At 41.6% G+C, this 144,179-nt stretch overlaps 1 long non-coding RNA gene across 1 annotated transcript in view; it reads left to right on the plus strand.

The window, feature by feature from the left end:
• Nucleotides 1-1,574, plus strand: part of LOC130541027 (uncharacterized) — a 2,923-nt gene extending 1,349 nt beyond the window's left edge. The window contains exon 2 of the long non-coding RNA XR_008955070.2: nucleotides 1,394-1,574. This is a non-coding gene — a long non-coding RNA (uncharacterized LOC130541027). The remainder of the gene's footprint in view (nucleotides 1-1,393) is intronic.
• Nucleotides 1,575-144,179: the final 142,605 nt, after the last annotated feature.

The raw sequence follows: 144,179 nt of genomic DNA on the forward strand, positions 1-144,179 counted from the left end.
AATGGAGAAATTTTGATTTTTTCCTGTGATTCATAGATCAGTTACAGATCCACGTTTCAAAATGTCAGACCTGCTTTTACAAAGGCAATTTTGTTTGTAACTACATGAATAATACATAAACACACAGTTACTGGAAAATATTCTAAAAATCAAGTCTATTGAATAAAATGTTACGAGTCCCCTTTGACACAGCAACCCTACTGTCTCCTCATTTTGGCATATACTTTTCTAGACCCTTTTCTAGGCATTTTTGTACATGGATATGTGTAAATTAAATTTATTTACACATCTAATTTTAAATTTTAAAAAATATTTTGCATAAGATTATTAATCTGCAATTTGAGTTTTTTTATTTAATAATATAGCTTGAAGAGCATAACAATCTCATATGTTTTTTGTATTCACTGAATAATATAATCTGAACATGTCGTAATTGATTTATTTAGCCCACCATTAGTGGATATTTAGGTGGTTTCCAACTTTTTATTTTCTTTGCTATCTAAAAACAGTGCTGAAATGAACATTTTTGGGCATGTACCCTTTTGAACATGTGCAAATATGTGTGTGGAATAGATTCCATTTTTCCTGCTTTCCATCATACTCTTCTTTAAGGTGGTGCTTCCTCCCTCCTCCTACCCAGATTCCCTTGGATTCTGGCTGTGTCTGTGGCCATCCTTTGACTTCTATATGCTTTTTTCCTGATGGCCACACCTGTGGCTCTCTTGAGACTACAGTCCTGAGTCACTTTGCTCACACCAGCAGACAGCCAGAATTGCCTGGGAATTTAGGTTCCTTTGGGGTGGGCCTTAGCAGATGACAGGTGGGACGTGTTATGAAAACCCAGCTCTTTCCCTTGAGTTGGGACATACTTGGAGGTGTAATGTACATTTCAAAGCTTCTCTGCATCATCAAGCTAAAGCTAGGATTTTGTCTAAAAGTACACTCTCCCTTGACTTCTCTTCCCTTTCTGGCTGCCCCACTCATTCATCAGCACTTCCATAACTCATCACTTGCATATGAATCCTTGACTCAAGGTCTGCTTCTCATGAATCCAAGTCAGGAACCACCCTGTATTGAACAAACTTAGTACAGAGTTTCCTCCAGAGAAAGCACTGTCCTTAAAGATTGCCCCTGTCTCCCTCTTGGGAGTTGTGTTTGTTCTACCCACTAGGATGGTTGATTTTATCCATCAACTTGACTGGGCCACAGGATGCCCAGATAGCTGTTTAAACATTATTTCTGGAAGAGGTTAGCATTTGAGTTGGTGAACTGAGAAAGGCAGATAGCATCATCTAATCCATTGAGGGTCTCAATAGAACAAAAAGGCAGAAGCAAGTTGAATTAATTCTGCCTGACTGCTTGAGCTGGAACATCCATTTTCTCCTGCCCTCAGCTCTCCTGGTTCTCAGGCTTTTAGAATTGGAATGGAATCTACACCACCAGGTCTCTGGCTTTCAGGCCTTCAAACCACACAACTGGCTTTCCTGGGTCTCCAGCTTGCAGACAGCAGATCATGGGATTTCTCAGTCTCCATAATTGCATGAGCCAATATGTTATAAAAAACTCTTTTTATATATCTTCTACTGGTGGTCCTTCTCTGGAGAACCCTGACTGATACACCTACAGTTTAGGATGGATTTGGATGGTTCTAAGGCTCTTTATCCCATTAAAAGCCTATTGTTGTAGAGCCCTTGGGGAGAGGGATAGGATGGTAGAAGAAAAGAGCAGACAGCAAGTCTCTGGCACCGTATCCAGGCAAGAGCCCCACTGCTTATGTCCCTAAGCTGCCGGTCTTCTAACCTTCTACCTTTGGCTTCAATTAGAGGCAGATGTAGGGTGTCTGGACAACAAATGAGTTCTGGAGACAAAAAAGGGAGAGCCACTGGTCAATGAGGCCAATGATAACAAAGCCCATTTCCTTTCCTTTCCCTGGTTTGCAGGTGGAAGGCAGTCTCTGCTCAATGTTAACTTGATCTTGAACGCAGGCCTGCCTGTCTAACCATCTGCAGTGTGACTTGGTTGCTGCTGTGAGGGAAGCTGCTCACTTTTTCTTGCTTTGCCTCGCTTCCCTGTGCGGTGCCTTTCCACATCCCCTAATAAGAAGGCGAAGGAGGTGTTTGCCTGCTGCTTTCTGCCAGCTCAGTGCTGCTGCAGTAGAGCAGGATCTTGGACCCAGATCTTCCGTCCTCCGTTGTAACCCTCTTGGTAGTACTTATCCTCACCCCTTCGTTGAAAGTAGAGCTGAAGAAACCCATTCTACACACCCTTGCACATGTTCAACAGGGTATTTGCATAGGAATGTTCACTTTGGCATTGCTATGATCCTGAAGATGTGGCTGTGCTTCTAGTTTTATGGCCAGGACCGATTATGCAATAATGTTTAGCCACCCATGATGAGTGCAGATCAGGGGCAGCTTATGATGGGCAGATGGGATGAGGAAAGAAAGGAATGTATAAAATTGGCTCCAGGATAAAATCAGGGTCACACTGGGGAAGCTTGGAGAGATAACATAGCTGGCTTCCATCCCATTTCTATGACAACTTCCTGCAAATTTCTGGAATGAATGCTGGAGAGCACAATAAAACTGAAGCTCCACTGGGATAGACTAAAAGATGGAGAGAGGATCATGGTGGGGAATTCTTCTGCACTGTCCTAAATTCTCACTTGACCTATAGATATGACCTTCAAAACTACTTATTTTAATTTATTTAATATTCACTTTTAGTAGCTAAGCTGTTTGTTTCTATAGTTACCTTCCCATTCTTTGCCCTCTACATTCTAGGATAGAACATGTCATCCACGTGAAATTTTAAACTTTAAAACCCTGGAAGCCCCGATCATGTTGGTAACCCTGAGCAAGTCACTTAGGCTCTGTCCACCCCACCTGTTACCTCCACCTATCTTCCTCCAAACTGTAACATGGAGTAACTATTATATCTTCAAAGCACAGATCTTTTGAAGGTTACGATGTTGCATCTGAAACTTATGAAGTCTACCAAACATGTCTAAAAGTTGTTAATTTCTTAGAGAGATTTGCAAGTTAAAACTAAAAAAGAATACCCATTAATACAAGACTGACTTTTAAAATTTTTATTTTATTTTTAGAAATGGGGTCTTGCTCTGTGGCCCAGTACAGAGTGCAGTGGTGCGATCATAGCTCACTGCAGCCTTAAACTCCTGGGCTCCAGTGATCCTCCCATCTCAAGGCTGACTTTTTAATCATAGAAATGTTAAGAATGCACCTAAATATCTTAGTATTTTTTCCCTAATCCACATATCTTCAGCTCACAAAAAAAGTCCTTATGGCCGGGCGTGGTGGCTCACGCCCAGCACTTTAGGAGGCTGAGGCGGGCGGATCACCTGAGGTTGGGAGTTCGAGACCAGCCTGACCAACATGGAGAAACCCTGTCTCTACTAAAAATACAAAATTAGCCGGGCGTGGTGGCGCATGCCTGTAATCCCAGCTATTTGGGACACTGCGGCAGAAGAATCGCTTGAACCCAGGAGGCAGAGGTTGCAGTGAGCCAAGATCGTGCCATTGCACTCCAGCCTGGGTGACAAGAGTGAAACTCTGTCTAAAAAAAGAAGAAAAAAAAGAGTCCTCACATAAAATCATTTGAAATACCATATTCTGGCATTGCTTCCAAAGGTTTGAATGTCAAATAGATCAAAAGTGGGTTAAAATGTATTTAAAGAATGAGGTGTGTGATCTTGGGAAAGAGCTTAGGACAGGTTGGCATATATTAAGAATATGAAGACATGGAATATATTAATATATGAAGATATTCTCACATCTTTTCATCTATAGACTCAATGACATCAGCAATATTAGCCTGCTTGCATGGGTCAGATTGGAAGCACCTGTAAGTCTGTATTAAGTGTGGCTTTTAAAGCTCTTGCATATCCATGGATGAAAGGCATGCTATAAATAACATTATTACATAGGTAAATTGTATACTTTTTGCATTATTTAAATGATTCAAGTGAGTAGCTTTGTAATGGAAAGCACCGTTATGCAGAATTGTGCCTGGGGAAGGTAATTGCAGCAACATTGCTGTGGTCTGAAGGAGAATGAATGAGCACTCATCCGTGAACCTCCTTTTCCATCCTGGCACCCTCAGTGCCTTAATGTGGACAATTAAACTGTTGCTTTCTCTTCTTGCACCAGTTCTAACATTCAGGAATTGTAACAACATCCTCCCTTTATTTAAACAGATATTTGAAAACTAAATTGTCTGAATTTATGTGTTTATTAATAATTATAATCCATGAGAGTACTGAGGGAGTTCTTTTATTTAAAAAAACAAATGCTAGTAGCTGGGCACAGTGGCTAACACCTGTAGTCCCAGCTGCTTGGGAGGTTGATATGGGGGGATCCTTTTAGCCCAGGGGTTCGAGTCCAAACTGGGCAACATAGTAAGACTCCTTCTTTCTGAAAACACAACAAAACAAACTCCATGGTGTGATATAAATATTTGATACACCTTTTGATAACAGTTGTATTGTTATTTCCCCAAAGTCTAGTGAATCTGATTAACAGCGATTTAAAGCAAATGTGAGCAAGAAAGGGGAAACCTAGATGAACCCAATTATTACTGAAGACAGCAGTTCTGGCAAGGATAAGGGTATCCGGTGATTCATATGAGCATGCGGTTAGGAAGGGAGCTAGGCATAAGACATGACCTTGGACATTTATACTCCATCGTGTAGAATATGCAGAGTAAATCAAGTGAATCTGACTTATAAGCTGGAGTGGGAAATCTAATTATCACAGAGATTTGGAAGATATTGCTTAAAATGGAATCCAGGGATGGAGAAGATTGTTCCACACAAAAGAACCAGACAGTTAAGTAGCAAGATTGGGTTCTATAATACGTCTGGATATCCACGAACCTGACAGCAGAAATCTTGGTGGAGCATAGGGGTAAGGATTGAAGAAAAAAATGACAAAAACAATACCCTAGTGGACATGTGCTATAGGCCACCCGATCTGTTAGAGGAAATAGGTAATACAGTTCCAGTGCAAATATTTTGTAGCTCACCTATCTTTAGCTGAAATTACAATATCCAGAAAGCTCTAAAAGGTTTTTTCATGAATCATTTGGCAGCAACATTTGACCTGATATGAAACTGTTTAGAGTCTTTTTGGTTGGTGGTGGTGCTTGTTTCTGTAACTTTTAATTAAACAAAGTGCACACACATGGGAGAAGACATTAGGAAATACAGATCAGAGTAGAAAATGAAAATCACCTATGGTTCCACTATGCAGTTATAAAAACGATTCATGCTTTGGTGTGTCTCCTGCCAGACTTTCATAGCTTTCTACCTACCTACTTACCTGCCCACCTACTTACTTACCTACACACCTACCTACTTACCTGCACACCTACTACTTATCCACACACCTACCTACTTACCTACACACCTACCTACTTACCTGCCCACCTACCTACTTACCTGCACATCTACCTACTTACCTGCCCACCTACCTACTTACCTGCACACCTACTTACTTACCTGCACAACTACCTACTTACCTGCACACTTACCTACTTATCCACACACCTATCTACTTACCTACACACCCACCTACTTATCCACACACCTACCTACTTACCTGCACACCTACCTACTTAGCCACACACCTACTGAATTATCTACATGCCTACCTACTTATCTACACACCTACCTACTTACCTGCACACCTACCTAGTTATCCACACACCTACCTACTTACCTACACACCTGCCTACTTACCTGCATGTCTGCATACTTACCTACACACCTACCTACTTAGTGCCTACTTACCTACACACCTGCCTACTTACCTGCACACCTACCTACTTACCTGCCCACCTACTTACTTACCTACACACCTGCCTACTTACCTGCACACCTACCTACTTACCTGCACACCTACCTACCTACTTACCTGCATACCTACCTGCTTACTTGCATGGCTACCATCCACCTATCTATAATACCTAGACATGTAAATCTATCTATACAATATGTAGCTATTTTTACAAAGGCCAGGGTATACCATTGTATACAGCACATTGTTTAATGAACTGCTTTCTTTTTCATTAAGTAAGAGATCACAAACAGCTTTTTGTGAAATTTACTACCCATTTTTTTCATCATATAAAATGACCACATTTATGGGAATATACCTTATTTATATAACCAAACCCAATTTTATAACATTTCATATTTTTGTATTTTTCACTATCAAAAGCAATGCTATGATGAACATATCAATAACTAGATCTATGCAAATAATTATAATTATTTCCTTAGTATGAACTTCCAACTGTAAGATTGCAAGTCAAAAGATATTTTGCTAATTGTTTTATAAATTTGCCAAATAACACTCCAAAAAGTTTGTACTAATATGTAATCACCCCTCCGACATCTTATCACACTATCAATATGCTAAAATGCTCATTTTCCTGCAATCTCTCAACACTGAGTAACAAAGTTAAAAATCTTTACCAACCAGTTAGGTGGAAAATGGTATTTAAAGATTTCAATTTCACCATCTTTGATTACCAGAGAAATTGAGCACTTCTTCATGAATTAATCTGCCAATTGTATTTTTTAAATAAACCTTTTTATTGAGGCAAAACACGAGTAAAGAAAACAGTACAAATCGTAAGTATAACTCAGTGAGTTATCACAAGGGGAATACATGCATGTAACAGCCACAGGTCAAAAAGTAGAACATTACCAGCACCTAGGAGTCTCCTTTGCATCCCCTTCTGGCCACCCTCCTCACTTTCCTCCCCAAAGGGAGGAATTGTACCTTCATACAATTTCTCTATTAGCTAGCTATTGCCAGAAAAATGCCACATGACAAACCCTCCCGAAATTCAGTGGCTTAAAACAGCAATCACTTGTAATCATGGATGAGCAGTCACTTATTGTCACGGATGTGTGAGTTAGCAAGAGAGTCAGTGATCCAGGCTGGGCTCAGCCCATTGGCTCTGCTACCCTGGGTTCACCTGTGTGCCTGGGGGTCAGCTGATGTAGATGGGGCTTAGCTAGGCCACTATCCTGACATCTAACATAAGAGTTAAGCTTCGCTTCTGTTAGGATTTTATATAAATGAACTCATACAGTATTTTTTTACATCTAGCTAATTTCACTCAATGTTATTTTTAAAGTTTTGTCCAATGTGTGTTCAGGAGTATGTTTTGTACCAACTCACAAGAGCTGATGGTTACATTTTCAGAAATTTTGAAATTTATTTGTTAAACATAATTATTAGAAAAATTAAATTATAAAAACATAATTAAATCACAATCAAAAACACAGGTAATAAATACTCAAACTGATTACTTCCTGTTTCTCTAACTACACTGTAGTATGCCCTCTGCTTTGGGGTTGTTTCTACCTGTTGTAATTGCGTGGAATACTATATGATGATGTGCTATTGTGTGTTTCTTCCTGACCTTGTTTACAATTGTGTCACCATGATAGCTTAAAATTGGCCACAGTAGGAATCTTTACATCACAGAAATCAGAAAATGCTATAAATAAAAAGGTATGGATTTATTGTTTTTTTGATTGTCTAGACTTAAGAAAGTGGTGAAAAAATGTTAATATTGCAGATTAAACTTAAATGTGTTGTGTCTGTGGCCATTACACTGAAGTATACAAAAAAATTGAGGAATTATTCTTCCAGTATTCAAATATACTATCCAGTTCAAGATGATAGTTTGACAAATGAGAGAAGTTTTTCTCTCTTTTTGCTGAAGTCATTGAAAAGTTCTGTTTTTTGTTTTGTTTTGTTTTTTCTTTTTTTTTTTTTTGTGAGACGGAGTCTCGCTCTTTTGCCCAGGCTGGAGTGCAGGGGCACAACCTCCACGCCTCACAGGTTCAAGCAATTCTCCTACCTCAGCCTCCCGAGTAGCTGGGATTACAGGCGCCTGCCACCATGCCTGGCTAATTTTTGTATTTTTAGTAGAGACGGGGTTTCGCCATGTTGGCCAGGCTGGTCTTGAACTCCAGACCTCAGATGATCTGCCTGCCTCGGCCTCCCAATGTGCTAGGATTACAGGCATGAACCACCGTGCCCGGCCAACAAATGAAAGAAGTTTTGACATAAATCTTTATTGTCTTTTGTCTTAGTCTTTAACGTAAATAAAGCTATCAACTAACATTCATGACAGAACTACAGGTTCAAGAGTTTGGCAAAAATCAACAAAATCGATTGAGAATCAATTGGCAATATGGAATTTACAATAAGTATTATATTTTTTATTTTTTGTAAATTGTATCTTATACATCCTTTATATTAGTAACATTTATAATAAGCATATATATATACACACACATGTGTGCACACAAACATACATGTATGTATACAACCCCCCATCCAAAGACAGTCATTAAAAATTTACGTACACCACTGGATTCATCCACACTGTATACTGTTATGTCCAACAGTAGTTATTCATTTGCATTACTATGTGGTATTCTATTGAATGATTATACTACAATGTATCTATTCTACTGTGAATGAAGTTTGAATGATTTACAGTTTTGTATTTAACAAATAATGCTCTTGAAACACTCTTCGGATGTATTTCAGTACACATATGTACTTATTTCAGCTAGATATTGTATTAGTTACCTATTGCTGCTGTAACAAATTACCACAAATTTAGTGACTGAGAACAATACAAATTTAATATAATTCTGGAGGTCAGAAGTCCAAAAATGGGTCTCATTGAGGTAAAATCAAGGTGTTGACAGGGCTGCATTCCCTCTGGAGAGTCTGGGGAGGATTTTTTCCCATGCCTTTTTCAGCTTCTAGAGGCTGTCCACATTCCTTGACTCGTGGCCCATTCCAGAAAACAATGGCATCACTCCAAACCCTGCTTCCACTGTCACATGGCCTTCTCTCACACTGACTCTCCTGCCTTCTTCTTTCCCTTATAAGGACCTTCGTGATCACATTTAGTGTCCAGGAGGATCATCCAGGATAATCTCTCTATCTCATGATCCTTGACCTAATCACGTCTGCAAAGTCCATTTTGCTATGTAAGGTGACATATTCACAAGTGCTGGGTTTAGAATGTTAAAATCATTGAGAACCATTTGTCTGCCTACCACAGATATATACTTTAAAATGGACTTGCTGGGTCATGAGCATTCATATGTTCAGCTTTAGAAAATATTGCCCAATATTTTTTCCAAGTTGTACCAACTTAGCCTCCCACAAGCAACATATGAGTATTTTGTTTACTCCACATTTTCACTTGGTAGGGTCAGTCTTCTTAATTTGAGCCATTTTGGTGGGTTTGCTGTAGGAACTCATTGTGATTTTAATTTGCATTTTTTCTGATTACTATGTACATTTTGATAGGCCTGTTAACTATTTGAATGTCCTCTATTGTGAAGTTCCTATTTAGGCCTTTTATTCATTTTTATTTTAGGCTGTTTGAGCTTCTCTTTTTGGCATATCAGAACTTTAAAATATATATATTCTGGACACAATCTTTTTATCAGTTTTATCACAAATATTTTCTCCACACTGTATATTACATTTTCCATTCTCTTTATCATCATTTTTTGATGAACAGAAGTTCTAATTTTAATGTGATATGGTTTGTCAATCTTTTTCTTTGTGGTTCATGTTTATGATGTTCTAAGAAATCTTTGCCAAATCAGTGTCTTGAAATTGCTTTCCATGTGATCCTCTAGTAGGCTTGTTGTTTTCCTTTCCACATTACATCTATGGTCTATATGAAATTGATTTTTTTATGTAATTTACTTTTTTAACCGTGTGGATTGCAACCAGCCTAACACCACAGTGAAAGAAATCATCCCTTCCCCTAATACTTGTATTATTGCATGTGTTTACATTTAACTGAGTAAAAAAAAAAGTGGAGTGATAATTTGAGGCATTGAATAATGTTATCTTCTCCCAGAAAGAATTAGCTTTTGTTTCTGCAGACAGTTTGGGGCAGACGGCAGCAATCATGGATTGAGCTGATTGGATGCTAGAAGGAAGGTTTATTTCCAGTTTTTCCTTCCTTCAATGGTATACCCTTTTGGGAGTCCCAACTGCAAGCCTTGGGATTTACTGGGGCCTCTCCTCCTTGGTTGGTTTTAATATTTTCTCCCTGCCCCATAGGAGTGCTGATAGTTCTACTCAGCTTCTCAGACTTTCAGCTGCATTTTCTTTCAGTTTCTCAGCCTCTTAGGTACGGCTTTAGAATCAGCAAATGACTCCAGGGGAAAAGTGGTGCCAAATGTCAGCTCACTCAAAAGACACTGTGGGCCAGGCGTGGTGTCTCACGCCTATAATCCCAGCACTTTGGGAGGCCAAAGTGGGCAGATCACTTGAGGTCTGGAGTTCGAGACCAACCTGGCCAACATGGCAAAACTCCGTCTCTACTAAAAATACAAAAATTAGCTGGGCATGGTGGTGAACACCTGTAATACCAGCTACTCAGGAGGCTGAGGCATGAGAATCACTTGAACCCAGGAAGGGGAGGTTGCAGTGAGCCAAGATTGGGCTGCTGCACTCCAGCCTGGGTGACAGAGGGAGAGTCTGTCTCAAAAAAAAAAAAAAAAAAAAAGACACTGTGGCCCACCAGTCAATGCAAAGGCTTATGGTGGTCAGGTGATCAATGGAGTCTAACTCACAGCAGGCCCACTCAGTGGCTATTTCTCCAGTTCCTGAGTACCTGGCAACAAGGGACATGCTGGTAGGAAATGTTGAGTCAAAGCCCTTGTAATGTCTTTTTCCTACCAAAATAGTAAAACAGAAACAATACTGCACTCCTGGGGGAATTGCAGAGGTTAATGCCACCAACAAAGACTTGAAAGAAATAGGAGGGCACTGTCTATCACACCTCCATTTAACTTACCTGTTTGGGCTGTGCAGAGCCAGATGGATCCTGGAGGATGACTGAACCATCTTAAACTAAATCAAATCGTGAGACTCCACTTGAAGCTGCTGTCCCCAGGCAGTGTCTTTACTGGAGCAAATCAACACAGCTTCTGGCACTGGGTATGACGCCACCGACCTGGCCCTTTCTCCATACCAGTGTTCAAGGGCTAACAGAGCAGTTTGCTTTTACCTGTCTGGTCCAAAGGTATATCTTCACAGTGTTGCCTCAGAGTGACATCAACTTACCAGTTCTCTGCTCTCATGTAGTCCACAGAGATCTTGATCATCTTGATGTTCCACAAAACATCCCACTGGGTCCATCACATTGATGACATTATGCTGATTGGCTGAAGTGATTGATTCCGATTACCTGGGTCGATTGGGCTGCTGCTATGCAATGGAGGCAAGGAGGACCGTGTCTGGAACCCAAGGGAAGTCACCGAGTCATCTCTTAGTACTCCCTTGTCCAGCAGTAGAGATTAATGGGCAATGTAGCAACAAAAGAAATTCATTTTCTTTTTAATTAATGGACAATGTAGTAACATTTCCATTAATCAATGGACAATGCAGCAAGAAAAGAAATTTTTTGTCCATTAATTAATGGACAATGTAGCAACAAAAGAAATTAAGAGATTAATGGACTATGTAGCAACAAAAGAAAAAGCAGCACAGCTGGGGACTCAGATCCTTCGGGAATGAAAGTTTGAGTCATTCTACCAGGTAGAAAATCCTGAGCTGCTGAGATTTGGGCCAGGAGGAAAAGAAAGTTATAGACTGGACTGTGGAAGAAAGAAGCCACAGATACTAACCATGAGCTCATGACCAACTACAGAAGTGAGGACTGTAGAAGCTTTGTGTATTTTCTCTTTGCTTTTTGTATGCATGTGTTTACTATGCATACAACGCATAGTATGTATGCATGACATATACTAACCATTTTTAAATATTTCCTTCCTATTTTAAATTTTTATCCAAGTTGTTGGAGGTCAACTTTACAATTTAGTCTTTAGGTAATAGAATATTCCATGGGACCATGACTAAATTTGAAGAGTAATAGAGGCAGTGATGGATACAGTAATTGGGGTTTTGCATCTTTTGGGATTTTGCTTCTTTTTATCTTGGGGAAAGGTGAGAGTTCCTCCCTTGTAAGGAGAGCCATAACTTGTTAGGTAGAAATACTGAGTTGTCTGGTTTTTGTATGACAGTCAAATGTGTGTAGAAGAGTGTGTATGAAACCTGGGTATTCAAAGGGGTAGTCTGTGCCAGGGGTGCATTTATGGCCTGTCAGCTCTAAATTCACCCTTCAGTACCTGCTGTGCAAAAATGAACTGAGCTTTCAAGCTTTCCTCTTTTATAGCGAACACGATGTTAAGTTTCGTCAGTAGAGGGCAGTGGAAGGGCACTTAGGGAACGTCCTTTTTAGCTGCAGTGGCTGTGCTTTGCTTTTCCTGCACCCGGCGCTCTGACCACCCGCAGTGCGCTCTGTGTGGAAACATCGCTGGTGCTCTGCCCCAGCCACACGTCCAGAGCATGAGCCTCCTAAGGCTTTGCGGTCCTAATTGGGGCCGAGGAACCACGTTGCTGTGTCCCCATCCTCCACCCCCTGCCCAGCCCCGGGACAGACACTGTGCTTCAGGCCTTTGACTGCAGTGTGGCCTCCGCTCCCTCTGCATGCCCCCCACCAGCCTTGGCTGGCTCACACTCAAGAGGCCGGATTCCTGCTTACCAAGTGAAGGCAGAGAAGCTCATGCCCCAGTAGCCCAGAAACTCGCTTGCCATCCAGGAGTCTGCAACCGCACCTTCTCAGCAAGGATGCAACCTGGGGAAGAAGCGCCCCTCCAGGCAGCCCCTCCTTAGGGCCTTTCCACCAACCCTCGGGTACCCGTTTTTGTTTTCTTTACATCTTTATAGTTATTCTCCTATAATAGTTTAATAATTGCTTATATTAAACTTCCCCTTTTTCTGTCTCCTGATTGGACCCACACTGATAAGCAAGATGATAATGAAAGGAAGCCCCAGAATGTCAGCTGGGCCGCTGGCCTGTCTGTCAATTCGTTCCAATTACAACAGGAAGCCAGACGGCTCCAAGGAGGGATGTCTCTGGAACAAAATGACAACTGATAGCTTCTCTCATCTCATGGAAAAGTTAACTGAAAAGCTGCAGAGGGCATGGGAAGAATTATCTACACATACATAGAATCATAAGAAAATTAAAATTTACTTCATCACGTAGAAAATTATATTGAGAAGCTACGGAGAAAATGGGAAGAACTGGCTAGAGGCACATAAATGCCTAAGAAAATGAAAGTGATTTCAGCACTTAAATTTAAGCGATGGTTAAATCCATAATTAGCAATTAATTATAAAAGAAAGGAACTATAATATATTAGATGTGTAATTAACAATATGAAGACAATTAAAGTGATTTAACCAAAATTACAATAAACCTGTGATTGAGAGGTGGGGGATAGCAAACAACAGGTGGGGATAGGGTAGTATAAGAAGCCAAATAACCGTGCAATTGCAAATGATATTGGAAGAAAAGGAGGCATTAGCAAAGAATAAGTCTGCCTGTCCAGAAAGCATATCATCGTTAATGGGTACAAAAATAGAGTTAGATAGAGTTAATAAGATCTAGTATCCTGCCAGGTGGGATGCCTCATGCCTGTAATCCCAGCACTTTGGGAGGCTGAGGCAGGTGGATCATTTGAGGTCAGGAGTTTGAGACCAATCTGGCCAACATGGTGAAACGCTGTCTCTACTAAAAATACAAAAATTAGCTAGGCAGTAGTGGCGCATCCCTGTAGTCCCACCTACTTGGGAGGCTGAGGCAGGAGAATTGCTTGAGCCTGGGAGGCGGAGGTTGTGGTGAGCTGAGATCGGGCCACTGCACCCCAGTCTCAGTGAGAGAGCGAGACCCCATCTCAAAAAAAAAAAAAAAAAAAAAAGATTCATAGCACAACAAGGTACTACAGTCAACAATAATTTATTGTACATTTTAAAAGAACTAAAAGAGTATAATTGGAACGTTTGTAACACAAAGAAAGGATAAATTCTTGAGGTGATGGAACCCCATTTACCTTGATGTGGTTATTACACATTGTATCCTTGTATCAAAATATCTCAGGTACCATATATATAATATTAAAAATTAAAGCAAATTCAAAGAAAGAAAGCATATCACCACGCTATACCAATGGTGGATACAAGGCAAAGGCCACGCAGAAACAGAACAGAACAGCCCGGATACGGATACGTAAGAAAAACAGCAGGAAGCAAAAGGCCACTGTGAGCTAAGCCTTGTAAAAAAAAAAGCTGACTTTCAAAGTTTGTTTTGTTTAACAACTTAGGCATTAGACGACCAATTATTCAGCTGAGAGCCACTATTCAGTAGGGCGTTTGATGTGGAGACGTCATGGAGAGTTGGAAAACATGCAAACTAGCAAAGGCAACCCAGAAGAACACCACTAGCCGTTCCACTACGCGAAGTTTAACTCTGTGTTTCTGAAGCTTCCACGTGCATGCGGATGACCTGGTGTTCTGTTAAAATGCAGATTCAGAGTCAGTAAATCTGGGATGGAGCCTGAGATGCTGAATTTCTAACAGCTCCCAGGTGGTGCTGATTGCTGCTGTTGGTCTGCTATTCTTTGAGTCCAAGAGTCTGAGTGACTGTAGATCTGCCATGCAACCAATCATTACAAAAAAAAAAAAAAAAAAGATACAATAAGTTGACTGAGACAGGACAGAATATGGGAAACACAGGTGTATACATAACATTGTAAACCAAAACGTATCTGAGGCAGGTCTCAATTAATTTAGAAGTTTATTTTGCCAAAGTTAAAAACACGCCCAGAAATAAGGATTACAAATCTGCGGGATCAATCTGTGTTCCATGCCATTTTCCAAAGATGGTTTTGAGGGCTTCAATATTTACAGGGGAAAAGCAGGTGGAAGAGGAAAGAGGGAGGATATGGTCACAGTACAGAACCCACAAGTTGCAAGAGAAAAGGAGCAGGTAAGGGAATAGTCAATTATGAGTTAGTCTTGTGCTCAGTGAGTTGGCACTTTGTATAAGATAAGGTGAATATATAGTAGCTATCTGTGGGGATATTTAACCTTTTATCTGTAGCTATCTGCTTAGGAACAAAAGGAAAGGCAGCTTCTTGCATGATTCAGCTTTTGGCTTATTTTTTTTTCCTTCTGTCAAAGTGAATTGGGGTTCCAAGATTTTATTTTTCTTTCCCAACATGGGGCTACTTGTCTCTAAGTGCTATAGGGACAATTGGCTCATATGTGCACAAATGCTAAAGAACTCTATCTTGGAAGTGGAGGAGACATGGGAGAGAGCTAAGAAACTTTGTAGAGTCTTAGAAAATTCTCAACATCAAGGAGATGCATGAGAAACCACATAGATGAGAACCACACCCCACGCCCCCCACTGCACTAGCAGTGTTATCAGTGGTGACAACCATCCCCGGTCTAAGAACCAGTGACTTAGAAAATTCTCGTTTCCATGTGGATGGCATTGATAGGTAGATCTGGAAAGTGTACCAGTAATTTGGCAATTTTTCATGACCTGTTTAAGAACTGTGTAAGGAAATATGGATTAGATGCTATTTACAATTAAGTAGAGTAGTCACTGGTTTAATAACCTTACCCAAAGGATATTGATTAATTGACTGATGTCCACTTAAAGGAAGGTTTCCAGGACCCTGTGTACAGCTTTTTCATGTTCAAGTAAGGTCCATGATTGGAATGAACCTTGGGATATGAAAGATGTACATCAAGTCTCTTCTGCAAGTGGCAGAAAGACCAATTCAAACAGCCTTAAGCAAAAAGAGAATGTATCTGCTTATTAAAATCCAGAGCTTGGGTGGGTTTCAGGCAGGTTGGCTACTCAAACTGGGCCCTGCTCTCTACAAGTAAACAGAGAGCCACAGAGTGATGGCGTGGATGTTGTAAAGAAGGATGTACAGAAACAGGGTGCAAAAGGAGGAGGGGTCAGATCCATTTGGTAAGAAACAGCCAGGAAAAACCTCATAGAAATGTCTTGACTGAGTCTTGGGACACAGGAAGACAGTCCTTAAGAAGTCAGGTGAGCCAGGCATGGTGGTTCACGCCTGTAATCTCAGCACTTTGGGTACTGAGGCGGGAAGATCGCTTGAGCCCAGGAGCTCAAGACAAGCCTGGGCCACATGGCAAGACCCTGTCTCCTCAGAAAATAAACAATAGCCAGGCATGGTGGTGCACCTGTAGTCCCAGCTACTTGGGAAGCTGAAGCCGGAGCATCACTTGTGTCCATGATGTTGAGGCTGCAGTGATCCATTTTTGCACCAATGCACTCTGGGCAACAGAACAAGACCTTGTCTGGAGAAGAGGAAGAAGAAGAAGAAGGAGAAGAAGAAGGAGAAGGGGAAGGGGAAGGGGAAGAAGGAGGGGAAGGGGAAGGGGAAGGGGAAGAAGGAGGGGAAGGGGAAGGGGGAGGAGAAGGGAGAGGAGAAGGGGGAGGAGGAGGAAGAGGAGAAGAAGGACAAGGAGGAGGAAGAAGATGAGGAGGAGGAAGAAGAGGAGAAGAAGAAGGAGGAGGGGGAGAAGAAGGAGGAGGAGGGGGAGGAAGAGAAGGAGGAGGAAGAAGAGGAGGAGGAGGAGAAGAAGGAGGAGGAGAAGGAGAAGAAGAAGGAGGAAGGGGAGGAAGAGGAGGAGGAGGAGGAGAAGAAGAAGAAGGAGGAGGAGGGGTAGGGGGAGGGCCCACCAGGGAAGGGGAAGGGGCCATCAGGAGGCACCAGTGCGTAGTAATTAGGTACTTACATATGACGTGCTGGAGTCAGAATGCCTAGGTTCAAATCTTGCCTCTACCTTGGGCCTGTTATACTTCACCTTTCTAGCCCTTTGTTGCCTTATCCACAAAATAGGTATATTAGTAAGATTTTTAAATAATAGCTAACATTTCCTGAGGGTTTATGAGATACCAGGTGTCATGCTTAATGCCTCAGACATGTGTTACATTTACCTAGGAGATAGATATTGTTATTACCCCTATTTTCAGATGAAGAGACTATAGTTCAGGAAGTAACTTTCTCCATCATAGATACAAAGGAGAGACTAAGAATTTAAACTCAGGCAGAGGCAGAACCTGTGCTTTTAGCCATATATTCCTCCAGCTTTCTAGAAAATGTTTGGAAAACAGTTATCTTCATCTATCATCACAAGATTTTCAGACAGGTATTTTCCTCCACGTCTGTCACTCACAATTCAACTTTACTTTCTCTGCAACATCTCTTCAACTCTCTTGAGAAGCTCAGATGAAAACAGCGAAAAGCTGCAAATCCAGCAGAAAATCCTTTTCAAAGGATTTGTCTACTTTATTTTAATCAATTAATTATAGAGACAGGATCTCGCTCTGTTGCCCAGGCCGAAATGCAGTGGTGAGACCATAGCTCACTGTGGCCTCAAACTCCTGGCCTCAAGGGATCCTCCTGCCTCGGTCTCCCAAGTAGCTGGGATTACAGGGGCAAGCCACCACTCCTGGTGGCTCTGTCCACTCTAAAAGTCACATTGGATTACTTTGAAGTGGTCAGACTTCTCATAATGCTGTAGTTTGAGGCATTTTCTTTTTGGCAAGAAGTTAAAGATCACAGGATCTTGCTGCAGGGTCCCAGGTGTTGATTTACCTTTGGGGTAATCCTCTGGCCTAGCATTGTGTGTTGTGGAGCTGTCTTCCTTTTCTTTTTCTTTTCTTCCTAGTATGAGCCTGTCTGTATATGTTCCACTCTGAGAATTACCATGTAGGGGAGTTTGAAAGTGTTTTTGTTGTTGTTGTTGTTGTTGTTGTTGTTTTGCTGGGCCTGAGAATTAAACCGACATAAGACAGATCAATAGGAAAGAAGCATACACATTCACTTAATACAAGTTTTATGTGGCGTTGGAGCCTTCATAAGGAAATAAAGACCCAAAGATACAACTAGAGTCAAACACTTACATGCTGAGTTGGACAAAGAGTAGTAAACTGTGAAAATGTGATAAGGCTTGGGCTGGGCAGTTAATTGGGTAGAGAAGTGACTAGGAAGATAAGGGCTAGTCTAACAAGGTTTGTTTGCACAAATTTCCCTTGGCTTCAACTTCTAGTCCCTGATGATAAGCATAACACTTCTTTTGGTATACGATGATATCTTTTCACATGAGAATTTCCTCTCCTCTTTAGAAACAGAATGAAGCTCAGAGTGATCTTCTTGCACCTGCTGTTTTTTAAGTGCCTTTAACTCAAAATAGTCAATATGCCACAGCTGCATATTTGGGGCTTGTAAATTCTTAACTCCCTTCAGCTATTAGTAGCTCTATTGTGGTTGATTGTTTCTCTGTGTGAAGATCTGAAATATACAAAACATTCAAACTTTAAATGTTTATCTGCTGGGAGGAAACTGCCTCAAATATAAATAACCCTATGTAAGTGTAAGTCTTTTTATTCCAAATACCAAAAAGGAAGGGAAGACCCAGGCTTAAAGTTGACTCGGTTTCTGTTCTGGTGAAGAAGAGGTTGGGATTATTTTTGTAGCATTTGAACTCCCACCATGAGGCATATCCCAACAAAACCTGCTAGGATGAAAGGCAGGTTGCAAATCACTGAAAGCCATTTGGATCAGTGGTTCTCCGCCTTGCCTCTCCATTAGAATTCACCTGGGGAGATGGTAAAAATTCCCAATACCCAGGCGGATCACATCTGGATCTCCGGAGTTGGGGCCCAAGCATCAGTATTTTAGTGTGCAGCCAGTAGTGAGACCGCAGACACTCAGTGGTGCTCCACAAGCTTGAATGTGCCTGTGATGCATCTGGAAGTCTAGGGAAAAGGCCGGTTTTGATTCAGTAGCTCTGGGATGAGGCTTTTCCAGCGAGCTTCCAGGTGACATGGATGCTGCTGGTCACTGGACCACACTTCACATAGCCAGGCCCAAAGGGTGTAGCTCTGCCTACAGAAATTGACACCAAAGGTCCTCAGCAGCACAGGACAAACTTGCACCCCAAGAGGGCTGCTGCCAATCTGTTATCAGTTCTATAAGTGGCTGCTCATCAGAATCACCTTGGCAGCTTAGAAGAAGTTGGTTACCACCCTGGCGATTCTGATTGATTGGTCTGGAAGCTCTTAATCTACATTAAAAAATATCTCCCTGGGTGATTATGGGACACAGTTATGGTTGAGAACCACTGTTAAAATAGCCAATACTAAATGAATTCATTCTTTCAGAAAATTATCGAGTGATGGGTTTGAGCTGTAGATTTTTGCAAACCAAAATATTTTAGGGTCTTGGCTTAGGACACTGGGACTGTCTATTTGAAATCTTCATTTATCCCTGGGCACACATGAAAGTTTAAAAGATGGAATTGGTTAAAATCTCAGTAAATTAAGAAACCAACTTTAACTTCCATCCAAAAAGGTGAGGTGGTGGTAGAAAGAATCCACACTGAACCCACCAAACCAGCTGCACATCCCTGTCACACACATACCCTACATAAACAACACACAACACACAGATGCCCTGTGCATACATAACACACCCACAACACACATAGATACTCCACACACACGTACATACACACCATACACACCCCACACAAAATACACAACAGACACAACACACACACACCACACACATACACAACAGACATCACACACCACACACATACACACACCACGCACATACAAAACACAATGCACACATTCCACACAAACACACCACACACAACACACATGCACACCAAATACATACCACACACAGCACAGTGCAATACATATCTCACACACACACACATGCACACCCCACACCACCCCCATGCACACCCCACTTTAACACAGTCTTAATTTCCTTCCCACCTATGGATATTTTTCAATGTAGATAAAGAGCTCCCTGACCAATGAATCAAAGTGACAGATAGAAATAAAGATAGATAACACATCCAGAGAGACTCACAGTCTCTAAAGGCAGGAGAATGATGGGCTGCCCTCAGAGCCACACAGGTGGCAGAGGCTTATCCACACCCTGAACGTGCTGGCAGCCCCATTTCTAGTCTCATCTCTCACAGAGGCAGAATCTGCATCTTAAGTGCAGGAACTCAATCATATTTATCTTTAACCATTTGATAAAATTTTGAAGTTGCAAATTCACACCATCATTTCACAGTAAAATTGTAGTTAAATAAGAAACCCATATTCATGTCAGAATTTTGCTATTTTGGAATTTGTGGGTTTTTTTTTTTAAGTGACAGGATTCCAAAAACAGCTATGCATGTACTAAACAGAGCAGGTATTCATAGATGTTTGTTACGAGGATGGTTGCAGCTCTGTTCCTGGAGGAACATGGGGAAATATTGGAAACTTCCCTGGGCCCAAGCAGAGGAACAGAGGATCCTGAGTGAACAACAGAGAAGAAATGTGTTTCCTTCCTGTATCTTCTGTGTAGTGAAGGGCATCACCACTCATCAGTTGACAAAGCCAGACAGAAGTGAAAGTACTTGTTGAATGAGTCCTTGATTCTTCTTTTACACACCTACTGAATCACTGAGGTAAGTTGATTCTACCACTGACTACCACTCCAATCCACCAGTCTTTTGTATCTCGAGCCCTACTGCTTTAAATCAGGCTTGCAGTCTCTCTCTCTCTCTCCTTTTTTTTTTTTTTTTTTTTTTTTGAGACAGAGTTCTGCTCTTGTTGCCCAGACTGGAGTACAATGGCACCATCTTGGCTCACTGCAGCCTCCCCCTCCCAGGTTCAAATGATTCTCTGGCCTCAGCCTCCCAAGTAGCTGGGATGACAGGTGACTGCCACCATGCCTGGCTAATTTTTGTATTTTTAGTAGAGACAAGTTTTTACCATGTTGGCCAGGCTGGTCTCGAACTCTTGATGTCAGGTGATCCGCCTGCCTCTGCTTCCCAAAGTGCTGTGATTACAGGCATGAGCCACCATGCCTGGCCTCGTGGTCTCTTTAAGACAAGCACAGTGCCCTTCTATCTAGTCTCCTTGCCTGCAGGCACGCGGCCTCAAACCAGATGCCATGTTGCCGCCACCACCAGTGCGTTGATTCATTCATTTCAGAAGCTTTCTTGAGCATTGTCTGTGCATCAAATGCTGTGCTTGGTGCAGGATGTAAACTGAAAATAAAATCCTAAGCCTCCTAACCAATGGAACGGACCTGTCTTGGCCAAGAGGACCCCAGGGAAACCTTAAAACTGGAGTTTCCAGCCGTGACAGAATGGGAGGTCAGACATACCTCATTACACTCCCCCCACCCCTTCACAGTTTAGACACAACAGCTGACAAGGATTAATGTCAAAATAGAGATTACAAGACTGACAGGGCAGACTCTTTGTGGCAATAAGATACCAAATTATAAACAGGACCTAAGCCAGGCCAGGCAGGCAAGGGTTAAATCGCGTGCCCCACAGGTCACTCTGACTAGAGCAGTGTGGCTTGTTCTTGCAGCCCAGCTCTTGCATAACACCACAGGAAGATGAACTGACTTCCTTAACTTAAACATTCCTTGTGTTGACTCCAAATTTTTAGACAGAGCTTTACTCCTTTAATCAATTACTAATTAAAGAATTTCTGAACCCACCTATGACCTGCACTCCCCCGCTTCAGGATATCTCACCTTTTCAGGCTGACCCAATATATACCTTCCATGTATTGATTTATGTCTTTGTTTACAACTCTTGCCTCCCTAAAATGTGTGAAACTAAACTGTAATCCAACTGCCTTGGGTGTACTTTCTCAGGACTGTGGTCCTGAATTTCAAACGCCTCGGTGCAGTCAGAGAGCAGAAGGATGTGAGGGATGCAAGTGAGCAAGGATTGGAGGGGCTTAAAATGAAGTTGAATCCACAGGGCCAGATCATGCAGGACCTTAGGGGCCATAAAAGAAGTTTAGATTTAATTGTAAAGGCAACGGGAAGCCATGGGGGCAAGTTGGGCTGGAAAGAAACATTTGGCCTTCATGAAATTGAAAGCAAGAGAAAACTAGGGCAATCGTAGGGCTGGTATAACAATGGCCTTGTGTTTATATCTCAATGACTTAAGACTGCTCTGTAAATCAGTTACATCTGAAGCATTTCCTGGTTCTTGGTCCCTGTGTATTTTATCCTTCACATTAGTGATTCTCAACCCTGGCTGGTTAGTTACCTGGGGGAGCTCTGGAAAATTTACTGCTGCTGTGGTTCCATCTTTTGCTAATTAAGTCTGAATCTCAACCATAAATAAAGTTGACACATAAGTTACAGCTGGAATCTAACATTGTAACTTATATAAGACAACAGTTCAACATCCATGAAATAGAAAATTGCATTCTCTTTAGCATCAATGAAAGAAAAAAATTTTAAAACTAGGAGAAGATAATCATGAAGACAAAGTAGATGCTGTTGATAAACTCCAAAAGATGCTCAACCTCTCCAGTAATTAGGGAAATGCTGAACAAAATAATAATAAAATGTTATTTTTCACCCACAAGACGGGTAAATAAAAAGAAAATGATTGATAATGACCAGGATTGGTAAGGATGTGTGAAAATTGATGTGCTCAGATATTCTGGAAGTAGAAATTAGTTCAACATTTTTAAGGAGTTGGCAATATTTACTTAAATATGAAGAGCATATGCCCAACAACCCAATAATGCAGTAATTCAACTTCTAAGTTTCTCTCCTACAGAAATATATGCTTATGTGCACAAAGACACATGTACAAGGGTAGCATCTTTTTTCACGGAAAAAAACATCTCCATTGAGAGAGATAGCTAAATAAATTATGGAATACAATACTGCCTAGTTGTTTGAAAAAGATGTAGATCTCAGGATCTACATCTGGCAAAGAAATATGTCTGTTATATTCTTTTTTTAAAAGATAGAATTGGTGTAATTTTAATTGAGAAGAAAAGCTTCATCTGATATATTCTTTAGTTTAAAAAGCAAGCTGGAGAATATTATGTATGGTAGGATCAACTTTGTAATCCTGTTTTATTTGTGTGTGTGTTTTATACCATTTTGTGCGTTGTTCTCTGTTTACCCCCTACCTCAAGGTCTTTAGTAATTTCTTGCTTCATGAGTTTTACAGGGCAGAAAACAGAAGCTGTTAGAAGTCAATAGGTCTTCCTGTATTGTGTAAAATTCCAAATCACTGAAGAGATTACACTAGGGCGTGCCTTTGAGAGTCAGAGAAGAGAGAGAATGCCTTATGGTAACAAGTAGCAAGAGAAAGCAAGAGATTTCCCTATGACTAAAATGGAGCAGGAGGCAGGGGCTTAGACAAGATAAGAGGGAAAATTCATATTGCTCAAGGAAGTAGCAAACTTCGATGAGGGTGAAACCCGATGTGCCCCAAGAGAACAAGGTACCTATGCTTGTCAAGGCCACCAATGCCCTGCCTCAAACTTGGCACAGCATCAGCAAAGCCACCTGACCTGAAGGGACCTTGTGGGCTCACACAGCAGATGAAGACATCCTTGGCTGGTATATATCCAGGGATCTTTGTGCCACTCTGGGATGGGGGAAGCCCCAGTGATGGGAATGGGGGCTTGGATTCAGATTTAATTAGATTTTTTGTACAAGTAACAGGGGCTAAGACCATGCAATGGGGGAAAGGATAGTCTTTTCAACAGTGGTGCTAGGAAAACTGAATATCCGCATGCAAGAGAAAGAAGTTGGATCCTTACCTTATACCATATATAAAAATAAACTTGATGGATCAAAGATTGAAACGTAAGACAAAAAACTATGAAACTCTTAGAAGAGAACATATGGGAAAACCTTCATGACACTGGATTTGGCAATGCTTTCTTAAGTATGGCCCCAATAGCAGAGGTAACAAAAGAAAATGTAGATAAATTGGACTTCATCAAAACTTAAGACTTTTGTGGCAGACAATTTCACAAGATAATAGCAACAGAGTGAAAAGGCAACCCATGGATTGGGAAAACATATTTGTAAATCATATATCTAATAAGGGATTGATATCTAGGATGTATAAAGAACTCCTACAACTCAACAACAAAAAAACTAACCCAATTAAAAAATGGGCAAAGGACTTGAATAGACATAACATCTCCACAGAAGATATGAAAACAGCCAAAAGGCACATGAAAAGATGCCTGGCTTCACTAATCACTGGAGAAATGCAAATGAAACCCACAATGAGACACCACATCACAATCATTAGAATGGTTATTATAAAGGTATGAATATTGTTGAGGATATGGAGAGAAATTGGAACTCTTGTGCATTTTTTATGGGAATGTAAAATTGTGCAGCCACTGTGAAAAACAGGATGGCAGTTGCTCAAAAAATTAAACAGAATTACCATATGATCCAGCAGTTCCACTGAGGCTACACCCAAAAGAACTGAAAGCAGGGATTGGACAGATATTTGTGCACTCATGTTCACAGAGCAGCATTATTCACAAAAGCCTAAAGGTAGAAGCAACCCATGTGTCCAAAATAAACCATACAATGGACTGTTAGTCTGTCTTTAAAAGGAAGGAAATTCTGAAGCATGCTACAACATGGATGAACCTTGAGGACGTAAGTTGAGTGAAATCAACCAGTCACAAAAGGACAAATATTGTATGATTCTACTTATATGAGACTTAGGAGTAGTCAAATTCATAGAGACAGAAAGTGTATTGGTGGTTTCTTTCCAGGAACTGGCAATGGACAGTTATTATTTAACAATTGTTTAACAAAGTTTCGCTTCAGGAAGATGAACAAGTTATGGAGATGTATGGTGGTGATGATTGCAAGACACTGTGAATGTACAGTCTCCAATTTACAATGGTCTGACTTATGATTTTTCAACTTTATGATGGTGCAAAAGTGATATTCAGTAGAAATCGTACTTCAAATTTTGAATTTTGATCTTATCCTGGGCTAGTGTGTGCAGCGGTATACTCTGTCATGATGCTGGACAGCAACAGCAAGCCACAGCTCCAGTCAGGGACACAATCACGAGGGTAAACAACCGATACTCTGTGGCGCACTGGGTTGCCAGCATTTTTGGGATATGATTTTGCCCAACTATAGGCTAATGTAAGTGTTCTGAACACGTTTAAGGTAGGCAAGGCTAAGCTATGACATTCAGTATGTTAGGGGTGTGTGTGTGTGTGTGTGTGTGTTATCTACATATATAGATAGATACACATCTAACATATATATGTATACACACACACACACATATATATATATGAGAGAGACAAGGTTTCTCTGTTGCCCAGGCTGGAGTGCAGTGGTGCAATACTAGTTCACTGCAGCCTCAAACTTCTGGGCTCAATCGATCCTCCTGCCTTAGCCTTCCAAGTAGCTAGGATTACAGGAGCATGCCACCATGCCTGGCTAATTTTTAATTTTTTTGTAGCGATATGGGTCTTGCTATGTTGCCCAGGCTGGTCTGGAACTCCTGGGCTCAAGAGATCCTCCCTCCTTGGCCTCCCAAAGTGCTGGGATTACAGATGTGAGTCAACATGCCTGGCCTAGGTGTGTTAACTGCATTTTTACCTTACAATATTTTCAACTTACCACGGGTTTATCAGGACATAGCTCCATAGTGAGTCAAGGAGCATCTACACTTAACACTACTGAACTGTGTGCTTAAGGTGAAAACGGTACATTTTAAGTTATGTATTTTTATCACTGCCAAAAAAAAAAAGACACAGGAAAAAAGGGAATATAACATTTCATGTGACATCTGACTAGGGGGAATAAAGTCTACAGATTTCCTAGAATAAAACGGTAGACAGCAGATTGCTCACAGTTTATCACTGGGAGAAGAAGAGAAATTGCTTTCAGGGAAGGGCAGAAACCTTGTTTCACTCTCATGCCTCTGTTTTGTTTGAATTTTTGACACTGAACATCGATTACTTTTCTGATTTTATTAGAACACAAGACCTCTCTAGTTGTGCATGAGCCCACTTCACCCCATCTCACCACAGCCATGCTACCAGGTCCTGCAGACCCTCGGGCCTCCACACTCAGGCTCCTTGGCCCCTAGACTTGCACCCCAGCTACTGATTCATCTCAGTCCTTCACTGGCGACTCACTCCACTGGAGTGCCCACACAGGCTGACGCAGCACAGCTGCGTGTCTCCGTGGGTCTCTGGCCCTTCTCCCGGCTTCTTCCTGTGCTTGCTCCTGCCACAGGCAGCAGGAGCTGCAGCAGCTGCCACCACCACACCTCTTCAGCCTCTGGTGGCCAGGTCCGGCTCTGCATTACAGAAAGTTGCCTGACTGTAAAAAACTGATACGTAATAGATGCACATCTTTTCAGGGTACATATGATAATTCGATACATTCATATAATGTGTGAAGATTAAATTGGGGTAATTGAGATATTCATTGCCTCAAATGTTTCTTTTCTTTATGCTAGGAACGCTTGAATTATTCTCTTCTAGGTATTTTGAAATGTACAATAGGTTAATGTTAACTACAGTCACCCTGCTGTCAAACACTAGATCTTATTCCTTCTATTTAGCTGTATTTTTATATCTATTAATCAACTTCTCTTCATCACCCTCTCTCCCCTTCCAGGCCTCTGGTAACCACCAAAGTACTTTCTATCTTTAGGAGATCCACGTTTTTAGCTCCCACATGCAAGTGAGAACAAGCAGTATTTGTCTTTCTGTGCTTGGCTTATTTCATTTAATGTGATGGCCTCCAGTTCCATCTATGTTGCTGCAAATGCCAGGATTTCATTACTTTATGGCTGAAGAGTATTCCATCGGGTATATGTACCACATATTATTTATCCAATTTGTCCCTTGACAGGCACTTAGGTTGATTTCATATTATGGCTATTGTGAACAGTGCTGCAGTAAACATAAGAATGCAGCTATCTCTTTGCTATACTGATTTCCTTTCTTTTGACTGTGTATCCAGTAGAGGAATTGCTGGATCATATTGTGGCAGGCCAGGTCTCGCTAACACAGGCCTCCATAACAACTGTTTCAGTACTGACCGAGTGGTTAAGTTAAATATTAAAAGCTAAAAAAAAGCCAGTGCCCTTATACAAAGGCTGGAATGTTGCAAAAGCCCACCAAGAGTTTTGCCCAGGCCTTTCCTGAACCTTAAAGCATGATTTAAAAAGTTTTATTGGGGGTCTGAAGAAACTCCCCAGCCCTCCACAAACAAGTTTATTGGGGGTCTGAAGAAACTCCCCAAACCTCCATGATTTAGCAGGAGACAAGGGAAGAGTAATCACCCCAGCACCTGGACCCATTTAGATTAAGGAAGTTTACTGAGGCTCCAGAGGAAGGTCTTCAAGACTCAGACCTTAGTTACAGATTAAAAGAAGTTAATCACTTATGTCTTGAGATGAATGCACACTTACACGTAGACATACAGCTTAGAAGGTATATTAGCTCTGGGAACCTTTGTAGTTTTGAGTTGGTCTGGCGACAATTTCCAGGCTTTCTCCCTGTAACCAGTTACAGAAATAAAACTCTCTTCCTCCCCAGTTCATCTACATCTCGTTACTGGGCCATGAGAAATAGCAGCCCGATCCTCAGTTTGGTCTGGGAACAAAATGGTAGTTCTATTTTTAGTTTGTGCAGAACTTCCTTACCATTCTCCATAGTGGCTGTAATAATTTACATTCCCACCAACAGTGTGTGAGGGTTCCCCTTTCTCTGCATCCTCACCAGCATGTTATTGCCTGTCTCTTGGATAAAGGCCATTTTAACTGGAGTAAGAGGATATCTTATTGAGGTTTTAATTTACATTTCTCTGATGATCAGTGTTGGTAGGCATTTTTCATATACCTGTTGGCCATTTGTAGGTCTTCTTTTGGGAAATGTCCATTCAGATCTTCAGCCCATTTTAAAATCATATATATATATATGTGTGTGTGTGTGTATATATATATGTGTCTGTGTGTGTATATATATATATATATATATATATAGCTATTAAGTTGTTCTAGCTCCTTATATATTCTGGTTTTTAATTCCTGTCATATGAATAGTTTGCAAATATTTTCTCCCATTCTGTGGGTTGTCACTTCACTTTGTTGATTGTTTCTTTTGCTGTGCAGAAGCTTTTTAGCTTGATGTAATCCCATTTGTCTATTTTTGTTTTACTTGTCTGTGCTTTTGAGGTTTTACACAAAAAAATCTTTACCCATACCAATGCCTGGAACATTTCTCCAATGTTTTCTTTTAGTAATTTCCTACTTTATGGTCTTAGATTAAAGTCTTTATGCCATTTTGATTTGATTTTTATGTATGGTAAGAGATAGGGGGTCTAGTTTCATTCTTCTGCATAGGGTTGTCTGCCTGACATCTTTTGACAACCTCTTTCCCTGGGTCTGGTCAAGTTGGTTAATAGCACATTTCTCCTGCTTGGGAGAAAATACCATTAGCTTAGGCATTTCTGGACAGCAATCGTGGAAAACATACATCGTTCAGAGCTTTGATACTAGGAGCCCTCTAATCAGAAGTTGTGGCCCTTTGAGGTATTGGAGCAACTTATAGAAGCAATGGCCAGCCTGGCTCTAAGTATGAGAGATTATAGGGTGTCACTTGTTGGGATGGGTGTCATCAGACAGAGGGTTTGGATGACACAAGAGGCAGTCTAAAGTAGGTTGTGTGTGAAAGAGGAAATCTTCTTCTCCCATTTTCCATGTCTTATTTTCCTCTGCAAGTATCAGCTCACTTCAAACACTGTAACAACCTGCATTGCTTGACAGAGCACGGTGAGAGTGGAGCAGGGTAGGAGGAGTTGATCTGAGACTGAGACCTTTCATTTCACATAAAACTGTTGGTTTCGGGAGATTTCCTCCCAGCTTCTCCCAGTGAGTTCCTGCTTTCTGGGGATATTCTGCTTGACATCTTGGCATTTGAGTCCCTCTCACAGGAAATCTTCAAAGTCACACAGATCCCACATTACCAACCAAGGGAATGCCCAGCATCCTATACAGAGGGAGTGCCTGTGGCTGGTCTCCATTCCAGTGGGAGGAATTGGAGTTGACATGGTGGTAACTCACATTAAGTCTGGAACAGCTATAATGCCAGGCTTCTGCTGCCCAAGAGGAAAGATATGCTAGGGTACGCCACCTCTGTTTCTGATGGAGCCACCCTCCATGACACAGGACACATTTCTCTTTCTTCTCTGCCTCTTAGAAGTCATATAACCTCCAGATGGTTTTTTTGTCTCTCCTAATCTCGGTTTCTTCCTGAGACATGCTGCGGGAGCACTTCTAGAGTGAGGATTAACGGAGAGCCAGGTGCCTGCTGGTGCATGGCAGGTACTCAACACCCTAGCAGAGATTCAGCCCCCTACTCTCACCATCTGGAAAGCCACTTTTCAAATTGCTGATGATGCTTTTCCACTATAAGACCTGTAGGCATACATAAAACTGACATGTAAACTCCCAAAGAAGAAGAGAATTTTTCCTCACACTCTCATGAGACAAGATTAAATAAATAGAAACATATTCGGTCTCCAGCTGCAGCTGAATCTGGCCAAGGTGTCCTCCCCCTTGTCACAAGGAGGAGACTCCCTAACTGTGGCTCTGGTGCCCCGTTTTCCATGTACCCCATTTCCCATATGCTATATGGTGCCTTTATACAGTTTCACATTCTTCAATTATAGTGTTTAAAAGGGAAAACATCAATTTGCTTCCCTTGAATTCCTGATTAACTAGAATGATCTCTCCATTTGCTTTTTAAAATTTTGTTTTATGTGGTAAATATACATATGTATTAGTCTGCTCTCACACTGCTCTGAAGAAATACCAGAGACTGGGTAATTTATAAAGGAAAGAGGTTTAATTGACTCACAGTTCTGCACAGCTGGGGTGGCCTCAGGAAACTTACAATCATAGCAGAAGACACCTACTCATAGGGCAGCAGGGGAGAGAAATGCAGAGTGAAGGGGGAAAAAGCCCCTTATACAACCACAGACCTCAAGAGAACTCACTAACTATCCTAAGAACAGCATGGGGGAACGGCCCCCATGATCTAATCACCTCCCACAACACGTGGGGATTATGGGAACTACAATTCAAGATGAGATTTGGGTGGGGGCACAGCCAAACCATATCAACATAACATAAAAATTTCCATTTTAACCATTTTTAAGTATATATGTAGTTCAGCGGCATTAAGTTCCGGGGCATTCGCATTGTTGTGTGACCCTCACCACCATTCATCTCCTGATCTTTTTCATCTTCCCAAACTGGAATTGTACCCATTAAACACTCACTCTCCATTTCTCCCTCACTCAGCCCTTAGCAACAACCATTCTATTTTTCATCTCTATGCATTTGACTTCTCTAGTTCCCTCAAATAAGTGGAATTATGTTTGTCCTTTTGTGTCTGGTATATTTCACTTAGCATAATGTCTTCAAGCCTCATCTGTGTTTTAGCACGTCAGAATTTTCTCCATCCATTTTTGCAAAGAGAAGCTTGTTCTCCGTTGCGGTTGGTCATGCTGCTTTGTGCCGTTAGTTCTTTGTTCCCTTTCACTGTCAGGAAGAGGCAGACAGAAGGAGCATGACTGATCCACCCAGGCCTTCACATCTGTGTCCCTCTGAGCTGCCTTTTTCCCAATTATGAGGGTTACCTTGGCAACTAATCGCTTCTCTAATTCTTTTTAAGGTTGTGAACAGATGACCAAATTACAAGGGCAAAAGATGGCAAAGATTGAGCATACATGTATGGAAGGGGACATTGTAATGATTTTACAAAATACAAAATGATTCTGATGTGTTTTGTACATTTCATACTTAATTTAAGAAATATCTTTGAGCACCCAACCAGGCACTGTGCTAGGTGTGGGATACAATGGTGAGCAAAAACAGATGTAGCGTACATTGAACCTGCAGGCTCCAGGGGGACAGACATTGATCCAAATAATCACAAACGCAGCTCAACTGCTTGGAAAAAAGACCACGTTTTTATAAAGCATAGTCCAAAGGCCCCAGCCTAGACTATGACATAGGAAAGGTGTCCCCAAAGAAATAACACATGAACTGAGACCTGAAAGATGAGTGAGATTTGAGCGAGGAGTTTGGGAAGAGACAGAGGCAGCTGGATGTAGCTGAGGAAGTGTTCAGCATGGTGTGAGAGCAGATAAGACATTCGTCTGCTTCCTAGAATGATCCAGCAACTCCCTGTGTTTCCTCTGGGAACAGAGGACAATGTACCTTGCCTTTTGGCAGGCAGAGGCCAAGGTAGGGATAACACTGAACTAGAAAATACCTTTTTTGGGGTTTGGTCTGTTCCTTCCCTGGGACAATATGTTTCAGAGGCAGGACGCTAGACTGGTCTTAACCATGTCTGTGACCTGGAGTTGAGGCAGTAGGCAAGGTGAGAGCTGGATCAGGGGTGGGGGATCAGGATATATATGACTGGCCAGGTGACCCCTGGGAACATGGAAGAGAGGGTCCAGCTTTAGGGAAAGATGGGAGCCAAGAAGTAAAATCACAGTCTGGGCTTTAACCATCAGCTGGTGCTTAGGGCAATGCATTCATAGCTGAGGGCTTTCTGGAGGAGACAGTCTGGGTTGGGGCTAGAACAGCATTGTGGCCAGAAGGCCCCAGGACCATCATCAAGTTATATAGAAAGACCACCCTCAGACAGAAAGTTTCCCAATGATTCACTGGAAGGACTCCCAAAACTCAGGTTATACTCATGGTTACAGTTTATTACAGTGGAAGAATACATATTAAAATCAGCAAAGGGAAAAGGCACAGGGGTGAAGTCCCGGAGATACCAGGCATAAGCTTCCAGGTGTCCTCTCCCACTGGAGCTGCACAACAGCACTTACTTCTCCCAGCAATGATGTGGCACAACCTATAGGAAGCATCGCCAATCAGGGAGGCTCCCTCAAGCCTTGGTGTTCAGGGTTTTTATTGACAACTGGCCATATAGGCATGGAATGCTCATGTGGCTGATCTCAGTTATTCAGTCTCCAGTCTCTCCAGAGGTCACACTGATACAGCATAGCCCAAGGCCCCCACCAAAAATTGGATTGTTAACCTATACTGTCCAGCATGGGCCAAGGCCTCAGGTGTTCAAAGATACTGTCATCAGGCAGGATATTCCAGGGCTTGGAATTTGTCTCCCAGGCTGCAGTCAAGAGCCAGTTTCTTTGGAATCTGCAGGGTTGGGACAACCTAAATCTGCTGCACTAACCCTTTACTGCACAAATATGAATGCTGACTTATGGCCAGTGCAAGATATTTGAGAGGAACAACTATCACAAAAAGAGAAAATGTGCCTTTGATAATTATCATCCTTTGCAAAATTCTGGTTTGCTTTTCCCTTGAAACTTGGTTCCCCACTGCTTCTGAAAGGCCATCCCCAGCTTCCATGTTACTGTTGCCAGATCCCCTCTACATGGATGACCTACATCCATGCCTGTCACCTCGCCTGGATTGGGCTGCATTGGGGAAGAGAAGGAGAAATCAAATCAGCCATGATCAGATATGTTATTCCCCACTTTGTAGTCACTATGAGACTGGGCTGGCTCTGCAACGATGCATACAGAAATCTGTGGGTTGCTCTGAAGGTTCATTCCAGCACTTGCTGTACACAGCTCGCAGATGGTGTTTGCAAGATGTTTTATCCCCCACCTTTGCAGTTGCTGTGAAACTAGGCTACTCACTGTCTCCCCTCCGCTCACAGCATACCCTCCAACAACACCCCCCTCCACCACCAAATAATGCTTATTTTAGCATTGAGAAAGTTTTCTTTATTAATTACAGGCCTCAGCATTTTACCAACCTGCTTCCACTTGCAACTTCTTAAAGGCAACTGAGCAAAGAGGACAATTATTTTCCCTGTGAATGTTTTAAATAAATTTTAACAGACCAAATGGGTTTGAAACAGAATAAAAAGAAATTTTCACTAGTTCTTCTTCCCCACTCCCCACTTCACCAAACATTCCTGTCATGCATGTTATTGTTGTCTCACCTGGCAGTGAGATAATTTTCAGTTACAAATAAAAGTGCCTATGAGTTTGCCATTTATTGTGTCTTCTCTTTTAGGCACAGTCTTCTAGGGATACAATGTCAATCACACAAACTACTTTAGTTGTAGGAGTCTCTGTGTTAAGACTTTTTGGTACCTAAAATTGTTTCACATTTTCAGCCTGTCAGTAGGGCTGCAGGTTAGCACTATGCAGAGGTGACGTTCTGCACACTGGTATGGTGAGCTGGTCACTGTCCCTCTGTTTAGTTACTGCCCATGCCTACCAGTCATTAAAGACTTGGACTGTCACATCGCACTCTTTCTAGAAAGCATGAGCCTAGGAGGCCCTGAGTTACACCCTGTTCAGTACACCAATTGTAAATTCTAAAATAACAAGATCTTCCTCATTCAACATTAGCAGAACAAAAGGCTTCACTCTAGGTGCCCTGCGCAGACTCCGGAAGAGTTCACAATTCCAGAGCACTTCATGAAATCACTCTTAGTATTTATGGTGACCTACTTCTTGTAGAGTTTTGTTTTAGAGACTTTGTTCACCACTTGCAAATATGTGTATATCCACAGCCCCAGCACGTGTTACGGTCCAGATTTAGTTGCTTGTTGTGTGATGAGGATGCAAGTCTCCTCAAAGGCATGTTCCTATTGAGGGCTTTAAGTTGTAAAGGACGAAAGGCTATGGGGATCTCTGCAACTGTGAAGTGAAGAATTCCCTACGCCAGCACTTCTCCAACTCATGCTCTGCAGAAGGGGGTAGGTACACTGAAAAGAGAATTCAGGCTCAAAAGCCTTTGGGATATACTGGGTTGAGCAGGCTTCCTTATTTCAGGGCTTTACAGAGTCTTTAATATACTCATATAGATTGCAAATATGCCAGGGAGCCATAGTATGCAAAGTTTCTAATATATTTGGCCCAAGAATATAGCATGTGTGTGTGTGTCTCACAATGTCCAGCTCCTAGTCCTGCATATTATTACTATTATTTGCATAAGTGTATACAATATATGATATATAATATTGTTATTTGCATAATTTATGTGCTATAAAATGTACAACTGGATGGATTTTACTCCTAGGTATAACATCTCTGTACCACCAGCCAGATCAAGACACAGAACACTCCTGTCTTCCCAGAAAGCTTCTTCATGTCCCTTCCAGTCAATGCTTCTATGCCCTTCCCTGACTTCTTTCACCATAGACAAGTTTTCTCTATTCTTGAACTTCATAGAAAGGGAATCATAATACTCTAGGTAATCCTGTGTCTAGCCTCTATTGCTTAACGTGCTTCAAGATTCAGCCATATTGTTGCATGAAGCAGTCATTTTTTTTCCTGTTTTTGTTTGTTTGTTTTGAGAGACAAGGTCTTTCTATGCTGTCCTGGCTGGCCTTGAATTTCAGGGCTCAAGTGATCCTCCCACCTCAACCTCCCAAGTAGCTGGGATTACAGGTGCTTGCCACCACACCCAGCTGAAGCAGTAGTTCTGAAACAATAATTTTATCCCTCTTTGTCACAGTCCCCAAAGCAGGAAGGATACAGAGGACCTATTAGAAGTGACTTCACAGGCATGTTCGTTGCTCTGATGCAAGCACAGGAATCAACCTGTATATGAGCACCCACCTGTGGTAACAAGAGACTTACTTTACAGTGAATTCATTCCAGTATTCCTCTGTCAACTGTGAAGCAAAACTGGAGGCCTTTCTTTGTAAAATTTTAAACACTTTTAAGTTTTTATTTTTGTATTTTCTTTATTGGGAAGTCAATGTTGTGTTACATCTTGGGACACCTGTACAAACCTTAATTAGAAAATGAATAATCCTTCATTTTCTCCCTCATATGCTGGGGGAATGAAAATGAGTGTAAGACAGTAAGGCAGAGAGGTGAGCTCAAGGTTATTCACTTGCTCCAACAAATATTCAATAAACATTGATTGAATGCCTAACACCATACTCAATTCTAGTGACTAAAAAAAAGAAAAATAAATGGTCATTACCCTCCAAGTGCTCAGAGGCAAATAGTTAAAACTGGCACCAAGTTCAGTGTCTTAATGCACTGTGTGTCCCTACCAAAGGATTCTATTTCTCATTAGTGGTCCTGACTACACAGTAGTACCATTATCTGATGTGTGGCTGTCCCCAACTAGACCTAAGTGAGAGGGGACTGTGTTTTATTTATTTTTGGCCACCAGCTTCTTCAAAATGCCTGGTTTATTCAACGAAGCCATTCCACAATGAATGAATGAATGAATGAATGGTGGAAGAAATGGCAGTGTCCTCATCCTATCTCCACTGGTTATTAGCCATGTAACCTTGGACACATTCTGTGACTGGCCCTCACTTGTTTTCTAATCTGTGAAGTGGAGATAGCCACACTTCTTTTGCAGAGTAGTTGGTAGGATTGAAAAGGCTACTTTGGTGAAGACTATCCTGCGCTGACAGTAGATGTTCAGAACTATCAGAACATGAGGAAGAAAGTCATGAACTAATGGTGTCTTCTGACCCATTGTAGACTGAAGGAGGGTGGACATCTAGGGGTTTCCAGCCTGATGACCTTTGTCCTCCATAAAGGAGGTCAGCCACTGAAGTGGAGGTGGACAGGTGAGCAGTAGAGGCTGGGACAGCATGGGGGTTATTTGGGGAAGTTTCACCATTGTGCATGAGAGTCATACACGAAAGGTTTGTTAAGCTGTAACTTACAGAGTGGTTCCATTTTCCCCAGCTGAATTCACAGGAACCGTGGGGAGTGCTGCCTGGAGTTGAGTGATGGAGGTGACAGGCAAGGTGGAGGGACAACAGACGTGGAGAGCCCATTTACCCAAGAGGAGTGGCTGAAGCATTTACCCACCCTGAAACAGGGTGTGTAGGGAGGGAAACAAAGTTTGTTAAGGCCAAAGGACAGGCTTTCTAGAAAGAAGGCTTGTGAAAGAGTTGCAAGGACATGAAGATTAGAGTGTGAGAAGGTCCTCCGAAATTTACATGTTGAAATCCTAACCTCCAGACCTCAGCAAATGACTGTATTTGGAGACAGGGTCTTTAAAGAGGTAGTTAAGTTAAAATGAGATAGTATGGGTGGATCCTAACCCAACACAACGGGTGTCCTTACAAGAAAAAGAGGTGAAGACACAGACGCACTCAGAGGGAAGACCATGTGAGGATATGGGAAGACGGCCATCTGCAAGCCAAGGCTAGAGGCCTCAGGAGAAACCAAGCCTGCTGACACCTTGATCTTGGACTTCCAGTCCCCAGAACCTAGAGAAAATACATTTCTGTTCTTTAAGCCACCCAGTTTGTGGTACCGTGTTATGGTAGTCATTGCAAACTAACACAGGGGGAGATGATGGCATTTAGGACATTAGAGTAGAGGCAATTCAAGATCTGGTAGGAATTTGGGAGTTGCAGGGGGACAGTGCACAGCTGTCACTTGCACCATATTGTAAACTCTTGGAGAAGTCACTTTTTTTTTTTTTTTTACAGCTTTGTTGAGGTACAATTGACATACAATGAACTGCATGTACGGTTGGCCCTTGGTATCTCGGCTTCGCATCCCTGGAGTCAACCAACCAGGGATCAAAAATATTTTAAAATAAATAAATAAAAAAACACAAATTTAAAAACAATACAGTATAACAATTATTTACATTGTGTTAGCATTGCATTCAGTGTTATAAGTAATCTAGAGATGATTTAAAGTATACCAAAGGATGTGCATAGGTTATGTGCAAATACTATGCCATTTTATTTCGGAGGTTTAAGCATCTGCAGATTTTAGTATCCACAGGAGGTCCTAGCACCAACCCTCATGGTATTGAAGAATAACTGTATTTTAAATGTACATTTTGATAAGTTTTGACATAAAAACACACACAGACACAAACACACACACATATATACCCATGGAGCCATCACAATCAAGATAAATGAACATATCTATATTCCTAAAAGTTTCCTGTGCCTCTTTGTAATCTCTCTCTTATGACCCACCCTGACCTCCCTCCCATCCCCAGACAACTGCTGATCTGCTTTGTGTCACTATAGTTGTTTTCATTTTATAGAATTTGGTATAAATGGAATAATATAGGAATAATATGATATGTACTCTTTTTTGTTGGTCTGGCTTCATAATAAATTGCATCTCAATCATCCCTTTATACCCAGGGCTAAGCATGGTCACCCAATCAATGAACCAACAAATATTTTAGAGTGCCTGCTAGGTACTTGGTTTTGGCAAAACTATTCTAGATACATAATAGTTGTTTAATAAATGCCTGATGAATAATTCAGTGAATCCAAGTAGCATAGACTCTATTTTTCACAGAGATATAATTCATATACCATAAAATCAATCATTTTAAAGTGACCAGTTTAGTGGTTTTTAGTATATTTACGAAGTTGTACAACCATCATTGCTATCTAATTTCAGAACATTTTCTTCACCCCCAAGAGAAATCCCATACCCAATCCAACTCACTCCACGTTTGTTCCTCTCCCCAGCCCCTGGCAACCATAAGTCTACTGTCTCTATATAGAAGGGTACTTACTCTGGGCATTTCATATAAATGGAATCATATTGTGAAGGTTGTCAGAATCAAAATGGAATCACTTTTGTCAAAAGCCTCGGAATTAGAGCCAGGGGGATGTCCAGGAAGTGCAGGTTCTCACACACATACCTGATGATAAAAACTATCACGAAAGACTCTGTGAAAACCACAGCCTTGCACAAAGGCCACCACAGCTTTACACATAAAAAGCATTTCTTCAAGGACATCTTCCCAGCAACCGCCTGTCCAACCTTGAACTGGCACCACCCTTGTTATTGATCCTTGTAGCCTAAAATAATTATTTCAAAGTAAATTATATGATCCTCTGCATTTTTCCTTTAAAAACCTGTGTCTTCTTTTATCTCCCCAAATATATCTGCCATATTCCCATTGCAATGTTTATTCTCAAACAAATATCTTTTATTTTTCAGAGTGTCTCTCTCTGTCTGTTATTTAGGTTTTGACATAATTTGGTGTCAGAAGTAAAATTGAAGCTGGTTAGTTGGACAGATGGACAACCCCTGAAATTGAGTGAATTGCCTGTGCTGAGCCCTTTTGAGCTCTCTACCTCCGTGGCTGACCTTTTCTACCCTGCTGAATCTCCTCTCAGATTCCTGGACTCCTTTATGGTGAGTTCTTTTGGCTTTATTTGGGATCTATTTTGGTTATAAGGCTACCTTAAATTTAAAAATCTTACATTTCTCTTGGGACTATAGAAGTCTTTTCTGGCAAGCCCTTTCTGGTATAAAGATGAGTGTCTTTCTAGTTTGAGTATTTTGGTTTCTATAAAATTTGCATTCTGTCTGTGAGTCAAGTCTTTTCTTGTAAATTTACTTTTTTTTTTTTTCTGCTGACCTGGTTTAACATTTTCTTTGATCTGTGTGCCTGGCTTAAAAGTTTTGTGAGCACACTCTTATTTTGGTTTCATTTTGATTTGGTTATGCATGTCTGTAAGTAATTTGGCTTTTTTACATTTTTTTCTCTCTGTTCACTTCTGAAAATCTTCTGGTAGCAAAGCATTCAGAATAGTGGGTGCAGAATAGCCAATGAAAAGCTGATGCAACTATTCCAAAGACTGCATGAAATTTACAAAGGTGTGATGGTTCTGATGTGATACTGTCAGTCAGGATTCTGGTTATCCTGAATGCAATAAAAATAACTAATTTCCTCATCAATTGTGAGCTCACATTAGATTTTTAGCCATGACTAACTTAAGCTTTTGTCATCCACAGTTACTGTTTTTACTTTTCTCTAAAAGCATTTATAATCAGTTGTAATCCAAAATTGCTTTTCATGGAAAAGACTCTAACTAACAAGTAGTTGTTATTTTTTAAATTTTTTTTATTTTTGAGATGGAGTCTCCCTCTGTCACCAGGCTGGAATGTGCAGTGGCATGATCTCAGCTTACTGCAACCTCCGCCTCCCGGGTTTAAGCAATTCTTCTGCCTCAGCCTCCTGAGTAGCTGGGATTACAGGCGTGTGCCACCACGCCCAGCTAATTTTTGTATTTTTAGTAGAGATGGGGTTTCATCGTGTTGGCCAGGATGGTCTCGATTCTTCACCTTGCGATCTGCCTGCCTCAGCCTCCCAAAGTGCTGGGATTACAGGCATGAGCCACTGCGCCTGGCCTACAAGTACTCTTAAATACAGGTTCTTGATAACTTTTATATCAATGGACTAAATAAATATTTCTGAACTCTAATAAAACTGATATGTTCATAAAACTACGCATCAAGATCAAAGAGAGCAAAAACTAATTACATAAAATTGAATAAGTAATAAAGAAAATGTTCCTATGACTTTTATGTGGAACATCGTTGGTTCTCTGCTTAAATGTTTTGCTTTCCAAATTTAAGGAAACTTTTTCTCTCAAGCTGTCTATAGTTTACAGTAATTTGATCAAGTATACTTTTATAAACAAAAGTGTAAGCATTCACTTTTTCTCCCTACTCGATCTCTCCAAAATTTGGAAACTATTCATGAAAATTTTTATTTTTTATGACAACATAATTGTTTGCATAAATTCAATAAGGATGTGCTGTGTTTATAACAGGACACGACTGAAAACATTAATTATAGTACCAAGGTTTTGACTGGGATGTCATAGTTAAATTGTTTATAAGTACTACAGGTGGAATCTGAAGTCTGCCTTGGATTAAGCTTCCTAGCTTAAAAAGGTTTTAAAATCTGAGATTCCTGTGCAGTCAGTTACTATCCTTGTTGCACTTATGTAAATGATCAGACAAAAATCGATGAAACTAAATTTATTTTACAAACAAATTTTTCTCACTCTGGTTATCTCTGGTAAAAATGGGGAAAAAAACTATAAAGCAAAAAATTATGTTTCCAAAAACATATGTATTACACCTGTTAGTCCTGTGCATTATTTTCAAGTTTTGATTCCCTACCTATACACTGGCTAGATCCTGAATTCTTCTAGGTTCCTCCAATCAACTTTTTTTTCCATGGAATTGCTAAAAATGGGAGCCTCTCTGTTTCTGCAGCCCTATAAACTGAAATTAAATTTTAAGGGACAAGTTGCCTTTCTGATGGTTGGGCTACACGGCAAGTTCTCCAGACCACCTGATGCCATAACCAAAGACATTCCAGCTGCAATCCAGGACATAATGTTGCTGGCTTCATGCTATGGACAGCTTTTCCCAAGGTGACAAAACAAGAGCCCTCATCGTAATGAGACTCTAGCTCCTCTTAGTTTTTTCTCATTTATGCCTATCTCTTTCACTTGGCAGGATAATCATGTAATTAAAGTTTCACAGATACTACTGGGGGTACCTTGACAGAATCTGACCTAAAAATATTTAGTCCACCTAATGAGTAACTTTAACTATCCTCAATACATCTATTGCTCATTCCGCTTTAATTCAACTCGGTCATGAGATACTAGATGATAGAAATATCTGTAGTATCTATTGGTTAAATAAGAAAATGTCTGTGCTATTGCTAATATTACATGCTGTACCTGGATAAATTTCTCTGGGAACATTGAGACTCAAATACGCAAAATAATAAAACAGGCCACATCATTACAACAGGTCTCATCTAACTCACCATAGTCATTTGATTTACTCAATTGGTTGCCTTTAAGCCTAGACTCATGGCTCAAAATTGTTATATAAACTGAGATTATCATATTACTATTATTCTTACTTTGTATTTTCTTTTCCTTTTTTTTTTTTAACTTTGTACCCGTTGCTTGTCAAATTTCTACAATACAAATCCTAACAAAAGAATGCTAGCCCAGCACTTTGAGATGATAATCAATGTTTATGGAACAGACAAAATTAAACTTAACAATGGACTGCAGGTAGGCTTGAAAGCCACTCTTTCAGAAATTCCCTGTGGCTCAAATGTGGCTAAAAGAGTTTTGACACTGACTCCTAGTTGTCAATCACTCCCTCCAATGTGGGACCAGACCAACCCATGTCAGGTCCATTCTGGCACCAAAATATAACCAAAACCTAACTACAGGATTATTGATCAGCAATGCTTTCAGAGAAAGATCTCAATCAAAAGGGGGAATTGTAAAAGTTCTGAAAATTAAAATAAGTCACTGTGTGAAAATCCTGACAAATAGAGCCAGTGAAAGCCATAAAGGAAAAGATCTCACACATGTCTATCTGGTAACAAGAACTATCACAAAAGACTCTGCAAAAATCACAACCTTGCAAATGGGCCACCACAATCTTACACAAAAAAAGTGCTGCTGCAGTGGCATCTGTCCAGCTACTGCCTGTCCAACCTCGGACTTGTGCTGCCCTTGTTTGGATCCTTGTAGCCAAGGGTAATTGTTTCAAAATAACTTATGTAATCCTCTTCATTTTTTTTTCTTTTAAAGCCCTTGTCTTCCTTTACCTTCCCAAATATGCCTACTGTATTCTTATTGCAAAGCTTACTCTGAAATAAATATCATTTAATTTTAGAGAGTCTCTCTCTCTCTCTCTCTCTGTTGTTTAAATTCTAACAACACAATATGCAGTTGTCTTTGTCTGTCTTCTTTCATTGAACTAAGGTTTCCAGGGTTCATCAATGTGTAGCATGTGCCAGTAGTTCATTCCTTTTTATGGCTGAATATTATTCCATTATGTAGCTATGGCCCATTTTGTTTAGCTAGTCATCAGCTGATGATGGACTTCTGGCTCTTTTCTACTTTTTGGCAATTATGAATAACCCTGCCATGACCGTTCAAGTAAAAGTTTTCTGTGAACACGTCTTCAGTCCTTGCGTATATACCTAGAAGTGAAATTGCTGGGTTATATGGCAATTCCATCTTTAACTTTTTTTAGGAATAGTCAAACTGTTTTCCAAATGACTGTACTATTGCACTCCCACCAGCAATGCATAACAGTTCCAATTTGCCCACTACCTCGCCAACAATTGTTACTGTCTGTGTGTTTTATTCGAGCCATTTTAGTGGGTGTGAGTGGTTTCTCATTGTGGTTTTGATTTGCATTTCCCTGAGGAATATGTTGAGTATCTTTTTATTTGCTTCTTGGTAATGCAAGCTCTTATTAATCTATTCATTCATTCATGTATTTCAGTCCCAGCTTTATCAGTTATGTGTGGTCTTGGACAAGTTATTTTACTTCTCTGAACTCAGTTTTCTCATTCATAAAGTGGAAATAATAATCTCTATCTTATGGGATTGTTGAAAGGACTAGAATGAATATATGCAAAGCTCTTGGTAGAAATTGAGAACTCAATGAAGACAGAAGAGATGTAAATCAATATGATGAGTAAGTCAAATGATGCTGGAGTTGGGTCTTGGAAGGAAAACAACATTCAAATAGGTAGAGGTAGAAAGAAAAGAGATTCCAACCAGAATGAGTGTGAACAAAGAGGAAGCCACAGTACAGTGGGATGTGTGCAATTACTGAAAACTTTGCATAGATTTGGCTAGAGTAGTAGAGTTCTCCTTCAATAGGAGCAGTGGCAGAAAAAGGACTGGAGGGAAGGATGGACTCAGACACAGAGGGCAACAAGATAAGGGCAAAGGGTGTGTGTCTCCTTGGAGGCCACCATGTGCTGCCCTGCTATTGTCTGGGGACTGGGTGAAAGTCAATATTGCCCTGCTCAGGACCAAGAGACACTGCTACCATTGGCACTGTTTGGATGTTCCTGATGCTCCCAGAACCTCTGTCACTTAGGAAATTACAAGGGTTTAGACACTTTGTACCAGAAATGAGGCAAAAGCCAAATATATATTTATTTCTCCTTATATATATATAGAGAGAGAGAGAGATGGGGTCTTGCTTGTTGCTCAGGGTGGTCTTGAACTACTCCTGGCCTCAAGCAATCCTCCTCTTGGCCTCCCAAAGTGCAGAGATTCATATATATATATATATATATATATAAATAAAATACATAAGAAATATATCTATTTTTTCTTGTTTTGTATTATGTCATAATCTCCTATTATTTTTATCTGACCCATCAAATTCTGCTGGAAGGATCTGGTATCATACCTTAGTATGTACTTATCCAGTGAGTCCCTCTGTTATTTCTCTAGAGGTATCTTCACCCTCAGCAATCCTCCTGAAAGCTGCTCATCCTGATTGCAGCACTATTCACAATAGCAAAGACGTGGAACCAACCCAAATTCCCATCAATGATAGACTGGATAAAGAAAATGTGGGACATATACACCATGGAATACTATGCAGCCATAAAAAGGGTGAGTTCATGTCCTTTGCAGGGACATGGATGAAGCTGGAAACCATCATTCTCAGCAAACTAACACAGAAACAGAAAATCAAACACCACATGTTCTCACTCATAAGTGGGAGTTGAACAATGAGAACATATGGGCACAGGGAGGGGAACATCACACACTTGGTCCTGTCGGGGGGTTGGGGGCAAGGGGAAGGATAGCATTAGGAGAAATACCTAATGTAGATGATGGGTTGATGGGTGCAGCAAACCACCATGGCACATTTATACCTATGTAACAAACATGCATGTTCTGCACATGTATCCCAGAACTTAAAGTATAATAATAAAAAAAAAAACTAGAGAAAAAAAAAAGAAACCCCAGACCCACTGATTAGAATGCACCGTTTTCCCGGATCCTGTTGGCAAAGGGTACAAGGAAGATGTCAACAATAAACAGGATGATACATGAAATACGATGATTCATTCAAACACAAAGACACTGTGGTTTCTCTTCTCCCAGCTTGTTTAACAACATCCTGATTCACAAGCACCCTTTGCTGGTGCTGCTCAGTGTGGAGGAAGGCATAAGTTTGGGGGACAGATACAGCAGACTCTGCCTGTGACCACTGTCACCAGGGTTGCTCCCCAAGTTTTGTTTTAGAATCTACACCAAAGATGCACTAGTGACACATTACACCAGCAACAAGCAGTTTAAAGCCTGAGCTTGTTCCTGTGCCCACTTAGGTTTTCTGAGTTTAAATGGGGCCTGGAATGATACATGTGGCTGCTCTGTTGAAGGATGAGGAACAGAGGCTTTTACAAGAGTTGACCTCTGCAGAAAATCAAACGCCTCTTCACAGGTGGCCAAACGTCCAGGATGAGAGTTCTGTGGAAACAGAAGACAAAAATACAAATATGTCCAGGAAAATGCTGCCAGTGGCACAATATCTACTGCATTTCTCTTTCAGGGCTAAGTAATTGGGTTACTTTGTGCCCTGCCTCTGCCCGCAGGGAAGACCATTCCTGGACTTATCCTTCGAGGGAGCAGTAGAAGCGGATCTGGCATGAAGTGGGGGACACAACTCCCCTTATGCTCCCGGCACATCTCCTGGGCTGAGGCCATCTCAGATTGGAAGACCAGCTTTCCAAAGCAAGTCTCCTCCACATCATGAAGGAGAAAAAGGTGAAACATTTGATGTCCTGATGGTAATAGGATCACAGGCTCTAAAACATGAGGGAGGTGGGGCTGGACAAAGTCTTTAGGAGACTGCTGAATTGTTGACTTTATTCCAAGTCAGGATCCCGAGTAATCACTGAGCCTCAGTATAATTATATGCACATGAGAAGCTATTTATTTCTTGCATTCTGCTTATCTTTGCCAAGAAAACACTCCTCCCCCATGCCTTAAAATGCCCAGAAACATGGTTCTGGATGAGCCACTTGGAGGGCTAAGGGCACCTGCTGGCTGAGGCCCATGAGAACACACCAGCCCTGTGGGGAAAGTGTGGAGCTCATGTACCCACTGCCCTTTCCCTGCTCAGAGCAGGGCATCCCGAGAGCAGCTATGAATGCACCTGCTCTGAGCATCTCCTGGCCAGGCTCTGTGCACTCCATCAGGGTCCTCTTCTGAGCCTGGCACTGCTCACTTGGGCAGAGAGTCCACTCAAGCCCCAGAGTCCTTGGCTTCATTGGAAGTTCCTCCTGGGAGTATCAACACAGCCCTTTCCCCCGTATCCACTGGCTTTTGGGGAGCTGGGCCTGGGAAGCCCTTTTCTCTCCCTACGCTGTATTCATGCTGCCAGCCAAGCTGGAGCCTCTGCATTTTTTAGTCCAATTATTGGCAGCTGTACAGGTTTCCCAGAACACCTGGCCCTCCTCACCCTCATTCTGTGGCACTATTTAATCAAACTGGCTAGGAGTATTTATAGCTCCCCTGAAAGGCAGCAGCCGCCCCATTCCCGGGAAAGTGGAACATTGAGACATTAAAGAGTATTTTCAAAAGAAAAAAGTCCTCTTACAGACTCATGAGGTTGCCATCCCAATGTGTCTTCCAAAAATAGGCCTCCCGGACAGCTCCTCGGTGCCACCAGCTCTCTCCTCTGTGTGCTTGCCACCTGCCAGGCTCAGAGTGAGAAAGCTACCTGCTACTGTTCCCAAATGGTCAGTTCTAATTCTCCAGCCCTCCTCCAAACCCAGAAAATCCCAATAGTCTTCCCTGGGTAGATGTCCCTTTGATTGAAACAGATGGAGCCAAGGGAAATAACTAAATCACAACTAAACATTCCCTCTAGTGCAAGGAGTCAATGATTCTGGATACTCTGCCACTCTGTTCTCCATGGGAGCACCAAAACCCATCTTAAATACAACCTCTTTCATGCTTTAAGACTTATGGAAGGAAGCCCAGGCCCCATGATTTGCTCAAAGTCCCAAATGCTCTTTGGACTCAAGGCATTCTGGTGGAGCATCAGACAAATGTGTGGCTCTTGGCCAAGAGCCAGGGAGCACAGAAAACTCTGAAGCTGGGGCAGGTGCATGCTGGCTAGGCAGAAACAGTTACAGACCTTTGGAGATGGAGAGCAACTGAGAAGGTATGGTTGGAGAGCCTGGGGCAACAGAGCTAAGCATGGGGTTCCAAAGCAGACGATGCAAGCTCTCACCCCAGCTTCACCACTGTGTGTGATCTCAGATAAGTGACATGTTCTCTAACCCTAGTGTCTTTATCCTATGCAGATCACATTTTTGTATTACATAAGACAATCCAGACACCGTGCCTGACACACAGGAAGCATGTATCATGGGTTAGCATAATGTTAAAGAAGAAGAAACTGAGATACAGGCCCTTTGAGAGACTTGTTCAAGGCTACATGGCCCCAGGACCAGAACTGAGTCTCCTGGTTTCCAGTCTGAGATCTATTTATTATTATTATTATTATTATTATTATTACTTGTGTGTGTGTGGTACCAGGAACCTCTTATAAGAGAGTTAAACAAGACAAGTGGTCAAGAGTTTCAGGCATCAGTGAACACTCAGGAACTGAAGTATGAAGAAAAAATTATAGAAAGAGGAGTATATACTCAGGGAAACTTGAATCTATGCTCCCAGATTGTAAAAAATAAAAATAAAAATAAAAATAAACCACATAAAGGAGGAAGAACCAAGAAGAACCTTCACAACTCTGGGAACATTTTGCTTCAGCCGGGGAGCCCTCACATTTTCCTATTGTGTTGAAAGCCAGTCCTCAAGTTGGCTAATCTGAGGCCTGCAGGACAGAAAAAGGAGACACCCCAAACTGCAGGGGAAGGAAGGTGCCACTGCTTCCAGGCTGTTCCAGGCATAGGGAGGTAAAGAGGCTGGCAAACATGGGGCATCAGGCAAGAGCTAACAAGCTAGGGAGCGCAGGGAAGACTAAACAGAAAACAAAGAATAATGCAGACAAAGGGACAAACGCTGTATGATTCCACTTGTATGAGATATCTAGAGGAATCAAACAGTAACAGGCAGTAGAAGCGTGGTTGCCAGGGGCTCATGGGGAAGAGGAGTTAGTGTTTAATGGAGACAGAGTTTCAGTTTGGGAAGATGAGAGTTGTGGCAATGGATGGTGGTGATGTTTGCATAACAATGTGAATGTACTGAATGCCACTGGACTGAACATGTAAAAATGGTTAAGATGTAGATTTCATGTTATGGGTAATTTACCACAATAAATAATAGATGATAGATAGGTAGAATTTTACAAGACAGAACTGCAGACCAAGGAGTATGGTACAGACCTCGGGGGTCTGTGCAGCCTGGGAGGGGATAAATCATTTTACACTGAAGAAACCAATAGCAGTTTCATAAAGACAATAGGACTTCAATTAGAATTTTGTATTAGATAGGACCTCTTGGTTGTAACTATAAAAGACTCCACTCAAATTAACTTAAACACCAAAGGGTTGTTTTTTGTAAGGACTGAGTAGTAGCCTATAGACCCAAAGCTGAACAACTAAAGTCAGAAGAAGGAGAAAGAAGGGCATCTAGGCTATCCGAAGCAGTGACTTAAAGTCTTGTTCTCTTTAATTTTTGCCTTTCTCTGGGTGTTGCCTTCATTCTTATTTATTGTAGACTGGCTTTCCCTACGAGTGGAAGATTTAAAAATTTATCCCTGCTGGGTGCAGTGGCTCAAGCCCGTAACCCCAGCACGTTGGGAGGCTAAGGCAGGCGGATCTCTTGAAACCAGTAGTTCAAGACCAGCCTGGGTAGCAAAGCAAAACTTCATCTCTACAAAAATGAAAAATAAATAAAAATTAGCAGCTACTTGGGAGGATGAGGCAGGAGAATGGCGTGAACCCCGGAGGTGGAGTTTGCAGTGAGCCAAGATAGCGCCACTGCAGTCCGGCCTGGGTGAAAGAGCGAGACTCCGTCTCAAAAAAAAAAAAAAAAAAAAGAGTAGCTGGGTGTGGTGGTTCATGCCTGTAGTCCCATCTACTCAGGAGGCTGAGGCAGGAGGATCACTTGAGCCCAGGAGTCAAAGCTGCAGTGAACCATGATCACACCATTGCACCCCAGCCTGGGTGACAGAGTGAGACCCTATCTTAAAAAAATTAAAACCTTACCCTGGGCCAATGGTGGCCAGGAAGACAAGATGCTGTGACTCTTTGCCCCTGCTAGAGCCACATGACTGGAGTTGGGAGAGATGTTCCCTCAAAGAAGGTGAGGTTCCCTAGAAACAGCTCCTGAGATGGAACACGTGTGCAGAAGGATTACTGGAGAGTGCTCTTGGGACACATCCATAAGGAAGAAAGGCAGGCAGTATTGGACAGTGGAAGAAACTAACCCATAATGTGGTTATACCTGGGGCCTTAGATACAGGGAGCTCTGGAGCTGAGAATTGTCCCCAACTGAGACAAGGAAGCTGGACTACTGTGTCCCATTGACCAGTTATTGTTATGTGTCATTTATGTGTCATTTCCCTATGAGAAGGTATGACCTTGGGTGAAGCTGAGGGTGATTCCCAGGGAAAGACACAGCTACAAACCATCAGCAGCTGATATTCCTAGACACCAAAGAATGTGTTTGCTGCTTTAAAGAGGGCATTGCGGGATGTACCACAGCACACAGGACTGTCCACACTTCACCCTGTTCACATCTACTTATTTCTTACAATAAGTTTGTCCCTATGAGAACAACTGCTCCAAGACTTTGGTTGGTCTTATTTCAAGGGAAATTTACAAGAGAAGGTTGTATATTGCTCTTGAGGTTATATCTAATACTCATCATCCCCTCCTCCTCAACCTTTTCTAGATTCAGCTCGCCCTTGGCTAGAGCCTGTTGAAGTGACTCAGACCTTTATCCCTGAGGAGTCTGAGATTCTGTTACCATGTCCTTCTTGGGCCATCATGGCTGTACTTATCCATTTACCACTAAAACTGGGCATGAGAAGCACTAAGCCATATCCCAGTAGATCACCTGAATGGTGAATGTATTTTTCCCTTCTTTCTCATGCAACATCAGTCCTGCCTCTTCCTGAAGATCAGGATCTATAATCCCTATCAGGATGGTGGCTGTTTTTCTCGCCCACAGAACCTGAAGTAAGGGAGATGGGCAGCCCACGCTCCCAGAGTGGGTCATTGCAGTACCGGTAAATAGTGCATTCCTCCTCAGCCCGTGGGGACACGTCAGTATGTAATAGTTATTGCTTTAGGTTGTATTTGCTTCCTGGAGGGTGACAACTCATCTTCACAGGGAATCCTCCAGCAGCAGCATCTTTAAGGGAAGTCTACTGCTCTATCAGGCTGGCAGCTGCTGCATGATACAGTAAGTAATTGGACTCTGTGCTGGTGGATTCTCTGTGTCTGTGGCCACACTTTATTTCTGTAAAGTGCCCTTTGGTCTGCAGTAATGTTTACAGGATCCTTTGTAGATGGAATGAAATAAATACTTTGTAAGTGCTCATAATGGCCAAGGCCCTGTGGACAGAAAAGGCAGATCATACTGAGAATGTGCATCTTCTCAGTCAAATCAATTATACCAAGGGGTCTCCTTGAGGAATGGTGCTGTGTCAGAGGCTCAATGTCAGGTTGGACATTTGGCAGCAGAAGTAGCTAGATGAGACTGGGTGGGTGGAAACTCTTGCTGCTGGGCCCATGTGTAGCCTCCATCTCTGCCATGTTGGCCACTCTGCTCACACACCCATTGTACCAGCACTGGAATGGGTGACATGAACTTGCTGAGTCATTGTGTCTAACTTGTTTAGAGCCTGTTTATAGTGGGTGCTCTTTGATGGCCATTAGCATGGAATACATTCCCATGGTTCCATCCACACCTCCTTGTGTCTGATTTTCTAATCATTCTCCTACCAGGCTCTGACCAACCAGCTAGGCCATGAGTTTTAGTATATTCTTATCTTGGGCCTCTTCTGTTTCCACAGTTGGGTGACCAGGTATGCTGCCTGGATCTGTACCCATTGGAAGAATTTTCCTTCACTGCTCTTTCAAGGTCAGTCCTGAACAGTGCAGCTGCCATCTGTTTTCAGCATCCACTGACACAAGCTGACCCATCCATGAACCAAGCTCAGCCCTTTTCTTTCCACTGGTCACAAAGGAAACTCCTCTACAGCCACCACTGTGAGCTGGAGAAGAGGCCAGTGCAAGAGTGATGGGTGACATAAAGTTTGGGCTACCTGTTCACACAACTTGCTTGTGCCTTCTGGCCTCACTTGTGTTGATCCTAGATGTACAATTTCCATCGTATGGTGGATTTCTGTTGGGCCATCTGACCTTATGATTTGGTGGGTCTGACAGAATCCAGTTTAGGATGGGCATTTCTGGCCATGTGGTCACTTGATGTTCAAGGTCATATGCTCCATTTACCAAGACCCAATAGTGTACCTGAAGTTGTTTTTTTCAAATTGAAACCATCTTTGCAAAAATTATAGTGAGAAACATTGGACATAACTGGCTCTATCTTGTTTCTAACACCACAAGCTATCATTGCTCATTCTAAGCTAGCTTTGAGAGGAATATAATTCATAGTTAAATTTTAGAACAAAGGTGATAACAGCCCCTTCCTGAAACTAACCCCCTTCTCACTTGGGGACCCAAACCACCTTTGTAAAACTAATAAAAGATAACAATATTGGGATTGTGATGAGGGCCTGGATTCTGCAAAGATGTAGACATAGTTAAACTCTAATCAGTCATTGTTTTATAGCTTGCCTTTCTTTAACTACTTACTACTCAGGAGTAACATGGCCAGGGGTCATGAGATTTGTAACTTCCCCAATTACTCTTATGGATAACATCACTATGGTAAAATATAAGACTGATGTTTGAGATATTTTTCAGACCTGGCATTCTGTATGAACCAACTGGCACCATCCTAACCAGTAACTTCACCCAGGAACTGACTCAGTGCCAGAAGACAGCTTCAACCCCCTGTGATTTCATCCCTGACCCAAACAATCAATATTTCCCATTCCCTATCTCCATGCCTACCAAACTTTCCTTGAAAAACTCTAGCCCTCAATTCTCAGGGAGGTGAATTTAAGAATTATCTCCCACACTTCTGCTTAGCTGGCCCTGCGGTAATTTGTTTGTTTGTTTGAGACAGAGTCTCATTCTGTCGCCCAGGCTGGAATGCAGTGGTGCAATCTTAGCTTACTGCAACCACCTCACTGGTTCAAGCAATTCTCATGCCTCAGCCTCCCAAGTAGCTGGGATTACAGGTGTGTGCCATCACACCCAGCTAATTTTTGTGTTTTTTGAGAGACAGGGTTTCACCTGTTGGCCAGGCTGGTCTAGAAACCTGACCTCAAGTGATCCACCCACCTCAGCTTCCCAAAATACTGGGATTACAGGTGTGAGCCACTGTGCCTGGCCAGCTCTGAGATAATTAAACTCTTTCTTTGCTATTCTCAGTGCATTGGCTTTCTGGGCAGTGGGCAAAAAGAACCCACTGGCCAACGATGAGATGATGTGGTGTTCTCTGCTACAGGTGGCATGGCCTTGCTCCAGAATTCTAGCTGTCTACTTTGTGATTCTCCTATTGATGCCTGCCATAAACACCACAAAGCATCTCTCCCCACCACAGATAACATTAGTAACTGAATCAAGTGGCCCAAGCAGCATGGCTGCACGCATTGCCACCTGGATCTGCTGCAGAGCCCTGCTCCACTCTGGGTCCCATTCAGATCTTGGAGCCTTCCACATCACTCAGTGAATGCATCAGAGCACCTTCCCAATGGTGCAATATGCTGCTTCCAGAACACAAAGAAGCCTACCACACATTGCATTTTGTTTTGTTTGAGACAGGGTCTCACTGGAGTGCAGGCCAGGCTGGAATGCAGTGGTGCAATCATGGCTCACTGTAGCCGAATTCCTGGGCTCAAGCAATTCTCTGCCTCAGCCTCCTGAGTAGCTGGGACTATAGGCATGCACCACTATGCCTGGCTAATTTTTTTCTTAATTTTTATTTTGTAGAGATGGGGTCTTGCTATGTTGACCAGGCTGTTTTCTAACTCCTGGCCTCACACGATCCTCCTGCCGCAGCCTCTGAAAGTGTTGGGCATGAGCCACCATGCCCTGCCAGTACTTTCTTAATTTTAGGTATGAGTGGCAATAATTTGTTCATCTGGTCTAATTAACATTACACCATTGATGTGATAGACTAATGTGATATTCTGTGGACTATCCATACAATCTAGGTCTCTTTGGACTATATTTTGGCAGAAAGAAGGTAAGTTAACATAGCCCTAGGGCAATACCACAAATGTATACTGTTGTCTGTGCTATATGAACACAAACTGTTTCTGATTATTCTCCCAGACAGGGTTGGACAAGCACTCACTCAGTGAATCAGTGGCCACATCCTACATGTTAGAGGTTAATCTGCTCTTGCAAAGATAACACATTTAACACAGTAGCTGCACTGGGGGCTGGTATTGGGTTAGGTTTGTGGTTGTTCACTGTCATCAGCCATGAATCACTGGTGTTTGCAGAGACCAGACTGATGAGTTATGTAGGGTTTCACAGAACCATCATTCCTGCTATCATTGTTTTTGCATTCTCCATAGAATATGGTATTTTTTTTTTTTTACTTACTGTCTTAGCATGGTTAGGGAGTGGTTTTAAACCTTCTTCTGAGCCTTTCTTACTTTAATACTTTTTGCGACTGCAGGTCAAAGAGCCAGTGTGAAGGTTCTGCCAACCATCAAGCATGGCCACTCCAATTATTCATTTAGGGACCAGGAAAATGACTTCCCAGAGAACTCCCCATAAGACGTATGTGGTCCAGGGCCCCAGATATCAATTGTAATCCCAATCTTGTACCCAACATTTTTGAAAGGACTGGGTATTCCCCCTGCCCCCAGTGCATGGTTACCATGGTTACCTGAATAAATGGCAATAGATCCCATTGGGGGAAGGTCAAGTATGCTGGTTAATTCCATATGTCAACATGGCTAGGCTGGCTATGGTGCCTAGATGTTTCTTTAAACACCAGCCTAGATGTTACTGTGAGAGTATTTTCCAGATGTAATCAACATTTAAATTAGTAGACTTGAGTGAAGAAGATTACTTTCCATTTGTGGGTTGGCCTTATCCAATCAGTAGAAGGCCTTAAGAGCAAAGACGAAGGTTTCCCAAAGAAGAAATTTTCCTCCAGATTGTGAACATAGAAACCCTGCCAAGTTTTCAGCCTGCTGCCCTGTGGAATTCAGATTCAAGACTGCAATGCCAACTCTCCTGAATTTTCAGGCTGCTGGCCCACCCTATTGATTTCAGACTTGCCAGCTGCCCTCTCTCTTTAGCTAGTGAGCTAGAAGTTTCCTAGATAAATAGTAAATTCCCAGATGTATTACTCAGGCTTCCTCAGTGAAACAGAGCCAATAATAATATATACAGAACCAATAAAAAACTATATATGATATATAGTATATAATATATATTTGATATATATATGACATCATATATGTAGTATATTATTGGTTCTGTGTCTCTGAAGAATGCTGACTAATGTATCCAGGAATTTACTATTTAGTACACTTGCTGCATTATTGCATGGTCCTTCTTCATAGGGACTTGATCTCTTCTTGAGTCACTGGGCTCCATTTCTAAGAAGTGGCTGAGGTTCAAAAACTAGGCATGGAACTTTGACTTTATATTGGGAGGACTGCCCTCAGTCTTCTGATCAACCTTTCTTAATTTCTTTGGACTTTATACATTAAGCAACATTCTTGTCAGGTGCCCATTTGTCTTGCCTCTAGGGACAGCATGTTTCATGAACCATCTCCAGCTCTCTGCAGACCAGCTTCCCTATGCTCTCACTCAGCCTTGTTCCTTATTGTGATAATTGTGCCCAGCTGGCTTCTGATGTTTAATTATCACCCTCTGACCTCTATTATTTTAGGATCCTATCACCCCTATTGCAATCATCATCTCTGGCTGACAGAGGACATCCTCAACTGAGCTTCTTGGCAAGGCTGGGATCTTCACCACCACGTTCCTTATGACTTTGGTAAACAAACATCCTCTGGGCCCTCTCACAGAGTCAGCTAGTGAATTTCTCGCCTCGCATTCTTGGCCTTGATCCATTTTAGGAGGCCCACTTCTCTGAGGCTTTGAGGCTTTTCTCTTCCATCTGCCAAGGAAGTTATGATATTTCTATTTCACTTAATGTGAACCATCACTATTTCCAAGGTCTTGAAAGCCTAAGATCTTATTGGCTCTGTTTTCCAGGATGCTATTAACCCTGTTTCGCAGCATATTAGCCCTTGCGAGGATGCTAAATCCTTTATCATGGAAGAAGCTTCTATAATAATAAACCATCTTTAATCCAACTTTATCTCCTATTTCCCCTCAATTTAGCACCTTCAAGATTCCATTCCATGCATGCTCTCCTAGCTCCTGCAGGTATATGTTAGCCAGATTCTGCAGCTCCTTGGTCCCTCTAATTCCTTAGTAAGCCCAATACCCCATCAATAGACCTCCACAGAGATTTGACTTTTATAATTCGCCAGGATGGGAGGTGGGGTAGACCACGAGGGAAGCAAACTGTGTCTCACAAAATTCCAGCCTTACTTGAGGCTCCTGCACCATCTTTGAGCAAAGGGAAGAGCCATCTTCTAACGAGGGGAAATGGACCAAATCTAAAGGACCAGCTGGTTCAGGGGAATCTGGGGATTCAGTATTCTCAAATACCTATATCCAGACACTGCTGTCCCAAATTGCAGGGTTCTATTCCTTCCTCATGAAAGACTTGACCATGGCATAGGAGACCTAGTGGGGTGGGGAATTCAACCATTCCAGAAATTCCTCTACTCTTAGAATTAAGTCCTGAGCCTGGTCTTCTCTCTGCCCTCCAGTTTTAAGAGATCAAGTTTTCCTTAAAAGCTGCAGAGAAACCTTTGACTTTCAGTATTGCCTTGAATTGGTGGTTAATTGCTCTGACTGTCCTTATCTCTCATCAATAAATCAAGAGCACTCAGCATCAACCACCCACTTCCATAGTCCTCATTGCTATGATTGTCTTCATTCTCTCAAGCCTCAGAGATATTTCATCAGTCCATGCTATCCTTTCTACTGGAAAGCCAACCCAGTTCATCACTGGTGGAACGTTAAGGCATCTGCACCCCTACAGCATCACCTCCTACCACTGGTGATGGGATCCTTACACCAACGGGCCAGCAAGTGATCCTGCTCCAACATCCCCTTCAAATGACTCTAAATTAGAGGCTACTGCCTAGGGCCACTTCTGGTACTAGTAAATGGCCCTAGATTGGGTTCTCTGGAAAAAGACTCAGAGCCAGACTTTATGCTGAAGACTTTCTGCAGGTAGGCTCAGGAGATATACCTAGGGGAGTGAAGATGGCAGGACTGGGCAGAGGAAGAAGCCACCCTTCCCTGCAGTTGCAACTAAGGCCTCAGGTGATCCTTTATGGAGTTCTGCATCAGCTGATTGTTGGCCACAGAATACCCCAGGAGGGGATGTAACCCTGGGTGAAGCTGTTTCCTGTGGCTGGGAGGGATGCAACTGTGAGCTGTCACCCACTGACATTCTTGGCCTCTGGGCAATAGACAGTTACATAGGCCTTGAAGTTGGGATCCGGGATGAAAACCAGTATCCCACATACAGCTCTACTATGAAAGGGTACTTGGCAGACAAAACAAATAGATGTCCACTCTAACCTTAAAGAATGGATAGCCCAGCATCTTGGGAGGCTGAGGCAGGAGAATTGCTTGAGCCTGGGAGTTCAAGACCAGCCTGGGCAACATAGTGAGACCCCATCTCTACAAAAAAAAATTAAAAAAATAGCCAGGCATGGTGGCTCATGCCCTGTAGCCCCAGCTACTTGGGAGGTGGAAGGATCACTTGAACCCAGGAGGTTGAGGCTGCAAATGAGCTATGCTCATGCAGCTACACTCCAGCCTGGGCAACAGAGTGAGATCCTGTCTCAAAAAAGAAAAAAAAAGAATAGGAAAGATCTGGATAGGTGTAGTGGGTGGTGAGGTTATTTCAAATGAGGGAGAGAGCAGGGGTAAAGGCTTCAACATGGGAGTGAACAGGGACTATTCTAACGTGCAGGTCACCCACTGGGCAAAAGGGAGGTGGGTGAAAAGTCTGTTTTGGGTATTTGTAATAACAGAAAAGGTCTCAACTTGTCCATGCCTAGTTGGGAAAAAAATTTTTTTATATCTGGATTGTTCTGGAAATCCCGTGAAATTATAGCTTATGAAACAGTAGTGCTATAGATTAAATGTTTAGGTCTCCCCAAATCCATATGTTAAAATTTTAATCCCTAATGTGATGGTATTTGAAGATGTGGCCTTTGAGAAGTGATTAGGTCAGGCAGGTGGAGCCCTTATGAATGAGTCCCTTAGGAAAAAGACCCCAGAGTGCTCACTCACCCCTTCTACCATGTGAGAACACAGCCAGAAGGCATGTCCATAAACCATGAAATGGGCCCTCATCAGACACCAGCTCTGCCAGTGCCTTGATCTTGGACTTGCCAGCCTCCAGAATTGTGAGAAGCAAATTTTTTTTTTCTTATAAGCTATTTGGTCTATGGTATTTTTGTTAGAGCAGCCTGTTATATTTTTTCCTAATTTGGTCTTAAGGTTCTCTCCTGAGGGAGGCTGTAAACTCTAGGCCTGCCCTGATGGGGCTGTAGGGGAAGTAGTCATGAACGTTTACTCTGTGTCTTTCACAGGATACTTCTTTATCCTAATAAAGGATGCCTAACTGTCTGGCCTGTGACCCGGGGTCCCTATCACAGGAAATGTGTTTCCCTTGGTAAATGCCTTTGTGGCTCTTGTTTGACCTATGTCCAGTTTCTTCCAAGTGAGATAGCCACTGTCTCGGGGAACGCTGACCTGGAGAGAAGTTAGCTTCAGGTGTGTCGGTCAGGTGAGACACAGAGGAGACGATGCAACAAAACACAGGAAATATCAGAAGCAGTGGATTACTTACAGATCCACAAGAGAAGGGGAGTACCAATAAGGTCAACAGGAAGACTGCAGGGGCAGGGCACTTAACCAGCAGGGGGAGTACCAGAGAAGGAAGGACCTAGGGGCTGGGGCCTTCACTGGGGTCCCGGGTGTTACCCAGGCAGGTTTCCTGCTGGGAGTTCTAACTGATGGTTATAGAGCAAGCAGGCATGAGTTCCATGGAGTCACGCTTACTTTAAGATGGTCATTACAGCATATCTGTGCAGCCCTCGTCGAGTGTGGGGGTCAGTGGGGTGAGATGCAACGCAGGCTGCATCTAGCTGTCCCATAGCAAAGCATTCACCAGGAGGCAGTTTTTTAAGGCAGATATCTGGGTCAACCACCTTGAGAAATTGGGAATAGGTGGGTAACTGGAAACTGTGTCAACGGTGACTATTCTTTGCTTCGGGTATAAGAAGGTCCAAATTGTATTCAAAATAGATGCTGAAGCAACATAAAATTATAGGAATTCACTACATAGCTTGAGTGGATTAAGACAAGTAGGAATATACCAAAGATTGCAAATTCAGACGTGTACAGTGCTGACCAGGCAACATAAATAAGTAAAGCAGGCTGAATTTTACTCTTTTAACACAAACACACATCACATATAAAATATGCCCAGCCCCTGCTAGTCTATATGAAGGCTTTGAGCAAATTAGAAAATGATGTCCCCTCTGGGCTGATGCTGCCCCAAGCCAGGGCTAAGTGTGCACTGTATACCAGCCCTGACTTGTGCTGTTTGTGCAGGACAGAAATTACACAACCATTAGGCAATCTTGCAAATATGTTCTGTTCCATTTTTCTTCAAACAGATGGTCTTTTCTACCTTTCATTCACAGACAACAGAAGAAGCAGCAGGAAAATAACAGCAGACTTTCAGCCTCAGTGCCAGAATGATAACAGCGACAGCTGGGGACTGAGGCAAACTGGTAGTGACTTGCTTTGTTGTGCCCTGTGGAACATGGACTTCTTGCTGCTACATTCTATAGTTTTCTAATGATGTAAAAAAATCTGAATTTTTAATGTGAAATCTCCTGTTCTTTGTGGCTTAGTTTTTACTTTTATTTTTTAAAAAACGTGGTTCCATCCTAAGAAAACATACCGGCTGTCTGTTGTTTTCTATCTGCAGCCCTTTTGCAACTTGTCAATCAAACAGTAAACCCCTGGGTGCGACTGTCAGGGAGCATGCTCACAAGACTTCTCAGAGTTTGCGATGCTGCTCAGCAAGAGAATCTTTTTGGTTTGGAAGTGCATTTGAAGTTGTTTCTTCAGTTCAAAATCAAATAAGTTGGGGAAAAATAAAATACGATAAATATGCTGCAGAACAAAGTGTTCATAGCAGAGACATAGAGAGCTGAGTGCCTCAGAATTGGTGAAAGGCTCTTCTCTGGTAATAAGTAAAAGGAGTGGCAGGCATTTTGCTGAGTGTATTAAAGCAAAGCAAAACCTCTTGGGAATAAAATGATGAAGACGTTTTTACTTTTTAAAACCTAAACCTCAAATCTGAGATGTCTCAACAATGATTAATAAGGTTCCTCCTATAAAGGGAATGCAATCACTACTCCTTCAATTTTCTGATTCTCAGAATGAGAAGAATGGGAAATTGGCATGTTCTCTTCTCTCTGGATAGGGGTGCAAATATATCTATTGGCCTAGGACTCAAAGACCAGAGTTCTGGAAATGCATTAATGAATTATTTATTGCAATCAACAGAAATCAAATCTGGTTACCTTAACCAAGAAGGGGATAGATTGAAAATATAATAGAGAACACAGAATCCATATGAGGTCAGAGGTGAGGCTTGGAAAATGGCTGGGAAGAAAGGCATTCTCAGCTGGGCAAGGTCGCAAACACCTGTAGTTCCAGCTACTTGGGAGGCTGCAGTTGGAGGACTTCTTGAGCCCAGAAGTTCAAGGCCAATCCAATCTGGCAATCCAATCTGAACAATCTTTCTCATTTTTATTGAAGTATCTAGTAACTTCATATTTAATGTAATTGCTAGTATGTTTGTGATAAAATTTATTATAGTTTAATTTTTGTTTCACTTTTTAATGTTTTTTTCCTACTCTCTTGGTTTCTTTTTAAATATTTTTATAATTCAGTCATGCATTATTTTACAATTTTTATTGATAAATTACACTATGCACCCTGAACTTATTAAAATATCTTATAAGTTAATAATTTTGGACATTTTTAATTGAATGTCCATATTTTGTATAAATAATTGTCCCTGGACAATGCAAAGACCTTAGAATATTTTAGCTACACTTATCCCTTTTCCGCCTTTCATACTATTATTGAGCATATATATGTACATGTGCATATATCTATATATACACATATATATGCTTAAATCCCACTAGACATTATTATCATTATTATACGGAAATCATACTTCTTCTATTGGAAACTTCTATCTGGGATAATTTGACTTCTGCCTAAAGACTCCCTTGACTATATCGTTTAGTGTAGGTTAGTGGGTGACAAATTATCTCCGTATATTTGAATTATAAATGTGTGTCTGAAAATATATTTATTTCACCTTCATTTTTAAAGATTAATTTTACTAGGCATAGAATTCCAGCTTGGCAGTATTTTCTTTTAGCAATTTGAAGACAGACATTGTCTTTTGCTTCCGTTATTTTTGTGATAAATCAGCTGTCAGTTGATTTGCGATTGCCTATTTGAAGGAATGATGTCTTATTTTTTTCTATGTGCTTTAAAGTGTTTGTCTCCTGTTTTCAGAAGTTTGTGTTTGTTGTGCCTATGTGTGGCTTTCTTTTATTTGTCCTGCTTTGAATACATATAACTTCTTGACTCTGTGATTTGATGTTATTCATCAGTTTGAAAAATTTTTGGGGTTGGGCACAGTGGCTCACACCTGTAATCCCAGCACTTTGGGAGGCTGAGGCAGGTTGATCATGAGGTCAGGAGATCAAGACCATCTTGGCTAACATGGTGAAACCCTGTCTCTACTAAAAATACAAAAAATTAGCCGGGCGTGGTGGCGGGCGACTGTAGTCCCAGCTACTCGGGAGGCTGAGGCAGGAGAATGGCGTGAACCTGGGAGGTGGAGCTTGCAGTGAGCCGAGATCACACCACTGCACTCCAGCCTGGGAGACAGAGCAAGACTCCATCTCAAAAAAAAAAAAAAATTGGTCATTATTTACTAAGTATCTTTTACAGGTCCATTTCATCTTCTTTACTGACTAGATATGCTCATGATATGTACCATAAGTCATATGACTTTTGTGTTCTTTTCTGCATTTTAAAAATCTACTTATCATACTTTTATCTGATTATTTCTTCTGATTTGTATTCCAGTTCATTATTTCTCTCTTCTATTGTGTCTAATCTGCTGTTGAACCTATTCGTTGATTGGGTTCACTGAGTCTTTAATTTTAATTATTATAACTTTTAGTTATAAAATTTCAATTTTATCCTTTGTAGTTTGCATTTCTCTGGCCTATTTTTCATCCTGTTTTTAAACTTCTTGAATGTGCAAATCATAGTTTAAAATCCAATTCTGATCATTTCAGTATCTGGGTCTCCTTTGGGAATGTTTCTATTGTGTAATTTTTTTATCTTCTTGGTTTCTGGCCTATTCTTGTATTTTTGTATGCCAGATCATTTTTAATTGAATGTCCATATTTTGTATAAAACATGTTTTGAGATTCAATATGTTATCTTCAGTTTACTTATGCTTAAGGCAAGCAGTCAGAGTGGACACAGATTACTTTCAAACAATTTGAGACTGAGTTTATTTGAAATTGATCTTTAGCACTTGTGAGAGCTGGTCTATTTCTGATTCACTTGTATTCTAGGGTACAGTATTTGAAGATCTCACCTGAAAGTCTGGGGTGTTTTCTGTGGCCCTATTTCCTTGGTGATTACTGAATACCAATTTTTGCCCCTACCTCATAGAGATGCCAAAAGTTCTGCTCAGCTTCTCAGGCTCTTATTTGCTATTTTCACTTTTAGAATAATTATAATATTGCCTCAAAGGGAGCAGCAAACATAGGGCTCGTTTTTGGGGGGTTCCCTTCTCTCTTGGATTTTGGCCACTAAGCTTTCACTGCTTTGGTATCTCTAATGCTGGCAAATAAAGTTCTTAAAAATATTTTTTCCATTTCTTTGTTCTTTCTCAGTGGGAGGTTGGTCAAAACAAGCTATTCTACCTTTGCCAGAAATAGATGTGCCCAGCATGTTTTTAAACTAAACAGAATATAAAACAAATAAAAATATTAGAATGTGTCATGTGTAGTAAGTATTGCTTCATAAAACTTCTGCTTTGGTTATATATTTATATATTTTTGTATTGTATATGGGTGCAGATGTAATATATGATGAATAATATGGATCATGATCCAAAAAAGTTTGAAATGCACTCCTTTAAACCATTCCCAAATGTAGGCTCTGTGCTTTAAATTCAGCATAATACACAAGAAAAGGCAATGGCCCCTCAACTCAAAAGACATGGATTTACACCCTCACACTGTCTTTACTGAGCTGTGTTAAAATAATCAAGACGCTTATGCTCTTTGACCTCAGTTTATCTGAAAATTGAAGAATTTTGATAAAATATTTTATGATGTTCTTGCAACTTTTTTCTGTCAACTTCTCCAATTTAAAACTTGCTTAGGTTCTCTGTTTCTCATTTTCCTTACCTGTAAATAGAAGCAGTGGAAATAATAAAAGTTCATAAGTGTGTTAGGCTATTTGCATTGCTATAAAGAAACACCCGAGGCTGGGTAATTTATAAAGGAAAGAAGTTTGATTGGCTCATGGTTCTGCAGGCTGTACAAGAAGTGTGGTGCTAGCATCACTTCTGGGGAGGACCTCAGAGGCATCCAATCATGGTGGAAGGTGAAGAGGGAGCAGGCATCTCACATGGTGAAAGCAGGAGCATGACAACAAAGGCAGAGGTGCCACACACTTTTAAACAACCAGATAGCACATGAACTCACTGAGTGAGAACTCACTCATCACCAAAAGGATGGTGCTAAACCATTCATGAAGATCTGCTCCCATGATCCAATCACCTCCCACCAGGCCCCACCTCCAACACTGGGGTTTATATTTTAACATGAGATTTGGAGGGGACAAATATGCAAACCATATCAATAAAGAAGTACATGTTGATGACTTTGTAGTCCACATGTTAATGTCTTTGTAGTTGGGATGTGTCTTACAGGTGGTGGCATCTTATAAACACTGCCAGCCAGTTGTGACACAGTGGTCACGGCCTGTGCACATGCAAACTTGGTTATAGCTGTTTATATTGTCATCACTCCAGTTGAGTTACATACATTGTTGGTACTACCCATGTTAAAATTAGTTGCCACTTAAAATATCTTCAAAAAGATTACACTATGCTTTAGCATTAAACTAAAAGTTTAAGGCTCAGAAAATGGCAGTAGAATGTAAATTTGATATCAGTGTTTGCCACAAATTGGCTGTATTAATGTAAGGTGAAATAATTTTTCTCAGAATCTTGAACCCTATGAGGTTTCAGGTTAGAACTGACCAAACAAGTTACCTCTACAACATTTAAAAGGTGGCAATGGGGCTGGACACGGTGGCTCACACCTGTAATCCCAGCACTTTTGGAGGCCAAGGCAGGCGGATCACGAGGTCAGGAGATAGAGACCATTCTGGTCAACATGGTGAAACCCCATCTCTACTAAAAATACAAAAAATTAGCCGGGCCTGGTGGTGGGTGCCTGTAGTCCCAGCTACTCAGGAGGCTGAGGCAGGAGAATGGCATGAACCTGGGAGACGGAGCTTGCAGTGAGCCAAGATTGCACCACTGCACTCCAGCCTGGGTGACAGAGCGAGACTCCATCTCAAAAAAAAAAAAAGAAAAAAGAAAAAGAAAAAGGTGGAAATGAAATGCACTCAATACAGTCAGGTGGCCCTTGTGGTCAGATGCAGTGAAAGGCAGATGCAGAGGGGCCAGCAGATTCCAGCTCCTTCATTTTCATGGCTTAATTCCCATCTTTATTTCCCTTTTCTTTTTTTTAATTCAAGGATCAGTGTCCCTTTCTTTATTTTTCCTATTTCAATAGCTTTGGGGGAATAGGTGGTGTCTGGTTGCTTGGAAAATTTCTTTAATGGTGATTTCTGAGATTTTGGTGCACCCATCACCCAAGCAGTGTACACTGTACCCGATGTGTATTGTTTTATCCCTCACTGCCTTCCCAATCTTCCTCTGAGTCTCCAAAGTCCATTATATCATTCTTATGCCTTTATGTCCTTATAGTTTAGCTTGCACTTATAAGTGAGAACATAATGATGTTTGTTTTTTCATTCCTGAGTTACTTCTCTTAGAATAATGGTCTCCAACTCCATCCAGGTTGCTGTGAATGCCACTATTTCATTCCTTTTTATGGCTGAGTGGCCCATGGTCTATATATAGCACATTTTTCTTATCCACTCATTGGTTGATGGGCATTTAGACTGGTTCTATATTTGTGCAGTTGCTAATTGTGCTGCTATAAACATGTGTGTGCAAGTGTCTTTCATATGATGACTTATTTTCCTCTGGGTAGATACCCCGTAGTGGGATTGCTGGATCAAACAGAGGTTCTACTTTTAGTTCTTTAAGGAATCTCTATACTGTTTTCCACAGTTATTGTACAAGTTTACACTTCCACAGCAGTGTAGAAGCGTTCCCTTTTCCCCACATTCATACCAACATCTATTATTTTTGATTTTTTAATTATGGCCATTCTTGCAGGAGTAAGGTGGTATCTCATTTGGTTTTAATTTGCATTTCCCTGATCATTAGTGATGTTGAGCACTTTTTCATAAGTTTCTTGGCCATTTGTATATCTTCTTTTGAGAATTGCCCATTCATGTGCTTTGTCTACTTTTTGGATGGGGTTGTTTGTTTTTTTATTGCTGATTCATTTGAGTTCCTTGTAGATTCTGGATATTAGTCCTTTGTGAGATGCATAGTTTGCAAATATTTTCTCCCAGTCTATGGGTTGTCTGTTTACTCTGTTGATCATTTCTTTTGCTGTGCAGAAGCTTTTTAGTTTAATTAAGTCCCATCTATTTATCTTTGTTTTTGTTGCATTTGCTTTTGAGTTATTGGTCACGAACTCTTTGTCTAAGTCAATGTCTAGAAGAGTTTTTCCAATGTTATCTTCTAGAATTTTTATGGTATTGGGTCTTAGATTTAAGTCTGATCCATCTTGAATTGATTTTTGTATAAGGTGAGAGATGAGGATCCAGCTTCATTCTTCTACATTTGTCTTGCCAATTATCCCCACACCATTTGTTGACTAGGGTGTCCTTTCCCCACTTTATGTTTTTATTTGCTTTGTTGAAGATCAGTTGGCTGTGTTTGGCTTTATTCTAGGTTCTCTATTCTGTTCCATTGGTCTACATGCCTATTTTTATACTAGTGTCATGCTGTTTTGGTAATTATAGCATTGTAGTATAGTTTGAAGTCATGTAATGTGATGCCTCTGGATTTTTCCTTTTTGCTTAGTATTGCTTTGGCTATGTGGGCTCTTTTTTGTTCCATATTAATTATAGGATTGTTTTTTTCCACTTCTGTGACAAATGGTGATGGTATTTTGATGGGAATTGCATTGAATTTGTAGATTGCTATTGGCAGTATGGTTATTTTCACAATACTGATTCTACTCATCCATGAGCATGGGTTGTGTTTCCATTTGTTTGTGTTGTCAATGATTTATTTCAACAGTGTTTTGTAGTTTTCCTTGTAGAGATCTTTCACCTCCTTGGTTAGGTATATTGCTAATTTTTTTTTTTTTTTTTTTTTGCAGCTATTGTGAATGAGGTTGAGTTTTTTATTTGGTTCTCAGCTTGGTCATTTTTGGTGTAATGCAATGCTACTGACTTGTGTACACTGATTTTGTATCCTGAAATTTCACCGAATTCATTTATCAAATCTAGGAGCTTTTTGGATGAGTCTTTAGGGTTTTCTAGGTATATAATCATTTCAGTGGCAAACAGTGACAGTTTGGCTTCCTCTTTACCAATTTAGATGCCTTTTATTTTTTTCTCTTGTCTGATTGCTCTGGCTAGGACTTCCAGTACTATGTTGAATAGAAGTGGTGAAAGTGTCTTGTTCTAGTTCTCAGGGAGAATGCTTTCAACTTTTCCCCATTCAGTGTAATGTTGGCTGTGGGTTTATCATTTATTGCCATTTATCTTGTATTACCTTGAGGTGTGTCTCTTCCAACTATGTGGTCAATTTTGGAATAAGTGTGATGTGGTGCTGAGAAGAATGTATATTCTGTTGATTTGGGGTGGAGAATTCTGTAGATGTCTATTAGGTCTGCTTGGTCCAGAGCTGAGTTCAAGTCCTGAATATCCTTGTTAACTTTCTGTCCCTTTGATCTGTCTAATGTTGACAGTGGGGTGTTAAAGTCTCCCATTACTATTGTGTGGGAGTCCAAGTCTCTTTGTAGGTCTCTAAGGACTTGCTTTATGAATCTGGGTGCTCCTGTATTGGGTGCATATATATTTAGGATAGTTAACTCTTCTTGTTGAATTGATCCCTTTACCATTATGTAATGGCCTTCTTTGTCTCTTTTGATCTTTGTTGGTTTAAAGTCTGTTTTATCAGAGACTAGGATTGCAACTCCTGCTTTTTTTTTGTTTTCCATTTGCTTGGTAGATCTTCCTCCATCCCTTTATTTTGAGCCTATGTGTGTCTCTGCATGTGAGAGGGGTCTCCTGAATACAGCACACTGATGGGTCTTGATTCTTTATCCAATTTGCCAGTCTGTGTCTTTTAATTGGAGCATTTAGCCCATATACATTTAAGATTAATATTGTTATGTGTGAATTTGATCCTGTCATTATGATGTTAGCTGGTTATTTTGCTCATTACTTGATGCAGTTTCTTCCTCGCATCGATGGTCTTTACAATTTGGCATGTTTTTGCAGTGGCTGGTACTGGTTGTTCCTTTCCATGTTTAGTGCTTCCTTCAGGAGCTCTTGTAAGGCAGGTCTGGTAGTGACAAAATCTCTCCACATTTGCTTGTCTCTAAAGGATTTTATTTCTCCTTCACTTATGAAGCTTAGTTTGGCTGGATATGAAAGTCTGGGTTGAAAATTCTTTTCTTTAAGAATGTTGAATATTGGCCCCCATTGGGCAGGGGCACCTGCTATCTCTCTGTTGCTCCAGCTCATGAATGCTTGGCTTATCTCCCAGCCCCACTATAACTAGGCTATAATTTTTTCTGTACTCATGGTTTCTCCTACCACCTTCCCTCACTTTATTTTTAGTTTTTAAAATATACTTTATTTTATAGAGCAGTTTTAGTTTCACAGCAAAATTGAGCAGAAATGACAGAGATTTCTCATACAATCCCTTCCCCTCTCCCAAAACCTGTGTGCAGGTTTTGTGTGAAGTCTTTTTGCATCTTGGTAGCTTATTTCCTTTTAGCACTGAATAATATTTCACTGTATGGATGGGCCACAGTTTATCAATTTACCTATTGAAGGATTTCTTGGTTGCTTCCAAATTTGGGCAATTATGAAAAAAGCTGCCATAAAAATCTGTAAACCAAAAATAAAATTCTAAGCTCCCCAATCAACTGAATGGACTCCCTCCTGGCCAAGGGATCCCAAAGAAATCTGAAAAGCTTGTTGAAATAATGACTGAAAGTGGAAAGTCAGACATAGCTCATTATACCCTCTTCCCTTTGGAGTTTTACACAAAACTGACCAGCATTAACATTAAGATAGAAATAAGACTGACAAAACAGACTCTTTGTAGCAATGAGATACCTAGTTCCAACCTGACTCTGATATAGCATCACATGGCAGATAGTAGGCTCTGAAGAAAATCAAAGTATTTTATCCTAAAAATGTATTTTCTTTGACATATTTTGAGATGGACCTGCAAAACCATCTCTTGTGTGGGAATTTGCATTCTGCAGAGAATCTCCTTCCCTTACTAGGTCTTTTCTGAAGAGTCTGACACCTTTTAAGATCCAGTGAGGAGGCTGGCAAGATGGCTGAATAGGAACAGCTCTGGCTGCAGCTCCCAGTGAGATCAATGCAGATGGCGGGTGATTTCTGCATTTCCAACTGAGGAACCTAGTTCATCTCACTGGGACTCGTTGGACAGTGGGTGCAGCCCACGGAGGGTGAGCCGAAGCAGGGTGGGGTGTTGCCTCACCCAGGAAGTACAAGGGGTCAGGGGATCTCCTGCCCCCAGCCAAGGGAAGCCATGAGATCCTGTACTGGGAGGAATGGTGCACTCCGGCCCAGATACCGCACTTTTCCCACAGTCTTCGCAACCTGCAGACCAGGAGATTCCCTCCGGTGCCTATGCCACCAGGGCCCTGGGTTTCAAGCACAAAACTGGGGGCCACTGGGCAGACACCGAGGTAGCTGCAGGAGTTTTTTTTTTTCATACCCCTGTGGCACCTAGAACACCAGTGAGACGGAACCATTCACTCCCCTGGAAAGGGGGCTGAAGCCAGGGAGCAAAGTGGTCTGGCTTGGTGGGTCCCACCCACATGGAGCCCAGCAAGCTAAATTCCACTGGCTTGAAATTCTCGCTGGTAACACAGCAGTCTGAGGCGGACCTGGGACGCGCAAGCTTGGCTGGGGGAGGGGGTCCACCATTGCTGAGTAGGCAATGATGTAGGCGGTTTTACACTCACAGTGTAAACAAAGCGGCCAGGAAGTTCAAACTGGACAGAGCCCACCACAGCTCAGCAAGGCCGCTGTGGCCAGACTCCCTCTCTAGATTCCTCCTCTCTGGGAAGGGCATCTCTGAAAAAAAAGGCAGCAGCCCCAGTCAGGAACTTATAGAAAAAATCCCCATCTCCCTGGGACAGAGCACCTGGGGTAAAGGGTGGCTGTAGGAGCAGCTTCAGCAGATTTAAATGTCCCTGCCTGACAGCTCTGAAGAGAGCAGCAGATCTAGCAGCACAGCGTTCAAACTCTGATAAGGGACAGACTGTCTCCTCAAGTGGGTCCCTGACCCCTGTGTATCCTGACTGGGAGACACCTCCCAGTAGAGACCCACAGACACCTCATACAGGAGAGCTCTAGCTGGCACCTGGCGGGTGCCCCTCTGGGATGAAGCTTCCAGAGGAAGGAACAGGCAGCAATCTTTGCTGTTCTGCAGCCTCTTCTGGTGATACCCAGGCAAACAGTGTCTGGAGTGGACCTCCAGCAAACTCCAGCAGACCTGCAGCAGAGTGGTCTGACTGTTAGAAGGAAAACTAACAAACAGAAAGGAATAGCATCAACATCAACAAGAAGGATGTCCACACCAAACCCCATCCGAAGGTGACCAACATCAAAGACCAAAGGTAGATAAATCCATGAAGATGGGGAGAAACCAGTGGAAAAAGATTGAAAAATCCAAAAACCAGAATGCCTCTTCTCCTCCAAAAGATCAAAAGTACTTGTCAGCAAGGGAACAAAACTGAATAAACAATGGGTTTGATGAATTGACACTTATAGTCTTTAGAAGGTGGGTAAAACCAAACTCTTCTGAGCTAAAGCAGCATGTTCTAACCCAATGCAAGGAAGCTAAGAACCTTGAAAAAAGGTTAGACAAATTCCTAACAAGAATAACCAGTTTAGAGAAAAACATAAATGACCCGATGGAGCTGAAAAACACAGCACGAGAACTTCGTGAAGCATACACAAGTATCAATAGCCGAATCAATCAAGTGGAAGAAAGGATATCACAGATTGAAGATCAACTCAATAAAATAAAGTGAGAAGACAAGATTAGAGAAAAAAGTGTGAAAAGAGATGAACAAAGCCTCCAAGAAATATGGGACTATGTGAAAAGAACAAACCTACGTTTGATTGGTGTAAGTGATGGGGAGAATGGACCCAAGTTGGAAAACACTCTTCAGGATATTATCCAGGAGAACTTCCCCAGCCTAGTTAAGGCAGGCCAACATTCAAATTCAGGAAATACAGAGAACATCACAAAGATACTCCTTGAGAAGAGCAACTCCAAGACACATAATTGTCAGATTCACCAAAGTTGAAATGAAGGAAAAAATCTTAAGGGCAGCCAGAGAGAAAGGTCAGGTTACCCACAAAGGGAAGCCCATCAGACTAACAGCGGATCTCTCAGCAGAAACCCTGGAAGCCAGAAGAGAGTGGGGCAAACATTCAACATTCTTAAAGAAAAGAATTTTCAACCCAGAATTTCATTTCCAGCCAAATGAAGCTTCATAAGCGAAGGAGAAATAAAATCCTTTACAGACAAGCAAATGCTGAGAGATTTTGTCAACACCAGGCCTGCCTTACAAGAGCTCCTGAAGGAAGCACTAAACATGGAAAGGAAAAACTGGTACCAGTCACTGCAAAAACATACCAAACTGTAAAGACCATTGACAATAGGAAGAAACTGCATCTACTATCAGGCAAAATAACCAGCTAGCATCATAATGACAGGATCAAATTCACACATAATAATATTAACCTTAAATGTAAATGGGTTAAACGCCCCAATTAAAAGACACAGACTGGAAAATTGGATAAAGAATCAAGACCCATTGGTGTGCTGTATTCAGGAGACCCATCTCATGTGCAAAGACACATGTCGGCTCAAAATAAAGGGATAGAGGAATATTTACCAAGCAAATGGAAAGCAAAAAAAAAGCAGGGATTGCAATCCAAGTGTCTGACAAAACAGACTTTAACAAACAAAGATCAAAAGAGACAAAGAAGGCCATTACATAATGGTAAAGGGATCAATGCAACAAGAAGAGCTAACTATCCTAAATATATATGCACCCAATACAGGAGCACCCAGATTCATAAAGCAAGTTCTTAGAGACCTACAAAGAGACTTAGACTCCAACGCAATAATTGTGGAAGACTTTAATACCCCACTGTCAATATTAGACAGATCAACGAGACAGAAAATTAACAAGGATATTCAGGACTTGAACTCAGCTCTGGACCAAGCAGACCCAATAGACATCTACAGAACTCTCCACCCCAAATCAACAGAATATACATTCTTCTCAGCACCACATTGCACTTATTCTAAAATTGACCACATACTTGGAAGTAAAACACTTGTCAGGAAATCCAAAAGAATGGAAATCATAACAAACAGTCTCTCAGACCACAGTGCAATCAAATTAGAACTCAGGATTAAGAATCTCACTCAAAACTGCACAACTACATGGAAACTGAACAACCTGCTCCTAAATGACTATGGGGTAAATAACAAAATGAAGGCAGAAATAAAAATGTTCTTTGAAACTAATGAGAAAAAAGACACAACATACCAGAATCTCTGGGACACATTTAAAGGAGTGTGTAGAGGGAAATTTATAGCACTAAATGCCCACAAGAGAAAGCTGGAAAGATCTAAAATCAACACCGTAACATCACACTTAAAAAAACTAGAGAAGCAAGAGCAAACAAATTCAAAAGCCAGCAGAAGACAAGAAATAACTAACATCAGAGCAAAACTGAAGGAGATAGAACCACGAAAAACCCTACAAAAAAATCAATCAATCTAGGAGCTGGTTTTTTGAAAAGATTAGCAAAATAGATAGACCACTAGCCAGACTAATAAAGAAGAAAATAGAGAAGAATCAAATAGACACAATAAAAAATGATAAAGAGGATATCACCCCCATCCCACAGAAATACAAACTATCATCAGAGAATACTATAAACACCTCTATGCAAATAAGCTAGAAAATCTAGAAGAAATGGATAAATTCCTGGACACATACACCCTCCCAAGCCTAAACCAGGAAGAAGTTGAATCCCTGAATAGACCAATAACAAGCTCTGAAATTGAGGCAGTAATCAATAGCCTACCAACCAAAAAAAAAAAAAAAAATCCAAGATGAGACGGATTCACAGTCAAATTCTACCAGAGATACAAAGAGGAGTTGGTACTATTCCTTCTGAAATGATTCCAAACAATAGAAAAAGAGGGAATCCTCCCTAACTCATTTTATGAGGCCAGCATCATCCTGATACCGAAACCTGGCAGAGACAAAACAAAAAAAGAGGCCAATATCCCTGATGAACATCAATGCTAAAATCTTCAATAAAATACTGGCAAACTGAATCCAGCAGCACATCAAAAAACTTATCCACCATGATCAAGTCAGCTTCATCCCTGGGATGCAAGACTAGTTCAACATACACAAATCAATAAATGTAATCCATCACATAAACGTAACCAATGACAAAAATGACATGATTATCTCAATAGATGCAGAAAAGGCCTTCATCAAAATTCAACAGCCCTTCATACAAGAACTCTGAAAAAACTAGGTATTGATGGAACGTATCTCAAAATAATAAGAACTGTTTGTGACAAACCCACAGCCAATATCATACTGAATGGGCAAAAGCTGGAAGCATTTCCTTTGGAAAACTGGCACAAGACAAGGATGCCCTCTCACACCACTGCTATTCGACATAGTATTGGAAGTTCTGGCCAGGGCAATCAGACAAGATAAAGAAATAAAGGGTATTCAATTAGGAAAAGAGGAAGTCAAATTGTCTCTGTTTGCAGATGACATGATTGTATATTTAGAAAACCCCATAGTATCAGCCCAAAATCTCCTTAAGCTGATAAGCAACTTCAGCAAAGTCTCAGGATACGAAATCAATATGCAAAACTCACAAGCATTCCTATACACCAATAACAGACAAACAGAGAACCAAATCATGAGTGAACTCCCATTCACAATTGCTACAAAGAAAATAAAATACCTAGGAATACAACTTACAAGGGACGTGAAGGACCTCTTCAAGGAGAACTACAAACCACTGCTCAAGAAAATAAGAGAGGACACAAACAAATGGAAAAACATTCCATGCTCATGGATAGGAAGAATCAATATTGTGAAAATGGCCATACTGCCCAAAGTAATTTATAGATTCAATGCTATCCCCATCAATCTACCATTGATTTTCTTCACAAAATTGGAAAAAAAAAACTACTTTAAAGTTCATATGGAACCAAAAAACAGCCCATATAGCCAAGACAATCCTAAGCAAAAAGGACAAAGCTGGAGGCATCACGCTGCCTGACTTCAAAGTATAGTATATAGTATAGACTTCAAACCGAAACAGCATGGTACTGGTACCAAAACAGATATGTACCAAAACAGACCAATGGAACAGAACAGAGGCCTCAGAAATAACACCACACATCTACAACCATCTGATCTTTGACAAACCTGACAAAAACAAGCAATCGGTAAAGAATTCTTTATTTAATAAAACTGACAAAAACAAGCAACTGGTAAAGAATTCTTTATTTAATAAATGGTGTTGGGAAAACTGGCTAGCCATTTGCAGAAAGCTGAAACTGGATCCCTTCCTTACACCTTATAAAAAAATTAACTCAAGATGAAATAAAGACTTAAATGTAAGACCTAAAACCATAAAAACCCTAGAAGAAAGCCTAGGCAATACCATTCGGGACATAGGCATGGGTAAAGACTTCATGACTAAAACACCAAAGACTTCATGACTAAAAAAGCAATGGCAACAGAAGCCAAAATTGACAAATGGGATCTAATTTAACTAAAGAGCTTCTGAACAGCAAAAGAAACTATCACCAGAGTGAACAGGCAACCTACAGAATGGGAGAAAATTTTTGCAATCTATCCACCTGACAAAGGGCTAATAACCAGAATCTACAAAGAACTTAAACAAATTTACAAGAAAAAAACAACCCCGTCAAAAAGTGGGCAAAGGATATGAACAGACACTTCTCAAAAGAAGACATTTATGCAGCCGAGAAACATATGAAAAAAAGCTCATCATCACTGGTCATTAGAGAAATGCAAGTCAAACCCACAATGAGATACCATCTCATGCCAGTTAGAATGGCGATCATTAAAAAGTCAGGAAACAACAGGTGCTGGAGAGGATTTGGAGAAATAGGAATGCTTTTACACCCTTGGTGGGAGTGTAAATTTGTTCAACCATTGTAGAAGATAGTGTGGCGATTCCTCAAGAATCTAGAACTAGAAATACCATTTGACTCAGCTATCCCATACTGGGTATATAGCCAAAGATTATAAATTATTCTACTAAATTATTCTACTATAAAGACACATGCACACATATGTTTATTGTGGCACTATTCACGATGGCAAAGACTTGGAACCAACCCAAATGCCCATCAGTGATAGACTGGATAAAGAAAATGTAGCACATATACACCAAGGAATTCTATGCAGCCATAAAAAAGGATGAGTTCATGTCCTTTGCAGGGATATGGATGAAGCTGGAGACCGTCATTCTCAGCAAACTAACACAGGAACAGAAAACCAAACACCGCCTGTTGTCACTCATAAGTGGGAGCTGAACAATGAGAACATATGGAAAATGGTGGGGGGGCATCATATACTGGGGCCTGTCGGGGGGTGGGGGGCTGGGGAGGGATAGCATTGGGAGAAATACCTAATGTAGATGATGGGTTGATGTGTGCAGCAAACCACCATGGCATGTGTATACCTATGTAACAAACTTGCATGTTCTGCACATGTACCCCAGAACTTAAAGTATAAAAAAAAAGATCCAATGAGACATTTTCCATCTATTCTATCTGAAGCCTGCTACCTGGAGGCTTCATCTACATAACAAGAACCTTGGCTTCCACAACCTCCCTTAGTGTAGCTTAAGCATTTCTTTATGCTAACTTCAACTCTTCAGACAAAGCTTAACTCTTTCAATTAATTAGCAATCAGAAAATCTTTATATCCTCCCTATGATCTGGAAGCCCCTGCTTTGAGATGTCCCACCTTTCTTGGCTGAAGTATACCTTACATGTACATAATATATTGTGTATTTGCCTGTAACTTCTGTCTCCCTAAAATGTATAAAACCAAACTGTAATTCAACCATCTTGGGCACATATTCTCAGGATCTCCTGAGGCTGTGTCATGGGCCATGGTCCTCATATTTGGCTCAGAATAAGCCTTTTCAAATATTTTACAAAGTTTGGCTTTTTTCATCAACGCATCTGTGTGCAGGTTTTTGTGGGGCATAAGTTTTCCACTCATTTAGGTAAACATCAAGGAGCTAACTGCTGGATCCTATTGTAAGAACACACTGAATTTTGTGGAGTTCCCATTGCTCCACATCCTGTAATCACCCAATGAGTTCTTCCTGTCTTCTGCACAGACAAAATCAATTCACTGAGACCATACTCTTGCAGTAAAGAGTTTAATTGACATGAGGCTGGCCACACAACACAAGAGATGGAGTTATTGTTCAAATCAATCGCCTCAAAAGTTTGGAGCCTGAGGTTTTTCAAAGATAGTTTGATGGGCAGGGAAGTAGGGTATGGGTGCTGCTGAATCGCTGGGGATACAATCATAAGGTTGTGAAAAATGGTCCTTAAGTATTGAGTTCACTTTTGGGTGAGGCCCACAGAGGAGTCACTGGTCTCGGTGGGGCCATCCAGTCATCAGAAATGCAAATGTCTGCAAAAACATCTCAAAAGGCCAATCCTAGGTTCTACAATAGTGATGTTATGTACAGGGGTAATTGGGGAAGTTGCAAATCTTCTGACCTCCGGAATAATAGCTAGAAATTTTTAACCTATGCCTACATCTTAGTAGAATTCAGGCCCTTCTCATCCTCCTAACCTAGTGGTCTTTTATTAGTTTTACAAGGGAAGTTTAGTTTTGGGGAAGAGCTATTATCATTTAAACTATAAACAAAATTTGTCCCAAGGTTAGTTTGGCCCACACTCAGCAAAGAGCAAGGATAGCTTGAAGGTTAGAAGCAAGATGGAGTCAATTATGTTAGATTTCTCTCACTGTCATAATTTTGCAAGGGCAGTTTCAGTCCTCACCAGCATTTGGTATTGTCAGCGTTTTGGATTGGGCACCAATTCAAAACATGTAACTGCTTTTAGAAAGTCTTCCCATTTCTTGAACTCTTACAGAAGAAACGCATACAGACATGTCAAAAATTGTCTTGTGTATTCGATGTGGAGGTGTCATAGGGCAAACCCCAAAATTGGGGTTCAGCCTGAGAGGCTATCTTGGTTCTTGGCTTCACACAGGAATTCAAGAGTGAGCCAACGGAGTAAAGTAAAAAAAAGTTTATTAAGAAGGTAAAGGAATAAAAGTGTGGTCACCCCATAGGCAGAGCAGCCTCGCAGGCCGCTGGTTGGCTATTTTTATGGTTATTTCTTGATCATATGCTAAACAAGAGGTACATTATTCATGAGTTTTCCAGGACAAGGGTGGGAAATTCCTCAGAACTGAGGGGTCCTCCCATTTTCAGACCATATAGGGTAACTTCCTATGTTGCCATGCCATTTGTTAACTGTCATGAGCTGAGCAGGTGGAACTTTTACTATGCTAATGTATTATAATTAGCACATAATGAGCAGTGAGGATGACCAGAGGTTGCTTTCATTGCCATCTTGGATTCGGCAGTTTTGGCAGCTTTTTTTTTTTTTTTTTGAGATGGAGTCTCACTCTCTTGCCAGGCTGGAGTGCAGTGGCTCAATAGCTCACTGCAACCTCCGCCTCCCGGGTTCAAGTGATTCTCCTCCCTCAGCCTCCCCAGTAGCTGCGACTACGGGCACCCGCCACCATGCCCGGCTAATTTTTGTATTTTTAGTAGAGACAGGGTTTCACCATTTTGGCCAGGATGGTCTCAATCTCTTGACCTCATGATCTGCCCGCCTCAGTCTCCCAAAGTGCTGGGATTACAGGCGTGAGCCACCGTACCCGGCCTTGGCAGCTTCTTTACAGCATCATGTTTTATCCACGGGGTCTTTGTGACCTATATCTTGTGAAACCAGACGCTGAACTCCTATCTCAGAGGTATAGGTTATCCTGAGGTTGTAGGAGTACAGAGGAGAGTAACACACTTTGTAAGGATTAACTTGGATGTAGAAATTCCTAACTTAACAGGAATTTTGACCTAACCTAAAGCCAGCCCTCTTGTAGAAAACAAAGGCAGTGATTACGCATTCTTAAAACTCAAGTGGCTGAGCCCGGGGTGGGGCTTTTCTTCACACAGAAGCCACTGCTACTTATTAAGACAACGTGCTGATAGAGGGACCTCGGGGACACCTGTCAGCTGAAGGCCTGAACTCTTACACAAAACCTCCCACAGAGCCACAAATTCACTCAAACACCTGAGGTTGTTTGTCACAATACATATTAGAACTAAACCATCAAAAGGAGGAAGGATACGCCTTTCCCCTTGCTTCTGGCTACTCTTTCCTTACTGATCCAAGATGTCAACCACATCTAGTGTGAGTCTCCTGCTTACGCTTCTCACTGGCTGTTCTTAAAGGGACATGAAATTAGGATAAAGATTCTATTAGTTGAAGCCAGGTGCAGTGGCTTGTACCTACAGCCCCAGCTCCATGGGAGGCTTCAGTAGGAGGATCTCTTGAGCCCAAATGTTTGAGGCCAGCATGGGCGAAAAAAAAAAAAGAGAAAAGATTCTATTCATTGACTCAATTTGTCAAAAGAGTTTTGATGGTGAGGAAGATGAATCTGTTTTGTTTCCTTTTTTTGAATTGAGTCATATTGCATGAAGCATCTTTTGTTTCTCTCAAGCCTGTTTGGCAATTGCCCCACCGCCATCTGCTCTGCGCTGCCAGGGAGAAGTGTTTTTCCCGCCATTTCACGATGGTTCTCTTTCCCCTCCAGATGCCCCCAGGGAGCCTGCCAGGCCTGCATCTGTTCAGAGCTGCCACTCAATTTGGCACAGCTCAGCCAGCTTAGTCCAGGCAGCTGGCAGTCAGCTGAGAGAGGAGGGGGTGAGGTGCAGGTTGGGGGAGGCCTCCAAACCAAGGTGGGAGAGGAGGGCCTGGGAATGTCAGTTGTGAGCACCTGTTCCTGCCTGAGTCACCAATTACACACAGCACTTACATTCCGCAGGTGTGCCAAGCTCCTGCTCCCTGCAAAACACATTTTAGGTCTGGTAAGAAAAGATGAAACACATGCATGCACGCACACTGTATCTATGTGCCAAGGTGACCATACAAAGTCTGGCCTGCTGGGTGGCTTAAATCACAAGAATTGACTCTCATGTTCTGGAGGCTGGAAGTCTGAGGTCCAGGTGTCGGCAGGATCGGCTTCCTCTGAGGCCTCTGTACTTGTCTGGTAGATGGTCAGCTTCTCCCTGCATCCTCACACTGTCTTCCCTCTGTGTGTGTCTGTGTCCACAGTTCATCTTATAAGAATACCAGTCATATTGGATGAGGGCCTATCCTAATGACCTCATTTTAATTTAATTACCACTTGAAGGACCTTATCTGTGAATACAGTCACATTCTCCGGTACTAGGAGTTAGGACTTCAACATATTAATTTTGTTCAGCCCATCACACACACACATACACATGCTCACACACATACACATTCACTTACACACACACACACACACACACACACACACACACACACACACCTTCTTTCCTCCAGGATTTTGATATTGTTGACCCCATGGGGAAAAAAGCAATTTCCAACCTCCAGCTTCTCCACAGCATTACTTTAGATTATAGCCAGGGGGTTGCAAAATTGCTCCTGACCTCAGTTAAACTCAGGACCTGGCTCTGGTTCTTGAGGGGCTATTTTTATGTTTTCTGCCGTTGTGATTCTAAGGTCCCGAAGAACAGGGCTGTGAGCTGTGCCGCCTGGGTCTGGTGCAGTATCTCTCACAGAGAGGCCCGGGCTGCCTGCCTCAGGATTGCCATGGATGCGTGTCAAAAATGTATTCTTGTGAATGTTCCCAATATAAAGAGAAGTGTTTGCGGTAATGAATATCCCAATTGCCCTGATTTGATCATTACACATTGTATGCAGGTATCCAAAAAGTCACATGTACCCCCAAAATATGTACAACTATTATGTATTGATAAAACAAATTTCCATCACCTAGAGTTAACCAGTATTAACACTTTGAAAGAAAAAAAATGCATTCTTTTGACAGCAATAAAAGTGAGTGAAATGCTACCATACTTAACAATGTGGTGAATCCACCAGCATAACATTGAGCAAAAGAAGCCATCACACAATTATATGTTTGGTGCGATCCCACTTTTAGTTGATATTTCAAAACAAGGCACAATTAATCTGTAATGCTGGAAGGGTATGGACATGACTGGGAGGAGGGTAATTGTCTATTTGGATGGCGGTTACATGAATATTTCTCAAACCATATACTTTGACTTCTGCAATTTTCTGTGAGCATGTTATTCTGAACTTTAAAAGTGTATATAGGAAAATGTCCCCAGCATTTTCCCTTAGGTTTTCCAAGCCACCATTTCTCTGACTTTGATTTCTACTATTATGAAGCCATGGGGCAATTCTCTTTCCCTTTAGTAAATTGAAATCTCCTGAAATTTTCTGAAAGAATTTTACCAAGGACTACGGCATGCCAAGCAAATACCAAAAACGAACATTTTAAAAGGAAAAAAAATGGCTTATTTAGAACACTGGCTTTTAATACACTTTGAAAGTCTTCTGCCCCTTTCATTTAACCAGCTATGAGAGGGAAGGAAGGGGGAAGGGAGAAGGGAATTGTTCTGTAAAGGGGAAGATTCCTCTGTCCTCATACACATTTCCCGTCTTAAAGTAGGGCTCTTCAAACAAAGCACGCTTGCATGCATACCTCGTCGAATATGTGCTGGATTGCAGGGACTGATTCACTTCAGAGGAGCACTCCTCTTTCTTGTTCGTCTCTGAAATTCCTGGTTTTCTTTAAGCTTAGTGAGACCCTGCATTTTGCAGGCCCCTTGTGGAGCACAGGGCTAAGGGTGCATTCAGTGGGAACAGCTCAGCCTGGTCTGCTGAAGGCAGCAGGTGCTGCGTCAGGACAGAGTCCAGGGAGGAGGTGTCACCTGAGCACACAGCTCCTTCCTTTCCGAGTTCTTCCCCCAGAGAGTGCAGCCCAGACCAAGCTGGGATTCCGGATTATTTTGGCCACAGGGGTGAGATGGTCAAATGTGACAGATTTCTGCGTCCCCCAAATAACCTGTGCGCATCACCCAAAGCAGCTAGTCATCTTGAGAAAATGTCATGAGTTCTGTGTAACTGAGCTGAATGAATTTGCAAAGAGGATGCATCCGCACATACAAACCTGCTGTCCTCCCCTGAGCAGGGTGATACTGAGAGGGATACTAAAAATAGCTAAAGAATTGTTTTGTTTTAGAAATAGGGTCTCGCTGTGTTTCTCAGTCTGGAGTGATCATAGCACACTACAGCTTCAAACTCCAGGGCTCAAGCCATCCTCCTGCCTTAGCCTCCCAACTAGCTGGGACTACAGGTGCACCATCACACCCCACTATTTTTTGTAAACTTTCATCCAACTAAAACAAAAAAGTTCACTCTTTGCTTATTAAACTGCATCAGAATCTCCTTATGCCTCAGCAGCAGCAGCAGAACATCCTATATCCAGTTTTTTAAACTATGTCTTCTTTTTAAAAACATTTATTTAATTTTAATACACATATAGAAATTTGCATATAGCATAAGTATACAGCCTGATACATTTAATCAACAGAGTTGCCTGTGTAACTAGCACCTACATCAAGAAGCAGAAGTTCACATGGGTGCCCACCAGCCCACAGTCCCCGGCACCTTTCCCAGCAAGGGTGGCCTCTCTTGATCCTGCCTTCTAACCTCCTGGGTTAGTCTCACCCACTTTTGTTCTTTATATGCCTCTTGTGTGTGGCTTCTTGGCTCAAAAATATGTTTGTGAGGGTCAACCCTGTTGTCTGTGGATGCAGTTTGTTGTCCTTGATGCTGGGTAGTGCATTGTGGGACTGCATCACAGATGGCTTATCTATTCTATTGTTGATGCCCATTTAAGTGGTTTTCAGGTCTGCCCCATATGAACAATGTTGCTTTGAACATTCTTATACATGCATTTTGGTGCATATTTATATGCATTTCTGTTGGGTCTGTACTTATAAATTGAACTTCTGGGTCAGAGGGATGCATAAATTCAGCTTTAGTAACCTGTTGTATTAGTCTATATTCTGTTGCTTATGTAAGAATACATGAAACTGGATAATATATAAAAAAAAGGAATTTATTTCTGGCAGTTGTGGAGGCTAAGAACTTCAAGGTCAAGGGGCTGTAATTGGTGAAGGCTTTCTTGCTAATGGAGACTGTGCAGAGTCCTGAGGTAGCAGAGGGCATCACATGGCAAGGGGGCTCAGCATACTAACTCAGGTTTCTTTTCCTCTTCTTATAAAGCCACCAGTCCCACTCCCATGATAACCCATTAATCCACTAACCCATTAACTCATGAAAGCCCTCATGATCCTATCATCTCTTAAAGACCCCACCTCCCAACATTGCCACATTGGGGATCAAGTTTCAACCTAAGTTTTGGAGGGGACATTCAAACCATAGCACCAGTGTTCCAAAGTGGTGGTACCATGGGACACCCCACCCAGCAGTGTATGAGCATCTGGTGTTCCACACCCTTGCCAATGCTTCCTGTTTTCTGTCTCTCTCAATTCAGCCAAAGACAGCTCATTTTTAATGATCACTTACTGCATGTTAGGAACTAAGCATTCACATACATTGTCTCATTTAATTTTGCAGCAATCCTATGAAGTCATACTAATTTTCACAGAGGTAGAAGGTTCCTCAAATCACTAAACTGCGTGGCCTACATTGGAACCCACACTGGCCGGTCTCCAAGCCGTTGCTGTCTTCTACTACACTGGTTTTGTCTTGGGTGCATGATATGGTTTGGCTCTGTGTCCCCACCCAAATCTCATATTGAATTGTAATCCCCATATGTCAGAGGAAGAACCTGGTGGGAGGTGATTAGATTGTAGGGGCAGATTTCCCCCATGCTATTCTTGTGATAGTGAGTGACTTCTCACGTGATCTAGTTGTTTAAAAATGTGTGGTACCTCCCCCTTCACTTGCTCTCTCTCCCTCTCTCCTGCCACCATGTAAGACATGCCTTGCTTCCCCTTCACCTTGCACCATGACTGTGAGTTTCTTGAGGCTTCACAGCCCTGTGAAACTGTGAGTCAATTAAACCTCTTTTCTTTTCTTTTCTTTTCTGTTTTTTTTTTGAGACAGAGACTGACTCTGTCACCCAGGCTGGAGTGCAGTGGTACGATCTCGGCTCACTGCAACCTCCACCTCCTGGGTTCAAGTGATTCTCATCCCTCAGCCTCCCGAGTAGCTGGGACTGCAGGTGTGCACCACCATGCCCAGCTAATTTTTGTGTTTTTAATAGAGCTGGGGTTTCACTATATTGGCCAGCCTGGTCTCGAACTCTTGGCCTTAAGTGATCCACCTGCCTCGGCCTTCAAAAGTGTGGGGATTACAGGAGTGAGCCACCATGCCCAGCCTAAACCTCTTTTCTTTATAAATTACCCAGTCTTAGGTAGTTCTTTATAGCAATGTGAGAACGGACTAATACAGTGCATGTAAGGCCAGTGCTAGTGCCTGTGGCTAGGAGCATTTTCTTCAGGAGCCTTGTTTCTAAATCCACACTGGCAGTAACTGTACTTGTGCCTGATTTTCTGTTCAAGGTTTTACTGCCTTTCATGTAACCTGTGTTCAAGCACCTTAACCCTGTAAGAAAATGGGCACAGAGAGGGTCAGCCAGATGCATAAATGGAGAGCGGTCCCCAGACTCCTTCCTGTGGCTCAGTGACACCTCCTCCTTCTGAGGACAGCAAAGAGCTGGGAATCTCACACTGGCAGGACTGGATGTGACATGCCCTGATGCTGCTATTGTAGCGTAAGGAAACTCAGATGCAGTTTAACAAGCAAAGAGTGAGCTTTGGTGTTTTACCCGGTTGAAAATAGATCTATATCAGCCATAAAAAAGAATGAAATCCTTTCCTTTGCAGCAACATAGATGGAGCTGGAGGCCATTATCCTTAGTGAATTAACTCAGAGGCAGAAAATCAAATGCTGCATGTTCTCACTTATAAGTGGGAGCTAAACAATGGATACACATGGCATAAAGATGGAAACAATAGACACTGGAGTCTCCAAAAGAGGGGAGGGTGGGAAGGGGATGAGGGTTAAAAAATCATCTATCTGGTACAGTGTTCACTATTTGAGTAATGGGCACACTAGAAACCCACTCCCCACTGGTATATCCACATACCAAACATGCACATATACCCCCGAATCTAAAATAACATTTAAAAAACACAAAAGATAAGAAATGTTGGCAAGGATGTGGAGGAAAGGGAACCCCATACACTGTTGGTGGGAATGTGAATTGGTGCAGCTGCTATCGAAAACAATATGGAGGTTTTTTTTTAAAAAAAAATCAAAACTAGAACTACAATACAATGTAGCAATCTCATATCTGGGTATATATCCAAAGGAACTGAAATTAGAGTTTCATGGCCAGGCATAATGGCTCATGCCTCTAATCCCAGCACTTTGGGTGGCTGAGGCAGGCAGCTCACCTGAGGTCGGGTGTTTGAGACCATCCTAGCCAGCATGGTGAAACCTCGCCTCTACTAAAAACACAAAAAATTGGCTGAGTGTGGTGGCGGGTGCCTGCAATCCCAGCTCTCAGGAGGCTGAGGCGGGAGAATCACTTGAACCCAGGAGGTGGAGGTTGCAGTGAGCCGAGATCATGCCATTGCACTCCAGCTTGGACAACAAGAGCGAAACTCCATCTCAAAAAAAAAAAATTAGTATCTCAGAGACAACTACATTTCCCTGTTCATTGCACATTATTCACAATAGCCAGCCCACAGAAGCAACCTAAATGTCCCCCCATGAGTGAACTGATAAAGAAAATGTGGTACTGTATATATAATATAGAATATTATTCAGTCTTAGAAAAATAAGAAAGTCCTGCCATTGGTGACAATATTGATGAACTTGGAGGACATCATGCCAAGTAAAATAAACCAGTCACAGTGGGACAAACACTACATGATCCCACCTTATGATGAATCTCAAATAGTCAAACTCATGGAAGGGAAGAGTGGAATGGTGGTTGCCAGGGGCTGGGGCAAGAAGAAACGCAGAGCATTAGCTAAAGGGCACAGAGTTTGGTTATACAAGATGAATAAGCACCATGCCTATGGTAAACAACACTGTATTTTATACTTAAAAATTGCTGAGAGAGTGTATCTTATGTGTTCTTATCACAAAATAGTAATAATGATAATAATAATTAGAGAGAATGGGAAGAAACTTTTGGAGTTGATGGATAGATTTATGGCATAAACTATGGTGACGTTTGCATGGGTTTATACTTGTCTCAAAACTCACTAAGTTGTATACGTTAAATATATACAACTTTGTAGGTGAGTCATTCCTCAATAAAGTGCTCTTTTAAAAACTGAAGAAAATAGATTTGCAGGGATTGGATTATAAAAGTGCTATCTATAAATTGTACATCTTGAGACTAAATGAAAGCAAAAAGGCACAAAGAAGGTGTAAGCCAACTACAATCCTGCCCCAAAGAGACAGCTTCTTTAAAAGATATAATTTGGTATATTCTTCCAGATATTTTTCTATTTTTCTAAATGTAAATGCATGTGTATGTGTCTATGTATGCTATTGAGAGACCAAAACAGACACTCCTTTATCAACTAAGGGGAACCCTAATGTTAAGGAAACAAAAGTTACCTATGGGACAAGGGTTCGGGGCCACCTGGCACAGCAACTCCCTGAATCCCTATAGCTACCAGGAAAACTGCACCTTTGCTAAACTCCCTAACAATAGGAGCTAGCAGGCAGATTGTCAGACCCTTCCTAACTCTGATTGACAGCTCAGACCACTGCAACTCTGTTGGACAGAGGACCGGACTTACAAATGTTATTTTCTGATAAGCAACTGCAGATCTTAAGCCAGTTTCACCAGCCTATAGAGGCTGTGCACAAATTGTCTTTGGGTCTTATAGTTCACCTTTTGATGTTAAGAGTCAAATTCCACCTCATTTTAATGCTAAAACCCTGCCCCAAAGTGAACATGGGATGTATGTTACATATATGTTCACTCATTGTGCATGTGCTCAGCTCCCTTATAAATATGCATAGCTATTCCCTCAAACCTGCTGAATATGTATGGCTCCATTGTGTAATACAGGCCCTGTGAGGCATAAGACCCATCCTGCCCTTTCCCTCTTAGAAGAGAGGGTAACTTTTGTCCATGCCAGAGACTATCTCTTGCTGATTTGCAAACTGATATTGCCAGTAAAACTCTCCTTTCTACTGTTTAGCCATCCCTGGGCTTTTGGACAACAACAACAACAACACACATACACACACACACACACACACACACACACACACACACACACACACACCAGTGGAAGCACCAGGACAAAGCCTGGGACGTGTCCATGCCTGGAGAGAAATATGGGGCTTCTTTGGCTTCTGAGGTATAATAAAGAATTTGTCTGGTCTTAGTCCCTCATTCCTGGGAGGTAACTCTAAAACCTTTGGGACTCCCCAAGGGATAGGAGTATGTTTTGCTATTCATTACAAGCCCCTTTCAGCCATACCCGAGTTTATGCTAAGGAGGTGACTCTATGGTCCCTTAAACAGCTTCAAGGGAGGGACTGGCCATGCCTATGGTTAAAGGGTTGGAAGTTCAGCCAGACCCTCTGATCTCCAGGGAGAAGAAGGTGGCTGGAGGTTGAGTTCCATCACATGGCCGGTGATTTACCCCGTCCTGTCTCTCCATTAAACCAGGTGGGTGAACACAGGACAGAAGCTCCTGTGCTCATGGCCCTCCTGGACCTTGTCCTGTGTGTCTCCTCATCTGTCTGTTTCTATCCTTTGTAATACAACTGTAATCCTAAATACAGCACTGTCAGTGAGTTCTGTGAGTCATTTTAGTCAGCTCTTGAACCTCAGGGGTTGTGGCCCGAATTTGTAGCCAGTGGGTCAGAAATGCAGGCAGCCCCTGAGATTTGTGGCTGGCATCTGAAGTGAGGATGAAACCGGCCCAATTTCCCCATAGAACAGATGTTTATGGGGTTTTTTTTGAGTAAACATAGAAATTGACCCTTCCAGGGTTCAGCCTGAAAGTTACATTTGTGTGTCTGAGTTCCTTCAGGCCTCCCAGATGGTATCAGGGAAGTGAAACTTACTGAATCACCACATCCAGACAGGGAGACACCAGATCCCTCACGACTGCCTAACCCACCATCTGCTTCCTGCTGACCAACTCCTCTTCCTTTCCTTACTCTTTCCCTTCCCAGCTATATTAACCCCTCATTTTAGTTGGAGGCAGAGGAGGCAGCTGACATCACCCGAATAAAGCCTTCTTCCCCAGCAAAACTTGTCTCAGGGATTGGCTTTCTGTGCAGTGAGCAAAGGGCCTAGACTGAACTGCTGGTGTTTGGTAACAAGGACAATCTTACGGAGAACTGAGCCCTTAAACCTTTGGGGTATGCACAGACCCTGGGTGGTGAGCATCAGAATTGAACTGAATTGCTGGACACCCACCTGATATCCCAGAATTGGTGTCAGAACAGCTTTCATGGTGCGAAAGCAGAGCTCTGCTTCCCACCATGCATAACAAGGGATGCTCCCAAATAACAAGAGGCGTTGGCTCCTTGGCAGCCAAAAAAATGACAGCTCCCAATTTCAGATGGTCCAATCTATCTATCTTTTACAAATACGGTATCTTTTCCTAATTTTTTTTTTAAATGAAGTCTCTGTCACCCAGGCTGGAGTGCCATTGCATGATCTAGGGTCATTTGCAACCTCCGCCTCCAGAGTTCAAGCAATTCTCATGCCTCAACCTTCTGAGTGAGTAGCTGGGATTACAAGTGCCTGCCACCATGCCCAGCTAATTTTTGTATTTTTATTAAAGATGGGATTTCACCATGTTGGCCAGGCTGGTCTTGAACTCCTGACCACAGGTGATCCACCCACCTCAGCCTACCAAAGTGCTGGGATTACAGCCATGAGCCACTGTGCCTGGCCAACCTCCATGTATTGATTTATGACTGCCTGTAACTTCTGCCTCCCTAAAATGTATAAAACCAAACTTTAATCTGACCACCACAGGACCACTTACTCAAGGCTTCTTGGGATTGTGTTTTCACTGGGCTGTGGTCACTCATATTGGCTCAGAATAAAACATTTTACGGAGTTTGGTTTTTCTGTTAACAGCACTATACATCTCTCTGAGCCTTAGCTTCTTCATATGTAAAAAGACAGGCTTGGATGATGTAAGGTTTAGGGTACTTCTAACTATAAAATTCCATAAATTATATTCTGATTCTAGTTTTAAAAAATTAAGAAACTATTGAAGCCACTGATGATTCACTTATACACAAAATGACAAAACCCACACAACATATGCCTTCGCATGAGTTTGAAATCTTACTAACAACAACAAAAAAATGTGTTTGTATTCTGTAGTGGTCATTTAATCAAATGGCTGCATGAAAATGTCCTGCCTCCACCCATTCTGCATCTAAACAGCAATTCTGGATAAATCACAGCTGGCTGCGCTGAACGTGGCTGGCAGAGAGGGCACGCAGGCCTCATGGGAGGGGCCGGCCTCGTGGCAAGGGAGGTCGACACAGTGTGTGGCTGAGCCATGACTTCACTCTGGATACACTCCTTCTGTCGTTTCCTCTCTGCCAACTTTCTCCAGGATTTCTCCTTACTGCCCTTAAACAGAATTCTGCAGTCTCATTGTAGAAACCATGTCTTTTATTTTCTTTATTCTGATTCTTTGACATCTTAGGACCTTGTGGACCCTGGAGAGACGGCTCCTCCCAGGTTAACCAATTCCTACAGAGAGTAAAGGACCAGTGCCTTTTATATGCAAACCAACCCATCCAGAGCCCCCACTGCCACCATCTCCCCTATGAGCTGTCATGGTCTGGCCACTATCCACCTGCCTCTCCATGCCCCAGAGCACACTGAAATTATTCAAACCAGCCAAGCCTAAGCTTGTTTGCCCTGCCCTGCCAGTTCCTTCCTATAGAAACCACAATAAAGCTCCTGCCCACAGACTCTCCCATCCCTCTGCCTCCTGATCAAGCCCAGTGTTTCCCCACGTGGTCCTGTACAGCACAGAATGCTCTATCTTCTTGGATCTATGAGAGACAAACTCTTTTCAATAGTAGATATTTCCTGATCTGTTGGCCTTACTATATCTAAATAATAATAATAAAACCTATATTAAAAAACCCATGGTGCATTAATTCCCTGAACATTATCCCCAACTGTGGCCCTAAGCCCTTTGTGCCACCTATCATGGCACCATGGACTGCCTTTGCATGCCACTTCCTTTCTGTTCCCAGATCAGCCTATGACAGATGAATACCAAAGGTTCGCTTTATCCCCACATCTCTTCTGGCTCTGACCACTACACTTATCACGTCTTTAGGGGCTGCTGAAACAGTGAACTCAGACTGGCTACAACTTTGCAACTACCATCCTGAGTGGCAGTGGCCATCCACCCACATACTCATCTCTTCCTGGAATTGAATTCCATCATTTCTGCTTGTGCAGAAAGGTCAAAGCTCCTTTTTGATTCTTGGGTAGAATTTTGCCTCTCGGGTCTTGAAGGAATGAAGTGACTACTCCACCCTCCTTACTTCCCCACTTGGCCTCTTGGATTTGCAGGTCTGGACTTCCTACGTGAGCTGCAAAATCTCCACGCTCACCCCGTAACAGGCCCACATCCTGTTTCCTCGCAGCCCTTACCATCTGCTCCATGGCCTGGCAGACAGTGTCTGGCACCCAGAGTGGCAAAGTGGAAAGGCCCCACAAGTGAGGTCAGTCCCCAGCCATCTGAAGACCTTCAAGTTGTCAGCAGGACTATAGACTCAATCTGTTAGGCCACTGGTGAATAAATACCCCTCCCATAAACTCAGAGCACCAAGCACAGGCGCTGGATTACTCTGCCCCCAACAATTTCAGGGCTTGCTCTCCATTTCCATGGCCAAAAAAATCGACACTAACCTTGAGTCCTAAGTCAACCTCTCACACCTGGGTGATGCCACACTGCCCTTAAAATGGCTTTTTCCTAATTCCTGGGAGTCAATGCACAGAGCCACTAAAATTCTGCCTTAATGTGTATAGCCTTTTACAGTTTGGAGGCTTCTCCTATATACTGTCTTATTTCATCCATGTGAAACAGCTGGAAAACAACTGGGCTGTAATACAAAGCACTGTAGATAATACAATTATAAAGTTTAGTTTTCTGGATGAATTGTGGGGAAAAAAGAATGAGGAAGAGAAGGAGGAGAAAAGAGTTCAATTCATTTTAAATAACCAGTTAATTCATAATATGAAGGTGGTTTTTCTCTTATTCACCCCAAGTTTTTCTCAAGATCAAGAGTAGTGAGGTCTTTATAGAATAATAATTATTATTTGTACTTACATAATGAGTTGTAGTTTTTTGTTTTGTTTTGTTTGTTTTGTTTTTGAAACAGGAGTCTTGCTCTGTTACCCAGGCTGGATTGCAGTGGTGCGATCTCAGCTCATTGTAGCCTCTACCTCCCGGATTCAAGTGATTCTCTTGCCTCAGCCTCCCAAGTAGCTGGGACTACAGGTGCATGCCACCACGCCTGGCTAATTTTTGTATTTTTTAGTAGAGATGGGGGTTTCACCATGTTAGCCAGGCTGGTCTCAATCTCCTGGACTCAAGTAATCCCCCCGGCCTCAGCCTCCCAAAGTGCTGGGATTACAGGTGCGAGCCACTGCGCCTGGCCACATAATGAGTTATAGCTTACAAAATATTTCTAAGTCCATTCTCTTATTTAATTATCACTACATAGCTAATTCAAGATTGACGCTTTATCCCTATTTTATTAATGAAGAAATTGAGGCTCAGAAAATTAAAGTTAGAAAGCATTCTCAGTTGAGCATTTGATATCAGATGAATTAAAGTAGCCATACTAACATGTTGAAACGAAAACAAGCTCATTTATGGCTTCATCGCAAAGTTCTAGCTCTGTCTCTCTGTCCTTTTTCTTTTCATTACTTCTCTGACTCTGGTCAATTCTGGTGCTAGACCCACTTCCACACCACAGTGGATCCTGCACTATCTTGCAGTGCTCTGAAAGGATGGAGGCATGACCCAGGTGGGTGAAGGGTAGGAAAGAAGTGGAGCACAGAGAAATACTGATTGGGGGTCGAAGGATGGGGATGTGGGCTCAGGCAGCAGGGGTGTTGTTTACAAAGGGTTCACTCACTGAAGTGCAGATCTTTGGGGAAGACCATGCAGTGAATACACAAGGCAAACTTAAGCTTAGCAGTCAAGCTGGTGAGAAAATACCTCTCGTCCCATTCCATGAGGGTATTCTTAGAGTATATCTGTTATTTCTCTGGGTAAGGGCTTGTAGAATAAATCATTTATTCATTCATTCATTTGAGATGAGCAGGGACCCCTCTTAGGGACCATATGTCCCTGAGTTGCTTTTTAGAAACTCAGACCCCAAACAATGGATCTGCTGGCATGCAGACCTCAGATAAGAGGGAATAAAGGATTGAACACTGACAGCTCTTCTTTTTTCTAAATTTCTTCCTGAGGGCCCTGAAGGAGGTCACACCCACAAGCCAGAGCTAACATTCTTTTCTGCTGATCTAAAAGAAAAAAAGGTTTTTTTTTTTTTTTTTTTAAAGACAGTCTCGCTCTGTTGCCCAGGCTGGAGTGCAGTAATGCAATCACAGCTCACTGCAGCCTCAAACTCCTGGGTCAAGCAATCTTCCTGCTTCAGCCTCCCAAGCATTTAGGACTGCAGGCATGTACCACCATGCCTGGCTAATTTTTTTAAAAAATTTTTATAGAAACGGTATCTCACTATATTGCCCAGGCTGGTCTTGAACTCCTGGCCTTAAGTGATCCTCCCACTTTGGCCTCCCAATGTGCTGGGATTACAGGTGTGAGCCACTTCACCCAGGCTAATCCCAAATTTTTAGACAAAGCTTTGCCTCCTTAACCAATCGCAAATCAAAACACCTTTCAATCCACCTTTTGACCTGTGGGCCCCCACTTCGAGATGTCCTGCTTTTCTAGGTCAGACTGATGTATAGTCTCCATGTATAGATTTATGACTTTGCCTATAACCTCTGCCTCATCCCGTTAAAAACCCTTACCTCTAAGCCATCTGGGAGTTTGGGTTTTAAGTGCGAGCTGCCTGATTCTCCTTGCTTGGCACCCTGCAATAAATACCTCCCCTTCTCTTGCTCCAGTCTCATTGTCAGTGTTTGGCTTTGCTGTGCTGGGCAAGTGGACCCCAGTTCAGTTCAAAAACACATTCACTCATTCAATGAATGCTGTGTTGCCAGCAGCATGCTGAGGACACAAAATGACATCACAGCCCTCCTACCCCTGGGTGATAGTGAGTAGGGGTGGCAGACATCTACAGTGACCCCTGGGAAGGAAAACCATGCTTTTTACGCCCTGAAAGGAATTGACCCTCCAGAACAGGGATCAAAGCGAAAGGTCAGGGCTACAGTGACTTCCTAGATGCCTAATAGTCTTTCCCTTCCCAGAATTCCTCTAAGTTCATTTTTTGTGAAGATTTTGTGTTTTGTCTTATGTCAACTTACCAGTTGAGACCATTTCAATAGGTAGATGGGCCTTAAGGCATTTATGCGGTAATATTTGTGCTCTCCACACCATAGGGCAACTCCAGTCCCCTCTGTGCCTATGGCCGCACAGGAAACTGGGTGCTTAGAGGAATTAAGCCCAGATGGAATGGGACAGTAAAATTAATCAAATATTTACATCCCCCCTGGGTGAAGGGAACCTAAAATTGGGACCTCTTATAAGGCTGATTTCATGCAACACACACAGCCTGAGGCCATGGGGGAAGGTGATTAGAAGAGAAATAAATCACAGCACAGTTAGGGCTGGGTGGATTCCCTCCTCCTCCCTGCCTCCCCACCAGCTAAAGGAGAGCAGCTGAGCCTTTGGAAGAAACAACACCCTAAATAGAGAGAAAATTTCACACATATGCTCTGCAGATTTTCAGAAGAAGAAATAATAAAGTACTTGTGATAGCAAGTAGCATTTCTTGTATTATTTTTCAAAGACTGCTGGATTTAACCCCCTGTGGCTTCTAGGCTGCCCAAGTGAGTTCATAAACAATAATATTATTCTAATGCCTTAAGAGGCCATTGACCACTCTTTGCAGTAAGGTTATGAAAAACGGTCATCACTGAGGTTGAGGGCATTAACAATTCCTGGCTCAATTTAAATCTAAATGATTAAAACAATTCTATGATACAATTCTTGAACTCTTGGCCTCAAGTGATCCTCCCACCTTGGCCTCCCAACATGCTGGGATTATAGATGTGAGCCACTGCACCCCGGCTAATTAGATAATCTAACTGTATTATATTGCTAGGGCTGCCATAACCCAGTACCATGGACTGGTGGCTTAAATGACAGACATTTATTTTCTCACAGTCCTGGAGGCCGGAAGTCCAAGATCAAAGTGTTGGCAGAGTTGGTTTCCTCTGAGGCCTCTCTCCTGGGCTTGCAGATGACCATCTTCTCCCTGTGTCTTCACATGGGCTTCCCTCTGTGTGTGTCTGTGTCCTAATCTCTTCTTCTTGTAAGGACACCAGTAATATTGGATTAGGGCCCACTCTAGTGACCTCATTTTTCACTTAATTTTCTCTTTAAAGACCCTATCTCCAAATACTCTGAGGAGCTGGGGGTCAGGGCCTCAGTATGTGTATTTTTGGGGAACACAGTTGAGCCCAAAACACCAACCAAGAGCTACTCTTCACACAAAAGCAATGGTTTATGTGTTTCTCTTTCTTTACACACAGAGGCCTATGTAGAATTCTGTGTTCTGCTTTTTTCATCAACACTCTTCCGTATTCCATTTTTTTTTGTCTCAAGGTCTTCATATTTATCTTTCACAGCATAGCTGCCTTGTATCATACAAGTGGTATACCATGGACAATATGGGAAAAATAGACACTGTGGACTACTTGAGAATGGAGGGAGGGGGGATGGGTTAAAAAAAAATACCTATCAGGTACTTTGCTTACTACTGGGGTGATGGGATCTATACTCCAAACCTCAGCATCATGCAATATTCCCATGTAACAAATCTGCACATGTACCTCCTGTATCTAAAATAAAAGTTAAAATTTAAAAACAAAGAGGTATACCATCACATATTCTTAGGCATTTAGGTTGTTTCCAGTTCCTCAAACATAAATACAAGGGAAAACGGAAACAGAGTCAATCAAACAGGCAGGCAGCTTGGCAGGGCAGACAGTGAGAGCCTTGCCATTGTCAGGCCCAGGTTTGTGTCTGGGCTCAGCCAGCTGCTACTGTGCAAACTTGGGAGGCTGGCACTTAATCTTCCTGAGAGTCAGTTTCCTGTTCTGTAGAATCATCCTATATTATGAGGCCGTGAGAATAACCAAATTATATAACATCTGCAAAGCTCTTAGGGCAAGGGCTCAAAGTAACTCCTTTCTTCTCTTGTTCATTAACACCTTTGTACATAGAATTTACCTGTGATTCTTCAAAGTACCACCAAAATTCCCTCTACCTCCAAAAACTTTGAGCCAATTTATACTTTTATTGCCCAAGTAGCTGCACCTTGAGGCCTATCCCAGTTATTATTGCTGTGTAGCAGATCACCCCAAAATACAGTGCTGCCAAACACCAGTTCCTAATGTTCACTGATGCTGTGAGTTTGGAATGTAAACAGGTGTGAAATAAATAATTAAAAATCTCAGCTGTTGGAACTTTAAATTGCTTTCAGCCTCAAAGGAATGTGCTTATGAAATCTGAGTCACGTGACAGGCAGCTGTAAACTTGGTCTCTCTGATTATAGATTAGCCTTCTTCCTTACCTACACTGTCTTGTGAAATGTTCCAAATGATTAAAGGGTGCCAGGGAAGACTCCTTCCCTCTTAGTGTTGGTCTTTATTATAGATTAACATCCCTCTTACATTTTCCACACGAAGACTTCGTGACTATGTTAAATATACTCTTTTAAATTGGAAAGCAAATGAAAGCAAGCCATACAGAAAAGAAAACAAACTATAAAATTGCTAGAACTCATAAACCAGGCTTGTATAGAAAATGTTGTAATCCTGTTAAATTTCTTTATTTTCCTCCTATATAAGCCAGACCTTAACTTTTCACTTCAGAGCACTAACTCCGTTTCTGTGGAATCCTTGTTTTCTGAATGGTCATTCCCAGCTTTTTACTTGAATAAACTCTTTAAAGCTGATTCCAATCCTTTCACTTATTTCAGGTTGACACAGGGCATGAGGATGGCTTGTCTCTGCTCCCCGATGTCTGGGCCTCAGTTGGGAAGAATTCATTGGCTGGGGCTGAAGCCTTCCCTGCTGGAAACTTCCCCACATCTGGCACCCAGGCTGGGTAGACTGAAAAGCTCAGCTCAGTGGAGGCTGTTGACAGGGGCACCAAGACAGGGACTTCCTGGGGAGCCTGGGCTTCCACAGCATGTTCTGACCATGGGTGAAAACCAGCACAGGCCCATCCAACTCCAAGAGAAGGCACATAGACCCCGCTTCTCCATGAAGAGAGTGCCAGAGGTCGTGCAGCCATTTTAATAAACCACTGCAAGCCCCTTTGGGGGTCATGGGCCAGGACACAGTGAGGGGGGAAGGAGAACACACAGATGTTAACAATTTTTGCCCTGTTTCATTGGGAACTAAACGCATTATTTTAGTCCTTCCAAACATAGACAGGAACTCTCGTCATTCTGGGCCTCAGTTTCCCCATGTGTAAAATGAAGTAGTTGGAATGGATGATCTTTTAAAGTGTATTTTGACTTTTTAAATCTAAGGTTCCACCAAGCCCCGCCCCTGTGATTTGGCAGATGAAAATCCCTAGTGGATTGTTCTTAAAGACAACCTGAGCTGGAGCCACACGGCTCCCACCTGCCTCCCGGGCTGCTTCTTGACAGAGCAGGAGGATCGCCATCTTGGACAAGCCTCTCATTCTAAAGTTCACCTTAATCAAAAACCACCAAAATCCAAAGGGCATCAGCCTAATGGCTAAGGTCAGCACGACCTTAAACCATAAATAACATCTCCAACCAGAAACATTTCAAATTCCTCCCCACCCAGAGACATGCTAGTCCCGAGGTCATCCTGCTCTGGCTGGGAAGATGCCATCCCTGAGATAACCCCCCTCCAGCCAGAAAGATGTCATCCCCAAGGTAACCTCCTCTCCTTCTGGTGACATTCTAACCCTGCCAGAAAACTTCTCCCTCACACAGAAATATTCCAAGCTTGTGATAAGCCCTCTCACTCTAAAACCAATGTATACTTGTAGTCTGTAAGAGAGAGTGCTCCTGACCAAAATCGGCCAGAAGCCCCTCTCAGGTTTATTTTTCTCTAACACAAATCTGTCTTTAACTGTCAGGCCACATTTCGTGTTTCTTTCCTCTTTCTTTAAAACTCTTACACTTCTCAGGCTGAAGGTCCTTTTGAGAGCACCTGTTGCAGTACCTTCTTCTACAGAGGCTTTCCTTACACCCACTCCCATGTCACCCTCTCTCAATTCCATCAGTATTGGGTCTCTCTGAGGCTCTGCGTTCAACTGCCAGGCTCAGCTCGGCTTCCCTCAAAGGCCCTCTGTGTTCAGGTCTCTCAGGTCTGCCCTGACTATCCATCCTGAATGCATCTAAACGAAAATATGTCATAGGAAGCTTGGAAACATTATGCTAAGTAAAAGAAGCCAGTCACACAAAAGGGCACTTATTTTATGATTCCATTTATACAAAATGTCCAGAAGTCTATAGAGACAAAAAAAGTCAATCAGTGGTTGCCTAGGGCTAGGCTAGGGTGGAGAAGGCAGTGTTGAGGTAAAATGGGGAGCTGTTGCTCTAGAACATTGGATTTCTCTGGAAGATAATGAAAATGTTCTAAAATTGGTTTTGGCGATAATTGTTCAACTCTGTGAATATACTAAAAGTCAATGGCTGATACACTTTTAAAAAAAGCTTCTCTGGTGGTAAAACCCACTCTCCCAACCCTCTCACCCCCACAGCAAGTGAGTAACAGGTGTCAGAACTATAGATGCTAGACTCTGCTCCCACCTCTGCCCACTCTCCCCGTGTTCCTCCCAGTGCTCACCACCAGGTGCCACACCCAGGAAAAATGGAATGCAATTTAGCAGAGTTCTTAAAAAGCACCCGAGAAAATACCATTTCTGTTACTACATGAGTGAGGGAAAATGCATATTCATAGCATATTTTATTATTTGATTCCATCATTGTGTTTTATCTGTTTGTGTCATACTGTCAAAGACAAGATTCTAAAATGCCAATCTGGCATACTTATTCTGAGAAGGAAATTCCAGGAAGTTGTTCAGGCATTTTCCCCCCTGAAACAGCACTGCCAGTAAGCACTTACTGTCTACATCACTCATGTGACAAGTAAAAAGACCCACCCTGCATACTAAGGGTTGTCACTGAGAATCCTAAGTGTTGTCCTCTGAGAATAGGTCTGGGGAGGGCCAGGCATTATGGCTTTTACAGCCTTGTGCTCTCCTTTTTCCTCTCTCTCAGCGATCCTCTCACCCTGCCATCAGCATCTTGTTTCGAGAAGGGGATAGACAGCTATGTGCTGGACGATGCTGAAGCATCTCCCTCCTCCTGGAGCCTGCATCCCTATCACTCCTCTCCTGCCTCCTCTCCTCCCTTGAGGCCTTTCCAGCCCCACCTCACCTTATCTCATGGATCTCAGGATGCTGGTGTCTGGGATCCAATTCTAGGACCCCGGCTCTCATTTGAAGAGTGAGGGAGCACGAGGGTTACTTACCCTGCAGCCCCACAGTGTCCCTTGCTGCTGTCTCAGGGCTTCTCTTGCTCCCTGGGTGCTCCTATTAGCACAATATAACACAGTCAAACCTCTTTTGGGCAGGATTCCAAAACAATCACCATAATTCCTCCCGCTCCCAATATGGATTCACGTTGCTTGATTAAACATACCCGTTTAAAGTAAAAGCCTCATTAATATCCAGGGTTGTAAGCCCATTTTGTTTGGCTAACTGCTTTCCTTACTGTTTTATTTGATTTATTCCTCTGCCAAACTCACATCATAAGGTCTCCTCTCCACTTAATTTAGCATCCAAACAAAACGCGCCTGTCTCATCAGGCCCACGCAGTGTTCAGGAGTGGGAAGTCTGAAGGGGATCTCACCTCTCACTCCTTCCAGCAGTCAAATTTCCCCCTTTCTTTCCCTGAGAAGAGGGTCCCATGATATTTCAATTCTGGGAAGATGAGGACAACAAAGCAAAACACAAAAGAATAAATGAAGGCATGCTTTCTGTATGGGACTTGAGGGACATTGGCTTAAATCCATCAAATTCAAGTTAAGTTCTGCTCTAGGCCAACCCCACTGCTGGGAATCTTCACTGACAGGCTTGTAGGATCATAGGGATGATCTTCCCAGGAAAAAATGGGGAGGATGATGATGGTGGTGGTGGTGGTGGTGATGGACATGTACTAGTCCTATTCACATTGATGACATTATCCCTCCAGGGTCACAGCTAACACAGGGTCATCTTGGCTGGAGTGCAGTGTTCTTTTCCACCTCCTCCCCCGGATGGCTAACAGTCTTAACAGACTTTCTTTCTTTCTTTTTTTATTTCTTGTAAGACAGAGTCTCACTCTGTCACCCAGGCTGGGGTGCAGTGGTGCGACCTTGGCTCACTGCAACCTCCACCTCCCGGGTTCAAGCAATTCTCCTGCCTCAGCCACCCCAGTAGTTGGGACTACAGGTGCTGCCACCACGCCCAGCTAATTTTTTGTTGTCATTGTATTTTTAGTAGAAGTGGGGTTTCACCATGTTGACCAGGCTGTTCTCCAACTCCTGGCCTCAAGTGATTTGCCTGCCTCAGCCTCCTAAAGTGCTGGGATTACAGGCGTGAGCCCCTGTGCCCAGCCTAGCAGTCTTCAACTTCTATAAGGAACCACTTTACACTGGGCACTATCCTGGCTGACATTCTCCGCATAATCCTGAACTTTACGGTTTTCCAGACGGGAGCACAGGGGGAAAAAATGTCACTCTGGAGCTGACCCCTGCTAGTCCCTAGAGCAGGACTCTGATAATTATGGGGCAGGAGGGAGCGGACTGTGCTGTCTCTATTACACATAACGCTCTGCCCCCACCTTCCTGCTAGAAGAAGATTCTGATCCTCCTCCCCCAGGGAGAGCTCTCTCCCCTCCCATGTCCTGAGAGAATGACCATGTGGGGGTGGTTCCAGGGAGAGCTCCTGTCCTTCGGATGTGTTGAGATCTGGTGGAGGGCTTTGTAGGGGATGTGAGAGGCTGTGCTGAGGGGCGTGTCTCTGCCCTTCTCCCTCATGCTCTCTAGAACATGCTGGGGGAAATGTGTAGGAAACTGTTGTCCACACCTCTCGATTCTTCTGATAGAAATATTGAGGCGGGCGCCAAAAATCAACACTCTAAAGGGAAGGGGTGGAGTGCAAAACCAAAAACCTCCTATTCCTACAAATCAATGCCGCACAAATCTAGAGATTACTGGGAGCCCCTCCTCCATCTCTTTCACAGCGGTAAGTTGTGATGTGAAGGCTGAGGACAGAATGGTCAACTTAGGGGGCTCCAAAGAATTGCAGGGCTGGCAGCAGGTGTCAGCGGGGAGGTGAAGAGGAGCTACTGGGGACGCCGTGATTTATCCATCATCAGGAAGATCTGTGGGTGATTTCACGTTGCAAAATGAATTTAAGTTGACTGTAGGTTACTACAAGATAATTTCACACTAACTTACCTGCATTCGAAATACATCCTGAGTGGGAAGGAAGGGGTCTCATGGCAGAGTACACTCAGGGGCCTCCACCCCATGCCGAGGCAACCATTATTCCCTTTCCTGAGGACAATTACTTCCTCACAGAATGTTTTTGGCTGTTCCATCAAAATAAGTGCATGCATGGAATCCTGTTAAGCATGTGGACTTCATCCATCATGTATGATGTGGCAGGGGAGAAAAATGGTGAGATTCACTGGTCTGGATAATTTCCAAAGGCCCCCTTCTGATCTGCAATTGAGGAGGTCAGGGCTGCCTGCCTTGGGAGTGTTGGAGAGAGGAGCCATAGCTTTCCACTCACTCTCACTTACACAGACAGGTTTAAAGCCAAAACAAAGGGAAGCCTCCTTCATCTCACACACACATCGCTTCTAAAAAACACCCACAAGCTGCCTAAAATGGCTTTCTGGCAGTGAGGAGGAAAGAACACTAAAATGGGGGTTGAAATGGTCAGGGATGCCAGGACGCAGTCCTGGGCTGTGGCAGAGACAGTCCAGTGCATTGTCTATGGAGTGAGGGGGCTAAGCTGCATCTTACTGGCACTTCACATAAGACTAAGGTCAATTGTCCCCACTACTGGGGGCAGATGGGTGCTGACACCCTGCCTCCTCCAACCGTTAAAGAAACCAATGACTAAATTCTTGGGCTTACAGGGTAGCGGATAAGAAACAACTTGGTGAAAAGCTGAAACTGAAACGGCACTCCAAAGAGTAAGAAACTAGTAGCTAACAGAAATTCTTGTGTTTGCAGAGTAGCAGATAAGAAAAAAACCAACTCGCTGAAACACTGAAACTCCCTCTGCTTGTGAGATCAAGAAAAGCCGGCTGAAATCAGTTGGAACCAAGGTGGCCAACTGGAGCTTTTGCAAAACGAGGTTGCTGACGTCAGAGCCTGAATTTCCACTGCAGGTTTCATTCTAACTCCCTCTGAATTTGCACATGGGACCCATGAGGTAGCATGGAGACATAACTGCGCATGCCCAAGACTTTTCAGCCCTCCCCTTTCCGTCCACCAATCACTTTCTGATCCCAGAATCCACCCCCTGAACGTTTTCTAGTAAAATACTGCCTTGAAGCCAGCCTGGGGAAACAGATTTGAGCTTGACTCTTGTCTCCTTGTGAGTTGACTTTTGACATAAAGCTTTTCTTTTTTTAAAACCCTGGTGTCATAGTACTGGTTTCCAGCACATTGGGCAGTGAGTCCCTTTTGCTGGATAACAGTGCTGATGGAGATGATGGGGAAGCCAGAGTCCCCAGGCTACACCTTGATGCTCTGCTAACTGGACCAAGGTCTGACTCCAAAGTCAGAGGGCAATTCGGGATTCTTCTCTTCGTGCCACCCATAGGATATCACATTAAACTTTAGCCTAATGCTGAGGGAATGTGGGAATTTGCCCAATAGTAATGATGCCCAGTGGAAACTATGTTTCTCCTGTGGATTATCCTCTGCCCACACATTCCCCACCCTGTGCCTTGCACATCCAGTGGCTACCAGTGTATCCCACCTAATCCAACATCTTGCTGCAATCCTGAAAGGGCTTCTAGACTGGCCTCCATCACTAAACCAACAGGAATCCTCCACTATGAACCAGCAGGGTTCTGCGTTGTTGTTGCTATGGTGACAGTTATCCAAGAGTACATCAAGAGAAAAATAGCCACGTTTTAGCAGGTGCACAGTCCTAGCACAACATACTGGTACTGGCTCATAAAGTTTTCTAGTTTTCCCTAAGACTTTTAAAATTAGGAACCAATATGTAACCGCTCGGAGCACAATTTCCCTAGCAACCAGAGAAATGCCAGTCCCTCCTGTTAGGGAGGTTAAAAATAACATTGCATGTGCCACTGTAACCAACTGGAATCTCCAAATTCCCTTCTGTAACAGCCCCCTGGTCACAGCAGATGTCTAACTCCCCAAATCTCATCTATCATCAACATAGCCTTTCCAAGGCATGAATGCAATTCACCTTCATAGAATTACTCAGGTCTCTCTCTGCCTACAGAAAAAAAGAGTCATAGTCAGCTTGGTCTGCATAAGCAGGGGCTGCCCTCCGTTCCTGCCCCTTTCCCACATAGCACCCATGTTCTAGGCATAAGCATTTCCTCAAAATTCTCTGACCAGACCATATGCCTGCCTGCCTTCTTTCATTCTTTCTCTTCTCTTCTCTTCCTTCCTTTTCTTTTTCTTCTTTCCTTCCTTCTTCTTTCCTTTCTTCCTCCCTCCCTCTCTCCTTTTTCCCTTCTTTCCTTTCCTCCTTCTTTCCTCCCTCCCTCCCTTTTTCCTTCCTTCCTTTCCTTTCCTTCCTCCCTTTCTTCCTTTCAATGTGATTAGCATACAAAAACATAAAAAGATCTTAAGTGATCAGTTCAAAGAATTTTGACAATTGAGTATGCAAGGCAAAAACACGGAACATTTCTACCACTCTAGAAAGTTCTCTCATGCACCTTTTCAGTCAGTCTACCACCCTTCAACCCCAAGGCAACCATTTTCTGACATCAATTGCCACAGATTAATTTTGTCTGTTTATAAACTTCATAAATGGAATCAAACCGAATGTATTATTTTGCTTATTTCATTGTGTGACTATGCCACAATTTAAAAATCTATTCTTCTGTTGATGAACATTTGGTCTGTTTCCGTTTGGGATTATCTGTTTCCAGTTTGGGATAAGGCTCTTACGAATATTTTTGTGCTAGCCTTTTTGTGGACGCTTGTTCTTATGTATTTTGGGCAAATATCTAGGAGTGGAATTGCTAGCTCACAAGGTAGTTGTGTGGTTAAATTTACTAGAAACCATCACACAGTTCTCCAAAGTGGTTATGCCTTTTGACTTTTTCATCGTCATCTATGAGAATTCCAGTCGTTGCACATCATTACTAAAATTTAGTATTGTCTGTTTTTTTTTAATTTTAGCCATTCTTGTGTGTGAATAGTACAATCTCATTGAGGCTTTAATTTGCATTTTCCTGATGACTAATAATGTGAGCATATCGTCAGGTGTTTGTTGTTCATTTGTACATGTTCTTTTGTGAAGTACCTACTTAAGTCTTTTTTTCATTTTAAAATTGAATTATCTTATTATTTTATTAATAACATATCCTGAATATAAACATTTTTTTCAGATATGTGCTTTACAAATAGTTTTCCCTGTTTGTGGTTTGGCTATTCATTTTCTTAATGGCATATTTGAATAGGCAGAAATTTTAATTGTAGTGAAGTCCAATTTACCAGTTATTTTTCTTTTATGGTTAGTCCTTTCTGTGTCTTGTCTCATGCATCTCTGATTAACTCAAATTTGCAAAGAATCTCTCATATATTATTCTAGAAGCTTTTTAGTTCTGGCTTTTTCATACAGGCTTTGGGTCAGCCAAATTGTGTGTGTGTGTGTCTCTGTGTGTCTGTGTGTGTCTGTGTGTGTCTGTGTGTGTGTGTGTGTGTGGTGCTACAGACAGGGGTTGAGGTAGTTCCAGTTTCCTTTCACCATTGAATTTCTTTGGTGCCCTTGTGAAAAACCAGTTGACTATAAAAGTATAGGTCTATTTCTAGACTCGGTTTGCTAGACTCTATTTCTAGACTCTGTCATTGACCTGGGTGTTTATCCTTAAACAATACCATGCTGTCTTGGTTACTGTGCTTTAGAGGAAACCTTGAAATCGTGCAGTGTAAGTTCTTTGACACTTTTCTTTGTTGAGATAGTTTTGGCATTTCTAGAGCCTCTGAATCTTCATTAAAATTTCAGAATTAACTTTTCTGTTTCAACAAAAAAGGTGCTGGAATTGATAGTTGAAACTGTAGATCAATTTAGAATGAATAAACATTTTAAAATATTGAGCCTTCTAATTCATAAACATAGTATATTTCTACACTTATTTGTGCCTTCATTAACTCCTCTCAATAATGTTTGTAGTTTTCAGCATAAAATTATTACACATCTTTCATTAGATTTACTCCTAGATTTGATTAAAAATCAAAAACACTTGTTTGACTATTCAAGTGCTATTGTAAATAATGTTTTATTTCTAATCAAATATTATCACTTGTTACTTCACCTGTGTACTTTTGCACATGTAGTTCCAGACACATGGAATGCTTTTCTTCTTGTCTGTTTACCTGCCTGCTGCTCTTCCTTCCAAATGCCACCTTCTCTCTGTCCTTCTAGGCTGAGTTAGTAATCATATCTCTACATTGTGATCAAGGCCTGTGTGGGTCTAGTTTGTCCCATTTCATGTTTTAGAATGCTTTATCTTTACATTTATCTAATTAATATGTAATATTTACATGATTTTTGGTATTCATGTCAATTCTAGGCAGCATTTTACAGTGATAAATTATAGCCGCATAAAACTTTTTGTTCTGCCACTCATTAGGTATATAATTTTGTCTCTTTGTAAGTAAGAAGAAAATGTGGGCAAGCATGTTTCTTGCACAAATTACACATTTGTAATGAGGAAGACTGGTTGCTCATCTCCAAGAAACTGGAAAGGTAAAATGTGTTCAATGCATTTCATAGAGTACCATCAACAATTAGAAATAGTGAATTCCATGCATATAGAGCAACATGATTGGATCATGAGAAGTGCAATTGGGTGGAAAGTAAGAAATATATAACACAAAAGCATTTGTGTACATTAAAAATTCACCTAATATCGAAAAAATGCATCAAAACAACAAACCCTATTTTTCAAGAACACATTCACATGAAAGTATACATTAGAATCATTGTAGGGGAGGAAGGGTGTGTTATAGGAGTGGGAAATCAGGGATAAAAGGAAATCAATTAACCAAGGAAGGGTCCTAGCAGGTCACTGATGACAACATACTGGGAAACAAGGAGTTGGAGAAACTCAAGCTACTGTTGCAAACATCCCAAACACAAAATAGAAAAGGTAAAAACAAGTTTTTGAGTTGATGAAGTGAGATAATCCATTAAAAGTGCTTAGCAAGTGCCTAGCACATAATAAACACTGAATAATTTTATCAAAGTGATATTAGTAGACTACTAATATGTGCCAAAAAGCACAACTCCATGTGGAAAGTGATCTTGTCTAACTTGTTTATCCCAATATCTTGAGCACTGAAACAGTGCCTAGTGTATTGTAGATGCTCAATAAACATTTGTAGTGTGAATGACAGGCACTGAGATTGAATGATGAGCAAAAGCAATATTATTTCTGCCCTTATAGAGCTAATATCTTGGAAGGGAGACAATCACTAATAAAAAAAATTAAATAAATATAAGATTGCAACTGTATCAAGTACAAGTGCTCCTGGTTCTAGGAGAGTCTATTAATGGAATGATTTGAACTGGTCAGAGAGATCAGAAAAAGCTTCCCAAGGAAGTGACTACTGAACTAAGATGAGTAGGGATTAACTAGGCGAACAGAGGAGGAGGATTATTTAGACAGAAAGAACAGCATATGCAAAATCCCTGTGCCAGATAAGTGCTTGGTAAATACAAGAGCCTGAAAGAAGGCCAGTGAGCTGGGGCTCAGAGAATGAGAGGCCCCAGTCAGGCAGGAGGCTAGAAAGGGAGGTGAGGTCATAATGCTCAAGGCCTCATCAACCATGCCAAGGAACTGTTTTTATTTCCCCTGCAATGGAAAATGGGTGAAGGGCTTTAAGAGCGGAGAGACACAATCAGATATGGATTTTTAGAAAATTGTTCAGGCATCAATCTGGGGCCAACTGGAGGAGCCCACAGTAGATGGTGAATCTCGTTGAGAGGACACTGCCATAGCACAGGCGAGAGCTCACTGAAGCTTGCACTAGGCTGATGTTGGAGAGAGAAGTGGCTGGATGGTAAACGGTGGCTAGAATCATGACCATCTCACCACTGATGTAGAACATGTGGCAGATCCATTCAATATGGCTGGCTCCTAGATGTCAAGAAAAGTCTGAATCTGCCTGGAATAATTTTGGTGTTCATGGGAGGGTCTAATGGATCATAAGATGCTCAAAGCTCATGATAAGATGAAATCCCTGAACAAACAGGACTTAAAGTCTCCTCCTCCCATGTTTCCTGATACTGTCTTACCACTTGACAATTGGAGGGAAATGGGGTCTGTAAGTGTCTTAGTCCAAACGACTTTCAACCTAGTTGGTGCTGGTACTGGCCTTATTAATGCATAAATTCATGACATTCATCAACTAGCCTTGGAGTCTGTTTCTGCTAACAGGCCCCACAGCACCATAATCTCTGCCTCCTGATCTCCGTAACTTTTCTGATCACACCAGTCCAGACTACATCCCTGCCTGCCAGGAGGAGAGAGCATACACTCTGCAATTAGGCAGTCACCTACAGGGTGAGGCCAGGGAACACCCCAAGTCCATCCAGCACCACACCTCCCACAACTATCCCAGCCCATCCTGCCACAACTGTTCTGAGACAGAGCCATGCTGACCTCTCAAACAAAGCCCAGCTCCATATTTGGTGTGTGAGCTCATGCTCTCAGTTTCTCCTCAAGACGAGCTTACCCACACCCCCAAAAAATCTGCACTCAAAGAAAAAGCCCACACTGTGAGACAAGCCAGTGCCTCGGCCTAGCAGTCATCCTGTGCATGCTGGCACCTTCTTACTCCCCCACAGAAGAGACCCTCACTCCTCATCACATGATGCCTCAACCTCACTTCTATGGAAGGCGTTTCATGATCATCTTTGAACACGAAGAACCCAAATATGTATGACATCTCCTCTCAGAAGTCAATTGCAATGAATGTATGTAGCAAATAGAAAACATCAATAATTAGAGGAGGCATCACCTGAGTGCTGAATTGTCTCTCAGATCCTTCTTTTTCTTCTCCTGGCTATCAGCTGAGGGCTCCTCCAGTACAAAACTTGCCTTGCACCTCTGTGCTTTGGGACCCCAGGGGTATCAATTCTGGCCAATCAGTGAATACATCAGTCACTCAGTCAATCAGTTGACAGATTTTTCTAAGCCCCCACAGTACACAATGCTGCCTATGTGGACATAGAGTTTCTAGAGGAGGGAAGAAGATATGGTCCCTCAAAGCATAAGGATTGAGAGGTCCCTATTTCTGCATAGCCTCCTTGAATGCAGAGGGAAATCCATTCTTGCATGCTCAGAATGACTGCCAGCTGCGCAGACTTGCAGCTCACTCTCCCACAACCCTGAAAGACCAAGGTGAGGTAAAAAACTCTCCTTAAGCCAAGCAGCTAGGGAGCAAGCTCTCTTCCAGCCAAATCATTGATGTAGTCTGACCTGGACACCCCCTTTCTACTGACTCACAGTTGCAAGCAGTTCTTGTCTCTCTGATATCCAAATCCCACGATTCTACATTCCTCTCCTTTTTATCTCACATGTATACATTTAAAAATGTTTAAGGGTCACAGCAGCTGTATTAGTCCCTTTTCACACTGCTATAAAGATCTACCTGAGACTGGGTAATTTATGAAGAAAGGAGGTTTAATTGACTTACAGTTCCACAGGCTTAACAAGAAGCATGACTGGGAGGCCTCAGGAAACTTGCAATCATGGCGGAAGGTGAAGGGGAAACAAGCACATCTTACCATGGTGGAGCAGGAGAGAGAGAACGGAGTGGAGGGAAGTGCCACACCCTTTTAAACAACCAGATCTCGTAAGAACTCTATCAAGAGACAGCACTAGGGGCTGGTGCTAAACCATTAGAAACCACCCCCATGATCAAATCACCTCCCACTAGGCCCCACTTCCAACACATGGGGATTACAACTTGACATGAGATTTGAATAGGGACACAGTGCCAAACCGTATCAGCAGCATTACTCATAATACCCAAAAGATACAACCAATCCGAGTGTCTATCTACAGATGAATGAATAAACTGTAGTTTTTCCAAATTATTAAATATTATTCAGCTTAAAAAAAGGAAATTTTGGCACATGTTACAATATAGATTTATTGAGGATGTTATGCTAAATGAAATAACCCAGACACAAAAGGACAGATATTGTATAGTTCTATTTATCTGAGACAAGTAGAGTTCAAATTCATGGAGTAGACAAGTAGCCTCAAATTCATAGAGATGGAAAGTAAAATAGTGGTTGCCAGGGGATATGGGAGTGGGGGATTGGGAGTTATTGTTTAATTAGTAGAGTTTCAGTTCAGGATAATTAAAAAGGTCTGAAGACAGATGGTAGTGATGGTTGCACAACAATCTGAATGTACTTAATGTCACTGAACTGTATAACTAAAATATTTAATATGGTCAATTTTATGTTATGTATGTTTTACCACAATTTTTTAAGTTAAAAAAATTACAAGGGAAAGACATAGCAGATGAGACCGATAGGCATTAATATGTTTGCTCATTGAAAACAAAGTTGATTGCACTGCAGGAGGTCATCTAATTGGCTGATCCTGGTGGGAACCTCTGCTCTGCCCATTGGCCCCACTGCCACCCACTAGGACAATCTGGTCTTGGAAGAGTAGATGGAGCCTACGGGATTCACAACTTGTTTATAAAACCGGATGGGTGGCCAGAGATAAAACTGGATGGATGGATGGATGGATGGATGCCTGGAAGATAGAACTTGCTGGAAAGACCAAGGACTGTTGAGGAAGTATGGTAGTTTTCCAATGAGAAAGATGGTAGAGAGGCCCTCAGATATTGACAGCTCATCCCTAAATACTCCACTGGACACAAACACTATGGTACTTGCTAGAGGAAACCCTGGGAATGATCTGACTGAGTGCTCTCATTAGACAGATGAGGCAACTGAGATCAGAGAGGTTAAGTGATTTTCCTAAGGCCACACAGATCAGAAGACGACCCATGACCTCCTGACTCTCTAATGAGTGCCCTTTCTACTCTTTAACAAAATAACCTACATTCTGAGGGGGACTCGTCCACCCCGAAATCTTTGTCATAGAGGACAGATGCCACAAGTCATTCCAGAACACCTGCAGCTGACACAGTTTACCTTTCTCTTCCAGCCTCTTTCTAAATTCCAGTTTGTTCTGGCCATGAAAGTTTTATTCTGCCCTTGCCTGAGTAAACCTCAGCCCTGGAAAATCAATTCCATTGTGCGTCATCTGTGTCCCTTTCCTAAGTGGTTGGCCTCTGCTGGAAAATATCTCAGGACCATGCACACCAGATCCATTGCAAAGTGCATCCTCAGGGAGGCCTGCAGGGCTGCTCCATGCTCTCTTTATTTGCTCTTAGACATTCTTTCTAGGTTCCCTCTCAGAGACAGCTCTGAATGTTCCCCTCACCTTAAGCTCCCTGGGGAGTTCTCACCTTACCTGTCACTGACTTCATCCAGAAAATTGAGGCCAGTGGTTCTAAATTTCTTCTACACCACCCATCTCCTGACCCACAAGCTTGTGTCCGTCCCTGCCCACCCTCACTCCTCCCCCCAGGTCAGAGCACTAGGGTCCTTCCTTCTGCCCCAGACTAGTGGGCCTGAGTTCCAAATCCCTTTTTCCAACCACCACTGGGTTCTCCATCCATAAATGATCCTCTCTCTCCACCTTCGGCCACCTCTTAACTAAGTCCTTCCTCTCAAATCAAAGCCTTCTTCAAAGATGTACACACTTGATCCTTCAAATTCTCACTGTCCATTCACATCTCTGATTCCTTGGCTGCCTCCATCACTTTACAAGAACTGCGCTGGCTGGAGCCACACATGGTCCAATCCAGTGAGTGTGCTTACGGGTGTTTATTCTAATTTTTTTTTTCCAGACAGAATCTCCCTCAAACACTCAAGCTGGAGTGCAGTGGCGCAATCTCGGCTCACTGCAACCTCCGCCTCCTGGATTCAAGCAATTCTCCTGCCTCAGCCTCCCAAGTAGCTGCGATTACAGGCATGTGCCACCAGGCCCAGCTAATATTTTTTGTATTTTTAGTACAGACGGGGTTTCACCATGTTGGCCAGGCTGGTCTCAAACTCCTGACCTCAGGTGATCCACCCGCCTCGGCCTCCTAAAGGTGTGTTTTTCTTTGCACTGCCTTGTCTCCGCAGCATTTGACTCCTCTGACCTCTGCCATCTTATGGAAATCCTCTCCTTCTCTCCCCCTACTTCTTCAACTATTACTTCTTGGTTTCTTTGATAGCTTTCTCTTCCTCCACCTGCCTCTCAAACATTGGTATGTAGAGAGAAATGACTTAGCCCACTGTCTTCCTTTTCCCTGAGCAATTGCACCTACCCTTTTGGTGTCAACCCCTCATCTCCTACAGTGGAATCTAGCTCTGACCTCTACATAATACAGTCCAAGTTCTGTAATTTAGCATATAAAGACTTTCATGAATCAATCTTAGATTTTGATTATATTAAATCAATCATTTAGTAGATTATACTATTTAATAACATTATAAAAGGCCACATTGTTTTAAAGGGTAAAATCATGACTCTCATACCAATATAAAATGAACACAAATCAAAGAGTTTATTTTGCTCACTATTTAATCTGAGAAACAGAAGCACATTACAACCAATTAAAAGGAAAACCTCAAGAGCAGACACACGCAGAGGCAATCAGCAATGTTAATATGAATTTGCTCAATAGACGCAAACCTGGCTTCTTTCATGGTGAGGAAAATAAATTAATTGTACTTCCATTGGACAAAATTAATTTTCATGTCTGTGGTCAAGAGTCATTTGTATTGATAACTAGGCCAGATGGTACATGCCTGTAGTCCCAGCTACTCAGGAGGCTAAGAAGGGAAGATTGCTTGAGCCCAGGAGTACAAGTCCAGCCTGGGCAACATAGTAAGATCCCATCTAAAAAAAATGAATCCGCTAAACTGCTTATAGTATGTGAACTAGCTTATGATGATGAAAGTCAGAGAAGGGTATACTGGATAGGGCACTAATTTTTCCTACATCTTAAAGTCATTCACAGTTTTTCCTGGTTGTCTATTTCTCTCCTCTCCTCAACCTGTAATCATAATAATCTCAAAAAAAGTATATTTTTGATCACACACAAAAAAGACTGGTCTCCTTAGCTTTGGCCTAATTATTACCATGGGGTAGCAAAATACTTAACCACAGATGCTTTCTTGAGTTTGCTTTTGCATATTTAGAACTTTATATTATTGAATAACTACTGAGGCCACAAATTAATGTTTGCCTTAAAGTTTTCTTAAGTGATCTCAGATTTTTAAAAATCTTCTGTTACTTGCCATCCTGAGGCTAGGAAACTAAGCTTTGAAAACTCTTTCTCCAGCTTTCCCCTGCAGTCCTGTCAAGTTTGCTGAGGGTGTTGGCCCATCTCCCATCCGTAAACCAGGTACCAGCCAGTTTTCCTGGGAGAGCTTTCTAGGAGGCATTGATTGGCACCCTAAACAAAGTCAACTTGTGTTACCTAAAGTGGCTTGTCACGCTGGATTCAATAAGAATCCTTCTCTAACATGACATCTCCAGATGAGACCCTAATCGCACAATCAATTTTCCCAACTATATCTTGTTTAAGAAAATGAAAAAGAGAAGGAAAAAGGGAAAACAGTTTCTTTTTGAACCTATTGTGTTATGGGGAGTAAGGAGACTCAATAAAAGTTTCTGATCTCTAGGGGGAAAGGGTATCAGAGAGAATCAGACATCAGTGAAGTAAGTTAACTTTATTTACGAATAAATGAAATAAATTAATAAATTAAATAATTTTATAAATTAATAAATAACTGAAGGGAATTAGAAAGCAATGAATTTTAAAAATTCAGTTAAAATGTTTCTCATTCTTTTCTTAAACTCACCAAGAGAACTTTATTCTTTTTTAAGCAAAAAGACTTTATTTCTTAAAACACTTTTAAATTTACAAAGAAATTGAGCAGACCGTACAGAGTTTCCATGTACCACCCCTTCTCCACAGCCTCTCCTTGTCAGGGAGGGAAAATATATTTTCCTTAGGCATTGCTAGGTTCATGGTTGAGGCCCCTATAACAAAAGACAGACAGATATTTAGTGTACATTTTACATGATAGTGAGCCTTTACAAGAAAATAAAGAGCCCAAGAAATGGGTAAACCTGTGTATATTTAATGCTAGGTTTGACGAAGAAGTGGATAGTTGTGGAGAAGTGTGATTGGATGAAAAAGTATGATTTAATGGTCATAAACTGGGGGAACTTAGCAAGGCCTGTTTGCTCAGATTCTTCTCCAAGTCCCTGTGTCTTGACAGATAGGGATATTCCTTTTCTCCAGTACAGGGAGGGCACCTCTTTAATGAGGGTCTTATTATCTGCTTCATGGGAAGGTCAGAAAATCCTTCCTAGGTGTGACATTATTTTAAATACATATTTATGTTGGTTTTTATCCATGATTTCTGACTCAGAACTCCCATGGTCCTTGTAATTTCTCCCCAAGGCAGGTCATAGAAACTAAAAATGTGCTCTAATCTTCCCCCACCTCTCTGTCTTAGAGTTGGCCATAAAGAAATTCTCAGACCTACCTTGTCTAATTGCAGGCGATGAGACCCCAGTTTCAAAAGGGATCTTGCCGCATGCTCTGGAGGAAGGAACACTGCACAGAGAAGCCAAGAGGAGTCAGAACAGACAGGCCTTGCTGGGTTTGCCCACTCCATCTATTACTGTTAGATCATGCCCTTTTTGACCAATCACATTTCTTTTTTTTAATTTTTATTTTTTGAGACAGAGTCTCACTCTGTCGCCCAGGATGGAGTGCAGTAGCATGATCTCGGCTCACTGCAACCTCTGCCTCCCGGTTCAAGCGATTCTCCTGCCTCAGCTTCCCGAGCAGCTGGGATTACAGGAGCCCGCCACCACGTCCGGCTAATTTTTGTATTTTTAGTAGACACGGGGTTTCACCATGTTGGCCAGGCTGGTCTGGAACTCCTGACCTCAGGTGATCCACCTGCCTCGGCCTTCCAAAGTATGGGATTATAGGTGTAAGCCACCGTGCCCAGCCCGCCACATTTCTACATGGGTGTTTATACTTCAGTAAAGCCTATGCTATGAAGTCTCCATAAAAAGCCCATGGAAGAGGGTATGGAGAGCTTCCAGATAGCTGAACATGTGGAGGTTCCTAGAGGGTTGCATGCTCAGGGAGGGCACAGAAGCTCTGTGCCCCTTCCCCCATACCTCGCCCTATGCATCTCTTCATTTTGTAACACCCTTTGCAATAAACCAGTAAATGTGAGTAAATGTTTCCTGAGTTCTGTGAGCCTAGCAAATTAATTAAACTCATGGAGGAAGTCGTGGGAACCCTGAATTGCAGCCAGTAGTTGAGAAGCACAGGCAAAACAACCTTGGGCTTGCCATCGGAGTCCAAAGTGGGAGACAATCTTATGGGAATGAGCCCTCAATCTGTTGCATCTGCTGCTATCTCCAGGTAGATAGTTTTGAAACTAAATTGGAGGACACCCCACTGGTGTCCACTGCAAAATCGCTTGCTTGCTGGTGGGGAGAAATCACCACATATTTTGGGGTCACAAAAGTCTTCTATGTTAATTCTTGTGGTGTGAAAACAGAGCAAAAAACAATTGGAGTTTTTTCCGCTGACACTAGATTTTATGGCTTGCTCTGGGGGGAAGGGCAGAGGGAAGGTGAGTGTGACCTTCCAGTTTCTGCTGTTTTCTCAAATGCCAAGATGCCGTACTTTGGAGTAGTGTGTCCTGAACCCCATCATCCTGTTATTAACATTTTACATTAGTTTGATAAATTTCTTAGAATTGATGAGCCAATCCTGATATATTATTATTAACTGAAGTCCATAGTTTATGCAGATTTTCTTAGGTTTTTCTCTAATGTCCTTTTTCTCTTCCAAGATCCTATCTAGGATACTACATTCCATTTAGTCATTGTATTATTGATATTTATTTCTTTTTTATTGTTGAATAATTCCATTGTTTGGCTGTATGACAGTTTGTACATCTGTTTTGAAGGATATCTTAGTCTTGGTTGCTTCCAGTTTCTAGTAATTGTGAAAAAAGTTAGTATAAACACTCATGTACAGGATTCTGTGTGGATATAAGTTTTCAAGTCAGTTACTTAGGAGTGAGATTTCTGAGTTGTATGGTAAAATAGCTTAGCTTTGTAAGAAACTGCCAAACTGTCTTCCAAAGGGACTATATCATCTTGCATGCCCACTAGCAGTGAATGGGAGTTCCTATTTTGCCACATCCTCACCAGAATTTGGTGCTGTCAGTGTTCTGGATTTAGGTCATTCTAATAGGTGTGTGGTGTTATCTAATTGTTGTCTTAATTTGCATTTCCCTAATGACAAAGGATGTTGAGTATCTTTTTGTGTGCTTTTTTTTTTTTTTTTTTGGTCATTTGTACATATTTGGTGAGGTGTCTGTTCAAGTCTTATTTACATTTATTTATGTATTAGACTGGGTCTCACTCTGTTGCCCAGACTGGAGTGCAGTGGCACAGTCTCAGCTCACTGAAACCTCTGCCTGCTGGGCTCAAGCGATCCTCCCACTTTAGCCTTCTGAGTAGCTGGGACCACAGGCACATGCCACCATGCCCAGCTAATTCTTTGTATTTTTGGTAGAGATGGGGTTTCACCAGGTTGCCCAGGCTGGTCTCGCACTCCTGAACTCAGGCAATCCTCCCACCTCGGCCTCCCAAAATGTTGGGATTACAGGCATGAGCCACCATGCCCAAACTTTTTCTTTCATAATTCAGCTGATTTTGGTCGTGTTGAAGGTCAGTATGCAGACATTACGAGCAATTTGTACACAATTCTTAATGCACATACCAAAAATTTAAGAAGCCATGTAGTTTTTAATTCTTTTCTAAATGATTAATTTGGTGACTTTCTAAGAAATTAATCCAGAAAAAGTTAAATCTAGAAAATTTACAGTCAAAAAAGATGTTCAGTACCAATATCTTCAAAGGTTGATAAGCTCTTACATTGTCTCAGTAACTCACATACTGATGTCATACATCATATATACTCAAATTTTCAAGCTTTCAGAGCAAATTATTAATAACTAAGTTATTAGGAAAAGCAAAGCGGAATGCTACAACCAAAAGCACATATTCTGATAATGAGAACCAAGATCAGGGACCAGTTTTCTTTAAAACACAATTCTCCTAAAAACGACATGGGAATAGAAGGAATTTAAAATGTTCAAGACAGATACACCATTCAGGATCAACAAGAGTTTTTGCAACTTACCAGCAGCCTTGGGGACATCACAGCCTTCCATTGTTCCCCTCCGGTTCCTTCATGTTGTGGATCAGCTCCTCTCTTTCACTGTCCTATTGCTCCTGCTGCTCCCTATAAATACACTTTTCTTGTGTCTGTTTCACATTCAAACGCCTTGAGCGAGGATATGAGTGATTCAGTTAGTCCCGTCATCCAAGTTGCATCGAGTTGCCTGAGACTCTTGACCTTATAGATGATAGGCCAGCCTATAAATTAGCTAGCTCTGGAAAAGGCACCCACCCATGGTCCAATTACCTGTGAGCAGGTGGTTGGGGTCGCAGGTGTCAGGCATGGAGTCCAAAGGGTAGGGCCCTTACCTTTAAGGTGTGCTCCCCAACTCTCAGAGGGGGGACAGTGTTGTACAGGCTAGTTCAGGCTTTTCTTGGGCAAAGTTGGTCATAAGGTTCTCCCATTAGTGACCCTCCCTCCATCGTCATCCTCGCTAATAAATATCCCCCCAAGAATACTCTAACATTTAAATAGAGGAGCCCCTAAAGCACAAGGTCATTGAATCTAAATGAGTTTCTGGCTTGAAGGCCTATTTCTGCCTCAAATGCCATAGTCCCTCCTAGGATTCTTTACTCCAACTGAGCAAAGACCTTAACGCTATTGTCTTCTCACTTTTGTCATGTCAGAGCATGGGCATTGTAACTTGCAGGACATGTCAGTAGGATAAAGATTAAAAGAGGACCAGGTACAGAGGCTCATGCCCATAATCTCAGCAATTTGAGAGACCAAAGCAGGAGGATGGCTTAAGGTCAAGAGTTCGAGATCAGCCTGGGTAACATAGTAAGAACCTATCTCTACAGAAAAATTTAAAAATTATCTGGGTATGGTAGCATACACCTGTAATCCCAGATACTCAGAAGGCTGAGGGAGGAGGATCACTTGAGCCCAGGAGTTTGAGGCTGCAGTGAGTCCTGATCACACCAATGCACTCCAGCTTGGGTGACATAGCTAGATCCTGTCTCTAAAACGAAACAAAACAAAACAAAAAGTAAAGAGGAGGAGAGTGCATTTTGGGTCTATCCACTCCAGACATGGGATTTCTCCTATTGTACATGCTACATTCCATTTCTAAAACTCACTTAGCTATGAGAGATGATAGACAAATCAATAGATAGTGCTTTATGCCTAATGATAATCTCAACCAACCTTTGTATATGTCTTATTTTTACATGCAGGGAGCCTTACAACATCTCATGTTATAGGCATCATTATGGCCACTATGTAGAGAAGTGGACTGAACTGACAAGGAGAAAAGTTAAGTAGTAATTTATCCAAGATGTCACAACTGGTAAGTGAACTCAAAATTTCAACCCCAAGAATTTGAACTCAGTCTTTCCACTACGCTATGAAAAGGCTCAGGAAAAGTGACGCTATCGTTGCCTCCTAAAGACATCTCTAACAGTAATATTGTGTGTACATCTCAGAAATGACCGCAGTGAGTGTGCAATGTGAGATGCAGTATGTGTGTGGGTATTTTTAGGATAAGACAGTGTGATATTATATCTTTGGCACCTCATTTAAGTAGACCGTGTTTCCTAAAAAGGAGATGTGACTTTGTCACTTAAGCAAAGACCTTTTTCCATGTGCCTCTAAGAATCCTTCAGAAATATTAGTTGTTTTTTTTTTTAATGAGACACTGTCTACAGGATAATGAACATTTCCCCTTCTTTTTCCTCTATGCTTAGTGAGGAACATACCTTCATGGGGTCCAAAGCAAGATATTTAATTCAAATAAGAGAAAAAAATGTGATGTCAGCCAAGTTTGACCCTGGGATATTTCTCCCTTTTCTTTGTGTGCACTTTAAAATTTACTTCAATCCAGGACCAAAGTATTTCCCTGTTGTTGTGCCCAGATCTTTCTCATCTCTGTTTGATGGCTTTTTGCTTCATAGCAAAAATCACAGGGGCAATTGTAATTACAGTGCAGTCACATCTGCATTTCAAATGAGCGCAATCCATTTTGGTTCTCATAATTTTGAGGGCTGAATAAATAGTGCTCTTCCAGTTGTGAATGGCTGCAATATGGAGCCTCAGGAGAGAGGGAAACTGTAGGGTTCAACATGCTCTGAACTATTCTTGGCAGCTGCAGTGCTGCTTTGAGGGCTCATTATAAACCTGGATATTTTTCTCTTTGCAACATTTTGAAATGGTTCTGAAGAGTTCATCTTTAAGCTGGAGCAGTTTTATCTGGTTATCTTAGCCTTCACACAACAGTAATCCACTCTTTCCTCAAGAGAATCACTTAGAAAAACATATCCTTCACTTGTGACAGGCAGCATACCAGAAATGCCAACATTTGTAATTTGCAAAAAAAATGGCAATTTAGTGTTTTGGTTTTCATGTAAGGCACCTGTCATGGAGGGAGGTGAAGCATGAGTAGTGTTCCAAGGGCCATTGTAGAGTTGCTTGGGTTTAGTCATTGAGTCACAAAGACCTTCCATCAAAATCAAAGGCTAAATTCTTGTTTCTGTCAGTAAGGCAATTTAGGTGTCCTGAACAACCCTTCTGATTGAAATAACTGCATTGTTGAATAAACACTACATTTTTCCTTTAAAATGCATTGCTGCATGGAACCGAGGTAAGAAATCCACAGAGACACAAAACAAGGCATAACCAGGACCCTTGGGACTCAGACAAATGCAAAGTTAGCTTTCACCTTGAAGGTTTCTGCTGAAAACTGGAATACTTGAGCTTCTGCTTTGAGGACAACATAGGCATGGAAGGCAGGATTAAAATCCTAGGGCCCACCCCAGTGAAGAACCTGATGCAAAATACCTGCATAACCCTGAGACCCCAAAGAGCTATAATTTAAGTATTAGGGTGAACTAAAAATAAACCCTAGTGGGCAGAAAGTAAAGCCAGGAAACTTACCTAGCTAGACTTGGTGCTAAACAATAACAACAACAAAAAAATTACTCTGAGAATACATAATTAAGATATTACAAGAGTTTTTGGTCCAAATTCACATAACCTCTGCAACCACCAAAAATCACAAATAGATAAATATATTCAAAGTGGTTCTAGGTTGGTAACACCTCTAGGATGCTGTGAAAAGCAGACGTGAATTCTCTTTGCTAGACTTCAATGTCAAGCCAGCTTCTAAGAATCCAAGGAAATCCAGCCACTGGATCCAAGGAAATTAGCCACTCACAGCACCAACACCAAAACCTGTAAGGAAATAAGGTACTGTGTGTGAGAATCAGCAGCTCCAGAGAGCTGAAACAAATCCTCAGAAAGAACTTGAAAATATGAGCTAGAAAATAGATTTCACGTAATGACCATGAAGATATTTAAAAACCAAATAGAACTGCTAAGATTTAAAAAGCAATAAAGAAAAATGAAAACTCAGTGGATGGATTAACCAGCAGATTAGATAAGGCTAGAGAGAAATTTAATGAACTTGAAGATAGGCCAAAAATATTTTTCAGAATGCAGTTTAGAAAGATAAAGGAAAACAAAACATGAAAGAGGGGATAGAAAACAGAGGCTAAAATGATAGGCTATAGCACAGTACTTTCTTAACAAAAAGTACCAGCAGGAGACAGGGAGAATGGGTCATATTTTAAAAGATTCTAAGAATTTTTTTAGAATTGTGGAAGGACACCGGTTTTCAGGTCCAAGGAACTAAATGAAAGGCATATGAAAGGCTTGTTATGTAAGAAAGAAAGATAAGCAAAGAAATTGGTGAATATGTACACCTATAATACAAAGCAATATTAATAATATCTAATTTATAGGTCAAAAATAGTCTATTATTAAAATTCTGGATAACATAGAATGTAATTTGAAGGGATGTTAATTATTATTAAAGTTTTCTAAGGTTCTGCTGTTCAAGAGGAGGTTGAAGATGCTGCTTTAGTCTTTATAAGCTAAAAGTATATATTGGAAGATCTAGTACAGCTATGATGAGGCTAGAAACTGCTCTAAAAAGAATAGAAATAGCAAATGCCTCTTTATTGCAGTAGTATGAATAATAGCAAAAGGCCAAAAACAGCCCATATGTTCAGTAGTAAGTAGATGACTGGTTGAATACCCTATGAAACATCCACACAACAGAGTTCCTTTACAAGAATGAAAATATGATTTCCAAACAAAGTAGAAAGAAGAAATGGAATTACCAGTATGTGGAGGAGAAGACCCTCAGTCAGTCCAAAAGACATCAAGAAAAGGCCAAAGAAAACACAAATAGAAAAAAGTGGATGAACAGAAGCATATGATAAAATTATAGTAAAGAATCCAAATCTGGTACATTGGCAACTATATTAATGTAAATGGACTAAATTCTATAGTTGGAAGCAGGCATTAGATTGGGTTAAAAGCATTCTATGCATATACCTATTACAAGAGGTATACCTAAAACATAAAGATCTCAAGTTATTGAAAGCCAATGAGTGGAGATACATATGCAAGGTGAATATTATCCCCCTAAAGCTGACAAATAGACATTAAAGAAAATAAGTTTTGCTAGAGATTTTACTAGAGATAATGATAAAAGGTACAATCCATAAAAATGAACTTGTAGGACCTTAACGTTTAACTTCAAAATACATAAAGCAAAAATTGATGTATCTGGAAGAAAAAAATATGAAAATTTATCTCAAAAATGGGATATTTTAAAATCTCTTTGTAGATTATTGTAATTGATAAATCAAGTAAATCAGATGTTAATAAGTACATAGAATATTTGAACAGCACATTTCACAAGATTTAACAATCTTGTTGATAGAGAGAAACATTATACCTCAAAACTAGAGAAAACATCCTTTTAAAAGACATACAGGGAGGTGGCTGACAAGATAGCAGAATAGGAACAGCTCCGGTCTACAGCTCCCAGCGAGATCAATGCAGAAGGCGGGTGATTTCTGCATTTCCAACTGAGGTACCAGGCTCATCTCACTGGGACTGGTTACACGGTGGGTGCACCCTGAAGCAGGGTGGGGCGTCGCCTCACCCAGGAAGAGAAGGGGTCGGGGAACTCGCTCCCCTAGCCGAGGGAAGCCGTGAGGGATTGTGCCCGTGAGGAACTGTGCATTCCCGCCCAGATGCTATGCTTTTCTCACCGTCTTCGCAACCCGCAGACCAGGAGATTCCCTCGGGTTCCTACACCACGACGGCCCTGGGTTTCAAGCACAAAACTGGGCAGCCACTGAGCTAGCTACAGGAGTTTTTTTTAATACCCCAGTGGTGCCTGGAATGCCAGTGAGACCAAACTGCTCACTCCCTTGGAAAGGGGGCTGAAGCCAGGGAGCCAAGTGGTCTAGCTTAGCGGATCCCACCCCCACAGAGCCCAACAAGCTAAGATCCACTGGCTTGAAATTCTCGCTACCAGCACTACAGTCTGAAGTCGACCTGGGATGCTTGAGCTTGATGGGGGGAGGGGCGTCTGTCATTACTGAGGCTTGATTAGGCGGTTTTCCCCTGACAGTGTAAACGCAGCTGCCAGGAAGTTCAAACTGGACAGAGCCCACCTCAGCTTGGCAAAGTCGCTGTAGCCAGACTGCCTTTCCAGATTCCTCCTCTCTGGGCAGGGCATCTCTGAAAGAAAGCCAGCAGCCCCAGTCAGGGGCTTATAGATAACTCCCAGCTCCCTGGGACAGAGCACCTGGGGGAAGGGGCCTCTGTGGGCAGAGCTTCAGCAGACTTAAACGTTCCTGCCTGCTGATTCTGAAGAGAGCAGTGGATCTCCCAGCACAGCGCTCAAGCTCTGCTAAGGGACAGACTGCCTCCTCAAGTGGGTCCCTGACCCCCGTGCCTCTTGACTAGGAGATACCTCCCAGCAGGGGTTGACAAACACCTCATACAGGAGAGCTCCAGCTGGCATCTGATGGGTGCCCCTCTGGGACGAAGCTTCCAGAGGAACAGGCAGCAATCTTTGCTGTTCTGCAGCCTCCGCTGGTGATACCCAGGCAAACAAGGTCTGGAGTGGACCTCCAGCAAACTCCAGCAGACCTGCAGCAGAGGGGCCTGACTTTTAGAAGGAAAACTAACAAACAGAAAGGAATAGCATCAACATCAACAAAAAGGACGTCCACACAGAAACCCCATCCAGAGGTCACCAACATCAAAGACCAAAGGTAGATAAATCCCCGAAGATGAGGAAAAACCAGCGCAAAAATGTTGAAAATTCCAAAAACCAGAACGCCTCTTCTCCTCCAAAGGATCACAGCTCCTTGCCAGCAAGGGAACAAAACTGGACGAAGAATGAATTTGACAAACTGACAGAAGTAGGCTTCAGAAGGTGGGTAATAACAAACTCCTCTGAGCTAGAAGAGCATGTTCTAACCCAACGCAAGGAAGCTAAGAACCTTGAAAAAGATTAGAGGAATTGCTAACTAGAATAACCAGTTTAGAGAAGAACATAAATGACCTGATGGAGCTGAAAAACACAACATGAGAACTTCGTGAAGCACACACAAGTATCAATAGCTGAATCAATCAAGCAGAAAGATATCAGAGACTGAAGACCAACTTAATGAAATGAAGTGAGAAGACAAGATTAGAGAAAAAAGAGTAAAAAGCAATCAACAAAGCCACCAAGAAATATGGGACTAAGCGAAAAGACCAAATCTACGTCTGATTGGTGTACCAGAAAGTGACAGGGAGAATGGAACCAAGTTGGAAAACACTCTTCAGGATATTATCCAGGAGAACTTCCCCAACCTAGCAAGACAGGCCAACATTCAAATTCAGGAAATACAGAGAACACCACAGATACTCCTCGAGAAGAGGAACCCCAAGACAGATAATCGTCAGACTCACCAAGGTTGAAATGAAGGAAAAAATGTTAAGGGCAGCCAGAGAGAAAGGTCGGGTTACCCACAAACGGAAGCCCATCAGACTAAGAGCAGATCTCTCTGCAGAAACCCTACAAGTCAGAAGAGACTGAGAGCCAATATTAAACATTCTTAAAAAAAAGAATTTTCAACCCAGAATTTCATATCCAGCCAAACTAAGCTTCATAAGTGAAAGAGAAATAAAACCCTTTACAGAGAAGAAAATGCTGAGAGCTTTTGTCACCACCAGGCCTGCCTTACAAGAACTCCTGAAGGAAGCACTAAATATGGAAAGGAAAAACTGGTACCAGCCACTGGAAACACATACCAAATTATAAAGACCATCAACACTATGAAGAAACTGCTTCAACTAACGGGCAAAAAAAATCAGCTAGCATCATAATGACAGGATCAAATTCACACATAACAATATTAACCATAAATGTAAATGGGCTAAATGCCCCCGATTAAAAGACACATACTGGCAAATTGGATAAAGAATCAAGACCCATCAATGTGCTTTGTTTAGGAGACCCATCTCACATGCAAAGACACACTAGGCTCAAAATAAAGAGATGGAGGAATATTTACCAAGCAAATAGAAATAAAAAAAGGCAAGGGTTGCAATCCTAGTCTCTGATAAAACAGCTTTAAACCAACAAAGATCAAGAAGATAAATAGGGACATTATGTCATGGTAAAGGGATCAATGCAACAAGAAAAGCTAACTATCTTCAATATTCATGCACCAAATACAGGAGCACCCAGATTCATAAAGCAAGTTCTTAGAGACCTATGAAGAGATTTAAACTCCCACACAATAATTGTGGGAGACTTTAACACCCCACTGTCAATATTAGACAGATCAGCAAGGCAGAAAATTAGCAAAGATATTCAGGATTTGAATTCAGCTCTGGACCAAGCAGATCTAATAGACATCTACAGAACTCTCCACCCCAAATCAATAGAATATACATTCTTCTCAGCATCACATCACACTTACTCTAAAATTGACCACATAATACAAAGTAAAATACTCGTCAGCAAACGCAAAAGAATGGAAATCATAACAGTCTCTCAGACCACAGTGCAATGAAATTAGAACTCGGGATTAAGAAACTCACTCAAAACCACACAACTACATAGAAACTGCACATCCTGCTCCTGAATGACTACAGGGTAAATAATGAAATTAAGGAAGAAATAAATAAGTTCTGTGAAACCAAAGAGAACAAAGACATAACATACCAGAATCTCTGGGACACAGTTAAAGCAGTGTTTAGAAGGAAATTTATAGCACTAAATGCTCACAGGAGAAAGCAGGAAAGATCTAAAATTGACACCCTAACATCACAATTAAAAGAACTAGAGAAGCAAGAGCAAACAAATTCAAAAGCTAGCAGAAGACAAGAAATAAATAAAACCAGAGCAAAACTGAAGGAGATAGAGACAAAAAAAAAAAACCTTCAAAAAATCAATGAATCCAGGAGGTGGTTTTTTGAAAAGATTAACAAAATAGACTGCTAGCCAGACTCATAAAGAACAGAGAGAAAAATCAAATAGACACAATAAAAAATGGTAAAGGGGATATCACCACCGATCCCACAGAAATACAAACTACCATCAGAGAATACTATAAACACCTCTATCCAAATAAACTAGAAAATCTAGAAATGGATAAATTCCTGGACACATACACCCTCCCAAGACTAAACCAGGAAGAAATCAAATCTCTGAATAGACCAATAACAAGTTCTGAAATTGAGGCAATAAGTAATAGCCTACCAACCAAAAAATGTCCAGGACCAGACAGATTCACAGCCAAATTCTACCAGAGGTACAAAGAGGAGCTGGTACCATTCCTTCTGAAACTATTTCAAACAATAGAAAAAGAGGGACTCCTCTCTAACTCGTTTTATAAAACCAGCATCATCCTGATACCAAAACCTGGAAGAGACACAACAAAAAAAGAAAATTTCAGGCCAATATCCCTGATGAACAGCAATGCAAAAATCCTCAATAAAATACTGACAAACCAAATCCAGCAGCACATCAAAAAACTTATCTACCACGATCAAGTCAGCTTCATCCCTGAGATGCAAGGCTGGTTCAACATGCACAAATCAATAAACCTAATCCATCACATAAACAGAACCAATGACAAAAACCACATGATTATCTCAACAAATGCAGAAAAGGCCTTCGATACAATTCAACACACCTTCATGCTAAAAACTCTCAATAAACTAGGTATTAACGGAACGTATCTCAAAATAATAAGAGCTATTTATGACAAACCCACAGTCAATATCATACTGAATGGGCAAAAGCTGGAAGCGTTCCCTTTGAAAATCGGCACAAGACAAGGATGCCCTCTCTTGCCACTCCTATTCAACACAGTATTGGTAGTCCTGGCCAGGGCAATCAGGCAGGAGAAAAAAATATAGGGTATTCAAATAGGAAGAGAGAAAGTCAAATTGTGTCTGTTTGCAGATGACATGATTGTATATTTAGAAAACCCCATTGTCTCAGCCCAAAATCTCCTTAAGCTGATAAGCAACTTCAGCAAAGTCTCAGGATACAAAATCAATGTGCATAAATCACAACTATTGCAATACACCAATAATAGACGAACAGAGAGCCAAATCATGAGTGAACTCCCATTCACAAGTGCTACAAAGAGAATAAAATACCTGGGAATACAACTTACAGGGGATTGAAAGACCTCTTCAAGGAGAACTACAAACCACTGCTCAAGGAAATAAGAGAAGACACAAACAAATGGAAAAACATTACATGCTCATGGATAGGAAGAATAAATATTTGGAAAATGGCCACACTGCCCAAAGTAATTTATAGATTCAATGCTATCCCCATCAAGCTACCACTGACTTTCTTCACAGAATTAGAAAAAACTACTTTAAATTTCATATGTAACCAAGAAAGAGCCCATATAGCCAAGATAATCCTAAGCAAAAAGAACAAAGCTGGAGGCATCATGCTACCTGACTTCAAACTATACTACAAGGCTACAGTAACCAAAACAGCATGGTACTGGTACCAAAACAGATATATAGACTAATGGAACACAACAGAGGCCTCAGAAATAATGCCACACATCTGTCAAAGATCAACCATCTGATCTTTGACAAACCTGACAAAAACTAGCAACAGGGAAAGGATTCCCTATTTAATAAATGGTGTTGGGAAAACTGGCTATCCATATGCAGAAAACTGAAACTGGATCCTCTTCCTTACACCTTATACAAAAACTAACTCAAGGTGGATTAAACACTTAAATGTAAGACCTAAAACCATAAAAACTCTAGAAGAAAACCTAGGCAATACCCTTCAGGACACAGGCATGGGCAAAGACTTCATGACTAAAACACTAAAAGCAATGTCAACAAAAGCCAAAATTGACAAATGGAATCTATTTAAACTAAAGAGCTTCTTCACAGCAAAAGAAAATATCATCAGAGTGAACAGGCAACCTACAGAATAGGAGACAATTTTTGCAATCTATCCATCTGACAGAGGGCTAATATTCAGAATCTACAAGGAACCTAAACAAATATACAAGAAAAAAATCAAACAACCCCATCAAAAAGTGGGTGAAGGACATGAACTGACACTTCTCCAAAGAAGACATTTATGTGACCAACAAACATCTTTCAAAAAGCTCATCATCACTGTTCATTAGAGAAATGCAAATCAAAACCACAATGAGATACCATCTGATGCCGGTTAGAATGGCGATCATTAAAATGTCTGGAAACAACAGATGTGGGAGAGGATGGGAAAAAATAGGAATGCTTTTACACTGTTGGTGGGAGTGTAAATTAGCTCAACCATTGTGGAAGACAGTGTGGTGATTCCTCAAGGATCTAGAACCAGAAATACCATTTGACCCAGCCATCCCATTACTGGGTATATACCCAAAGGATTATAAATCATTGTACTATAAAGACACATGCAAAGGTATGTTTATTGCAGCACTATTCACAATAGCAAAGACTTGGAACCAACCCAGATGTCCATCAGTGATAGACTGGATACAGAAAATGTGGCACATATACACCACGGAATAGTATGCAGCCATAAAAAAGGATGAGTTCATGTCCTTTGCAGGGACATGGTTGAAGCTGGAAACCATCATTCTCAGCAAACTAACACAGGAACAGAAAACCAAATGCCACATGTTGTCACTCATAAGTGGGAGTTGGACAATGAGAACACATGGACACAGGGAGGGAAACATCACACACCAGGGCCTGTTGGAGGATGAGGGGCTAGAGGAGGGATAGCATTAGGAGAAATACCTAATATAGATGACAGGTTGATGGGTGCAGCAAAAAACCATGACACATGTATACCTATGTAACAAACCTGCATGTTCTGCACGTGTCCTAGAACTTAAAGTATAATAAAAAAGTTAAAAAGAAGTAAAATGAACATTTTAAGAAGTCGCAAAATAGACATACAGAATTCCTGTGAAAATTGACCTTCTCCTAGCTTATAACGCTATTCCCATCAACTTTTGAGATTGCATTTTATGGGTACACTTTCTTTGAGCACATGCAATTATGTTAGAGAACATTAACAACAATAAGAAGCACCCAGAGAAAACTATACATTTAGACATTAAAAACAGGCTTCTTTAAAAAAAGAAATTGTGTATATTTATGGTATACAACATGATATTTGGTGTCCAAAATAGACTTCTGAGCCACTCCCTTGTCCAATTAAAAAAAAGAAATGATAAAATATTTAGACATAAATAATGATAAAAATAATACATATCAAACTTGTGAGACAGCAAAAACAGTACTCTATTAACTTAAGTATTAACTAGAAAAAAGAATGTCTAAAATAAGGAGACAAGCATATAACTTAACTTTAAGAAAAAGAGCACAGCAGAATACATCCATAGAAAGTAGAAAAAAGTTATCATAGCACTACTCACAATAGCAAAGATATGGAATTGACTTCAGTGTCCATCAATGGGTGATTAGATAAAGAAAATGTGATATATATACACAATGGAATACTATTTAGCCATAAAAAAGATGAGGTCATGTCTTTTGCAGCATCATGGATGGAAGGGGAGGCCATTACTTTTTAAGTGAAACAAGTTGAATACAAAGACAAATATCACATGTTCACATTTAGAAGTGGGAGCTACATAATGTGTATACATAGATGTGAGTGTGGAATGACAGACAGTAGAGACTCAGAAGGGGCGGGGTGGATAATGAGATATGACTCAATAGGTACAATGCACATTTTTTGAGTGATGGATACCATAAAAGCCCTGACTTCATCACTATGCAATAAATCCATGTGACAAAATTATATTTGCACCCCAAAAATTTACACAAAATTTTAAAAGAAAGTAGAAGGAAAGAATGATAAAGCAGACAGTAATGATAAAGAAAACAAATGTGCCTTAGAAAGGAGCCATAAAACCAAAAGTTAGTTGTTTGAAACAGTTTAATCAATAGAAAATCTCTGTTGATATTTACTAAGGGAAGGAAGGAAGGAGAGAAGGAAGGAAGGGAGAGAGAAGGAAAGAAAGAAAGGAAGGAAGAAAGAGAGAGAAAGGGAGAAAGAGAGAAAGAGAAAGGAAGAAAGAAAGAGAAAGAAAGAAAGGAAGGAGGGAGGGAGAGAGGAAAGGAAGGCTCTAGTGAAGTAAGTTAGAAAAAAAAAGGAGGACACAACTACAGACACTGCTGAGACAATATAATAAGAGAATATTCTTTTTTTTTTTTTTTTTTTGAGACAGAGTCTTGCTCTGTCGCCAGGCTGGAGTACTATGGCGCGATCTCGGCTCACTGCAAGCTCCGCCTCCTGGGTTCACACCATTCTCCTGCCTCAGCTTCCCGAGTAGCTTGGACTACAGGTGCCCGCCACCGCGCCCAGCTAATTTTTTGTATTTTTAGTAGAGACGGGGGTTTCACCGTGTTAGCCAGGATGGTCTCGATCTCCTGACCTCGTGATCTGCCCGCCTCGGCCTCCCAAAGTGCTGGGATTACAGGCGTGAGCCACCGCGCCTGGCCGCAAATATTTTTTAAATACAGTTTATCAAGAAGAAATAGAAAGTATGAAGAGTCTTAAAATGATTGAGGAGATTGAATCAGTCGTTGAAAAGTCTTCCTCAAAGAAAACACTAGTCCCAGTTGGCTTCACCAGCAGTTTCACCAAACATACAGAAAAAAAAGAATTTCAATCTTAGTACAACTCTGCCAAATCATTAAAAAAGGGAAAAAAATCTCCATTCACTTTGTGAGGTGGGCCTGACTTTGATACCAAAAATCCAATAAAGTACAATATGAGAAAGTAAAATTGTAGGTCAATCTCACCTGTGAGCATAGATGCAAAAATCCTCAACAAAACAAATGAAATTAAGCAATATATAAAAAGATGAATACATCATGACTGTCATGACCAATTAATGGTTAATTCTCGGAATAAAAGGTTAGTTTAATATTAGAAAAGTGATTTATGAAATTCACAGTAACAGATCAAAAGATTAAAAATCATATTATCTTAACAGATACAGAAAAGCACTTGAGGAAGTTCCATATCTAATCATGATAAAATCTCTTAGCACACTATAAAGAGAAGGGAACTGTCACAACCTAATAAATAACAAACATCATATCTAATGGCAAAATGTTGAAAAATTCCCTTTAAGATTAGGAGCAAGACAAAAGTAGTTAGCTTTCCGTTCAACATTTTACTGTGAAATATGTCTTCATATCCTTCTAAAAGCAAGGTGGAAAAACTTATGTATATTATGCTATCATTGTGTGGATATGACTGTATAGATATGACATGCTTATATATGAATGAATGCTTACACTCAAATAAAACAAGAAAGGTAAATTTAAATGGCCCACTTCCATTCAATATTTTACTGGATTGCTAGAACAAGCAATAAGGCAAGCAAAAGGAAAGATATAAATACATAAAAGGGGAAACAAAACTGTCATTTTTGCTATAATACAATTGTATAAGTAGGAAATGTAAAAGAAACCACAGATAAATTATTTTAACTAATAAGAGAGTTAAGGGATTGCTGAATAAAATTAGTATACAAAATTTCCCAATGGTGAGGGAAATTTTAATTTTGCATGTGCAAAATTACACATGCATTTACCCTTTCAACCAGAAATCCTGTTTTTATCAGAATCTATATGTCAATGATAACCTAGCAAAATGAAAAGAAGTATGCACAAGACTATTCATTACAGCATTATTTGCAAAAGAATGGAAATAACACAACTGTCCATCAGCAGGAAGCTGGTTGAATAAACTGGTTGCATATGGCATATCCGCATCATTGAGTACTTGCCATTAAAAAAGGAATGAGGGGCCTGGTGCGGTGGCTCATGCCTGTAATACCCAGCACTTTGGGAGGCCAAGGCAGGTGGATCATGAGGTGAGGATCCCGTCTCTACTAAAAATACAAAAAATTAGTCGGGCGTGGTAGCATGCACCTGTAATCCTAGCTACTCGGGAAGCTGGGGCAGGAGAATTGCTCGAACCCAGGAGGTGGAGGTTGCAGTGAGCCAAGATCACACCACTGCACTCCAGCCTGGGCGACAGAGCGAGACTTCATCTCAAACACACACACACACACACACACACACACAAATGAGGGCTGGGTGTGGTGGTGAACATCTGTAATCTCAGCACTCTGGGAGGCCCAGGTGGGAGAATCACTTGAGGTCAGGAGTTTGATACCAGTCTGGCCAACATGGTGAAACCCCGTCTCTACTAAAAATACAAAAAAATTAGCCAGGCGTGGTGGCACATGCCTGTAATCTTAGCTACCCAAGAGGCTGAGGTGGGAGGATTGCTTGAGCTCTGGAGGCCGAGGTTGCAGTGAGCCAAGATTGCGCCACTGCACTCTAGCCTGGGTGGCAGAGCGAGACTCCATCTCAAAAAAAAAAAAAATGAGATATGCGTTTATACCCTGCTATGAATTGTGTCTTCATACCCTTCTAAAAACAAGGTGGAAAAACGTGTGTATATTATGCTACCATTGTGTGGATATGACTATATAGATATGTTAGCTTACATTCAAGTAAAACAAGAAAGATAAATTTAGAAACTAAAATAGAGGGGTTAACTCTAAGGAAAGGAACAGGAGGAAAAGAAAAATGAAAACTAGACCTCTCTGAATACAAGTTGTTTTGTAGATTTGATTTTGAAAATATGGAAACGTTTTACATAATTATGAAACAAAATTAAATAATTCCTAGAAATCAAAAGCAAAATAAAACAAATTTAACTGTATATTGAGTTGTTGGCATAACCAGATAGAAAAAAAATTATCCTTAGAAAAAATTATCCTAATTGACTTTAAAACGTAATTTGATGGTGCATTTCTAAAGAAATGTTTCCTAAGAACAGGCCGGGCGCGGTGGCTCAAGCCTGTAATCCCAGCACTTTGGGAGGCCATGGTGGGCGGATCACGAGGGCAGGAGATCGAGACCATCCTGGCTAACATGGTGAAACCCCGTCTCTACTAAAAATACAAAAAATTAGCCGGGCGTGGTGGCAGGCCCCTGTAGTCCCAGCCACTCGGGAGGCTGAGGCAGGAGAATGGCATGAACCCGGGAGGCGGAGCTTGCAGTGAGCCGAGATCGCACCACTGCACTCCAGCCTGGGCGACAGAGCAAGATTCTGTCTCAAAAGAAAGAAATAAATAAAAAATACCTCTAAAATATGTAATCACATTGCTAATAAAAATATTGCTATTGGCACTCCAAAACAAATATAGATAATCGAGAGAGAGAGAGCAAATAAGCAACTATGTAGATGTGGTTGGGAACTAAGATTTCACTGTCAAATGTAAAATCAAAGTTAATTAACTCGCAACATACTTAATATTTAATCTTTTACAATCTTAGATTTGTCCATTGAAAAAGTCTTGAGCCAATGACCACCCATGAGCAATCAGTGCTGCAAACACCAGAATGAGGTCTTTAAATATCATTTTGGACCAGCAAGAACCAGAGCTCCTTGGTGATGGGTAATTCTAGTTCTGGGCCAGGAAATTTACAAGTTGGCAGCCAACAGCAAGAAAGCTGTCAAAGACAGCTGGGTTTGCATAAAAGGGACTCAGGAGCGAACTGCACAACCCCCCAGGGGCCAAACAAAGGAACAATTTGAGCATTACCAAATATAATAACAACTAGGGATTTAAACACAGCACATATATTAAATTCATGAGCTATTAGTGATTAAAAAAACACACACAAATGAACATAGGAAAACCCCTTCCTTGGTCACCTTTAAGGATACTAGGAACTCATTAATTTGAAAGGTGATGAATAACCTCTTCCTCAAAACAACCAAATAGTTGATGAGAAAAAGTTTCCCTTTATTACTATTTATACGTGAAGGAATAAAAAATTAGAATATCTTATTTTTGGAGACCCTAATGAGCATCAGTGGTTGCTAACGTCACAAAAAGACACAACCAGATATTACGTGCCTTGTGATGGAAGTATTCTGTGACTACCTGTCAAGTTATTCCTCCCACCCCACCAACAAAATGGCAAACTTAAATCTGAACAGGCCTTAAGAGCTAGCTATCAATTGACAGGAAAAACAGAGACAGAAGAACGTATTAACCAATACCACAGAGATGCAATTAGCTAAATCCAAACCAAGGTACATCATAAAGGCCAAATGGCCCAGTTTCTTCAACAAATAAAACTGCAAGAAAAAAAAAAAGTGGAGTCTGGGGAGAGGGGACAGCAGCCCCACAATTTCATCAGCACCCCAAACTTCTTCTATCTTTCTGTTCCTCCATCATCCTTACAGTGAGACTCCCACCATTATGGTCAAGAGCCAGCTGCTACATCTCCAGATACTGTATCCGTGTGTATTCCACGTCTAGGAAGGAAGAAGGAAAGCACCCAATTCTTGGGAAGCTTTGTCTGTTTTGAAGCTCTTTTCAGGGACTTCTAATCCTGACTCGAGTGGTATTAGGTTTCCTGTCTCCAGCTACAAGAGAGTCAATGGAGATGAATGTTTTTTTTAACTTGGCACATTGTCTCTTGAAAAACATTAGTGTTCGATTATTTAAGGAGAAGGGGAGAATGGATATTGAGCAGCAGGCTTCCATGGTCTCTGGCAGGGATAAATTTCTATTGTCCTAGTGCCACTGCTTCAGCGGATGAGATAGAGACATGGCTGGAGTCCAGATCACAGCTTACAGCTTGGAACAGAGGGACATTTCTGACTTTGAAGGAAATCTGAGATTGCTTTCGCATTAGTACACTATTTGAACCAAAGGAGCTAACCAGCTATAGTCTTCGTGTAATAATGTCCACAGTCACAAACTGTATTCCTCTCTTCCCTAAATTCTGACATCTTTACCTTAATGCCATTAAACATAAAGAATTGCCATCAACTCTACAAGTTTAATTTGCTGCTTTCTAGACATCGATACCCATTATAACTCTATTTGGAGGTGTTCTTCCCTTTTTAGATATGTCATATAAAAGAATGACATCCTTTTTCTTTCAATTTAAATGTTTCTCCTACTTCAACAGAGTACTGAGAATGAAATAAAATCATATTATTAACAACATCAAGTCTTAGAATTTATAGTTATTACTAGTCTTCTATCTACAACAGAGAATTAAGCTGAAGTCTAGAAATTCATGTCTTTGTATCTCTCCCTATCTTCCTTCTATCAGACGAGAAAAGAGGATTTTTAAAAAATTAATATACTTTATTTTTTAAAGCATGTGATGGGTTGAATTGTGTCCCCTCCCCCAAAGATATGTGGAAGGTCCTGGTACCTATGAATGTGACCCCATTTGAAAATGGAGTCTTTGTACATGATCAAGTTAAGATAAGGGCATTAGGGTAAGCCCTAATCCAGTAATGACTGGCGTTCTTTAAAAAGGGTAAATTTGGACTCAGACACAGACATGCGCAGAAGGAAGGCAATGGGAAGATAATTCTGTGATGACTGAGCCTAAGAGGACTGATGTAGCTGTCAGCCAAGGAATGTCAAGGACGGCCAGCCACCTCCGCAAGCTGGGAAGAGGCAAGAAAGGACTCTACCCAGAGTCCCTGAGGGACCCGGGCCCTGCCAACACCTTGATTTTGGACTGCTAGCCTCCAAAACTGGGAGGCAGTAAATTTCTGTTTGAAGCAACCCAGGTACATGGCTGCGGCAGCCCTAGCAAACTATTACAGAGCAGTTTTAGGTTAGCAGAAAAATTGAGCACAAAGTGAAGCATTCCTGTATAATGCCTTGTGCACTCTGAAACAGACTTTCCCCTATTATTTACATCCTGCATTAGTATGGTACACTTGTTACAATTGGTGAGCCAACATGGATACGTCACTATTAACTAAGGCTCAAAGTTTACAATAGGTTAGGCTCCTTGTGTTGCATATTCTGTTGTTCTTGTGTGGACATGTTTTCAACTCATTTAGGTAAATACCAAGGAGCATGATCCCTGGATTATATAGCAAGAGTATGTTTACTTTGTAAGAAACCAATAAACTGTTTTTTCAAAGTGGCTGTATCGTTTTGCATTTCCACCAGCAATGAATGAGCATTCCTGTTGCACCACATCCTTGCCAGCATTTGATGCTGTCAGTGTTTTGGATTTTAGCCATTCTAATAGGTGTGTAATTCTGAGAACAAAAACTGTTTCTCTATACTCACACAACATTCACTTCTGACCCCAGAGGTGGGTTTTTTTCCACACAAAAATTCAATTAAATCTTGACACTATCTACCTGAAGTTAACATCACACCCACAAGTTAAGGGCTCAGTCCCACAAGGCTGCCCCCACTTCAGAAGCCAATTGCAAGTCCCCAAACACTTGGCCTTCTGACTGACTAGCTATAAATTCATGGGGTTCCCACAATCCTCTCCTCAGGTTCATTAACCTGCTAGAATGGCTTATTTGGTCATTCTAATTTAGAGAAACACTTGGCTTACGTTTACTGGCTTATCCTAAAGGATACAACACAGAAATAGCCATAGGGCAAGTTATGGGGGATGGAGGGGAAGGTGTAAAGAGCTTCCATGCCCTCTCCAGGCATGGAAGCCTCCCAAGCACCTTGATATATGCACCAACCTGGCAGTTGATCAAATCTCATGCTCAAAAGTTTGTATAGAGCCTAATCTCCAGTCCCTCCCCTACTCCCCTTGCAACTTCCCAGAGGTCAGCGTAAGGGGTTGACAGTTCTAACCTTCTAATCACTTGGTCTTTCTGGTGACCAGCCCCATCCTGAGGCTATCTAGGGGCTCTACCCTTAGGTACCTCATTATAAACCCAGGCATGATCAAAAGGGACTTTTTATAAATAACAAATGACATTCTTATCACTCAAGAATTTCGAGGATTTTAGAAGCTCTGTGCCAGAAACTGGGGACAAAGACCAAATTTATTTCTTATTGTACCACAATAGTAGTATCTCATGGTTGCTCTAATTTAAAATCTCCAGTGACATATGATGTTGATAATCTTTGATGTGCATGTTTGCCATCAATATATCTTCTCTGATGAAGCGTCTCTGCAGATCTTTCACTTATTTTTAAAATTGAGTTTATTGTTTTCTTATAGTAGAGTTTGTATATTCTGGATATTATTTGTTTTAGATATGTGAGGGTTTTTTGTTGTTTGTTTGTTTTTTCAGACAGAATCTCACCCTGTCACCCAGGCTGTAGTGCAATGGTGCGATCTCAGCTCACTGCAACCTCTACCTCCCGGGTTCAAGTGATTCTTACACCTCAGTCTCCCAAACAGCTATGATTACAGGCATGTACCATGATACCTGGCTAATTTTTGTATTTTTTAGTAGAGACGGGGTTTCGCCATGTTTGCCAGGCTGGCCTTGACCTCCTGGCCTCAAGTGATCTGTCTTCCTCAGCCTCCCAAAATGCTGGGATTACAGGAGTGAGCCACAGATGTGTTTGAATTTTTTTTTAAGTCTGTAGCATGTCTTTCATTTGCTTGATAGTGTCTTTTGCAGCACAAGAGTTTTTAATTTAATGAAGCACAACTTATCATTTTTTTCTTTTATTGATTGTGCTTTTTGTTCTAAAAAGCCATTGCTAAACGCAAAACCAACTACATTTTCTCCTATGTTATCTTCTAGAAGCTTTATAATTTTGTGCTTTACATTTGGATCTATGATCCATTTTTAGTTAATTTTTATGAAGCGTGTAAGGCCTATGTCTAGATTCATTGATTTGCAAGTAGAGGTCCAGTTGTTCCAGCACCATTAGATGAAAAGACTAGCCTTTCTCCACTGTACTGCCTTTGCTCCTTTGTCAAAATTTGTTGACTATATGTGTGTGGGTCTATTTCTGAGCTCTGTAGTCTGTTCCACTGCTAAATCTGTTTCATTGATCTGTTTGTCTATTCTCTTGCCAATACCACACTGTCTTGATTGCTGTAGCTTTATAGTAAGTCTGAAGCCAGGGAGTATCTATCTTCTGACTTTGTTCTTCTTCCTCAATATCGTGTTAGCTGACATGGATCTTTTGCCTTTCCATATAAACTTCAGAATCAGTTTGTTGTCTACATCCACCAACTAAATTGCTGAGATTTTGATTGGGATTACATTGAATCTATAGATCAAGTTAGGAAGAACTGACGTCTTGACAATATTGAGTCTTCCTACACATGTACATGAAATCTCTCTTCATTTGCTTAATTTTTTGATTTCCTTCATCAGATCTTTGTAGTTTCCCTCTTTTAAGTCTTGTGCATATTTTGTTAGATTTATACCTAAGTATTCCTCTCTTTTTTTGGTGCTAAGGGAAGAGGATTTTTATAAGAAAATAAAATTAGAAAGCTTAGCAATTACAGAGATGTAAAGTAAAAGAAGAACAATTAAGCTGCATAATTCATGGCATAATTCCAAATGCAAAATAGCAAAAGAACAGAATACAGTTTGCTAAAAAGGCATAAAGAAAACCCCAAAGGCTTCCTTAGTGAAACAAACATGGGGGAAACAAGCTGAGATTCAGAAGGAGAGCCCAAGAACACAGTTCAGGAATAGAATTGACTTTCTAGAGAGCAAAGTGTGCCAGGCTGTAGGAGCCCATATTCACACACCTGGCACCACATCCCAGAACGGCCCCAGGCAAGTCCAGGGGAGGGAGGGAAGGGAAAGGAATAAGCAGGGTCCAACAAACCTCCAGGTCTCTTCGGAATGGGTCAGAAAACCATGTTGAGGATCTGAGACATGACCTGTTCTGAGAAAGCTTGGAACCTCGGACAGATAATAAGGAAATGCCAATTTCTGACCAAAATTATGCATCTCATCTCACACATGAGGACAACCAAGATGAAAGAGTTATCATGTGCCATATGTTGTTGACTAAGTTACAACTGGTATGAAAACTTATCTAGGAGAAGAAATTGTCTTTCTTAACAAGATGCTTGGTGGTAGAGGTTGGACTCTGAGACCAGAAGTTTCAGAAAACAAGAAAACACATGAGACAGTTAAACTGCCCTTTGGAGAAATAAAGATAGATTTTGGCATGGGGGAATGCTGAGAATAGAGGGGAGGAGAGAAAGAGGGAGAAAAAAACAGGATGGCTGAGCAGTATGGCATGGTATCAGAAGGAGTGGGCTATGGTGGGAAATGCCCAATTTCATGGTGTTTGCAAGCGTTTCAAGATCTTTTGGGTGCTATCACATACACTGAACCATTCTTCATCTTCCTCATCAGTTGCCCAATGGCTTTGTGTGAAATAAAGATTTTGGGTGAAAATCAAGGAAAGAGAGGTGAATTCCACATCTGGGTCAGAACAGAGGAGAGAAAGAAAGAACTCACAGGAAATAAAACATGATTGATCTCAAAAGGGTCTTGCAGCAACTCAAAGCCAGGTGCGACCATGAGAATATATATTTCAGAGAATACTCAGACATCTTGGGTCAAATGTAGGCTATGAGGATCAAGTACTCAACTAGGTCACATAAGAAACCAAACCCAAGTCTCTCTTTTTTAAAATAATGACAACTAATGTTAAATGAGTGTTTATTAGGCTTTGTGCCAAGCAATTTACAAACATTATCTTCCTTTGACTTTATAACCCTAGGAGGTTAGGATTCTTATCATTATCTTTATTTGAAAATAACAAAATTGAGACTGAGAGCAAGTAATATCTTGCCCAAGGGCACTCTGTAAGTGACCAAGCCACAATTTGAGCCCAGACTGTCTGACTCCAAAGCTCTACACTCACCTATGATCGTTTACAGCCCATTTTTTTGCGTCAGCTGCCAAGAATGACTCGAAACCAATTAAGAGGTCGTGTGATTCACTAAAACTCTAAAACTCTTCTTGCTGAGGTCACCATTTCCCCATTGTGAAATCCAATGATCTGACTTCAGGGTAACAAAAGAAGCAGGATCCAGTTTCTTCTTCTTCTTCTTTTTTTTTTTTTTAAAAAAAAGATAATAGCTAATGTTAATCATGCAAAAAGCACATGCCAGATGCTTCTTCCCCTCCTTGGACTTCATTTTTCTCCTTAGCACTTATCACCACTTGACATTCTATATTTAACTTGCTTATTTGTTTATTGAATCTTCCCCAAGTAGCTGTCCCCTACAGCAGAGATTTTTGTTCTGTTTTACTTACTGCTTACACTTGTAGCAGTGTCTGGGAAATGATAGCTGCCTGATAAATATTTGTTGAATGAGCCTTAATATTTAACAAAAACAGTACAATAATCTGGAGATGTGTTAGGAGTTCTTTAAGAAGTTAAACCAGCATCTGTCCTATGACCCAGCAATTCCACTCCTAAGTATTTACCTAAAAGAAATGAAAACGTGTCAAATAAAAGTCCTGTACAAGTGTTCATGTTATCCTCATTCCTAGTAGCTGTTAACCAAAATGTGACTGAGTCAGGGCTCGGTTGATTAGAGGTTTATTTAGCCAAAGTTGAAGAAATGCCTGGGGAAAAAAGTACAAATCGTGGGAGCATCTGTGACTTACGCTTTTTCCCAAAGGGGGTTTTGGAAATTCGATATTTAAAGGGGAATGAGCAAGCAAGAGAAGGAGAAAAAGGAGTGAGGCAGGCCATGAGGCAGATGGTTACATTCTCGTGATGCTCTGATGAACCTCAGTGAATCTACATTTTACATGTGAAAAGAGGAAATAGAGGGAAAAGTCAATTATGCATCCTCCACGCTCAGTAAATCTATGTTTTTTTGTAAGATAAAGTAAACAAGTGAAGAGAAGGACTAGAGGAAGTGAGAGTATGACATAGGTTGTGAAATTACAGCTATCTGCTTGGGAACAAAGGGAAGACAGTATTGGTGACTCAGTTCCCAAGCTCAACTTTCCCTTTGGCATAGTTTCTGTTTTTCTTTCACATAGCAAAAACTGGGAACAACCCAAATGTCTATCAACAGGAGAATGGGTAAATAATGCCAGTATATTCCTTAAATGGAATAGAACTCAGCAATAAAAGAACAAACTACTGATACAAAAAGCAGTATGTATGAATCTCAAAAGCTTATGCTGTGTGAAGTAAGCCAGATACAAAGATGTACATACTATATTATTACATTTTATGTGACTTCAAAGAACAGCAAAAGCTAACCGATGGTGACAGAAACCTGAGCAGTGGTCACCCAGGGTGCTTGGACATTGACTGGCAGGGCTGTGGGGAGTTTCCTGGGGTTAGGGAGGTGCTCTTTATCTTGTTTGGGGGAAGCAGTTACAGAAGTGTAAACAATGCTGAAACTTATCAAATGGGCCACTCAAGACACTTGCATCTTATTATGTATCGATTATAGCTCAATTTTTAAAACATCTGTTTTCTGAGGCTGGGCACGGTGGCTCACGCCTGTAATCCCAACACTTTGGGAGGCCGAAGAGGGCAGATCACAAGGTCAGGAGTTCGAGACCAGCCTGACCAACATGATGAAACCCCATCTCTACTAAAAATACAAAAATTAGCCAGGTGTGGTGACGCACACCTGTAATCCCAGCTACTCAGGAGGCTGAGGCAGGAGAATCGCTTGAACCAGGGAGGCAGAGCTTGCAGTGAGCCAAGATCATGCTACTGCACTCCAGCCTGGGCAACGGAGTGAGACTCCGTCTCAAAAAAAAAAAAAAAAAATCTGTTTTCTAAATATTAGCCAGATAGAGTTAGAGAAGTGTTTCTTTTCTCTTGGGTAGCTCTAATAAAATAAATCCTATTTTCCTTTTTTTTTTTTTTTTTGAGACAGAGTCTCACTCTGTCGCCCAGGGGTGCAAACTTGGCTCACTGCAACCTCTGCTGCCTGGGTTCAAGCGATTCTCCTGCCTCAGCCTGCTGAGTAGCTGGGATTATAGGTGCCTGCCACCGCACCCAGCTAATTTTTGCATTTTTTGTAGAGACAGGGTTTCACCATCTTGGCCAGGCTGGTCTTGAACTCCTGACCTCGACCCACCTTGGCCTCCCAAAGTCCTGGGATTACAGGCATGAGCCACCACGCCAGGCCTAGAATCCTATTTTCTAGCTAGGAGATGTCATAGCCTCTGTCTCCTCATATGTCATATGAGGAATATCATGCTTACCAAATAGAATTTTTGTCAGGATTAAGTAAGATAAGGTATATAATATGCTCAGCTTCTTAGTATCTAGCACAAAATAGGTGTCCCATAAATATTAATTATCTGTCTTGGTATTAAAAATAAAAGACAAGGCACCAGTCTGATTGCTCTGCTCCAACTAATTCAAGGTTTTGGCCATATTTTATGCCCACTGGCAATTTTCTGAGCGTGTTCTTTAAATATTGAAAAATTCAGTCTATAAGACCACAAGTGCTTTTGACCTTGAAGCAAAGCAAAACTAGGTCAAATGGAATCAATTTAGATAATGGCAAAGTTAAAAGTCAGTTCTGAAATCTATTCCCTAAACTTCAGATCTATCTTTTTATTGTTAAAGCAGTGAATTATAGGAGCTACTCGCTGACAAAACCTTTTAAAAACTGTCATTTTGATTCTTAAAGTAAATGCCTGCTAAAGGTTATGAATTTGTTCGGTGCTCTCATTTCATTATTGTACAGAACAAACATAATTATTGGTTGATTTTGCATTATTGACCTGTATAATGAATTCTGTCGCTCCGTAGTCACAGCTGAGTTTGTTCCAGGGATTCTGAGTGGTTGTTAGATCTTTGTTGTGGCTCCCTCACCTCATTTCCCCGAGAGACAGCATGACACAGCCAGGTTAGCAGATGCCAGCTCTAAGTCAGGCCATGAGAACAAGTTCTTCTCTCCTGCAGGAAGCACGATGATAGAAGAGGACTCCGGGCGCGTGTGGCTGGCAGCCAGGTCTGAGGACTTCAAAACCCTCGTCTGAGAACCTGAGGATAGTGTCGCGGGTGAGCAGTGACCATCTGGGCTAGTGGTGCAGGAGTAAAAGAATTTACCAAGACAGTTGTAGGTAAAGAAAAGCAGATTTATTAGAGAAAGTAGGAAAATACGTTGCAAGTTGCAATGGGCAGAATCGGCATAAGAGCAGCTGGCTGCAAGGAAGCAAAGGCTTGCTTGGGAAATTACAGAATGGAACTTGGGTTGCTTGATAATACCAAGGTATCCGGAGCTAACTTGCATTCTTCTGTCAGCCAAGGTGTTTGATAAATTGAAGCACTCAATGAGAAGCAGAAAGTGTGTGAGTTATGTACATTATCTGTGCAGGAGGGCTATATGCTCTGGACCAGAAAGAAAGGCAGACCTATAGTTTATCTGTTTTATCTCTTTGTTTTCCCCTGGTCCCAGCAGCCTGCCTCTTCTTCCCTAATTAGGACTCTACAGGTAGCATGAGGTCAAAGGACCTGGGTTGACTTGGAATCTGAACAGCCCCAGGCCAACCAGAGATGTCCTAATTCTCTGGCTTTGGAGGGCATATAAGAAGAGTCCCAGGCCAGGCATGGTGGCTCAGGCCTGTAATCCCAGCACTTTGGGAGGTCAAGAGATCGAGACCATCCTGGCCAACATGGTGAAACCTCACCTCTCCTAAAAATATAAAAATTAGCTGGGCATTGGTGGCGGGCACCTGTAGTCCCAGCTACTTGGGAGGCTGAGGCAGGAGAATCACTTGAACCCAGGAGGCAGAGGTTGCAGTGAGCTGAGATCCCGCCACTGCACTCCAGCCTGGTGACAGAGTGTGATTCCATCTCAAAAAAAAGAAAAAAAAAAGAAAAAGAGAGAGAGAGGAGTCCCAGACCAACACAGCTCCACTCTCCAAGTCTCTGTCAAGGAAGGCACTGCCTTAATGTGGAGAATAGTATCTGGACAGCACAATATCTCCTTCACGGTCTTTCCACCATGATTAGGCTTGATCAGAGGGTAGCCAGGTTGGGAACAGATTATGGAACCAGGAAGAAGCAGCTAACGCTAGCCTCCACCCCTTGCCTAGTTCTGACTACTGGTGGCCTCTTCCACTTACATCAGCATTCCCAGGAAACTCTGCCAACCAAATTCCCAAGATTTGCCTTCTACCTACATGTTCTCTTTGTGACCTGGCACAGGCAATCTTATTGGAATTAATGAGTAGAAATGTGAGACCTTCCTTTCCCTCCATCTCATAAATGCCATGTGCTCTATTTATAGATTAAGGTGAATATTATGGAGACTCTCTGGCCTTGGGTGAGTTTTTCTTTCTAGGCCTTAATTTCCTTTTCTGTCAAATGGGGGTGATTATACTTACCTCATAGGGTTGTCCTGAGAATTAAATGAAGAAACAAATCTAGTTCTTAGCACATTGCCTTCAGAGTGACTGCTCAACAAATGGTAGCTATTGTTGTGTCATAATTATTTTTACAATAACATGTCACATGTTTTATAATAACTTGCTCCCTCTTAGTGATAGTCCTCTGTTAATATCCTCTCCAAGCTTTGCTGTTATGTAGGATGTCTCAGTCATGTTGGTCTTCCCAGGAGGTTTTCCCCAGCCACTCCCAAGCACCCCTCCCACAGAATCCTACCCTTTCTTAGAGCTCATCCCCTTTCAAAGGAGATGGAAAAGGGGGATCTAATAAGATACAGTACATAGAGAACACTTCCAAAAGCCTAAAACATCCTCCTTTCTTCCTGTGACTCAATTTCCTCATATAAATAGCAAATGCAGAACCAATTATGACCTATCTGGTGGGCAGAGATTCAGGAACTAATAGGTTAACATTAGTAAAATCATTTGAAGTCACCTGACAAAAAAGTTCCAAGATGGTACGTGCAAGGCGTTTCATGATTTCCTACTTCTGCAAACGAGTTAATTATTCCTTAAGCAGGTTGAGAGCCATGGAATGACAATGTCATCGAGCTGGAAGGGTCCATGGAGAATATCTAGTCTGCAAAGTGTTGGGGAAATATAATTAAAAGAAACAAAATCTCCCAACTCAGAAATCCTCTCTACAAAGGTAGTAGAAACAGAAAACAGTTTTATTATTGAATAAGCATTAAACCAGAATGTGATACAACACAATCTGCTACAAGATTGCAAAGACAAAGAAATCTCACCCCATTATATAGCCAAGCAGGTCTGGCTCACACATATAAGCTTTCAAGGTAAACTATGACTAGTTTTCAAGTATCAGGGCTTGGCAGCATTTTTCATCACACATAGTTCCTTCTAACTTTATTATGGTAATGGGGAGTCCACCTGTGTTAGCTTTATCCAGAGGAGAAACAAACTTCTCATATCTTTGTAACAGAAAGTAAGGCCGCGTGCGGTGGCTCACACCTGTAATCCCAGCACTTTGAGAGGCCGAGGCAGGTGGATGGCTTGAGCCCAGGAGTTCAAGACTAGCCTGGGCATCATAGTGAGACCTAATCTCTATAAAAAAATACAAAAATTAGTTGGATGTGGTGGCACACATCTGTTGTCCCAGCTACTCAAGAGGCTGAGGTAGAAGGATCACTTGAGCCCAGGAGGTTGCAATGAGCCGTGATCGTGCCACTGCACTCCAGCCTGGGCAACAGAGCGAGACTATGTCTCAAAACAAAAACAAAAACAACAAAAAACAAAACAAAACAAAAAAACAAACAAAAAAAGAAGGTAGTTTTGTGAATTGGAGCAAGTAGCCCAGCAAAGTGAGGCTTTTACCCTCCCAAGTAGGTTCTTACTTTCTCATAGGAACTAGAAGATAGGGATGCTATCTCCCTTGATATTGCATTTCAAAAATAGCTCCCAGGTCCCTGAGGAAATATTTCTGAGCTGTGAGACAGACCAGAGGCTTATTAAGCCATTATAAAGAATGACTTACATTTGAAAAAGACAGAAAAAAAATGGAAAGAAAAGAGAAAATGAAGAAGTCTCTATCTTTAGTTTCAACAGGAAATTAAGCCTCTAATTTTTAGTTTCTATTTGCCCTTACGCCACCCTGACCCAGGTCCTAGGAAGGCACTCAAGTTGGGGTTGTGAAACTGAAATGGTACCTGGTTTGTTGCTGTTTTTGCTTTTTAACATATAAGCACGTTTTTAGAGAAAGATCTACGGCTTTCATAGATTCTCAAAGATTCAGTGACTCAGTCCTCTTATTTTAGACATGAAGACATCAAGGCCTTATTAAATAAAATTTATAGGCGGCCATTGGTTTAGATTGAGCTCCTGCACTAAGCCCAAGAGACCAAACCAAAATGGAGTCACTCATGCTAAAGTTCCATGTCACCAACCCAAAACTAAGTTGTTTATATGACCTGAAAAATCAGGAGAGGGAGAGATGATAGCCAAATCCCCAAACAAGCCAGTTTTAGCTGGCACGATAATGGAGTTCCCTCTGCTTTAATCTTTACAAGGAAAGTATCTTTGAAACAATCAATCCACTTTTTGTTTTGTTTCTGCTTTCTCAGCCCTCTCCTGTCTGAAAAACCAACCTTCTCTGCTCAGCTCATTGGAGTATTCATTCTGTTACAGAATAAGGTGTTGCCTGATTCTAGAATCATAAGTAAAACCAATTAAGATCTTTAAATTTGTTGTAATTTTGTCTTTTGACAGCCTGAAGAGAACAAACATGGTTTTTCCAAACCAATTTAAATGTGGTTACATAGAAAGAGATCTACCGTTTGTTAACAGGAGTTGTGGAACAACTGCTTCCTTGCTGTCCTGCATCTTTTCAGTCCATCTTTCAGGCAGGCTCTCCCACAATCCAGTGGGTTTACCTGGAATATCCAAAACCTTCCTGCCACCTATACACTACACTCTGCCATGGAGAAAGGGTTACCAGATTTAGCAAAAAACAAGACAACCAATAACAAAATACAAAAAAATCCCAAACAAACCATGATGCCTAGTTAAGTTTCAACAACAAATAATAATTCCTTCTGAAGCATGTGTACCCTTTCCCTATGGTATATAAGCCTTGGAACTGGGGGTGTAACAGTGCAGCATGGGGACCCACCATCTCATCTTGCTGCTGAGAATTCTGTTCATAAGTCCCTATTAAATGCTTCTTTAGGAGAAACTGGAATTGCCAGCCTCTTTCTTTGGTCTCTCAGCTTCCTCAGCCTTTGGGAGTATGTTTGCCTAGACCTGCTCACCAGAGAACAACCAGGCAGTACTCTCTGGAGATAAAAAGGACAGACAGATGGTAGACCTGACTGGTAGCACATGTAAGTACTGTTTTTGTGTAATTGCTCACCAAAGGTTGGGTCTTCTGGGAGCAGAGACCCAGAGCTCCAAGCTGGCCTAAGAGTCAGGGAGGCCCCAAGGGAAGCACTTAAATCTATGACCCATGGATTAAGTAGTTATTTTCCAGGTAAAAGGAGTGAGGGAAATGTCTAACCTGAAACTTGGGGGTTAAAATAAGTACCTCCTAAAGGCAGTAAGAAGGGCTGCGGGGATTCCCTTCTTTTTATTTTTAATATTTATTTATTTATTTTTTGTCTCACCTTGGCTTACATCTTTCTTATTTATTTATTTCATTTTATTTTGTTTTGAGATGGAGTCTCACTCTTGTCACCCAGGCTGGAGTGCAATGGCACAATCTCAGCTCACTGCAACCTCCGCCTTCTGAGTTCGGGTGATTCTCCTGCCTCAACCTCCCACGTAGCTGGGATTACAGACGTGAGCCATGATACCCAGCTTATTTTTGTATTTTTAGTAGAGATGGGGTTTTGCCATGTTGGCCAGGCTGGTCTTGAACTCCTGACCTCAAGGTGATCCACCCGCCTCAGCCTCCCAAAATACTAGGATTACAGGTGTGAGCCACTGCACCTGGCCTTTTTTTAAAATTTAAATTTAAAATTAAAAAAATGTTTTTGAGACAGGGTCTCGCAATGTCGCCCAGGCTGGAAAGTGCAGTAGTGCAATCAGAGCTCACTGTAGCCTCAACTTCCCAGGCTTAAGTGATCCTCCCACCTCAGCCTCCTGAGGAGCTGGGACTACAAGTACGTGCCACCATATTCAGTTAATTTTTTATAGAGTCAAGGTCACAGTATGTTGCCCAGGCTGATCTAGAACTCCTGAGCTCAAGCAATCTTCCCTCCTCAGCCTCCCAAAGTGTTGGGATTACAGGGATTACAGGCATGAGCCACTGTGCCCAGCCTGAATTTAAATTAAATTTTTAATGTTTGTGAGTACATAGTAGGTGCATATATTTATGGGGTATGTGAAATATTTTGATACAAGCAGACAATGTGTAATAATTACATCAGGGCAAATATATCCATCACCTCAAGCATTTATCATTTCTTTGTGTTACAAACAATCCAATTATATTCTTTTAGTTATTTATTTTATTTTATTTTTTTGAGGCAGAGTCTTGCTCTGCCGCCCAGGCTAGGGTGCAGTAGTGCAATCTCGGCTCACTGCAACCTCCGCCTCCCGGGTTCAAGCAATTCTCCTGTCTCAGCCTCCCGTGTAGCTGGGATTACAGGCACCCACAACCACGCCCAGCTAATTTTTGTATTTGTAGTAGAGACGGGGTTTCACCATCTTGGCCAGGCTAGTCTCAAGCTCCTGACCTTGTGATCCATCCACCTCGGCCTCCCAAAGTGCTGGGATTACAGGAGTGAGCCACCGTGCCCGGCCTCTTTTATTTTTAAATGTATGATAAATTATTGTTGATTGTAGTCACCCTGTTGTGCTATCAAATACTAGATGTTATCCATTCTATCTAACTATATTTTTGTATCCATTAATCATCTCCACCCTACCCCCTGCCCGCCCCCAGGGATTCCCTTCTTTCCTGTGAAGGTTGCACAGTCGGAAGCTGGCAGAGGTTATCCAGTATGCCAGACCTGCTTAGGCCCCTATGACACCTTGCAGAGAATTAGAAAAGAATGGCCTTTCCAAAAAGGGAAAAACTGGCGTTACTAAATTGTTTGTTTTTCAATAACAATAATCACCAAAATGAAACTAATCTGTATAGATTTTGCAAATTAAATTATACAAAATGGACATTTTAATCACAATAATTAGAAACTCAAAGTCACCAATCTATAAAATACTTACATATTTTGCTTTCATGACAACAATGTGAAGATTGTTTCATTGCTTACTTGCCCCAATACCCTGTTTTCTACAGACGTCATTGTTAGACTTGACTGCCTTTCTTATGCCATTATAGGCCTTCAGTCTTTTTCAATACATTTGAATTCTGAGGAACTATATTGGCAAACTTAAATAAGTCCTGAGAAGTACAGAAATATGTAGAGAAGTGTCTGATAAAGCCATTGCTGCAAATATATTAAAATACATCCACAGAGGACATACTAGACGTTAGAAAGTAACTTGAGGCTTTTAGCTCCTTGTATGTTAATATCCCATCAATTTCACATTGCTTATATATATACAGTATACTTGTTTTGTAAATTTGCACATAGTAGAGTGCCACATGTGCATGATGATTCTCAAGCACATGGCATCTAGATCACTGGTAGGTCACGATGCGCAGTATCATAAACCTGTCTTTGGAAGGTGACACTGTTGTAACAAAGAAAAAAGAGATTTACTTTCCAGCTAATTTGGGATCATAGTTGGGCTGATCATGGGATTTGAAGATTAAATGAGTTTTCCTTGTCTTTTAAAAGTGTTTTCTACATCGGAGAAGTTA

This window comes from Pan paniscus, chromosome 1 (genome assembly GCF_029289425.2).
Source record: "Pan paniscus chromosome 1, NHGRI_mPanPan1-v2.0_pri, whole genome shotgun sequence".
In the NCBI taxonomy this organism is placed as follows: domain Eukaryota; kingdom Metazoa; phylum Chordata; class Mammalia; order Primates; family Hominidae; genus Pan; species Pan paniscus.